The following is a 144,179-nucleotide window of genomic DNA, read 5'->3' on the forward strand; positions in this document are numbered from 1 at the left end:
AGTAGCGCATTAGACAGAACCGCGTACGGACTGCCTTCCAAGTACCTTGTGGGTATATCAGAAGCCCCTTAGCTCCTCTGCAACCTCGCCATAGATAAACCTTCGGCCGTCTTGCTGCTACGGTACACCAAGAACAACACTCGGAGAGATTACTCGCCTGTACGATAGGGTAGCCGGGTTGTACGGTTAAGGGTACGGTTGATCCTCCTTAGTTAGAGCCCTAAAACATTGGGCCGAGTACTACTGTCAGACCCTTATGTATATTGCGATCTGTAGCACCTGACACTCCTCGAGACCATAGTTCCCTTTTCTATCTGGGGATCACGCATCATATCTGCCAGATCAATGCGCAAAGCAGTGTAGTAGTAGCAGACATCAGTCCTGCAGTTCTGAGTTAGCAGACCAGCCATTCTGATCTATTAGATCCATCAAATTCGTAGCGGCAATCTGTTCTGCCACCCAGAGCTATCCAATCCTCCATTCAAATCTCTCAGATCCACCAGATCTGAATAGTTGTGTGGGGTTCCTATACAGGGGTATAATTTTCGCAGGACTTTTGGCCGCATTGACATTTTGAGGATTTAGCGACTGCAGTATTCATAAGGAAGGAGTAAAAATCCGTTAGGAATTTTCAAAAAAAAAAAAAGAACATTATTGCTAAGGTTCATGAACGTTCGCTCAGTTCCAGGTGCGTTTCAAAAAACCAAATACAATTTCACCCGCTTGCTTTCTGCATTTCAGCAATTCTTTTTTGCAAGTTCAATACACTAAGGGACCTGGTTTTCTTACTAAGCTTGCTAGCTAGAGGTAGGTCTGTTGTGTCAGGGCATTACCAAGAAGCTACGTGGAAGAAATATAACTCTCCTTCCTATACATTACTTTTAGAAGACCTATGCTCAAAGGAAGGAAGCTAAAAGAGGGAACAGGTTGACGTCCAGTGTGGTAACAAGTAAAATAGGGAAGAGCGGGGTGGAAACATATTATTGCTCTGTAGAAATCATGGAATAGAGAAAGAAAAGCTATGAAGCTATTCCTCGAAGGGCAACATGGTGGCATCCCACTATATTTTCACACATAAATCTAATAAAATCACGCAGCCTTGTGTTGGAATCCAATATATAGAAATTCAAGGTGTAAATACCTCTGCAGGGCTCTCGTTGTAGAGATATGAATTAACATGGTCAAGAACCAGTGAAGCAATTGTGGGTAGCTCTGAATCTACTCTCATATCTAGTACTACGACTCCATTTTCCATGAGGCTAGGGAAAGTCTACACATACCAAAAAAATCATACTGTAATCAAGTGATCTGCATAATAATTGCATCAATCCTTTTTAGTAAATACAAGTATTAGGTTTAAAAGAAAGAAAAGTCTGCATCATACCTTTGGATGGGAAGAGCTAAGGAAGCTTTGGTTATTTCGAGAAGTAAATGCAGCTATGAATATTTCCTTGGAGATCTTGGTTGGATACATCTCCATCACATATGATAATGGACATTCGGCCAAGATATGACCTACAAGAGTACCTGCCACACATTTTATCCAAAGACTTTAGTGCCCCTCAAAGGCCATGGTAAAAGAAAGAACAATAGCACTGGAACAACCCATGATGAAAATCAGTACTTTTCAAAGACTAGTTTTCGTATAATAGAAGGTTTCAAGTAACCTTTCAATTCAATGAACCAGGTCCGCAGATTTCTTGTCAAAGGTTTTCGATCCAAAACCTTAGTTAAGTACCAACCGTTTTATCCATGAAATTACCAACCCTTTTAATGTTGTAACTATCTGAAACTTATGTTCACATTTAGGTTTAGGGCTAGTGACCCAGGCCTCAATGCCCGACACCTTGCTTTTTAACTTCCCTTGGTGTAAGAAAGACAAATCCCCACAGCGAAAAATACTCATTAACATCAATTGTTCCTTTTGGGGAGAGAAAAGCATGGAACTGAAGGAACAAAATGGGGTACTCGCTTAGTGATTCGCCCTGCCCCCTATCAGGGAAGCTGGGGCTGCATCTATATTTGCCTTTGTTGGTGGGGCATGCACAAACAAATGCAAGAGCATAATCTCTAGTATAGCCAGTTGCTACAGTGATCAAGTGAAAGTAACTCACTCCTCCTTAGTTGCATGCACTCTAGCCTATCTTTCATAGGGGGTTCGATTCAATATGATAGAATAATTCCAGATCCTTACTTGTTGTATAACCTACTTGCTATAGAAAGAATATGCTACGCGAAAAATAAGAGAGCCCAAGTTTGATAAACATATTACAAGTTGAAGAGGCAGGCCTAGTAGCATAGTACCTCACAATCGTTTATGTAGTCTGTACTCGTTGTGATAGCAATCATCATTTATGTCATCGTGTGAAAGTAGTCATCGTTTATACCACCGCAACGTTACTATACACCTTCCTCTGTCAAGGTTTGACAACCCCACACTTGGAGCTGTTCAGGATATAGTGCCTTGCAATGCTATTCATTGCAAGGCAACTTATTTCTCTCAAAGGCTGCTTTCCTAAGGATTGTCAAACGTGAAAGTGGATTGATTCGTAAAAATTGACAGGAAATCCCCCTCTTTGTTTTTCCATGCTCGTTATTAAACGAAAGTTTTTTATTATTTTCTTCACAAATTCAGATACTAGTAGCCGCATTGTGAAGCACTAGGGCTTCGTTTCAACTAACAAGCAACCCACTATTTACAATTTTAGATCTATTGGCTAGGGCTTAGTTTCAACTAACAAGCAACCCACTATTTACAATTTTAGATCTATTGGCTAGGGCTTAGTTTCAACTAACAAATAGCTCATTGTTCACAATTTCAAATATAGGGAGAAAACCATAATGGAATTCTAATCAAATTTATATATGAATTTAAGATTATTTATAATTAAAATAAACAAGTGGTTTTCTTATTTATATTTGAACAAAAAAATCTAGGAATAGTTGAAGATTTAGCCTAGGCAAACTTTGGAGAAGAAAATTATTGACCAAAAAACAATTGAAAGTAGCTTGAGAAAATGTAGTTCAACAACTTACCAAATTTTTTAGATAATTACAACACCTAAATCTTTGAAAAAACCGTAAATTAATTAGAATTACAATAACATCACATTAGATTACAATATCTCTTCTATACCTATCCACACAAACATTAAATAGTACTTTATTATTACTATATTAAACAAAAATTAGAATAATAATTATGCATACTTCCAAGTAAACCACAATAGATCCATCTTTACCTCCATGTAGCAAGCCCCGCGAGGGATCAAATCTTATCTTTTTTCACTTTATGCTAGTTGGCATATTAATATATTTGATACCTCTCCAGGCTTAGTAGATCTAGATTAAAGATGGATCTATGATGGTTTAATTGCTGGGAGAATAATTCACAGTAATAGACAAACGGAGAAACAACAAGATTACTTAATCAGAAACAACGGAATAGATAAAACAATTACTGGAGAACAAAAATCACTTTGCATTACATAATAGGCTTGGGCCTTGGCTTGCTGTCCTTGGCGAGAGAAATTACAAATTTATAGAGGCAGAAGAGGGATCTAAAATCCTATGTGTGATTGAGATGGAGATCTGGAATGATCTAGAAACCACTAACAGTGTAGGAAGATATAGAATCCTGCATGTGATTCTAGAAATGAATGGTGGTGTAGAAAGATCTAGAATCCTCGAGATCTAAAAGAATCTGATCTAGAATCCTCCGTGAATTTGGCTTCACACTCAACAGTTTGCAGCGAATCTAAACCTAATGACATGCTATCAAATTCATGTTCAAACGAACCAAACCAAATTGCAGAAAGCAAGGTACTCTGTCATTGCAGAGTGATTTAACGATTAATTTTCAGAATGATTTAACGATTAATTTTCACTCAAAATGTTGAAAAGCTCACGCATCTGTTCAACGGTTTTCCCTTTCAACATATCAGCAATAGTTTGACACATCAAGTCCAAAAGATTTGTGACCACCAGGTAGTGGGCAGCCTTTGTAACTTCAAACAGTATGGCGCGATCTTCTACAAGAGCTTTCACGAACTCCTCATCCCACGTTTTGACGGCATCAAGCGATACAGTGGGGGCATCAAGAACATGGTATCTGCAATATTGAATAACGCGACGCAGAATCTTGGCAGAAACGAGAGGCAGAGGAATGTTGGTGCCCAAGTCCCCCATCAAATATTTTGCCATCGCAGCTCTGCAATTTGACAATATCATTGTTATTATTTTTGCATACTTCCTCGGCCATCGGCGTGGTTGATTGATCCATGATCTGAGCAAGTGGAAAGATAGGCACGATGAAGTGAAAAAGATTGGATTGCTCTGAGATTGCGATGAAGTGAAAAAGATTGGATGATAGTAGCGAGATTTTGTTACAATATTTATATAGAGAGAGGAATTCATATGAATGGAAAAAGTAACGATCACGGCTGGCACTCAGGTGGCTGCCATGTAACGGCGGTTATTTAGGACCCTTGGGTTACTATGAGATCAATCGGTTAGGACCGCAGCTAATTTTTGGTTGCTGCGGTGGTTTGTTCCCATAGTTCCGAGGGAGGGTAATCTTCTTAACCGGATTCAAATTGGTCCTACGATTTTGACTCCTTGACATATGGGTAAAAGGTGCATATTCTCTTAGTGGGTAATCTTCTTAACCGGATTCAAATTGGTATTATGATTTTGACTCCGTGACATACGGGTAAAAGGTGCATATTATTTTAGTGGGAACTTTTCTTGGGTTATTGGATAAGGAAATCGTAAATTTGATTTGGGGAAAGAGTCAAAGTTATTAAGTTCAAGGTGACGGTTTTGGTGCCTTATGATATCAGAGTGCATGAATTATATGTGATAAAGTCTTTTAAAAGGTTTAAAATTCTTCAGGATTCTCCATTGTGTTGCAAGTACTTTAGACTCATGGTTTATGCATATAGTTTTGGTGGAGAGTGGTATTAGAGTCCATGGATTACATGTCATGGAGTCTTTTAAAAGAGTTAGGGATTTCCCATTGTAATTTAAGGTAGAGGGCACATGATTGCATTTAAGCCATATAATAATAATAATAGTAGCTAGTTTTTCTCAGTTTGGAAATGGGTTTTCCAGGGGTTGCTTCATGCCAAAGCATGCTTTCATTTAAGTCATAGGGATCTCGAGTTGAAATATGTTTTATGGGTTATTGTTGCTATAATAATTTTCTCTCACATTATCTTTAATAATAATAATAATAAATCTATAAGCTCGTTTTTTTGAGTTTACCTTTTCAAGGTTGAAATCTATTTAATGTGTTATTGTTGTTATAATTATCTTCTCTCACATTATCTTTATTTCTAACACTTGAGTGAAACCTATTCATATGTCATAATAGCTTGATCGACGTTGCCTTTGAAATCCTTGGTAGATTGAACAAAACCTTAGTCAACACTCAAGACACCCAAGTCTTGTGATTGACGTTTCCTTTGGAATCATTACTATATTTAGTTTTAATTGATTCATATAATATTTATTTAATTTTGTAAGAGGTTAAATATTCTACAATTTCCATTTATTCTAGATGATTGTTTTTAATGGAAATTTGATTTCTTTGAATTCCACAAATTATGTTAAATGAGAAACTTCCCCCTTATTACTCTCTTCTCCATCAACCTAAGTGATGTTTCAAGATTTATATTGGTGGGAGGATATAGGGAAGTTGTTTTGTTGAGATCCCATGGGAAATGATCATGTTACCAAACCTATAGCCAATATAAGCATATATAGTGGCCAAGCATGGCCTTACCAAGATTAAAGGATATCCTACCATAGAAGACTTGGATTGAAGGACCATGGAGTCGGTGGGATATCCCCATGAATATACTACGATCACTACATCTTCCAAGATTACTTCTAGTTTGATAGTTGATCTATCAACAAGTTATAGCACTATGGGGGTCTTCCTGAGATCAAAAAGTCCTAGAGATTCCATGTTTTCATGAATCATAACATTGATGGAATCCCTAAGGTCAATCAATGTGATTGCGATGAGAGTATGGTTGATCTACACATTAACTACTGGGCTCCTAGGGTTTGAGTATTTTGTCATGAGAACTCCCCCATCATAAGGTATGATAGCTTTCCCATAAAGTGAAAAGTTTGAGGATCCTTTCCTTTTCTATTGGGCTTCCTTAGAAACAACTCCCTTACCAATTTAGACTAAGTAGGGATATCATTGATTTCTTGGAATAATGATATGCCAACACACATATTTGTAAGCCCACCTTGAAGATCAAATTCAGGATGACTAATTTGTTTCTCTAGGTATAATCTTTCTAGGTAAGGAGGAACCCATGGTTCTTGGTGAACTTGGTTTATTCTTGAGGTATCTAGAGACTGAACCGGTTCCATTTCTTTATTCAGAATTTCCTCATTGAGATCTTCATTATGTATAATAGGATGTTCTTTGTTTAAGGTCTTCTGTAATCTCAAGTGAATATCATGGCAATCTAAGGAAGAGAAGGAGTAAGTTGGGTAAGTTGTAAGCCCACTACCATGGCCTAGTTGGGATGCCTTACCATTATTGGGGATATAAACAAGGTAAGCAAGTAGTTGTGGTCAAGGAAGGATGATGTCAATGGTTGCATTGGTGTAGAGGGAAAATTTTGTGAATGAGTTTCAATTATGGCCTATTGAGGCCTTCCAAAATTGGGATTCATCAACCCTTGTTTCCAATCTCACACTACTAAATATTGACCCAATTTACGATGACACTTTGTCATTTTTGCAGAGATGTTTCGTCACTATAACGAAAAAGGAGATTTGAGGAAACATCATTTTCAGTGCAGTTGTAATTTCAACATCTTCTTTTTCAACAAAATTATGATGATAGTAATCATCGACTGTCTGAAATCTGTTCATTGAATATACTCATCAACATTTTGTTGAAAGTTTGATAAATGCTCCTCTATATTTGTTGCAAACCATCGTCAGATGACCTGCTGAAAGTCAACTTTTTCTGAAAATTTTCCCATTGTGACAACATACTATGTTGTCAAAAATTGCATTAGAAGATTGTCATCAGTGAGAATTTTACCGAAATATTTTCTGACAAATTTGCGATCGTTATGATGTTTGTGTTGTCCAAATGTGAGTCGAAAGATTGACAATGCTGCAAAATTTTCGGAAAGATATTACGACAAACCTACCACGGTTGCGATGTTTCTACCATCAGAAAGGGGGTCAAAAGAATGACGTCATCATATTTTTTTAAAATATATTACAACGAACCTCCCATAGTTGTGACGTTTGTGCCGTCAGAATGGGTGTCTAAAGGCTGACACTAGGACATTGGAAGGCCAAGGCAATTTTTAAGGAAACGACATTATAAGATCGACATCATTGGAAATTAAAAAAAAATGAACGAGCTTCCATCTAGATATTCAAAGGCTTTAAATAAAACTCTTCGTTAACTCAGGCACATATAAGATTAAATGTAGTTCAAAACATCACCTAATGTATAGTGGAATGGAGTTTTTTAGAGAATAAAAAAAGGTCCTATATAGTCCTTGATGCCAACATTGTTGTTAAAGTTTATGAAAATACTTATAAGAATGGTCCTCCACACACAAAAAAAAAATTCCTCTAATGTTATTTTTTAGAATGATTTACAAAAATGGCTTCAAAATGACACTTTAAGGGAGTAACTAGAATGAGATGATTCACGACCATAAAAATTACCCCATAAAAGTTTGAAATTCAATGACTACCTAATCCCCTCCCTGTAATTGATTTCTAAGATAGTGGAATGCATAGTGAGAGGAAAAGGGTGGGCTTTACAATCAATCATAGTCAGTTTGAAAATAATGGGGAATTAAGAGATCATTATACCTAACAAGCCCTTGTCAATATTGAAGTTGAGGCATAGATACAAGGAAACCAACCTTTATATGAGAAATCTTTTATTTGAGTAAGGGAACAACAACTATAACTTAAGTTTGTAGTAGTGGTTCCATAAAATAATCCCTCGTATCTTGTTGGAGTGACTATGTGTTAAAGTTGCAACAATTGATGCTTAAGGTTGCATGAGCTATGACTTGGGGATGTAGCATCTGCTACTTGGAATAATAGATATATATATACATATATATACAAGAAAACATATATATTAAGATATCATTATACCTGAAAAATTCCTTTTCAATATTGAAGTTGAGGCATAGATACACAAAAACAACATTTATACGATAATTCTTTTATTTTAGTAAGGTAATAGCAGTTGTAACTTAAGGCTGCAACAATGGTTCCATAAATAAGTTACTTGTATCCAAGTGCAACAATTGTGCGTTAAAGTTGCAACAATTGTGGCTTGAGGTTGTAGGAGTTGCGACTTAGGGATGCAACATCTACGACTTAGAATAAAATAGTGTATATATATCTATATATATATATATATATATATATATATATATATATATATATATATATATATATATATATATATATTAAAATATCATTATATCTAACAAGTCTTTGTCAATATTGAAGTTGTGGCATAGATACATGGCAACAACCTTTATACAGGAATTATTTTATTTGAGTCAAAACATAACAATTTCATAAAACAATGGTTGGCATTTAGTTTCAGTAAATGTGTGTTAAAGTTGTAACAATTTTGGTTTGAGGTTGTAGGAGATGTGAATTGGGGATGCAACGTTTATGACTTAGAATAAAACATATTATATATATATATATATATATATATATATATATATATATAAGTATCCATGACAATTCCTTTTCAATAGTGAAACTGAGGCATAGATACATGGCAACAACCTTTCTATGAGAATTCTTTTATTTGAGTAAGGGAATAATAGCTCTAACTTAAGGTTGTAGTAACAGTTCCATAAAACAATTTTTTGTATCGAGTTGGAGCAATTATGTGTTAAATTTGCAACAATTGTGGCTTGAGATTGCAAAAGTTGTAACTTAGGGATGCAACATGTGCGACTTAGAATAAAACAAATTATATATATGCGTGTGTTTGTGTGTGTGACGATAATATTTATTTATTTATTATTATTATTATGTTTTTATCTTTTTAACTAGTGTGATAAAAAATAAAAATACCCAGTCGTAGGTGTGGGTGCATTTGGAAAGGTATGGAGACTAATCGATTCAGAAGATATATGGCATCAACACCCAACTCCATGTCTATTTTTTGAATATGGAAAACACATAACAAGAGATTCATACCTAAATAGATTAACAAACTCTGCAAAGTGGTATTCACCTACAAATTCCAATTTTCTTCTCTCTTAATCAATTGTAGTATCATGTTTGGCTTTGAGCATGGTTAATCCTTGCTTTGACATCAATGACAAACCTCTCAACAACACCATGATAACTACAAAAATCCTTGCTACAATTATAAAGCTCGATTTGTCCAAACCCTTTGATAGGGAAATTGGATGTATTTAATGCTCATTATTCTTTGATCTAGTTTTAATTTAGAGTTTTGTCAATTGGATTGAAGTTTGTCTAAGCTCATCATCTTTATATGTAGTTATCAATTGGGTCAAGCTTTATATTTTTCAAATCATCTAGGATACTACGATGCAAGTTTGTACCTCGAATCCTTTAATGTTTCTTATTATTAACAAGGACCTCAACAATTCTAGAAGGTAATCAAAGGAACTTTATAAGCCATTAACAAATGCTATTATTTTGATCAATCACACATTTACATATGCTATTGTTTAAAAACCTTCTATTGGTGGATGATGCTATTCTATTTCGTGCAGGATATAGTAAAGAGGCCTAGTATGTGAAGCCTCATTAGAGCTCTAAACTCATTTGGGGTTGCATTGGGTATAAAATTGAACTTACACAAGTCTACCATCTCTTTCAATGATTTGAAGGATATGTTAGAAAGAGAAATCAACCAAGTGCACTCATTTCAAATACTTGGGTGCCACATTAACCTTAGTAGATTCCATACCACGATATTACACTACAATAAAAAAGGACATTGGTGAGGGTCAAAAAATGTCACCATAAGATCACTGGTGACGGTCAAAAGAGCCTCTGTCACCAAAAATTGAACATCACCAAAGGTGGCATTGCCAAAAGTCTAGATGTTGTGGTGACATTCAAGGTTCGTCATCAATAATGATTTATAATGAGAGATAGTGACCATCACCATTTCATATGAGTAATGGTGACAAATCTTGGCCTCCATTACAAAAAAATTGAACATCACCCCAGGTGGTGCCACCAAAAGTATAGGTGATGTGGTGACATTCAAAATCCATCACGAATAATTATTATAATGGTATACATTGACCCTCACCATTTCATATGAACAACAACTATTTATAGTGATGTTTATTTCATGGTTGTCACTATTGATGCATATATATCGTGGCATTCGTTGACCATCACCATAAGATCATTGGTGATTGTCAAAAGAGCCTATGTCACCAAAAACTAATTGTCGTCATTCCATATCAATATCAGGTGACAATGGAATCGAACCACCAACCTCCTGCTTGTAAAGCAAGTGCTCTTACATAGAGCTAGCACCCTTTAAAGAATTAGACTTTCGAAAATTAGACCTTGAAGTTTTATAAGTTATAAATTCTACAACTTTCATTAAATTATAAACAATTTTAAAATCTTAGCAATATTTTTCTAAACAAGTGAAATAACATCGAAGCTACATGCATCTGCATAATGGTTATGGAAGTTGTGAAAAATGGGTGGAAGGAAAAATGGTTATATATAAAATACTTGAGAGCGAGTTTCTCATTGCCTCACTAGTTCAAAGCTTTGGGAACTGGGTGGCATGAATTTTATTTCCCTGGAAGCCAAGATACATATTTTCGTGTTGATTTGAGTTATGTGTTCATAAGGGCTTGGTTTGCCATTTTCAAAGTTGGACATGTTGATGCATCTTTCTAGGTTATTTTTCTGCCAACCTGGACGCGTTTAGCCACTATTTGGATGCCATAATATTGTTGTGTGTTGAGGCTGCATATGATCTCTAAAGAAGCTCGCTTTTGAGTCTACTGGGAGTTGTGCTGGGGCGTGAGCCTTTACTGGTCATTTGGGTATCTGTGGTCTCTTTCTAGTGACAAAATCCACTAATTATTCTCAATTATCAACTACTAGATTAAGTGGTCTATTGTACCTAGGAGTTCTTGTTTCATATTTTTCACCTGGGCAGTATCTTTTTCCTCAAATAAACATTGGATGTAACTCAAGGTGGATTGATATCTATTTTTCTGTCTTTATTATTAGTTGCCACTACACTCTAGGTTCTACCTCTATGATCTATTCATTGTCTATTCAAGTTTTCAAATGAGAATAAACTAGTATGTGAGCAAAAATTGTTGTATGAGAACATTAATTTAATTTCTGAAAATATAAGTTTGTCTTAAAGGTTTGTTGATACATGTGAGGTCCTAAATACATAACCCAAAGGCATAAATTATAAATGTATCACCTACAACAGCATATAACCAAACTTTTGATGAAAAGCATCATTGAAAAAGACACTCAAACTTAGAAATTTTTAGAGACAAATTGGAAGTATTTTTAAAGTGGGATATTATAGTGGTACCAGAGCTAATTTTCTTGGCTAGCAATGGGTCTCAGACCAAGAAGTGTCAAGAAAGGGGAGGGAATTCCAAAATGTTTTCAAATCAAGAAAAAATCTCGTAGAAATTCGATGAATATAGTGACGTTTTCCTAAAGATGATAGAAATTATGGAAGCATGGGTATCATTAAAGGCAACAAGGAGGAAAAATGATTTCAGAACTAAAGACTTAGCACACACAATCGAAGGAATATATAAAAAGGAGACAATAGTGGAGGATCGAGAGGCAGATGAAGCTTTGAAAAAAGAATTTTAAGGGAGAAAAGGAATAGTGAATGGTGATTTTGCATAAAGCAATGCTTAGAAAACATTTCACCTGGATGGGAAAGTGCGTTGTCAAGTGACAAGACATGATTTTTATCCTGATATTAAGGTTTTCACTACCAGTTCTACTGTCGGGGAAACTTCTAAACTGCCACAACTGACTAAGAAAGTCAAAAATTCGAGCCTACAAATATTTGATAAAATTCAATTTTCTATCCATGGAGCATTAAGTAACATTTCACTTGAATGGGAAAATGCATGGTCAAGTGACAAGACATGAGTTTTATCCTGATATTAAGGTTTTCACTACTAGTTCTACCATCGGGGAAACTTCTAAACTACCACAACTGACTGAGAAAGTCACAAATTCGAGCCTACAAATCTTTGATCTAATTCAATTTTCTATCCATGGAGCATTAAGTAAGAACCCTTGTCATCTCAACCATTATGATTTTCATAGGGAGCGGAAAGCTAACATAAGAGAAACTCTAAACTTGTCCTAACCATAAGCTATGGATCTAAGATAGGGGAACAATATTCCAAACTATCTAAAAGCACAACCACAGTTTTTGATAGGGGTAAGAATGCAGTTGACAGTAAGGAGATGGGGTCACAAGTTGAATGGACCATCTCAAAAAGGGAGTCACTATGGCCACAAAAAATTGAGTTCTCTCCAAAGGCAACAAAAATCCATTTCAAGGCCTCAGGGATTTGTTTCCAACATGGACCAATGATATGAAGAGGGTGTTGCATCTATTGCATGTAGATTAGGATGGGTAATAAAAGTCATTGTTCTTGCCATTGTTCTTCGAGAGTCATGTATGCCTAGATCCCCAAATAATTTGATCAATGATAATGATGATGGTGTTTCTTGGACAAGCCTCAGTGGTGAGAATCCCTCGATTCGAAGAAATTCATATTCCCAGGCAGGACGAGCTCTAGAGCTCAAATCATTGACATCTTTCAGACAAACTCCAGCTAGTGAACTCTGTCAGATTGCACCACAATGGGTATTTGAATACAAAAGGCTTGTGCAGGATAATAGTAGGCAGGTTTGGCAGGTAGCACATGACGATATGGCTAATCTTTCTTTTACTATTGGGATATTTTTTGGTCCACATTTGTTGTTTGTAATGGGTGCATCATGGTTAGGTCAATTTGATCCCTCCACAAAATTATCTAAAGTTGCAAAGTGATGCTTCTAGGTGGCCTTTCTAGTCCAAGAGAAAAAATTAGAAGCTATGATTTTCTGTGGTGATGAGATTTTTCACTACTTGGATGAGAACTTGAAGCTTATGCCACAAAGAATATATGACAAAATAGCTCTAATCGAAGAATTGAAAGAAATGCATGAGCTTTTTGTGTCATCCTCTTTGCTTGCATTATCATCTCTTCTTGATGTTTTTATTGGGACATATATACAAAGGTCAACTTCTAAAAATGGAAGTTTTTATAATGGTCTTGATCTAAAGAATGTTATAAAGGAAAGATCTGGAGCTATCAAAGAAGCAGAGAGGATTTGTTGTACTCACAAATTCTTTTAGGGAATTTTGAAGTCACAAAGTTGTAGAGTTCGTAGGGTTGTCTACCAAGTGTTGTTGAGTTTTGTGAAGTACGTTCCCCAAGTTTTTAGCAAGGGAGACATGAAATTCCAACAAGTATTATCCTTGGACAATTTCAAGAAAGCATCCAACTTGTCATTCTTCTATGTGGAATATGTTGTTTTTGTTTATAGGAAAGTTTATGGAAGCTTGGAGAGTTGCTCGTCTTCAGAAAGTCATATTACCTCAAGTATGGTGTTTTCTTAGACTTGGTTGCTATGGATCAAAACAAGTGTCATATCCCTACCTGCTGCCTATGTTAGGCTCTATTCCTCCTAGTACAATTTTGAAAGAACAATTCTTTATTGATTTCTTTCGAGGCCTTTGGGAAGGGAATTCTATGTGTCTTAATCCACTGGCTAATCGAGTTGCTCTTTTTAGAGCCATGAAAGAATGATTTATGTGGACTGTAAACAATGCATCAAGGTCTGTCAAAGATGGGTTACGCTCTATTTAAGTTTGTCATGTTATACTTATTGAATGCATTATTTTTAATCTTTTATGGTATGGCTACATCACAAAGGAAAATTATATATCAATAACGAAGCACTAGTGGGTAAATATGATGCTTTAGTCACAAAGAGTATCCAGACTGCAACAAAAAACATCCAGGTTAAGCCACTTCCCAATTATTCCAAGAGTTTCATGCAGGAGTCGAGGAACTATATTATTGAAATCTTATCAAGCATCTCTACTTTAGATCTTAGCTTGCTTCATGCCTTCAGTGATGGTGCATCACTTGAATGCAATAAGCGCATGGATCAATTTTCAAAATTTTTCTCTTTATTGGGAACATGTTTGATGGACAAGGCTTTGGGTGACAGAGGAAAAACCCTTGCAATCCTGCAAGCCATGACTGTGGGTATTACTCACAATGGCCATATAAGTATGCTTCCTTGTGGCTACCCATCAAATTTGGGGCCATGTCTATCAATGATACTTCATGCAACATTTAAATTACCAGAACTAAGATAGAAGACACATATATTTTTTCCAAGGGGACGAAGCTTGATGGGGCGCCTTGATGATACTAAACCATTTAAGCAAAGAGAGATGTTCATTCAAGTTTCTTGCACACCGGGAAATAATAGATTCCATGATTCATGGTATTTTTCTTTCACTCAAAACCACCAGAGCTCTGGAATTAACAAATCTCAAGGAAAAATAGTTGTGGTCAAAAAATTGTGCCTTCACCCACGTGATGTACAAAACATGTATGTTGTGAACACTCTCAAGCTTCATCATATGGTCGATTACATATTTTTTCTGCAACAAGGTGAAGGGTCTCATCCAGATAAGTGTTCAGGAAGTGATTTGGATGGTGGTTTATATTATATAAGCCTGGACAAGTTCCTAATTCCATCTCAATAGAACTGGCCCAAGGACTATAACACTCCTCCTATAGGCTTATTAGATCACGGTGTTACAATTGAGGAAATTCAAAAATATTTTTCAAATCTTATGCTTAATGAAACATTGGGAGTTGTGGCTAACAGTCATACTGTGTTTATTGATTACAATAAAGAAGTATGGAATCTATGGATAAAAACTTGCAGGAAAGATGTGTCAACATTGTATTACTTCCTCCATGGTGGTATGATCCCTAATAATATAATATTTGATGGAAACAAGGAATTTAAAGGAGCTGCTATTCAAAAAGGGCGATAAGAGAAATGTACTTCTAGTATTTCTCATAATGTCAACAAGGATGCTGCCAATAAGATAACAACATTGAACAACCATGTAGGACATTTCAACCAATTTCATGACATCTCAAAAATTGTTTGGTAGCTTGGGGCACCTCTTCTAAAAATCGTTTGGTAGCTAGACTTATTGAATGCATTATTTTTAAGCTTTTATGGTATGGTTAAATCACAAAGGAAAATTATATATCAATAATGGAGCACTAGAGGATAAAGATGGTGCTTTATTCACAAAGAGTATCCACAATGCAACACAAAACATCTAGGTTAAGCCGCTTCCCAATTATCCCAATAGTTTCATGCAGGAGTTGGGGAAATATATTATTGAAATTTTATCAAGCATCTCTACTTTAGATCCTAGCTTGCATCATGCCTTCAATGATCAATTCCAAATAGAATCATTAAAAATCATTCATCTATTTGGTGATGGTGCATCACTTGAATGTAATCAGTGGATGGATCAATTTTTAGAATTTTTCTCTTTATTGGAAACATGTTCAATGGAAAAGGTTTTGCCCAACAGAGGCAAAACCCTTGCAATCTTGCAAGCCATGACTGTGGGTATTACTCACAATGCCCATATAAGTATGCTTCCTTGTGGCCACTCATCAAATTCAGGGCCATGTCTATCAATGAAACTTCATGCAACATCTAAATTACCAGAACTAAGACAAAAGACACATATATTTGCTCCAAGGGGAGGAAGCTTGATGGGGCGCCTTGATGATAGTAAAGAATTGAAGAAAAGAGAGATGCTCGTTCAAATTTCTTGCACGCCAGGAAATAATAGATTCCATGATTCAGGGTATTTTTCTTTTACTCAAAACCATCAAAGCTCTGGACTTAACAAAGCTAAAGGAAAATTAGGTGTGGCCAAAAAATTGTGCCTTCATCCAGGTGATGTACAAAACCTGTGTGCTATGAACACTCTCAAGCTTCATCATATGGTCGATTATATATTTTTCTTACAACAAGGTGAAGGGTCTCATTCAGATAAGTGCTCAGGAAGTAATTTGGATGGTGGTTTATATTATATAAGCTTGGACCTTCAAAAAATCTTGTCGTTTTGGTAGTAATTATAAAAAAAAAAAACGAGTTTTTGTCATTGAAGAACTTGTCAATTTTGGTAGTACCAAAGGTGAGTCTTGTAGTGAGCATGAGTCTTGTATCCACATTCCAAGAGTGAAGGTCCTGTGGAGAATGCGAGTCCTCAAGAGCGAAAGTCCCACAGTGAATGCGAGTCTAACCCTTGCAGAAAGTACAAAGAGAAGCCATATCTGAAATATCTCAAAACCATATATACCCTCTGAATTGTGTTATTTGTAGATTATATGAATGAGGTATTTATACTAATTTTCAAATGTGAAAGGTGCCTCTTGGAGGCAAGCCGACATGAAGTCAACTTAGGAAAATTCCAAATCTTCAAAGAATATAATTTCCCTCCAATTTGACGTTGACTTAAATGAAGACATTGATAATCTTTGACCCCAAAATGAATTTAATTGATAAATAATATTTGTTTGTCTGACCGAGTGCAACATTAGAAGAAATTTCAACCTAAAAGTGGCCTCCTAAGGAAAAATAATAAAATAAAAGTTATGAGTTTTGGAGGCAAAAGAAAAAAACCATTTTTTTCATTGTATATTTTGGCTTATCTCCTTATACATTTACTCAAATTTCAAGTGTAGACACTCATTGGATGTGGATTTAAATTCCACATCCAATGCGTACCCATTATACATATTTTTTAGAAGGCCTGCATTGATAAAATTTGAAGATACACTAAAAAAGGGTGTTGAACACATTCTTTTAATGTATCTTCAGTTTTTATCAATGCGGGTCTTCTAAAAAGTATGCATAATTGGTACTCGTTGGATGAAAAAATTGATTTCACATCCAACGAGTGTCTACACTTGAAATTCGAGTAACATATAAGGAGATGAGCAAAAAATACAATTAAAAAGGTAGTTTTTTTTTTTCTCCTTCAAAATATTTACATGTACCTCTTTTTAAATTTAAAGGATTTTGATTTTCTTACATATTATGTATGTGAAAATTTCATGGGCACTTTTAGGCTGAAATTTCCTCTAATGAGATCACAATAGGTGGTGCAGGATGGGAATTTCTCCCTAGTTGCCAATTTCAATACTCCCTCTCAGCTAAGGAGGAATTTCCATTTGCATGAAAAGTCTCATCTCAGATGACATGTCTCAATCATAACATGTGGAATTATTTCATAAAATAAGAATACAATCAAAGGTTGTGGAGATTGAACCTCAAACCCTCCATCTCAACTATATCAACAAAACATCCATCTCATCACATTTCGTCTCAATTTCTTTTGATCATCAATTGAACAATTTTAATCCAATAGAAGAAGAAGAAGAATCATCATCGGGGAGCTTCGACTACCACCCTATCAACTCAATCATCATCATAGGGGAGCATCCAACTTCCATCCTATATCCAATCATTAATATAGTCATCTGAAGAAGAATCATCACAGGGAATTTCCAACTCAACCCTTTATCAATAGGCGAGATATACTTACTCGAAGGGCAAGGATCACACTCTGTCATATTGACCTGGGACAATAGGCGAGATCTACTCAAGGATCACACTCTATCCTATCATTTAGTGATAATAGGTGATATCGCCTTGAGGATCACACTCTGTCCTATTGTCTCTTGATCCTCCATTGAGACCCTTAAGATTCAATACTTTATGAATCAAGACTTTTCTAAAGGGCACTATTCTAGTCATACCTCAGGGCTTAGCTTGCCATCCCAATATTACAGTTAAATTGTAACAAGTATACATACGTCGTAATATTTAGATACCTTAGCAACTTTTAGCACTTGATTATCATATATACCTTCTCATCTTGCATATGCCCAAAAATACTTTCCACTTGCTCCCTGAATAAATTTACATCAAGTTCCTTTTCTTGTTCTAGCTTCTTGTTCTTGCTCCAACTTTTCTCTTCTTGCACTATATCTCTTTTCCTACACTATTTAACATCTAGATGATCCTCAAGAAGGATCTAATTATCACATCTTCATCAGGAAGTTGGATGTATTCAAATAAATATTCATGCAGGAAGGGCAAGCAATAATTAAAACGATAAATCTAAACAAGAGCAGTGTCATAAAGAAATAACATAAATCTAGAAGGTACTTGTCTTTAAGGAAGAATTAAAAAAATTTTGAGGTCTAAAATGGGCCTCCTAAGGAATATTATAAAATAATAGTGGAAATAATAAAATAAGATTAGATTACATAATCAAATGCATGAAAAAACGTGATTGCAATACCACTTTTCTTGTATTTCTCATTTTTCATGTAGCAAAGGTCCATCAAAAGTAGGTAACATGGGTACTCCTTGGACGAGGAATCAAATTATGCATCCAATGAGTGATCCTGCTAGAAATTTGAGTAAAACTGTAGGGAGGTAAGTTGAAAATACAAGTTGAAAAATAGATTTCTATTTTTTATTTTTAATCTTTTTTACTCCAAAAATGGTGAATCATTCGCCATGGTTAACATCATCATCTTGAATCATTCTGGTTCTTATAAAGTTGATTTTGGTTGTACATTTTTTTAAACCCATTTTTTACATTAAAATTTCTCTAATGGTTGAATGAGGTGATCAACTCTCTCTTGATCCAACCTCCAAGAGTCATTATTGTCCATCATCCACATGTCAATGTTGCCTTCAGAAGAATCCCTATCATGAGATCCCTTAGGTAATCAAACATATATCAACAAAAGAGGAGATGCCTCATTTTGGCAACATCAATATTTTCAATCAACTTCATCGGCAGCTAGACCTAATTGTCAATAACATGTCATCTACTATAGTGAAGCTAGCCCATCTAGGGTTATATTGAATCTATCACAGGTGCTATAACAACTCCTCACTGATCATGCTAGGGTTTCAAGACTGTATAACTCAAGCCTTCATCATATACAAGCCCTTCACTCTCTAGGGATTCCTCTAAACCCTATCATCATGTTATCCACTAAACCCTAATAACTAGGTTGCCTAGGGTTTCCTTCAAACCCTAGCATTCTTTTATGTCTCTTCCATCCCTTTCACTAATTCACTAGTGTCTTTCTAAGGGTGATATCAATGACTTTTCTTCAACCCAACTTTGATAACATGTTAATTTTTCTTAGGGCTATATTGTTCTTTGCTTTAGGTAATTGCATTTCATCGTTTACATGTTACATTCACCCCCTAACATCTATTCATCATTGGAAATTATACAAAAATCACAATAACATCAGTGATGCAATGGAACAAAAAGGAACAACAACAAAAAAAACATGCACAAATAGGGACACTGGGATTTAGTTTGAGACTAGAGAAAAACCCCATAAAGGGGAAAACTCAAAATTCAATTCTTCTTCTTCTATTAGAGATTCATCAATTTTTCAACTGAGATGCAAAGTACATCCATACATCATCACATCAGGGGCCACACTAGGCCATACGAACCACTTTCATTGGTTCACCCTGGGCCATGCTAACTGTTGTCATCGAGCCACCCTGGGCGATGCTAATGACTACTACAAAATATATAATGACATATATTGATACCTCTATTGCTCTGCACTATAATGTTGTTATAAGATCATACCACTATTAAAATTGTATATATAAGGTTCCATACCAATACGATGTTGCAACACCAATATATTTTTCTACAATGCGATACTAATATTGTGCAAAGATACCATATGTAGAGGAACCAGGCCATCGAGGATCCAAACATAATGCGTAGAGAGTGTCATACATAACTTGAAGATATATGTAATAAAAACACAGAGAAGTTGTATATAGATGTCATATATCATTGTATTCCATACTAACATTGTTTTACATATATGTATGATTCCAAACCAATAGGGATATTATAAGTGATGGAAATGTACCAAATCATACATACATAGGAGACCATGTACTAGTGAGAGACTACAATAATGTGTTAATTTGGCAGCTTGGGGACAAATTCCCTCTTTTGGACAATCTTCCTCATTAAGAAAAACCTCTCTGAGCCCTTGGAAGAATTTAATTTGGTTAAGGAAAAACATGTTTTTAATATGAAAGGCCCCATGTGCACAAAAGGACAAATCGACCCAAAAAGAAATTGGACACTCTTGGATGGCTATAAATACAAGTCAGGTGACCCTCATTTGGAGATCATCATTAAGCATTTTTTTCTTCTCTCTTCTTTGATTTGGCTCGTGGATATTGGTCCATACAGGTCCAAGATTAGAGGGTCTGAAGTTTGCATGTGCATATTAGGGTTTTGTTTCACAGTCACAGGGTTATTACAGTAAATCTTCGATTGTAGACACAAGCACATAAGCCTCTATGTGCGACTGAAACACTTCAGCCACACACATAATCATTTTCTCTGTGGATGATACCTAGGGTTTCAGGTCATAGTTGACCACAATTTCTCAAAGTTGATCACGGGCTTGTGAACAGTGTTTTTGATCAATTGTGTTGTTGGGTTCATCTCTTGATATTGTTTAGTTAGTTTTGCTGGATATTTTTGTTATTGAAGAATTAGATCATTGTACTCTCTCTTTGTTGAACATTTTGTGACAATCTAATAAGAAGAAAAATTTGAAAGGGTTTTCCCACCTGTGGGGTTTTTCCCTCGTCTCCGACCAATCCTGGTCTCTCTATGTGTGAATTATTTTCTTTTATTGTTCCTTTATGTTTTGTTCCATTGTTGATGATATTATTCTTTCTACATTATTGCATATGATGTAATGATGTTATAATGTTGTGGGGTGAATTCAATGTGTAAATGATGAAATACAATTATCTAAAGCAAAGAACAATATATCCTTCAGAAAAATTAACATGGTATCAGAGCTGGGATGAAGAAAATTCATTGGGATCACCCCTGCGAAGACACCTTTGATGGAAGCAAGAGAAGATGGAGGAGACTTGAACGAAACCCTAAGCAATTTGGTTATTAAGGTTTGATGGATATCATGAGGTTAGGGTTTGGAAGAAACCCTGGAATACAATATAGGCTTGAGTTCTGCAGTCTTGAAACCCTAGCAAGATCAATGAGAAGTTGTTCTAACACTTGTGACAGATTTAGTGTAACCCTAGTTAGGCTAGTCTCAATTAGGCCTGGTTGTTGATGAAATTGACGAAAATATTGTAGGCAACATTATTACATGGATAATGGACAATACTATCTTGAAGGCTGGTTCAAGAGGGAGATGATAACCTCTTGTCAAAGATAAGTACCTTTTAGATTTATGTCTTCATGACATTATTCTTGTTTAGATTTATTGTTTTGATTATTGCTTAGCCTTCTTGCATATTTGAGTATTTGAATACTTCTAACCTCTAGATGATATGTGATAAGCAGATCCCTCTTGAGGATCATCTAAGTTGCAAGAAAAGATGGTTAGTGTAGGAAGTGAAGAGCTAGTACCGGAAAAGGAAAAAAGTACTTGACGAAAGTTTTTGAAAGTCTTGAAATTTGCATACGGAAATTACAATATGCTAGTACTATAACTGCTAATGACAAATAAGTGTTACAAGTTGCAAAGGTATCTAAATATTACAAGGTATGTATAGTTTGTTGTTTTAGTGTTATGATTTAGCTGCAAGATTGGATGGAAAGTTAATCCCTAAGGTATGTAGAGAATATTACCTTCATAAATGACTAATGCATGCATATGAAAGTAAGTTTGATTTTTGGTACATGTGATATATTGGTTCTCTTAATATTTGGCAAGTATATTACATTTTATTAGACATGGTGGATTTCCATATTTTATAAAGCTAGGTATAATCATTGATTTTGATATATGGTAACGTGATATTATTGTTAATGCTTGTGATAAGCATGGTAACCCCGATAATAAAAGTAATACTTGGGATCTTCTTGATGACCTTGGTTAGGTTTTGATAAGCTAAGTAAATTTGACACTGCATACCCTAACTTATGGTTGAGTAATGTGATAAAGAAAGTGATAGTGTGATTATGATCCTTGAAGTATAGAGATACACTTATATGACACTAATAATTGATGAATATTTGATTATATGTTCATTTGTAATAATAAAGAAACTAATGACAATTTGTTATGACTATGATTTAGATATGTTTAAGATCCTAACTCTGTGATCTGACAATTTTGTTGATGGATAACAATATTATGATAGAATGGTTGATGTCTTGATTCAGAGGGAGAAGTTATCAATGAGATCCCAACACCTATTATTATTTGCAGTAAATAAACAAAAGACTCTTGATTATTGAAGCAAGGTTGTTGAACATGAATAGATGATCATCTAATGTTGTTAGTTTTGGCAAGTTCTTGTTTGAGCTGAGAGGGTTTCTCCTAGTCCAAGCCCCAGCCATTGGGAGAAAGGCTTAAAGGTGTAGCTATAGGCCTCCCAACCACAAAAAAAACACAGGTTGAGCTTCTAGGATACAAAAACTAAAATCTTATGCATGAAACTAGGAATGCACCAAGAGTATGAAAAATCTACAAACATGAAGGAGATGATAGAGAGTTCTATGAGCAAGGAACAATGAGATCTACATAATGTTTGACTTGTTGCAGATAATGTGAATGTCTTAACTCATCTTGTTTTTGAGGGGATCTGTAGTATGCACATCGGTATGTTGTTTGTCTTGATTTGATCATTGGAGCTAATATGACAGCACATGATTTCTCCTTAGTATGTAATGTTTTTTATTATAGAAATCTCACAATAAATGGATGGAAAAAACTTATATGGCTTATGAATTGAGTGACAAAAATTATTCATATTATGATCATGTGGATGGCTTGATAAAGTTTAGTTTGATATCACTTGGTAAATGACAGTTGTTGACATAACAATAACGTTGTAACCTACTACTTGAGTATTAAATCTACCTAGATTGAAGAATTTGTCAGTGATATTTTTATGGATTTGATATCAACTCGATTTGGCATTTAAGGTTTGATAATCAAAATTGATTGATTTGATTTTTTTGAGTATATTGGTTTGGTCAGTGTTATGTTTGCGGAAAGAATTGTATGCTTTGAAGCAAAATCCCCGATCTCGGTATCTCCACACTAACAGTTACCTAGTAAAGCTTGGAAGTAGCGTCAATCTGAATATCTACTTCAAGGTGATCCAAGGTATGCCTTTGATCTTGATTTTATGTGTTCATGGTCTATTCGTGATAGGTAATAAGCCTTTGATGATCAAATTAAGAGGGAGTTGGCCTCTGAGTTCGACATAAAGGATCTTGGCATGGTGCATTACTTTACGGGATTAAAAGTTTGGCAAAGACCTAGATAAATCTTCCTTTCTCAATGAAAATATGACATGAAGCTATTGGGGAGATTTGGAAGGACAAAATACAAATCCTTGGACATCCTGATGGAATTCAATTTCAAGAAATTATGCAGAGATGTTGCTTCACCTGACTTGGCAGATTCTTCTGAGTACCGACAATTGATTGGTGCATTGATGTTCCTTGAGAACATGTGTCTGATATATGCTTTGCAATGAACATTTTGAGTCAATTCATGACTGAGCCCCTTCATGCATATTGGGTCATTGAAAAGCACATTTTGAAATGTTGGCATAGTACGATCAATCTTGGTCTAAGATATACAACAAGCAATATACAATTGCATGGATGCATTGATGTTGACTAGGTTGGAAACGTTATTGATAAGAAGAGCACATATGGGTGTTGCTTTAGCTTAGGATCTAAAATGAAATCTCGGATGAGCAGGAAATAGAAGTCTGTAGCTTTAAGGACGATCGAGGTTGAGTACAATGTTGCTAGCATGGTTATCTACATGACAATTTTATTAAGGAATCTCTTTGGAAAGTTGTTTGTGCAGGTTTTAGATATGACAGTAATATGTTGTAACAACAAGAGTGGGATCTGATTGGCAGAGAATCCACTATATAGTTGGATATGAGACATCTTCATATATTGAGACATTGTTTAATCTTGTGGTTGTTGCCTTTGTGGAGAGTGAGAAAGGATGAAGAAGGTATCCTTTTATGATATGTATTTGTTCTAACATAATATTTGATTTGATGTCTTGCATGAACAGGAAAACAAAGGATTGTTTCTCTTGGTAATGCATAAGGCAGTGTGACTGAACTCTTTATTGAATTGTTCGATTCGATACTGGTTATCAGCACGTTGATATGTTTATGATCTACAAAGAGAAACATGGATTGATGGATGAGACCCCCCTGAGTAAGGGTTCGGGTTGATCGAGGACACTAAGCTAGTTGTCCCCCCTGTTTGAGCTCGCGGGGTGAGAAATTGAGCCAAAAAGCTCCCAGGGTCGAGGGAACTCTAGACAATAGGTGTTTGTGATCCGTACTCTTGTAGTAGGTCGGGTATCTCCCCTATTGTCTCCCATTAGGTGTGTGTGATCCTTGTATGTTTTGACAAGTTGGGTATCTCCCCTATCTTGGTCTAGCAGGGTATAGCCCAGTTGGCATCATACCCACAAGTTGGGTTTCTTGGGATTATCCCTCCCCATCTGTTCAATGGGTTCAGGAGGCTTGGAGGTGTGTGATCCTTACCTTTGGTAAGTCGGGTATCCCATCCAAGCTCAGAATGTGATGTAGGTGTTCTACCACATGACTCTTAAGGGTCATTGTTGGGAAGATCAACATGCAATAAGATGGTTGTGATCCTTACCTCGTATAGCAAGTGGTATCTTTCCCATTGATTGCACAATGGGATAATTATGTTCCTTTCTTGGTAAGTGGTATCTCACCTATTGCTCGATGTAGGGTGGTAGTTGTATGCTCCCTTATATGAGATGACTTGGGGTGAGAGTGTCATATAAGACCTTGCCCATTGTCGCAGACATGAGGTGAGAGTGTCCCATTGGATATTCCTCATTTTCGTTGGATTCCAGATTGAGTTGAGCTCCCCGATGTGGTTCCGGGTTGAGCAAGGCTCACTGATGTTCTTCTGGATTGAGCTAAGCTCTTTGATGTTGTTGGGGGTTGAGTTGAGCTCCCATATGATGTCGAATTCTTCTTTTAGATTCGAGAGTGTTCAACATATGAGCAAAGATAAGCTGAGATGAGCAGAGATGAGCCAAGATGAGTAGTGACAACATTTGTTAATGAGATACTTATGATGGGACATATGTTGAAGTCAACAATTTCTCCCTAGTTGAGAGGGAGTGTTAATTTGGCAGCGCAAGGAAAAATTCCCTCCTTTGGACAATCTTCCTCATCAAGGAAAACCCTTCCTAGCCCTTGGAAGAATTTAATTTAGTTAAGGAAAAATATATTTTAATATGAAAGCCCACATGTGCACAAAATAATAGGTCATCCCAAAAATAAATTGTACACCCTTGGATGGCTATGAATACAAGTCAAGTGACCCTCATTTAGAGATCATCATCAAGCATTTTCTTCTTCTCTCTTCTTTGGTTTAGCTCGCACAGATCTGAAGTTGGTTCACAAATATTGGTTCAAGAAGGTCCAATATTGTAGCGTTCGAAGCTCACACGTGTAGATTAGGGTTTTGGTTAACAGTCGCATGGTTGTTCAAGGAAATTTTCGGCTATAGTCACACGCACAAAAGCCTCTTCGTGCAGCCCAAACTCTTCAGCCTCAATCATGATCATTTGTTTTGTGTCACTGAGACTTAGGGTTCCAGGTGACAGTGGACCACAATTTCTGAGAGTTAATCACAAATGTCGACATTTGACCGCAGGCTTGTGAACAATGTTTTTTATCAGTTGTGTTGTTGGGTTCATTTCTTGGATATTGTTTAGTTGGTTTTGCTGAATAATTTTGTTATTGAAGAATTGGATCATTGTACTCTCTCTTTGCTGAACATCTTATGACAATCTAATTAGAAGAAGAATTTGAAGGGGTTTTCCCCCTTGTGGGGTTTTTCCTGGTCTCCAACCAATCTTGATGTCTTTATGTGTGAATGTTTTTTTTCTATTGTTCATTTATGTTCTGTTGCATTGTTGATGATATTGTTCTTTCTACATAATTGCATATGATGTTATAATTTTGTGGGAAGAATTCAATGTGTAAATGATGAAATGAAATTATCTAAAGGAAAGAACAATATAGCCCTAAGAAAAATTAACATAACGTAAAGTCATTGCCATTACAGGAAATTAATAAGAGCGATGCCATAAGAGCGAAATCCATAAGTGTATGAGAGAGGGAGGTCATATTACATAGCTATGCAAAATCATGGAATGCAAGTCATTACAGAGATATTGTATCAAGAGCGAGGTCTAATGCCATTACAGTGAAACCATACATAGAGAGAGTTGCACAAGACCATCTGCGAGACTACTATAGCAAGTCTTGTAGCCACATGTCAAGAGCGAAGATCCTGTGGAGAATGCTAATCCTCAAGAGCGAAAGTCCTATGGAAAATGTGAGTCAAACCTTGCAAAAAAATACAGAGAGAGGCCATATCCTAAATATCTTAGAACCATATATACCATCCAAATTGTGTTATTTGGAGATTACCTCAACAGGGTGTTTATACTAATTTTCTAATGCGAAAAGTTGCCTCTTGGAGGCAAGCTGACATGAGGCTGACTTGGGAAAATTCCAAATTTTCAAATTGATAATATTTTGGTCCCAAAATGAATTTAATTGATAATTAATATTTGCTTGTCTGACTGAGTGCAAGATCACAATAGGTGGTGCAAGATGGGAATTTTTCCCTGGCTGCCAATTTCAACAGATATTAAGAATAAAGACCATCATGAGGTTACACATATAGCTTGATTAGAAGGATTTTAATTGTACTCACTTATTGTATAAGTCGCGATCGAGGAGTAGATTTGAATTTAGTACAATATTCTCATCACGATTATTACCAAAAAAATAAAAAAGATAATTTTTTTTTATTAATATCACATATATTTATTTGAAGATATTTAGTTTATAATACCATGATGTTTAAGACATGTTTTTTAAATATGTTTATGATATTAGGTTTAATCTTGATATTAAACTAACTTGTTTTTGTAAATAAACACAAGATTAGTGAGATCAGGTTTAATATGATTACAAAGTTTTTAAAGATAATATTTAGTTGAAAATGCAAAATTAAAATAAAATTGACTCTGTTGATGAGAAGGGTGGTGCTAATCAAATGGGTTCATTTAATTAAGGAAAATTAACCACAACTAGATCATATTCTGAATTGACCCTAGTATGTTATATGTGATGTAAGAAACTTGATGTATTACAATGATTGTTGTGCATATCTTGATTTCTTTATGCAATGTATTTCTCTAGATGACTTTGGAATAATCATCAACAACTATATCAATGGAGATTCATTACCAGTCTTATGTATTCCATTATCGTTCATGCCTATGTTGACACAACACAACATTCCTATAGATATCTATGATCATAGTATCTGGGAGTTCAATGATCATTCAAAATTGTTTTAAATCACCACAACAAGAAGTTTCATGATGTTTAGAATGATATTTGAAGTTTCATGATGTTTAAAATGATATCAGACCAATCTGACGTTTGGGAGAAGTTTTCAAAGAATTGTAATGCCTTAAAAATATACATTGTAATATCAAAACACATTTATATTTAAGAAAATGTCATAGAAATATTGTTTTTACTTCAATAAAAGGTAAATATGTTGTAATGTAAAAATGCATTTATATCATAATGGTAAAAAATACATTGAATACTACATCTCTATACTAAGACTTTCCATGAATTTTTGGTTGGTTATTATTTGTAACAAAATGGGATGATCTCAAGAAATAATATTGCTTAAGAAATGGCATTATAATTGAATCTATGTTTTATTCATGTTACATGTTTTAATTTTTTTTATTTCTAAGTCAACTTTTTGTTATGTTTTAATTTTTTTATTGAGCCGACATTTAAATATTTACACTCATTTACAAGCACTACAACATCTCCCCCATACTGGACTATAAAGTACCTCTCAATGCAACAAAATGGCTTTGGCATCCTCTCCATAGCATTAAATTATGCACAATGTCTGATGAGAGTTATCATATTGTTTATTCATAAGTCGGTCTTATATTCATGTCGGCTCCATCATGTCAGTTGTTATGAAAGGACGTGTCTTTTCATTCAAAGTAAAATATGTATTAATAAGAACTCGTGGACCTTCATTTCTTTAACCGGAATTCAGTCATCCATCACAGAGGCACATGAACAGTTCACAACATGTGAACTAGGAGCATTAAAGAAGATTCGTGAAGGCTTTTTGGGTTAAAAATTATATCTGTCATTTGAATCTGTGACAAGCATAGGGTCGTGCCTTTGGATCTGTTTTAGGAGCCTTCTAAGACATATATCCACAGATAGGTGACAAATTAAAGGCTTAGAAAATCACAGAATAAGGGATGGATATCTTTTCTAGAAACGTCTCTCCTTACAGGCAGCTACGGGGCTAGACCTAGCTTAGATCTGAGATCTGTATAGCCTCTGTGGAGCTCAAAACTATGGGTAATGTAGCCTCAGTGGAGCCCATAACTGTGAGTATTGTAATCTCAGTGGAGCCCAAATCTGTGGGCATTACAGCCTCAGTGGAACCCAGAATTATGGGTGTTGTAATCTCGGTGAAGACTAAGGTAGATCAGAGGCTTTGGCATCCTTTCCATAGCATTCAATTCTGCACAATGTCTGATGAGAGTTATCATATTGTTTTTGTCACTAGACATAATGTTGACATAATGACTTTGTCAATAATCTTAAATTTGAATCACTATAGTGTTAGAGAGAACTGTGCATTTACCACTTTTGCTCTAAACAATTTACTCAAACTATCCCAAAGATTTTGGATGTTTGTTCAAAATCTACATGGTGCAACTTTGAATTTGAGAGAGCAAAGGCCAATGATAGATTGGGCTTTGTAATCTTTGCTATACCATTCCAATGTTTTATTTAGATTTGCAAATGATTACTTATTTCTTTTTACTATTCCTCACAAGTTCTTGTTCATCAACTGCATCTAGATTTTGACTTTCAAGTTATGGGAATTGTAACTAGAATATTTTTCTATGATATTTCCATACTAAATTCCTAGATAAAGAAAACAGAGTTCTATAGAAAAAGTGATCAAAGACAAATTATAATATAACATAAAATCTTAAAGTGAATTTACTACCGAAGTAAGCATTATATCCTATCAATTTAAATGTTTGGTTAGGTTATTAAGCATTTTCATTTTGTTTATGAAAGCACTAAAAATTAAATATGGATTTTGACAATTCAACGAATTTAGTATAGTTTTGTGATCTTTGTAATAATTTTTCATTAAATTTGATGGGTAAAATTTGATATCATTACATTTTCAAAATTGTAGATCATAATATATTACCACCATTTTCTTTGCTCAATGAAAAGTTGATTTAGCTTCAGTTAGAACAATCAGCGGTTTGCCTGGTTTTAATAATCATATACAATTTTTTTTAAACAATATATATAAAAGCGTTGACATATCCACATAATGCACAAAACATGAGCTCATGTAAATCAAGGATACTCGCAACACATGGAACATATTTAATAGCCGGTTAAAACATATTTCGTTAATTGTGCTTAGTGAACTATTTCTGACATCAGCTTCAATTAGTCGACATTTTCCTTATTCTTTTGTCATCCTAGAAAAATTATACCAAAAAATCTATCCTGCATCTAAGACTTACGAATGAGTAAGTGCACCCCTTTTTTGGTTCGTTTGTACCGGGGCAGGAGCATGTCTCTCTGGTTATACAAAATTAGCAAACTAAATTAACATATACAAAATTAGCAAAGTGCAAAAGTTATTGGTACCAATCAAGGAATAGAAGAGTTAGAGGAAGAACCACCAAGAATAGAAGAAGAAAAGCTCGACTGCTACTGTTGCGTTCTATGGCTTTTGTCAATTCCTTGTTTCCCTCTTTGACATTTGCTGTGGCTTCAACTACCTGACAAAAGAATGAAACTCATGAGCATTTCAAAAATAGAAATCCAAGGAGACACAATAGAAAGATAGTTTGCGTATGCATGTGGCGTGAAAACAAAGGAAAAAAACACGCTACAAATTGCACGCATTACTCAAATGCAAATTAAAAGCCCATTACAACTCCATTTGATAGCCATTATTCATAATATAAAAAAAGGAAAATACATATTTAATTACCCTCTGTGTGTTAACCTTGTACATGATTCTTTAGTGTATAAAGAATTCATTAGACATCTTTGATCATGTATAATGCCCAAGAAAGGGAAATATGAGAAATCACGTAGTTTCATACATGGATCACTAGGCCATCTAATCAGCCACGCCCACTATATCTATATAGTGAACTACATTGGTTGTACAAGCTATATCTCTCCATACATTGTAAAAGTCTTTCCATTGTTTCAGCAGGTTCTATTTTCTAAAAGACCCTAATTATCTACAAAGGCAACAAAAGCACCTTCCTGAAATGCTTTGTATTGTCAAACAATGTACATTTACAAAGTAGGTTTCTTGGCCCCAAGGCTCTTGATATGACTACATAAAAAATGAACTCAAACATGAGATAATCTTCTTAGATCCCCAAATTTAACCTTCCATAAACTTTCCAGTAAAAACAATCATTCTCATGTAAAATGAGCAATTTAGCAAATGTTACTTATGTGAGTGGACAAGAAAAATACAGAACCAAAGATTCAGGCATAAGCCTGCAAGTTATAACTTAAGAGTAGCTATCAGTGTTCCAGTTTTCTGCACCTAGAGGTTAGAACACAGGCACAAAAACTAAAGTTACGAGGATTAGTCTGTAATGAATTCTTAAGAAACAACCAAAAAGATTGTGATCCTCGAGTCATGTATTGTCTATACAGGTAATGATTGGTGTACTATTCCAGAACCTCGCTAGAGCTGTTTCTTGCTGTAGATGTGTTAGAATTAAAACCATCAATGCCAAAGATATAACAGCATCTTGGACCCAAAGTAGCATATATACTATATGATATCCTTGATATTTTTAACAGAAAATATTAATATACAGAATAAAAGGACATGCATTTTATAAAAAAATGGGATGTGAGAACAACCACTATGAGCCAAGGCTGCAAGGCAAAAAACCTAACCTAACAAAACGTGCGGTAATGGCATCCAATTTTAACGAGTCATAGTGAGTCCCACTGCTTATGACAGGTATCAATAAACATCATTGAAACTGGGTAATTGGCCTGAGTGAATGGACAGATCAAGAAGCAGCTGGAATCAAACCTATTGCAAGAAGGGGTGTTGTTGTCTTCAAGAGGCAGCTTCCATCCTTCAGCTGCGTGCTCAGGATTTAATGCAATGGGTTCCCATCCATCATCATCCTGCATGGGTACTTCAGGATGCTCTGGTTCAGAGATGCCTATTCCATGAAATATGACCATAGGAATCAGATCGAGACAAGAAGACCTGGATGCCCTTGTCTAACAAGAAAGATCCATCAACCATGCCCTGAAACCTTAGGATGTGGGAAACAAGCCAAGGAGGTGGGTGTTCAAGAAGAATGAATGTCTATTGTTGTAAATATCCCTGTAGAAGAAGCTGGTTGCTCCATCACAAAGGCCACATCTCAAAATGAGGCTGAATTCCTGCCAAGGCACTCCAAAAGGTGAAAAGGAAGAGAGAGTTCTGGCCAAATGGTTATCTAATCAGCTCATCCAACATGGCTCCATGTCAATACCTCATGCAAATTCCCCCAATGTGCTCCATGAACTTCACTGTCTATCTTGTTAATTATGGTCAACAAAGTAAAATAGACGTGGAAGATGAAGGCACTCTTGCAAGATGATCATCATAACCAATCCATCATGCTAAGGAGCATCATCCTGAAGCAAAAACTATCACCCATCATCCAACAAATTGAATCAACATGTGAGCATCAATCATCAAATGAGGATGTCATTGTCTACAAACAATAACAAGGTGCATCTAATCACCAAGAGAACAACCAAGATTACCAAGATCATCGTCCTCATGCTCCATGAAGAAGGACCACTATCCTTGAGCAAAAAAGAAAGATTTGTACCCCGACAAATATGTCTCTACCACTCATGTCAATATGAGGCATAACAGGTTGCAATAGTGTTCATATAGGTGGAGTGGACCAAGTGGAGCACATGGCTTAAGAGGAGCATTATGATCCTTGAGGGCTTGTAGGAGGAGCATTGGACACATCTCGTGAAGCACCCTTTGCGTTGGACCCTTGCTTGTGTATGACATCACCTTGGAGCTTGACATGTGAACCATTTTAGTGTAGCACTTCATATGTGTGAGCCCATTTGTGGTTTTGTAGGTTGCTTGTAAGGGTTTAGGCTCACATATGTATTGTTATCTTCCCTTACCTCTCATACATATCGAAGAAGAATAAAGTCATTTTACACCATCATCACTATACTCCTTTCATGAGAAAACACTATGAGTTATTTGTTGATATTCTAGGGCTCTAGCTAGAATAACTTTTTTTCAATAGATAACTACTTCCAATGATTAGGTAGCAGTAATTCCACATAGCATTCAATATCATTAAGCAGCTATACAAAACAAAATTTCAACCAATATAACATGAAAGAGCAGTAGAGATAACCATGAGACAATGAGACAAGAGACACAAAAATTAGGCTTAAGGATAAGGAAAAACCCACAAGGAGAAAACCCAGAAATCTTTCCTTACGAGAGAGAGAGAATTCAAAGTTCATGAATACGTCAAAAACAACAACATCACAGCAATAGCCAAACCAATAACTAAGAACAAGATCAAGTGCCAAGCCCTCCTTTTGAATTTTGGCCCCCTTCTTTTGCTTGTAACTATGCTGGATCATATATAAACAAGACACCAATCGATGTACAAATGAGGAGAGGAGATCTCCTTTATAGTCTTCAAAGGGGGTCGAATGGGTGCCTCTTAGGGGCACAACCGAATTGAACAATACGAAGCCAACTTAAGTAATTTGGAGGCATAAATTCAAATTCAACTTTTTTTTTCTTTTCATGATGAAAATAGCGACCATGGCTACCATATTTCCAACATTATTATGGACAAGAAGGAGACCATCTTTGTTGGAGGATCGTTGTTAGATACTAGGATTTACTCTTGTAAAGAGGATATTGGAGGTGATCTCACTATAGCATATCTTCATCATATTGTGTTAGAGATGTAAGGAGAATAATACACTTCTCTCTCTCTCTCTCTCTCTCTCTCTCTCTCTCTCTCTCTCTCACACATATTTTTAATTTTTCTCTTGTCTTGGAGGTGTTACCACTCAAACCAGCAGGGGGCCTAAAAGGGGTTCCTAAGAGGGCAACTGCTAGGTCAAGGGAAATGGTGGAGGCTTAGCCCACTGTCACCACAGCTAAGTCTCCTTTCCCTTTATAGACTTTCAACGATGGGAGGAGTCCTGGTAGTGTAGGAATCACTTTGTAAAGTAGATGTCAATGGATAGGTGAGAAGTGACCTTGAAAACCCTTTCCCAAGGATGGAGTGAGGAATGGAACTTGCTTGCTCTTTAAGCAAGGGACTTGGTCCACCAGGGGTAAGGGGTGAGGATTGGAGGGTTGAGGGAGAAAGGATAGGCTTATAAAGGAGTTTCTCAATCCCTATAGTCCTTGGAAACTTGGACTCCCAAATGGTCTTTAACAAAGTCTTTCTTGAGAAGTGGGACCACACAGGGCCAAGTGGACCCAACCCAGGTTCGGGGATGGAATGTAGCAACCAATGATGTTCCTATTCTGGACAAGGTGAGGGGAAGGACCAAACAAGAATATTTACTTCAAAAGGTTGAATTGATCCTAGTGAGGTCTAGCCTTGGGGATGCCTAGGAAAAATTCGGTCCTAGATCTAGGGCTTGGGATTCTCGGAGATTCCACTATTAGAATTGCCTCAAATTTGGAGGAGAGGGAGGGGACCCACTAGCACAGTGGCCTGTAGGAGATTGAAATTTTTCCTTGGGTCAATTCCCGGGAAATTGATGCTCGAAGTGACCTAATGAGGCTAGACTTGGGGAAAAATGGGAAAATGGTAAAAATGAGGGTTAAAATGATCACCCTATTAAGGGACCAGTGCCTAATTCACTTGGGGATATGAAGTCAAGGATGGTGATGAATAAGAGCTTGGTTTCTTGATCAAGGAGACCCAGAAAGTCAACTTCATTCAATGTGAGAGAAAGAAAAGAAAAGTGACCTTCAAGCGTTTATGCTTTAAAGCAAACGATGCAAGCTTATCGAGGCAAACAATCTATAGGAAATTTCATTCATATAACATTGGCCCATACATTAAATTAGCTAAAACATGCTTAATTCCACATTTCAATTATGCAGCAACTAGACCTAATTTTAGCAATGTGCGGCAACAAGAATAATAACATCAAAATTCACTTACAACGTTATAGAGTATATCCAACTAGCATTTCATTCACAAGACCAAACTCGAAAATAAGATAAATAGCCCAAATCCATACGTCAAAATCCATCCATCTCCAAAAATATCCCCCAAGGAAAAAGTGTGAAAATTCTCTATGACTAGAGAGATCCCAAATCAAGTGATGATCCAAATGAATGTATCTAACATCAATATATAGCCTCCTAAGGAGTTAAAATTAGCCTATGGGTCTACATTATCCCCTCACGATAAACTAATGTGCAAATAATAACCCCTATTGCTGACAAACCCACCAAACTAGCTCATAAGTGTAAAACTAAGCTCACAAAAGGCCAAATAACAATATGTGCACGTCGTAGGGCCCTCCAAAGGCTCGATAATACCTTGAAGTTCCATATTGAGGAACAAATTCATCGGAATATGATGGACAAGGGGATGGTCCCTTGTTCTCCAAGTAGTAGACCTGTGGTGCTCCCAGTGGATCTAAGGGTACATCAATGACCCCATGGGTCTCCATATGAATCAGAGATGCCTGTAGATTCTATGCAATGGTACAAGTGGTGGCATGAATGTTGCCATGAGAATGCTAGGAAACTTGCCAAGAGTGTGGGACTCCTATGGAGGCTTGTTGGGCATAGTGTACCAAGCATATCACCATCATCCCAAAAGTGGATCGCTAGTAGCCTTTGAACATCCATGAAGATCCGTGAAGTGTTGTCTGCTACTATGGAGGCCCACGACTATCTATGCACACCCTACATGTGCCAATGTAGACCTATAGGGGTTAGGATCCCATACAGGGAGACCAAACCTAAATGGAAACCACCTGTAATCTTGCATAAAATCCAATGCGTCCCCTAGGCTTCCAATACAACCAATCATTAAAATAATCGGGTAAGAGAGCTTACAAATCATGGATAACAAAGTAAGTACTTAATAATGGCATGCCCTTCCGTAGTGGGTCTTGGCATGTGTTAGTGCCTCCATGCTCCAAAGGGGGTTAGCCAAGTACCTTATTAGGTGGTTTCAGCCCTTAAAGGGGATAGTATGTCCAAAGTACATCCCTAATGGGAGTGGCAAGTTACAAATAAGTAAGATGGAATATGGAATGAGAAGGGTAGTCATGGGCCACATAGTGGGGCATAGGGGTAGCTAGAGAAGGGGAATCCCACGCCTGGGTATGTAATGTATAGGAGGGAGCAGTCGTGGTACATGAGGTGCCCCAACCTTGACTTTTTCACCCTTCTTTATATGCCTTTTTCCTTTTATGAATTTTCTTTAATTAACTGCTCGGGGCCCAAAGGACAAGAGCATGAAATGTAAGATATAACAATGATTACCCCTTTTAGGTAGGGTGGTTCATTGCCTTCCAGGGGTTGGGACAATCATGGGTTCCTGAATGATAAAGGAGGCTCTTCTAGGGCCTATTGAACCAAGGTGATGGCCATGGATTGGGGTAGAGCTCATGTATTGGCTTTTTCCCATGTGATAACTATTTTGTCTCGGCCATCTTTTGCATTTTGTGGTACAATTTCCTGTGAAACATGGCCAATTATCCCTTTTCTTTTTCTTTTAATTGCTTCAACCTCCGAGGCATCATTCTAGGCCTAACCCAAGGTGGGGGAAATGGGAATGTGGACCCAGGTGGGAGAAATGATGAATGGGGGTATAGTGAGTGGAAAGGGAGTAATATGTATGGGTAAAAGAGCAGGACCACGCACCCAAAGTTGTACCACCCTAGAACCAAATGGTCAATAAAAGAGATCCCACAAGACTTAGATTCAAGGGTAGCAACCAAAAGATATCAAGGAGACAAGAGTACAAACTAAGCCCACTCTTTCCGCCAAATCCCCTTATCAATCCATACCCAGAAGTATCCATGATAAGTGAACCCAATACTCAAATATCAAATGACAAGACATACCTTTAGATTCTAGAGGCCCACCTTCAAATATACAATCAATACAGATGAGTGAGGGACCACATGGCTAGCTCAGGTGGCAGAGAAATAGTACAACGAGCTAGTAGTAGGCATCAAGTGGCTGCTGACTATAAGCTGAGGCTCATCATGGAGAAAAAATTTCTACTTGGCATATCACCCAAAAAGTGGTGGGTATCAGGAGGCACTAGGGTTTCATGGATCTTTTGGAAGATATTGAATACTAGAGTTAGGGTTTCATCTCTTGAAAACATTGGAGCTAGGGTCTTGTGATTAAACCCTAGATTGTACTTGTTGAGAAGTGGAGGAGAAGAGATGTCTTGCCTAGGAGGACTTATTGGTGTGATGCTATTGGAGCTCCTTGTTGTTGGCTACAATTTACTTGGTTTTCCCTAGCTAGAGAATAGTACCAGCCTTGGGATGAGGCTATTGTAACTAAATGAAATTCATATATATATATATCTATATCTATATCTATATATATATATATATATATATATATATATATATATATATATATATATATATATATATATATATAGAGAGAGAGAGAGAGAGAGAGAGAGAGAGGTTTGAAATTGTCTTATTGCAAATTTGATTTAAACCTATCATTGTCTTCATGGTATCTACTCACTTGGATTTCCTTCTTGAATGGGGTTGAAAACAAGTGAATATTGGTTGTTTCTATAAAATCTATTTCAAATCAGCCCTATGGCTTCAAATTCACAGGGACTACATATGAGAAACGTTTTGGAAAGAGGTGAGTCTCTGAATTTGCATCAGAGTCTTGAGTGTTATCCAATGTTGAAATTCTGAAGTTCTATGCTGCAACAATTAATTATTCCAAAACCTTTTTCTTTTGCAATATTAGTTAAGCAATTGTAGATAGTGTTAGTTTTTGTAGCATCAAATGTGTTCTAGCCACGAAATTTTGTGGAGAGGCAAAATACACGAGATCTCCAAAACCCAAAAAATGTTTCTAAAATTCCACCTAGAAATGACTTAAAGAGATTATTAGTCAGTTTTTAAATATTTCCTAAGTCTAAAGTTAAGAAATATGATTAATTAATAAGAATTAATTAAGTCATGGTGAGAATGTTCTATAAAAGTGCATGTATCGATTTCTTGTTAATCATAGCCATCGATTAATATTTAATCGTGATCGTTGAAGTGTCAACGAAGGACTATAAGAAGAAGTTGATGGGGCTTGGGGAATATACACCAAATCAGTTGAGCATTCAATTTTGCTGGGAAATTGATTTCTAGAGTAGCAATTGTGTGTTGCCAGAAGTGATTTAGTGAGATCAAGTAGTGAGAGAGGGGTAGAGATAGTGACGCCGAAGGAAGATCTTCTAGTTTCAACTAGTACATTTCAAAGAGGCGGTGATTGCCGCAGAAAGGAAATGCAGAGCCCTTTTGGGGAGATTTCCGTTTTGCTAGGGAGGAGAGATTCTAAGCCAGAAGCTCGGGTAGAGGGTCTGCAGGAAAAGGGTATCAATTTGCCAAACAACATCTAATGAGACAATGAGAGGAGAAGTAGTTATGAGCTTGAGGGATGTAGTGACTGCATAGGTTAACATAGTCACTATACAGAAGGAGCAAGGAGCAGCTCAATTCAAGTTGAGGTCAATGTTGGATCGCCTATGGAGTGAGAAATTTTTCTCTCTAGTTATTATTGCCAATTATTTCTCTATTTGGATTGCTGGTTTGAGCATCCATAGTTTGTTCTTAGATTTCCACTACTTCATAATATTAAAACCCTCAGTTGCTACACCGGTTTTCCTGAGTTGGGTTTTTCAGGGACTTAGTCCAAAAATAATGGTTTATTTTGTGTGTGTGCACCTATTTCTTCCAACGTTATTATTTCTTCTGCAGTATTTGTTTTGTGAAGGTTGCAGTGTATTTTTTTCGATATTTGTCGTAGCACACAACAAATAATTTGTTTAATTAAATTAACAAATAGAAGAAATACCATCAGTAGCTACAATAGGATTCAGGGTTAGCCGAAATTTCACATGGTATTAGAGCGCAGATTGTAAGCCGAAGAGCTCAGTAACAGAAGGGAAGAGGAATTTTGTAGTTCTCCGTAAGCAATAGTTCGAAACCGTCAGAGGCAGTGCAATTTATTGGCCAGGAGGGTCAATTTCTTGACGAAAATCGATTTATATGAGAGAGCGATAGAGAAATTCGATTTCTCGAGTTCAAGGATTACCAGAGGCACAGTGAGCAACCAGTATTTTCCTTGCGGAGCAGATCTCTAGCTGGACACTATATTTTGCAACAGTTACTAGTGCAAAATAGCGTGAGGAAGAAAGAGCACACACTGAGGGAAATTTTCCTCAGGAGACTTCTATCTTCAAAAGTTCAATTTTCTCTTGTAGATCAGTCGTTGTTGTGATCAGATTTACTCACTCTAGTAGGGAGTGCATAGAGCCTAGAAACAGCTGAGTAGAAGAGGAGGAGGATTTCGTCATTTGTTGAGATGGCCATAGATGGGCAGGATCCATGGAAGAGTAGCAGATTAGATCAAGTTGCTGCAAATTTCTCACATGGATCAATATCCTTACTCTGGGAGCCCAACAGAATTAGTAGCAGGAGGATCATAGTGTCAGCAGGTGCAGTCAGTCATTTTGATGATAGTTGCATCACTAGTTGCAGTCAGTACCTGAGAGATGTTTGCAAAACTAGTTGCAGTGACACAAGTAGTGTGAATTGCCTAGTTGCAGTATGCAGGTGTAATTATCGCCAGGAGATTCCCAGTGTAGAGCTATGCAGTCCAGCTTCCAAGAGGGAGCAAAGAGATTTCCCATAGGGAGATCGAGACTCAGAGGGAGTCTAGTTTCAAAGGGAGTAGCCCTATGGAATATTGTACTTTAGGATTTGGGGAGATTAGAATCATTATTGGAGTAATTGCAGAAGCACTTCAAAAGCATCAACAAAGCAGTAACAATGACAGTATGAGTAGATTAGATTTCGCGATGTTGACAGCCATACCCCTAGGAGTCATTGGGGTGACTTGGTACTATAGCCTCAGAGTGCTACAGATGGGCAAGATTCTTGAGGAGGTCCACCTCTTCAATCAGTGCCTTGCTACGTGGACCCACAATATTTCAGTAGCAGGATGGATCAATGATAGTAGATGCAATCAGATGCCAAAGTGAAAGATGCAGAGTCTAGTTGCAGTCAGATACTGGGAGTGTAGTGCAAAGATGGCATAATGTAGAGTAAAAAAATGCATAGATACCTCAATGACAATGCATATACTAGCAACAGTCAAAGACTCAGATGATAGATGCGTCATATTGATCATAGTTGATTCAGTATTTAGGATGTTTTTCAGTTGCAAATGTTGCAGTTGCAGCAACAATAGATGGAGAGGGAGTTGCAGTGTTGACATCGGTTCACCAGAGTCAGTAGCAGCACAGATGGAGCACATATCAGAGTTGTGCAGTGGTTGGTGGGCAGTAGTAGCCAGACATCAGCAGTGTAACAGCAGATGATGTGGAGACAGGGTGTTGCTACAGGGGGGAACAACACTAGAACACATTCCTTGCTAAGAGGAAGTGTTAGTGTTTGTAGCATCGGATTTGTTCTAGCCACAAAGTTTTGTGAAGAGGTTAGAATACATGAGATCTCCAAAACCCAGAAATCGTTTCTAGAAATTCCACCTAGAAATGACTTAATTAGATTATTAATAAGTTTTTAAATATTTCCTAAGTATAAAGTTAGGAAATATGATTAATTAATTAGAATTAATTAAGTTATGGTGAGAATGTTCTAGAAACGTGCATGGATTGATTTCTAGTAAATCCTAGCCATCAATTAAGATTTAATCATGGTAGTTCAAGTCTCAACGAAGGATTATAAGAAGTCGACGGGGCTTGGAGAATATACACCAAATCAGTTGAGCATTCTATTTTGCTAGAAATTGATTTCCAGAGTAGCAACTGTGTGTTCCCGAAAGTGATTCAGTGAGATCGAAGCAGTGAGAGAGGGGTAGAGATAGTGAGGTCGGAGGAATATTTTCCAGTTCTGGTGAGTACATTGCAAAGAGGCAGCGAGATTTCCATTTTTCTTGGGAGCAGGAGAGATTCTGAGATAGACGCTGGGTAGAGGGTTCAAGAGGCAAAGCATATCAATTTCCCAAACAACAACTAACGATACAGTGAGAGAAGCAGTTCCATGCGCGAGGGACGTAGTAACTGCGTATCCTAATAGTGACTACGCAACATGAGCAAGGAGTAACTCAATTCGAGTTGAGGTCAGTGTTGGATCGCATGTGGAGTGCGAAATTTTTCTCACTAGTTATTATTTTCAGTGATTTCTCTATTTGGATTGTTGGTTTGAGCATCCATAGTTTGTACTCATATTTTCACTACTAAATAATATTAAAACCCTCAGCTATTGCACTGGTTTTCCCAAGTTGGGTTTTTCCATGGACATTGTTCCAAAAATAACGATGTATTTTGTGTGTGTGCATCTATTTCTTCCAGTGATTTTATTTCTTCTGCAGTATTTGTTTTGTGAAGGTTGCAGTGTATTTGTTTCGATATTTCCATAGCAAACAACAAGTAAATTGTTTAATCAAATTAACAATTAGAAGAAATAACATCAGTTGTTGCAATAAGATTCGAGGTTAGCTGAATCTTCACAGATAGAACATATACCATATAAACCACATGCAAAATAGAAGACAACCAAGAACACAAGGAGACAAGGGCAAAACCCAACCAGATTCTTCTTTTATTAGAAATCAATTGTTCAACAAAGATACAGAATACAATGAGAGAAAGAAGAAGTTTACCCAAATATGAAGAAGATATATGATAGCAGTAGCTAATGCAAACACTGAATCACTTTGGCTCACCCAGATCTGATCTTACTCTTCAAGACTTTCTCTCTCTCACACACACAATTCTTCTCTAGTCTCTCCAACTCTCTCTTTCTCAAGTTCGTACTTCTTTTAGAATTCACAAGTGAGTAATAGAGAGGATGGGAGGAACAAATATATAGGAAGAGCAAGGAGGTCAAATTCATGAAGGAGTAACTCCCATGCCTTGAGGAGGAGTGACATATGACAAAATAGGAGTGTAACTTATGTCATAAGGAGATACGCTTGCATTAGTAACTAATGCCATCAAGAGGGAGTATACATGCCTTATTAACCTATGCCATCAATAGGGAGTACGCATGCCTTAGTATTTAAAGCCATTAAGGAGAAACATAACATATACATTAAAGAGGTGTAAGAGGAATATTTTAATGATGAGCCAATAAAGTGTGTAAGAGAGTAAGAGGTGCATAAGAGCATTACAGAGAGAAAGGAAGAGAGAGTAACATATCATTGAATCAGAGAGAGTTTGATTTGCCATCAAGGAGAGAGAGAGATGTGAAGTGGCATGAATGAGTGCGAAGTAGGAGAGGGTGACATGGAATTCCATTTTAATATATATATATATATATATATATATATATATATATTGATGATTAAATTAAAAATTAAACAATTGAGATTGATAAAGGATAAGTTAGGTGATTTTTCGTCATATATATGATTACCAATTAAAACAAGGTGACTTACTAATTTTGGAACGTCATGGTTGCAATGATAAACATGACTATATTTTTAGAAAGTCACTCTAGAATAGTCAAAAATGAAATTATAGTCAAGGAAATTCATCCCTTAGCTGCCAATTTCCAACACTCCCTCTCAGTTAGGGAGGAATTTCTCCCTGACACGTGGATCTCTGCTTTGGAACAATGATGTTACAATCTAATGAAGAAGAATCATCATAGGGGAGATTCATCCATCACCCTATATTCACTGGGGTGGATAACCCACTTGACAAATCTCATCTCTGCTTGGGGGAATAACCTACTTGTCAAGGATCTCGCTCAACCAAATCATATCTTTGCATAAGGGGATCCACCTGTCAACACATGACGAGGATCTCACACATCCAAGGCTCATCACTGCTTGGGGGGATCCACTTGTCAACACATGACAAGGATCTCACATATCCAAGGCTCATCACTGCTTGGGGGAATCCACTTGTCAACACATGACAAGGATCTCGCACAACCAAGGCTCATCATTTGTGACCACTGTGAAAAGTTGGAGACCCAAATCACTAATGCAGCAAACTAATATTACTTCTCCTACTTGTTAATTCATGCAAGTTATTTATTGTGTTACACTATAAATATCGAAGTAAATACGACTGCAACATTCACGAATTAAATTATATGCGGAAACAAGAACTGAGCAAGAAGAAATAACCACCCACACAATTAACACCATTGATTTTGGACAAATTTCCTTGAAAAAACCTAATGTGGAAAAACTGGTGTAGTAGCCGAGGGTTTGTATTATTATGCAGTAATTCTTAATACAATTCTTTGGATGCCCAAACTAGCAATCCTATATAAAGATCTAACTAAACAAGAGATAGTGAGATGATCTCACCCTGTCACTGGAAAATTCGGCACTGATCTGCATTGGAGATGAGCCTTTCCGGTGTCTCTATGCAGCACTGGATCACACCTATGCAGTTACTGTGTCACTATTGTTGGGACTGTGCTGCACCACCTCTTGATCTCCTACCAGCTGGAAACTTCGGCCCTCTGGCCTCGCGGTCTCACACCCCTGCTTCGACACTAGATCCCAACTGTTCCCTAGTAGAAATACAGACTCCCTCTGAAGCTCTGCGCTGCCTATCCAGACTACTCTCTTCCCTCTCTATCTTGCACTCACCGGAGCAGAAGAACTTCCTCCAGAAAACTATCCCTTCCCCTCACTGCAAGAATCTCCTCGATGATCTCTCTAGCTGCTCTGCGCGGATCTCTTGATAAATCGATCTCTTGATCCCACTCGATGTATATTCCAAATGCCCATCGAAGTCCTTATAATCTTCTCGTTGAGTAATCAACAACCTAGATTAAATTCTAATCAATGGCTCAGATCATATTGACTCGATCTCTGTGATTTTTATAGAAGATTCACACCAAGTTTTTTTAACACCCTTTAATTATTTTAATTGTTTAGAATTAGACATCCATTAAAAATAATTAATTATTTTAATAAAACTGTCTTTCGGTGGAATTTCCCAAAACAATTTCTGTGTAGTATGGAATACATGTCTCCTAGCCTCCTTACAAATTTTGAGGCTTAAAGCACATCTGATTCTACCAAAAATCAACAACCACCCTCTTTAGAAAAGGTCACATCCGTCAGTCAAAGTTGCTCTCTAAAAACCAAGAACTTCCCTTTCGACAAAGGCTTGGTAAGAATGTCGGCGATCTGGTCATCAGTTGCTATATGATGGAGTCTTACTGCTCCTCTGCACCATATCCCAAATATAGTGATATTTGATCTCAATATGCTTGGACTTGTCATGGAATACGAGATTTTCTGCATGTCGAATCCCACTCTTATTGTCACAGTAAATCACTGTTATGTCTAGAACATGCTCGAACAACTCTCCAAAGCAATGTTGCAGGAAGCATCCCCCCCCGGTTCCAAGGCCTGAAGTGCGTCCCGTGTGGATGCATCCAGGAAGTGTCCTTAGAAGCACGCTTCCCCCTGTTTTGGAAGCTTCCTGGGAATTTCGGAAGCTTTCCTCCAAGAGTTGCATCTTCATCAAACATTACATCTCTGTTAAACTCTATATTTCTTTGTCCTGATACATATATTCTGTAAGCTTTAGAATTCTCACAATAGCCAACAAATGTACCTTTCTTACCTAAAGCTTCTAGTTTGTTCCTCTTCTCTTTTGGGACATGGAAGTAGATAGGGCAGCCAAAGATCCTCAAGTGCCCAACTTTGTGCTTTTCACCAGTGACGACTTCTTCAGGAGTCTCATTGTTTAGAGCATGATGAGGAGATATATTTTGAACATAGACAACTGTGTTCGTAGCTTCTCCCCATGGAAAATTTGGAAAAATATGATAATGCAACATAGCTTTGACTGCTTCCATGATAATTTTATTCTCTCTTAGCCACACCATTTTGTTCATGGTTATATGGAATGGTGGTCTCTTTTTTGATTCTAGCTTCTTTGCAGAATTCAATGAAATCATTGGAAGTGAAATCTCTTCCATTGTCAGATCAAAAGATGTTAATTTGCTTTCCAAATTGTTTTTCTTCTAGAGCTTTGTAATCTTCGAACATGTTAAATGCTTGACATTTATTTTTATAAAATAAATCCATGTCTTGCGAGAAAAAACATCCACAAAGATTATATAATACAAGTAACCACCCAGAGAAGTTATAGGTAGTGGTCCAGATATATCATAATGTACAAGATGCAATATGATGCAAGAACATTAGACCAAGCTCATGATGAAGAAATGGAGGGAGCTTAACAATGTGGTGGACTGGCCACATGTTGAGCTAGAAAATCGATTTTGTCACCTTTGATGAAATTTTAAATACTTAATGTAAATACGAAATTCGAATAAGTTGAAGAGTCTAGGAATGCAAGGGTCATTTTTTTGTTGTCTTTTCGACTTCCCTCAATTAGAGAGAAATGGAAGCGAACTAGTTGCAAATATTTGTGCATAAAAGGAGGCATCGATTGGAGAGGAAGGGAGCTCTTCTCCTACCCCCGAGTCTGTAAGTTCGAAGCAAATGAAAAGAAGTTGCATTTGTGTGTACTCATAAAGTTTGTGTTTTCCTTTCTCTGGTTCCCAATCGACCTATGCATGTGCCTTCACTTAAACATCAAAAGAATTTGTTTTGACCATTCATAAAATGGCTTGTGCGATCGAATTCAGCTTGGAATTGTAATTAAATGTGTGTATTTCGCTTATTTTGACCTTTCAAACCAACCATATTTCGACACATTCTTTTTATTGGAGGGTGGCCCATTCATTCAATAAGGGAGAACCTGTGACGAGGAGAGGTAGGAGGAGATCAGTCATGAGAGTGAGCAACGTGTTAAGACGGTTGAGAGTCAAGTCTACAGAAGACCAAGTCGTTTTGTCTTCCAAGAGCCGAAAACAGAGTTTCTAGAAGTGCTACGAAAACATTTCACAACGCCTATAGGTTTGTTTTTTGAAAATGCGCTATGAAAATATTTCGTAGGTTCTACAACCAATTAGTTTCCTGCATTGTGGTTGAGCTAGTTTCACCTTTCAGTCTGGCCTATGCCATCAAATTTTAGTATCATAGCAGGTTTGAGCTGGATCCACGTCTATGGTAGAGCAATGTTTCACATTGGTGGTGTTGTCTACGATAAAGGGAGATGGCGACATAAGCAAGAAGAGCACGAGGTCGTGGAGGGAGACTCATAGCTAATGCAAAACTCCAAGAAGAGATACAAAGATTGCAAGGTCTTTTAGAGGCCATGGAGACCAGTAGGCAGGAGGACCCTGACGCTAGAGATGACAGCATATCATAGGAAGAAGCTGCAACAGAAAGGACAACATCTGTGGATGAATCTCTGGAAGTGAAACTGTTGAGGTCAGTGTTAAGCTCAAGTTCGAGACCAAAACCTGAGTTTTCTACCTATGATGGCAGCCTGGGAGCTGAGAATTTGATGGATTGGACTAGTAAACTAGATAAGTATTTCGAGTATGAGGAGATTGAAGAAGATAAGCAGGTAAAATTTGTTGTAACTAGGTTGAAAGGCCATGTTGCATTGTGGTGGGACAATGTGCAAGTTGAAAGAAGAAAACAGGGGAAACCATTTAATAAAAGTTGGGACATGATGATAGCAAAGATGAAAGGGAAGTTTTTGCCGAAAGACTATTAGCCACCCCTCTACAAACAGGTGCATAATCTCAAGCAAATTCTACTGACAATCAAAGAGTATACTGGGAGTTTTACAGGGTGAATTTGAGGGCAGGTTATGTAGAAGACACCCCGAAGAAGACAACAATGTATATCAATGGATTGAAGATGGAGATTCAAGATGAAATCAACATGCTTTCTCCTAGGACGATGGAAGAAGCATACCAGTTTTCCTTGAAGGTAGAAGAGAAGATAATGAGGAAACATAATTCAAGTAGAGGTCGTGGTTTTGCTAGAGGAAAAGGACAGATAACTAGAAGAGGGAAGACTTCAGCTCAAAAGAATGATGCCAATAACCCAAAACAACAAGGACAATAAGAGAAAGAAGGTGACTCCAGAGGAGGAATACCTTACTAGGGAAGTAGAGGTAGAGGAAGAGGTAGAGAGAATGTCTATAAATGTTATAAATGTGGGCAGTTGGGTCACAAATCTTTTGAGTGCCCTGAGAATGAAAAGGGAGGACAAAGAGATGCATATGTAGCTCAACCAGAAGCAGTAGAAGCACAGGCACTTGTGGTAGAAAATGCACCAAAGATGGGAGAAGCTTTAATGATGAATAAGGTCTTGTTGATACCAACCAAGGAGACTGTTGAACCAACATAGAGAAAAGCCTTGTTCAGGACTATCTGCAAGGCCAGAGGAAAGTGTTACAAAGTGGTGATTGACAGTGGAAGCATTGACAATCTAGTTTCTACATAAATGGTGGAAAAACTTGGATTGAAAAGACTTAAGCATCCAACACCATATAAAGTGTCATGGTTGCAGAAAGGTCACCAATTGTTGGTGAGTGAGCAGAGCGAAGTGGAGTTCCAGATAGGCCGATATAAGGATAAGATAGTTTGTGGCATCATGCCAATGGATGTTTGCCACCTTCTTTTGGGACAACCTTGGCAATTTGATAGGAAAGTGGTGCATGATGGAGAGAACAACACATATAAGTTTGAAAAGGATGGTATCAAGCGCACTCTTGTACCCTTTAAGGAAGAAAGTACAGCTGGGACAAGTATCTCAAAAGCATTGTTGTTGGTAGGAAAGGAATTTTTGCAACAAATGGAGAAAGAAGAGGTCAACTATGCGGTGGTCTGCAAACCAAAGGTCTTTAAGAAACAAATTCAAGTCTTGCAAGAGAAATCATCAATAAAGAAAACATAATATATGATTCCTAATATTGATGCTATTGACATTCGTACACAATCATCCAAATGCACTAGGTCTAGAATCTCCTTAGACCTATACTTGCCACTAGGGAAGGCAACCTTGGCATGCTTTCCAAGCATGCACCCTTTGCATACTCGCTGACACTCAATGCTAAACTTTGGAAGACCTATGACTATCTCCTTTAGAATAGGCAAGCCCTATGATGTAGATGCCCCATCCTCTTGTGCCACGACTCACCCATGCTATCATTATTATGAACTAGGGCTCGAACAGGTTCACCCTGCAACCTATAAAGATTATCTTTTCTCACCCTATTACCTTAGCTATATCTAGGCTAGATTCCTTCGAACCAATTGTTGGTTGATGTAGCTCGAACAAATGTTCTAGCCTCAGGTGGTGTTAGTGAGACTAGGAAGTTAGGAACACAAGAGTGGAAAATATCTCCAAGCCCAACTTATTCTTTTGAACGTAAATCTATTAATTCAATTAATTAATTAGTTTTGATTATTTTCCTAAGTTTAAACATGGGGAAATAGATTAATTAATTAGTAATAATTGAGATATGGTCAATTTTCCTCTAGAGACTTCTAGTAAAGTTTCTAAGTGATCTTAACCATCGACCAGATCATTTCAGATCTAGATCTTGGTCGTTGATTTCTCAACAAGTGATTGAAAAGGAGATCGATGGGAAGTCTTGGAGATCAATTCGTTACAATGAAGAGGGTGCAATGATAGCATGGGATTTGACACCAGTGAGGGTTTTAGCAGCAGTTGAAACAATGAATATTTTTCCAGAGATTTCTTTCATTAGTATTCTTCTAGTTTTTGAGATTCGAAAGAGGAATTGTCGCAAAGTTGTTTTGCAAACAGGGAGGCCGAGTTATTAAGGCCGTGAGAGTTCCAGGAGGGTTGTGTTTTCTTTGAGAAAGGTTGAGATTTATTGTGGAGGTCGTATTTTCCAAGAGGAGGCCATATGAGATTGCTAGGAGGTTTGTACAAGTTGCCAGAAGAGTAGAGAGGCTAATTCCATCTAGGTTGTGAGCATTAGAGGGTCCAGAAGCTACACGTATGAGGTTGTAAACCCGTATTTGCCAGGAGAGGTCGTGTCGGGTTGCAGAGGGAGGCCGTGAGCCTTCCAGTGGTCATATTGACTTGTGGAAGTGAAAAAATATTTTGCCAGAGCTTTGCCATGGTTTGGCAAGCAATATTGTAATATTCATCAATTGCAAAATTTGATGAAGATTAATAAAACTCTCAAATCTAAAGAATTGGTTTTCCTTTAGGGTTTTTCTAGGGACAATCCGTTCGAAAATATTGTGTCCATTTTGTGATTTGTTTTCTATCAAATTTTCCACAATTTTTTTTGTGAATATTGTAATCGTGTTTTTATTCAGTATTTGCAGTAAAATAATTTTGCTCGGGATTAAATACATTGGATAATTACCGGTTGATTGCATTAAGCGATACTTTTATAAATTTTTCACATGGTATCAAAGCATAGCCGAAGCGTAGAGGTTTACTGGTGTATATCAACGTAGGGCTTTGGAAGAGAAAGCCAAGGGTTTTAAACCTAGATCAATTTCTTCAGTTTATTCCATATTTATTTGGAGGAATTTTACCAATATTATTTTCTACAAGAGGGAGGCCAAATAAACCAGTGCAAATTGCTAGTTTAACAATGCGTGTTGTCGAAGACGCAATTTTGTTTGCCAGTTGCCAGATCGATTTTTCAAAGGCAGTGTGAGTTTTTGGGAGGGCCAGTGCACAGTTCTAGTGGGCAGTGCGAGTTCACAGAGGAAGTGTGAGTTGCCCAATACCAATTGAGATCACTTGCAGAGTGAGACCATGATATTTTCCAAATACTTTTATTAGTTGGTAGAAGAGATATTATTTTTATTTTCTCTCGAGGGCTTTAGTAATGGCTTCAACAGGATTGAGGGATCAAGATAGGTTGGATGGTGCATCAAACTTTGGTGTCTGGAGAATCCGGTGCCTTCTTATTTTAGAAGAGCATGGGTTGAAGGAGTTTTCTACGACACATATTGTTGTACCAACAAATCCTATCATGTTGCATGAGTACTGGAAAGATGATGCCAAGGCCAAGCGTATTATTCTAGATCGGGTCAAGGACCACATAGTTCCACATTTAGCGAAAGAATATATGACTAAGAAGATGTGGGATGCCATCAACAAACTTTTCTAGGACAAAAATATGAATCGGAAAATGATCTTAAGAGAGAAGGTCAGAAGCACCAAACAAAATAAGGGAGAAAACGTTGTCATTTATCTCACCTGTATTAGAACAGTCAAAGATGAGCTAACAACCATTGGAGAGAAGGTCGAGGATGAAGAGCTTGTGAGAACAACCCTAAATGGATTTTAGAAGCAGTGGGATGTCTTCGTGCAAGTGGTTAGTGGAAGATCTAAATTTCTTACTTGGGAATGCTTGTGGAATAACTTCACACAAAAGGAGCTTCAACTGAGCCTTGTGAAAGGAAATAGTGGTACTAGCAATAGTTCCAAGCATAAGGGAGATGACAACGACAATGTTGCTCTTGTGAGCAAGGGCAAAGCAAAGAAGGGATCCAGTAAAGGGTCCAACTCCAAGGAGGAAAAGAAGAAGGACATGTCAAAGATCAAGTACTATGGTTGTCATGAGTTTGGCCATTACCACAACAATTGCCCACACAAGAAGAAAGGTGACAAAAAGGGCAAGAAGCAAACAACGGTAGTCGCAGATGAGCTTTCTAGATGGATAGAGAATGAGTTTGCACTCATCGCATGCAGCAACAGTACATGAGAGTTGTGGCATAGTGGAATGGGCCATGAGGTGATAAGTGTTCCAGATGTGAGCATAATGGTGTACAATGTAGAACACCTTCCTCACTAAGAGGGAGTGTTGGTTGATGTAGCTCAGACAGGCGTTCTAGCCTTAGGTAGTGTCAGTGAGACTAGGAACACAAGAGCGGAACATATCTCCAAGCCTAACTTATTCTTTTGAATGTAAATGTTTTAATTCAATTAATTAGTTTAATTATTTTCCTAAGTTTTAACTTTAGGAAATAGATTAATTAATTAGTAATAATTGAGACATGCTCGATTTTCCTTTAGAGACTTCTAGTAAAGTTTCTACGTGATCTTAGCCATCGATTAGATCATCTCAGATCTAGATCTTGGTCATTGATTTCTCAACAAGAGATTATAAGGGAGATCAATGGGCATTCTTGGAGATCAATTCATTGCAGTGATAGTGTGGAGTTTGACACCAGTGAGTGTTTCAATAATAGTTGAAGCAGTGAATATTTTTCCGGAGTTTTCTTTCATCGGTATTCTTCCAGTTTTCAAGATCTAGAGGGGGAATTCTCCCAAAGTTTTTCTATAGATAGGGAGGTCGCGTTATTGAGGTTGTGAGGGTTCCAGGAGGGTTGTGTTTTCTCTAAGGGAGGTTGAGATTTCTTGTCGAGGTTGTACGAGATTGCCACAAGAACAGTCGAGAAGCTAATTTTGTCCAAGCCGTGAGCATTGGAGGGTCTAGGAGCCACACGTGTGAGGCCAAACAAGCTGTATTTTCCAAGAGAGGCCATGTCAGGTTGCAGAGGGAGGTCATCAGCCTTCTAGTGGTCATATCGACTTGTGGAGGTGAAGAAATATTTTGCCGAAGCTTTGTCGCGGTTTGGCAAGCAATATGGTAATATTCATCAATTGCAGTGTTTGTTGAAGATTAATGAAACTCTCAGAACTAAAGAACTGGCTTTCCCTTTGGGGTTTTTGCAGGGACATTTTGTCCGAAAATATTGTGTCCATTTTGTGATTGGTTTTCTATCAGATTTTCCACAATTTAGTTTTGTTAATATTGCAATCGTGTTTTTATTCAGTATTTGCAGTAAAATAATTTTTCTCAGAATTAAATACATTGGATAATTGTTAGTTGATTGCAATATGCAATATTTTTATCAATTTTTCACACCAATGAGGACTTGTTGGTTCTTGAACTCTGCATCATAACCCTTATCCTCCATTATAAAAAACAAGAGAAAATTCTTCCTGAGACCTGGAACAAACTAAACATCATCAAAGTTTAAAGAGTTATTTGGCTGGAGCTAGAAGGGGATGGTACCAACTCCTACTACTAAGTAATTGGTATCGTCACCAAGCTCAACCTAAACCCCTAAGTCCAGCTCTGCTAAACTAGAAAACAATTATCAACCTAATGTCATATGACGAGACAACCCACTATCCACATGCCACACATTCCTCAGAACCATGCTAATAGAAAGGCAAGATACCATGGAGAAATCACTCTCAAACTTGGCAGCAAACTCATTCATTTGAGTTTCTACAAAGGTTACCACCTATATTGCTACGTAATTTTTCCCTCCTTATTTGGTGGCACCAACTACTACTACTCAGTACTTGGCATCATCACCGACTTCAACATAAGCCCCCGAGTCCATCTATGTTAAACTAGAAAAAAGTTATCAACCTAATGTCATATGATGAGATAACCCACTGTCCATATGCCACACATTCTTTGGAAACATGCTAGTAGAAAGGCAAGATACCATGGAGAAATCACTCTCAAACTTGGAAGCAAACTCATTCATTTGAGCCAAAGGCTACCACCTACATTGCTACTTAATTTTTCCCTTCTTCTTATCTAGACATTGTACATTGTGATGCATAACGCTCATGCTTATGACAAATGAATTATCCAAATAGGGCTAGTTTCTTGTCACCATCCTTCTTGTTGGCTTTTAACTCAATCCAAGTGTCCTCCTAGATACATTCATCCCACAGCCTTTCAATGTTCGGAAGGTTCTCACAAGCACAAATACCTTTGACAAAGGGTTCCAATGAAGCTGGGAATCCATTCAGTGTAATGTCCACTACATCTACATCTATAATCTTCTACCCAACTACTGCAAGTTGATCATGAATTTGCATGACCTTCATATTGTAACTAGTAACTGAATCTAATCTAGTCACCTCTATGGCTCTAAGTTTGTTCTACAATATCATCTTCCTATTTATATTCCCACTTTGATAGAGGCTAACCAAGAAATCAAACATTTCCTTTTTTGTCTTCTTCTTAGATAGGTAAGGAATCAAGTGACCCTTAATTGCATCCACAATCCTTTGTTTGGCCTTTCACTTCTTCTTGAGAGTTATCAATTGTTGGAGATCTATAGGCGAAGGCACAAAATCCTTAACAATATCCTAGAGATCATTCTCTCCCAATAAGAGTGTATTCCTAACTTTCAAAGGCAACAAATTTCAGGCACCATCCAATTTGTCCTCAAATCTAAGGCTAGTTAATACCATCTTTGATATACAAATAATTGCTCCTTTAAAATCAATTTTTCATTCCTTACTCAAAATCACCTCAAAAACATATCTACACAATGATCAAGAAGAAACAACTTGCAAGGAAAATTGCACGACCTTCTATATAGATTTGTTGTGTGGCCCCATACCATGATATGAATCTGTTGTGTAGCTCCATACAAATGTAAGACAAAATTCAATAAGACGTGAGATGCATATTATTAAATGATACAAATATAAATACAAATTTAATGACCCTTGGTTTCATATTCCAAGAGGTCTCTTGCACTCTTGATGGCTATTCAAGTTCACTGGAAGCTTTTCGCCTTCCTCTCAAGTGAATAATACAATTTACATAGTCCCTAAGGATTACGTTTCCAATAGTATGGATGGCTCCTTTAGCTGCTCTCCTATTCTTCAACTCTACTCAACTAGCTAAGTCACTTAACACGATGACACAGAGGACACGAAAATGTGAGTGTCTGACACAAGACACAACGACCCTAGAAACAAGACACAAACACACACACAGTTTATATATATATTAGTGAATTAAACTTGCAAAGATGAATATAGAGAAAGATTCATTTTTTTAGAATTTAGAAAATAAAACAATTACATGATGATGATACAAATTCACTCATACAACTAGTATTACATCAATGATGATCATGACAAACACACAAGAAATTAAAACCATAAACTATAGTTTTCCCATTAAGTCATCAAAACCAAAATGCATTACACAAATATTGACTCAATGAGTCACTTATACTATAATTGGGGATGTCAAAGAAAAATACAAAACAGACTAGATACTAAAAACTGCTATAGATACTAGATACTACATACTTTTGTTCTTGAGCCTATTGTCTTTGCTAAAACAAAGATTTGTTCAGCATTTGAAGTTGTTATTGCAGCCCTGCTTCCAGCAAATGGAACACTAGTAGACCCTAATGAAAATGAGGGAGGGGGGACAACATTAGTGGGGGCATTCCTCCCTTCCTTTTCCCTATTCCAGCTGTCCTTGATGATTGAGTTATGGTTTTGTTGATGCCCCGAAAATCGTTGCAACAACATTGGGGAAACCACCCGGTCCGGACCTTAGTGCAGCTCCTTTTCCGTTTGGAATAGTGGTTCCGACTGGGGATAATGGGACCAGTTTCCCAAGAATTATAAGTAAACGGGATGGATGAGTGACTTATGACATAAGATGGTAATAAGCGGACAGCTAAACTATAAGCGAAATGTAATAACTATAATTTAATCCCGGGACTTATCACTTGGTAAAGCGTATCGTTTGATGATCTGTGCTTTAAGGCAGGCATATAGATGACTCTAACACTTTAAGCATAGATGTTTAAACTATTTAAAATTGCTCTGCATAATTAGTTATGCAGAGCGATTAGAGCGAATTACTACACTTAATCATTCATATCATTGATACATGCATGGGTGAAAGAGATAACAAATCATCAAAACATTCAATAGTGAAACGAAATGAAGATTCGTTGTTATATCGCATACATGCATTCAACAATAGCAAAGATAATAACACAGTAATTCATATAATAAGAGAGAACACAGATACAGATAATAGTACCATGTAAGCTGTTCGATCAATCCAGTATATTAATCACTATGTCGCAGTCCTTCCTTCAAATCAGAAAAGCATTCCAAACAACAGACAGTCGTGCGCAATTGTGTAAAACAACCTTCTAATCAAAATTAAGAACCGTTGGTCGAGTTTCACAAAAAGAATATAGACTGAAGCACAATAGTGCAAACTTTAGCCTTTAAGTCTATTACAAAATTTTACGACCCTTTCCAAAACAATGAAAGGGTCTATAAATACTATAGTAATCTAAATATCTAAACAACTGAAAGGCTATTAAATTGGCATCAATAAATGTTTTTTCCATCTTTCTTGGCGATCTGGCAGTTGGCGGCAATGCTTCATTCGGTGGGTTCTTTGCCTTTACTCCTTAGCTGACATATCGCCAGCATTGGCTCTACTTCTGGTGGAGTGTTGAGACACGAAGTTAGCTGGGCGTCATATGTAGCATCTTGAATGTCGGGGATCAGGCATCCGAGGGCATCTGTTAAACACTTGAGAGCAGACCTTTGAGTATGTGGCTTGACTAGAAAGAGCCAATATGCTTCAGAGGTTAAAGTATTTACTCCGGTAATTAACTTCCTCTGTTCCTCCAAGCCATGATAACTTTCTTGTTCAAGCATATCTGCTGTTGTTATGCTTCCAGGTGTGCACTTGGAGATCATGTTTGCCAAATAAAGTGTATCATTGACTAGGTCGATCATATTGCTGGCAATTATTTTACACCTGGAAGCCACCCTTTTTGCTTTCATTACCTGAGTATTCCATTCCGTGAAGAGTATGTCCTTGTACGTTTCATGGATTCGGGACAAATTCGCCGCTTTCCCTTCTTCAGTGTCTTGCCACTCAACATATTTGGATATGGCATCTTCGGCCTGATCTAGCTCATTTCTGGCCTTCTCTATTTGCTCACACACTGTTGTAGATATTTCGCATAATGGCTCAGCCTTAGCAAGTTGTTGACATAGAAGTCTGATCTGAGACAGTAATGCACCATTTATTTGAGTTGCCTCTGCTCTGAAATTTTTCACATTCTGTGTGCTCTTGAAACCTTCGAGCTGTGTTGATAGTTGAGCTATTCGCTCATCTTTCGATTTCATCATCAGCTCATTTGATGCTTTCAACTGTGACAATGCCTCCAACAATTCTTTTGCCTTCTGCGTTTCACTTTGGTTTATCCTTTGTCTTTCAATTTGCAGTTGCTGGGTTAACAAATTGTTTTCCTGCTGTTGAGCCAGCAACTGCTCTTCCACCTGTGCTGCTTTGTTTTTCACTTCAATTACCTCTGCCTGTAATGCATATATTTCATGATATTTAGTCTTCAACAGAAGACTTACCTCCGATTCTTTGTCGATAGTTGCTGCAGAATAAGCTCCCGCGAATTGAGACAGTTTTGTTAGATCATCGAAGGGATCCAAATCCTCCTTCCAGACCATATTGCCCGTGACTGTTTGCTCAGGCAAGATAGAAGGTTGATCAAGCCTTCGTCTTTTCTTAGAGCGCTTAATAACGGCTCTATGCTTTGGGCTGTAAAAAATATCCAGGGGAGGAATTTCTTCCACCTGGAGAACAATTTGATCGGAAGGGTCCTTATTGATTATCTCGACATCCTGTGAAATGGGTGGGCCGCTGGTTCCTCCAAGAACCTGAGAAGAAGTGGTATCGGGTGCATTGATTGTTTTAGAGGCGTCTGTGTCTTTGGAGCCTTCTTTACCACTGATAATGGAATCGAATTGGTTCCATTGTTTAATCAATTCAAGATCGATGGAGGTTTGCTTATGTTGTTCTGTATGGGTTTTGCTCCGTTCTTTTTCTTGTTCTAACTTCTGCTGTTCTTCAAGTGCTTTTCGCTGCTGCTCCTCCTGCGTTTTCCGCTACTGCTCCTCCAATTCCTTTTTCTGCCTATCTGCTAGTTCTTTCTTTAGTTTCTCTTCTTCCTTCTGTGCCTTTTGCTGCCTTTCTATCTGCTCCTTTTTCTGCCTCTCTGCTTGCTCTTTTCTCTGCTTCTCAGCCTGCAGCTTCTTCTGCCTTTCCTCCTGTTGTTTATCCTGTTCTTTAGTTGTAACAGGAGGTGAATGTATCTGTTGCCGACCAGGCTCGCTTGAGGAAGACGCTGGGGTTGTGGATAATAACTCTAGGGGCAGAGTTTGCAACCTCTGCTCCCTAAGTTTATTAAACTCTGTCAACGCCTCATCATTGTATTTCATTATGGCAAGCTGTTTGGCTTGGCTTATTGTCTCGGAACCTACGAACAGGTCATCAAACATATCCTCTTGATGATCAACTTTTTTTAATTTTGCTTGTTCTAGGGAAATGTAGGCAGTTTGATTTGGATCATAAAGTCTTCTTGGGATAGTGGCCAGGGATAAAGTTTGGAGTTTTGTCGCCTCTTTTTCTGCATGCTTGTAATTAAGCAGCGTAAAAACCCCAATTCTTAAAGGAAAAGAGGGCCAACCTTTCTTCTTCTCCTCTTTGAGAGTTTGTGTGACACTCTCAGCCATAATCTGGTAGCAGCTTTCCCGAGCTAACAGCTTGTCTGGGATATATAAAGGGAGGACATGTGGCCTAGCCTTGCTCCCAAAAACTCTGATATAGGTGAAATACTCTTCCCCGAACCAGCTTGCTACGGCTAGTAAGTCAAAAGAAGCTTCATAGGAAATTCTGGAAATGGGTTTGTCATAAATAGAATAGTAAATGGGTACCATGAAACCATTACAAATTTGGTACAAATGGTCCTTGTAAGAGGACTTCCACAATTTTTGATGGTATAAATGAATGGGTGTTGGATCTTGGGTGGTCCATCTCCAACCGAGGACAGGAAACTCAGAATTAAGACACAGGGTATCCATAATGTAAGCAGAATAATAAAATGGCGGGATTTTCCTTTCGGTGACTATAGTTTTGGCTCTAAATTCACGAACAGCTACGACCAACTTATCAGAAAGAATAGTGGCCCAATCCATGATTATACTATTGATAGTCGCTTCCATTAGGGGAACCATGTCAATATTGATATTAACAGAGTCATGTAATCCCCACAATCTACACATCATAATCCCCGCATAGTAATAGGGAGAAGCCAAAGAAACGTTGGAGTACTTACCCGAACTTTCATGCTTGTGCTTGGCTGGGTTCTGCCTCCAATCTCGGAGGGGTTCGGATGGTGATTCATTTTCTTTTGCGAATTTCTCCACGAAGGCTCTGTTGTAGACTAGCTCCGGTTCAGGCAGATGATACATTCGCCTCAGGTCATCAGGCTTGAATGACCCGAAAATCCTTCCGTCCCTTGTATGAAAAGTTCTATCAGTGATGGGGATTTCTTCAATTCCCCAGCGCACCACATCTGTATAAGGGAGAACCTGCTCTCTGGCCGCTATTCTGTGTAAAAAGGAGTTGGCTAAGTCTTTGAGAGTTGCATCAGACTTCCTTAGTACATCTACACTGGCCGTTCTCACTGTCACTTTTGGTTGCTCGGCCTCCAACAGATTATATGTGCCCTGCCATGTGGTCCTAGCAAGACCAGTGCACGTAGTGTCCGAGATTAGGCCTTTCTTCGAAATTGAAGCAGCTTGACCTGCAACAGGTGTTGTAGTAGAACCAGAACTCCTCTTATTTTTCTTCCCCATCATGTTCAGGCTTTTCTCAACAAACGAACTCTACACAAGTGCAAGAGAAATCGTAACACGAGAAATAATGAAGACAAAGCATAAAGGGAAAGATATATATCACTTGAAGCGTGGCGATATTAATTTTCAAAAAGTGGCTGCGGATCCAATCACTGGTAAGAGATCGCATATGCATTAATGGTGTTTTTAAGGCCTGCTACCCATTAAATGACCTTTACGCTGTTATTCAGTTGAATGACCTCCTAACGCGTGCAACAGATATGATAATGCCTTAGACGCAAGTATTCGTTAATCGAAGGGGCAAAGTTATTAAATACGCATGCATTACCTTATCCCTGCATTTAACGGCATTTTGAAATCTGCGCTTTATCAACCGGATTTAAATATAACTTTAAAGCTTAAAGCAATCATTTTTTTGAAAATGCTGATTACCGATGAACAATATCGCATCGCATTGGGGAAAGAGTTGCATTATCGTTTGAAAGCAGTCCTAGCGAACGCCGATTGCGACATCGCATCGGACTAGCATGTGAACACATTACCAGATGCATGTTAAGTGATTTGCCGACTTCCGATAGCGATATCACATCGCATCGGGGAAAGACCTGAGCACCTTATGAGAGTGCATGGGATACCGCCGATGGCCGATAGCGATATCGCATCGGGTCGGGGTTTGTAACTTAAAGCATTTTCCCACAAGAGGCAGTGCCGATAGCCGATTGCCGATATAGCGTCGCATCGGGGTATAAGATATGTGCTCTTTTTTGTGTATGCATTGAATACCGTCGATCGCCGATAGCGATATCGCATTGGCAAAGACCGAAGTGCCGTTTAAATGTGTCTCTCTTGTTATTGCGATATGCGATCTTGCGATCGCTTTATCGCAATAATAAAAGATTGTTTTATTTTGGGAACATTGTTATTCGAAAAAGGCTCCAATTCACAAACACTTTTGATTATCATTCCTTCTTCGAACAAATTCATTAATACCAATTAATTTTTTAAAAGGGACCCATTTCATATGTTGATTGTTTATAAATACAGATGATATGAAATGGGGGGTTGTTGTAGGGCACAACAATTGGCGATTCGTTGGCAGAACCAGTTATCTCTGAATTTAATATAAACACTCAAGCTTTTCCGAAAATAGAAACTCAATCAGAAGGAGAAATTTCTAATATAACTAGATATTCATGTGTTCTGAGTAAAGTGAATTCCATTTTGTTAACTTCGTCCCATTTAGTTTCAAGAAACTGAATACATAATAAGTTTCTAAAATAAGTCTTTATTGGTTTATAGTGATAAAATAGAAAACTTTCCCAAATCAGCTTTTATAATTAACTCCTTTGTCATAGGTAGAGCCTCTGTTGCCAGCAAACATTTATAGTCTCGACAGGGATACCTTTTAACCATAGTATTGCCTACTTTTCCATTCACATAAGAGTGTGATTAACAGAATGAATCCATAAAATGTTTTCATATTTTATTTTTTTTATCTGTTTTTCTTTGTAATTAATAAGATAAAAAGCCACTGTCCTGGTTTGGTAGCCAACTTATGACAATGCCATTCACTGGTAATAATTTAACTGATCAAGCTGGCTCGTGATGAGACCCCTTGTGTTGAAATTTCAAGCCATTACCCTGTTTTGATAGGCAGTATTGGTAATGTCAGTTAACTTATTTCCCTATGAACATGGTAAGCAGGCTTATGATAAGACCTCTTATCTTTAATCTTTTATATTTTAGAATTACACTCTGAATAATCATAATCTTTAGTGAATGGGGTGAACAATTTTCTCCTTAAGAGCAAATGGATGACAGGTGAAGAGTTGGAGATACTGAAAATGGGTTAGCTTCTATCTTTTAACAGATAACCTTTGGAGACTAGTTTTGAAAACAAAAAATGATTCAGAACTTTTACCTCTTGACAGGAGTCTTCAAAATTTAGATTATAATTTCAGAACACAAGGATATCTAATTTCCTAGAAACTATTTCTTTTGATTGAGGGTTCTATTATCTAAAAACAAATATCTATATTATTTTTGTGAGATAGCTTTCTCAAACACAACAAAAGGTCAATGGAGATACTCAACAGTTTTATTTCCTACCAATCCTACAAACTACGCAAATCTACGAAAGGAGAAGGGGTTACCTTCTCAATTAAAGAATTTCTTCAGGATCAGGCCATTGACGGGGAGAGAATCTCTCAACCCTGATAAGTCTTGCAATATAAAAGTTGAATGACCTATCTTTTCACAGATCTGAAATGGTCCAAGCCACATTTTCTGAAATTTGGTATGCTTACCTTTATCCTCATGGGCCTTGTCCCATTTGAGAACTAAGTCACCAACTTGAAGTTGTTTGGAATCGGATGATGCTGAGTCAAAAGATGCTTTGATGATTTGTTGATGTTTGGCATGAGTGATTCTGGCTTTTTCCCTTTCTTCTTCTAATTTGAGAATTTGGTCATGTTTAAGTTGGGTAGAAGAAGACAGAGTCTCTTCAATGTGTTGTACTAGGGCTAAAGATGGAAGAACAAGATTTGTAGGCAACACAGCTTCTTTTCCATATACCAAATTGAAAGGGGAGGTCCCTATAGAAGCCTTTTGTGTTATTCTATCAGCCCATAATGCAAAGACCAAAGATTTATGCCAGTTTCTATGATTCTGTTCAACAGTTCGCTTAATGATTTTGATGAGATTCTTATTAGTAGATTCGGCTAAACCGTTTCCCTGGGGATAATAATTGGAAGAATATTTCAGTTTAAACCCCCTTTTAATAGCAAAATCATATATAGCGTTTCCTGAGAAATAGGAAGCATTATAAAAAACAAGAGCGTTTGGAACACCAAACCTGGTAATGATGAACTGGTCAATGAACTCGATGATTGCCTCTGCGTTTGCCGCCTTCAAAGGAATAGCCTCTACCCATTTAGTAAAATAATCAGTAGCGGTAAGGATATACCTATGTTGTTTGGAAGATGGTGGAGTAATTTCCCCGATGATATCTAATCCCCATTGTTCGAATGGCTGTTCAATGTTGACAGGTGGCAGAGGGAAAGCTGATTTTCGTTGTCTTCCACCAGATGTTTGGCAATTAAGGCATTTTCTTACGTACTCATGGCAATCTCTAAATAGAGTAGGCCAATAATATCCAGCATGAATAATCTTATGAGCTGTTGTGTCAGCTCCAAAATGTCCCCCAGCTGGTCCATCATGTAGCTCCTGCAAAACCTTTTGAGCTTCAGGTTTCTCAAGACATCTTAACAGGATAGAATCATAATTTTGTTTAAACAACACATCATCAATGAGAGTGAAATTCTTAGCTTTTAACCTAATGGCCCTTTTATTCTTGTAAGATAAATTTGGAGGAGCATAACCGTTCTTCAAATAAAATATCAAATCAGCATATTGAGGTTCAGAGTCAGTGATACTTATCTGATTGATGGATTCAATCTGATCCTCATCGCTTGATTCGTGAATGTTTGATGCTCCTACCAATATCCTGCAAAAACCTTGGCCCCTAACAATCTTTGCTGGCTTTATTTCTAAGTCATACTCTTGAAGCGCTGTAACCCAATTGGCTCTTTTTTCACCCAATTCTTTCTGAATTAATAGTTGTCTTACCACTGGGAAAGGAACTATAACTTTCGTGTGGGTTTTCAAAAGGAAGGGTCTATAATGTTTGACTGCTTTGAACACAGCAAAGGCTTGTTTCTCCACATCAGAATAATTCAATTCGGCACCTTGAAGATTTGAATTGAAAAATGATATGGGTGCTTCTAAGTTGTTATCATTCAGTTGTGTGAGTACTGCGGCATATGAAGTGTTGGATGCAATAGTATATAGTGTAAAATGATTAGAAAAATTTGGAGTATTCAAGGCTGGGGCATTGATTATTGACTGTTTGATAATGTCAAAAGCTTGTTTTTCTTGTGATCCCCATTTGAAGACTGAATTCTTCTTGATCATTGTCTGAAGTGGTAATACAATCTGCGAAAAATCTAGAACAAATCGTTTGACAAAATTAATCTGACCCAAAAATGACTGCATTGATTTTTTATTATGTGGGAAAGGGATTTCAGAAATTTCATTAATCCGATCAGGATCAATATAAATACCATCTTTGGATACTATAAAGCCTAAGAGTTTTCCTTGGTCAAGAGCAAAGAAGGACTTTTTTGGGTTTAAAGAAATACCATATCTTTTGCATCGCTGAAAGATCTGATTTAAGTCGTGCAAATGATTATCTCTCTTCTTAGAATACACAGTAATATCATCTAGATAGACGACTACTGATCAATTAATTAACCCTCTGAAGGCCATATCCATAGCTCTCTGAAATGTCGCTCCGGCATTTATAAGACCAAAAGGCATTTTCTGATATGCGTAGGTTCCCCATTTTGATCTGAATGTAGTTTTAAGCTGGTCATCAGGATGTACCAGAACTTGATTGTACCCTGAAAACCTGTCTAGAAAAGACATCAATTCAGAACCTGCCACTGATTGGAGAATTTGCTCCATAGTAGGCAATGGGAAGTTGTCTTTTAAGCTTGCTTTGTTCAAATTCCTGAAATCAATACAAATTCGTATGTTGCCATTTTTCTTTCTGACTGGCACCATATTAGAGACCCAGTTTGAATGTCGGACTGGAAAAATAATTTTGGCTTTCAAGAGCTTATTAAGCTCCGACTTAATCTGGGTCTCCAAATTTGGGTGTATTTTTCTTAATTTTTGCTGAATTGGTTTTTTATCAGGAAGCATAGGAATGGTATGCTGGATAATAGATGTATCATATGTCTTTAAGTCATCATATTTCCAAGCAAAAACGTGTTTGTTTTTTCTTAACAATTTAATAAATGCTTCCTTTTCATTCTGAGATAGTCTTGTTCCTAAATTGATGTTTTGAGGAGACTCGTTGGTTCCTAGATTTATCAATTCAAACCTAAGGGTAGAACTCTGAAGCTTTGTGTTAATTACAGGTTTAAACCTGTCTTTGATATCATAAAGATCTTCTAATTTTACCACTGGTTTAGGGATCGAATTTTCTTTGGGCACTTCTTTCATTTGGGAATCATGATCATCTTCCTCAATAACTTGCTTATCATAAGAATTCTCAGAAGTTAAAAATTGCAAAATATCATCATCATGATTAAATACTCTCCAATTAGTGACATTGTCAGGAATTGAAGGTCTGAAAAGTAATTCTACAGAAAATCTATCAAGGCTGTAGTCTTCAGAAGGCAGAAGCTTTGAAGCTACATTGGCTAGTAAATCTGCGGCTGAATTCTGAGATCGAGGTATAGAAGAAATGTTGAATGCCAAAAAGTGTGAGGTAAGCTCTTGGACGAGCGATTGGTAATGTTTAAGGTGAGTCGAAAGGCAATGAATTGCATTTCTAACCTGTTTGACAATGATTTCCGAATCGCCGAATACCTTTAGATATCGCACCTCCAGGCCGATTGCTTTGTATAATCCTTGGATTAAAGCCTCATATTCGGCTGTATTATTAGTGCACTCAAACTCTATCCTACAAGACAACATTGTCTTTTCTCCTTGCAGACTAACCAATACACATCCAGCTCCTGAACCCTCAGAGGACTTAGAGCCATCAAAATACAGAGACCAAAATAAAGGAATATTAACAAAAGTATCTACATTTTTCTCAGCATCATTAAAACATCTGAACCTGTCAGTTTGTGAAAATTTTTCTATTTGAGATGTAAAATGATTGACTGAAAAAGGAGATGGTTGGGCAACAAAGTTGCCAAAGAATGATTCTGCCGAATAGTTCCCCAAAATGTTGTTGTTGAATGCCACAGGTTGGTTTTCTTGCTCGAATTCAGTAACTGTGTGGGTCATATGTTTCTCACGATCGATCCTTATTTGATTTGGCTTTCCCTTGTAGGGAAGCCACATGTGTGACCAATCTGTAGAAATATACCCGTGCAGTTTTTCGGACCAATCTCTGCTTAATATTAAACCATAAAATTCAGGTATGTCAGCGATTAAGATGTCAATTCTCTGGACAATTCTGGGGTCGGCTGACAACCTGATGGTTACAGAATTAATTTCTCCCACAACCTGCACTTTAGTTCTATCCAACTGTACAATATGAATGGCAGACTTCTGGGGTTCAATGTTCAGCTTAGAGCAAACTGAAGCTGGCATTATATTAGATGAGGCCCCTGAATCTATTAAACAGCTGTGTAGGTTTCTATTATAAATCTCATAAGTGAGCAGGGAGGGTGGAGTGTGAGAATTTGATTTATCTCCGATTAAGACTGAATCGGTAATTTCAACCATGCCTACAGGAGGCTGGCCTGAGTCGTTGGAAGCTCTTCCACTGGGAAGGGGGATAGAGGGAACATCATTTAATTCTTTGAGAAGTAGCTTTTGCTGATGTTTCAGTTTACTAAGTTCAAACATGGTTATATTTGCCTTGGTTTTCTTCATATCATCAACAATGTTATATTCCATTGAATCGGATACCACTAGAGACTTGGATGTTGAAGGAGAACTAGAAGTTGAAGGCTGGTTTTGAGGAACTACCACAGGTGACTTCTTTGGGGGAACTCTTTCCTTTGTTGTAGTAGCGCCTGCGCTCCTCTTGTTTGAAGTTGCCTGGGGAAGTTCAGAAGTAATTTTACTTCTTGTAGTAACCGGAAAGGCTTCTTCTTCATTCTCAGTATCAGAGTTTGGGAGTATAAAATCCCACATTCCATGACATTCAGCTACTTCTTCTTCATCATCGGTCTGTGAAGGTGTTTCCTCTTCCTCTTCTTCTTGGTCTGAATCGGCGTTAGATATAACATTAGGTGGCTTTGATTCGGTTTTCTTAAAAGTCCTAAATGGTCTTTTTCTTGAAGTTTCGGCCACCTGCTTTTTAATCTCAACCATTTCATTAGACAAAGTTTTAAGGACCTTTTGTAAACCTTCCATATCATATGGGTCCTTTGGGGTTTTCTTCTTGGAATCTTCTTTAAACGAGACTTTTTTAGCTTTTCTATCTTCTAGAGCAGCTTTCTTTTCAAGAGCATTGATGCGCTTTTCAACGGCAAGTGCTTCTCTCATATTTTCAGCTAAGGTAGGTTTGCCAGCCCTGTCTACAAAGATGGCTATGTTGGCAGGTAGGGCAGTGATGTACCATTCGCTTCGGATTTTCTCACTTGGTTTAGAAGCGGTAGGGATTTTATTCAGTAGTTTATTAAATCTGGCATTAAACTCCTTTATAGGTTCCCTGTGCTCTATTCTCAAATTGGAGAGGTCATTTATTAAAGTTGCTAGGGACCTATCATCTCCATATTTGGTGAGAAACTGCTCCTGGCATGTATTCCAACTGGTTATCGAACCAGAAGGTAAGGAAAAATACCAAGATCCTGCTGATCCTTGTAAAGTGTAGGGGAAAAGTCTTACAACAACATCTTGCTCTGTCACTCCTTTTAGGTTAACTGCTAACATGAAGTTGTTGATGTGTTCTTCAGCTTGGGTTCCATTATCTGGATTAAATTTAGGCAGCCATTTTTCGGGAGCATCTGGTAGATCGTGCAATGGTCCAGGCATGTTGATTGCACCCGGCCTAGTCCATGGATCTGCCATTATGCTAGCGACAGTGGTTCTCACTACTGTCGGGATTCCAGATGTTTGGTGAGGTAATAAAGATGAAGAGTGAATAGGTTGGGATATTGAGGCTTCTGTTCCCTGATGAACAACAATTTGTAATGGAGGAGTGGGTGGTTGACTTTGCAGATGAGGAGATGAAATGGAGGATGTGGAAGAAAAATCCCCACTATCAGATCCTTCAGTATTTTTCTTTGGCTTTTTCCTTTTGGGTAAAGGAAACTCAGTGGGTTCAATAACAAGTTTTTCGCTCTGAAGTCTGGTAAGAGGATGAGTGAGGTTGAACTGCGAAGTCGCACTGCTTTCTAATATCTCAGATTTCTGTGGTGAGATCGAGAAGCTCTGAAGTTTATGGATTAGAGACTGGACTTCAGGAGATTCAAGACTTAGCTATTCTGGGATATGATGGGATTGAGCAGTGGTGGTAGATTCGTCTTCTTCTTGGTTATGGACTGGCGAACCAGCATGTAATTGAGAAGAACGAGGAGGTTTGGAGGGAGAATTACTCTTAGAATGACTTGCCGATTTGGGTCTGCTTGCCATTCACAGTCAAGGCCCTCCTTCTAGCGCCAAAAATGTTGATGCCCCGAAAATCGTTGCAACAACATTGGGGAAACCACCCGGTCCGGACCTTAGTGCAGCTCCTTTTCCGTTTGGAATAGTGGTTCCGACTGGGGATAATGGGACCAGTTTCCCAAGAATTATAAGTAAACGGGATGGATGAGTGACTTATGACATAAGATGGTAATAAGCGGACAGCTAAACTATAAGCGAAATGTAATAACTATAATTTAATCCCGGGACTTATCACTTGGTAAAGCGTAGCGTTTGATGATCTGTGCTTTAAGGCAGGCATATAGATGACTCTAACACTTTAAGCATAGATGTTTAAACTATTTAAAATTGCTCTGCATAATTAGTTATGCAGAGCGATTAGAGCGAATTACTACACTTAATCATTCATATCATTGATACATGCATGGGTGAAAGAGATAACAAATCATCAAAACATTCAATAGTGAAACGAAATGAAGATTCGCTGTTATATCGCATACATGCATTCAACAATAGCAAAGATAATAACACAGTAATTCATATAATAAGAGAGAACACAGATACAGATAATAGTACCATGTAAGCTGCTCGATCAATCCAGTATATTAATCACTATCTCGCAGTCCTTCCTTCAAATCAGAAAAGCATTCCAAACAACAGACAGTCGTGCGCAATTGTGTAAAACAGCCTTCTAATCAAAATTAAGAATCGTTGGTCGAGTTTCACAAAAAGAATATAGACTGAAGCACAATAGTGCAAACTTCAGCCTTTAAGTCTATTACAAAATTTTACGACCCTTTCCAAAACAATGAAAGGGTCTATAAATACTATAGTAATCTAAATATCTAAACAACTGAAAAGCTATTAAATTGGCATCAATAAATGTTTTTTCCATCTTTCTTGGCGATCTGGCAGTTGGCGGAAATGCTTCATTCGGTGGGTTCTTTGCCTTTACTCCTTAGCTGACATATCTCCAGCATTGGCTCTACTTCTGGTGGAGTGTTGAGACGCGAAGTTAGCTGGGCGTCATATGTAGCATCTTGAATGTCGGGGATCAGGCATCCGAGGGCATCTGTTAAACACTGGAGAGCAGACCTTTGAGTATGTGGCTTGACTAGAAAGAGCCAATATGCTTCAGAGTTTAAAGTATTTACTCCGGTAATTAACTTCCTCTGTTCCTCCAAGCCATGATAACTTGCTTGTTCAAGCATATCCACTGTTGTTATGCTTCCAGGTGTGCACTTGGAGATCATGTTTGCCAAATAAAGTGTATCATTGACTAGGTCGATCATATTGCTGGCAATTATTTTACACCTGGAAGCCGCCCTTTCTGCTTTCATTACCTGAGTATTCCATTCCGTGAAGAGTATGTCCTTGTACATTTCATGGATTCGGGACAAATTCGCCACTTTCCCTTCTTCAGTGTCTTGCCACTCAACATATTCGGATATGGCATCTTCGGCCTGATCTAGCTCATTTCTGGCCTTCTCTATTTGCTCACACACTATTGTAGATATTTCGCATAATGGCTCAGCCTTAGCAAGTTGTTGACATAGAAGTCTGATCTGAGACAGTAATGCACCATTTATTTGAGTTTCCTCTGCTCTGAAATTTTTCACATTCTGTGTGCTCTTGATACCTTCGAGCTGTGTTGATAGTTGAGCTATTCGCTCATCTTTCGATTTCATCATCAGCTCATTTGATGCTTTCAACTGTGACAATGCCTCCGACAATTCTTTTGCCTTCTGCGTTTCACTTTGGTTTATCCTTTGTCTTTCAATTTGCAGTTGCTGGGTTAACAAATTGTTTTCCTGTTGTTGAGCCAGCAACTGCTCTTCCACCTGTGCTGCTTTGTTTTTCGCTTCAATTACCTCTGCCTGTAATGCATATATTTCATGATCTTTAGTCTTCAACAGAATACTTACCTCCGATGCTTTGTCGATAGTTGCTGCAGAATAAGCTCCCGCGAATTGAGACAGTTTTGTTAGATCATCGGAGGGATCCAAATCCTCCTTCCAGACCATATTGCTCGTGACTGTTTGCTCAGGCAAGATAGAAGGTTGATCAAGCCTTCGTCTTTTCTTAGAGCGCTTAATACTGGCTCTATGCTTTGGGCTGTAAAAAATATCCAGGGGATGAATTTCTTCCACCTGGAGAACAATTTGATCGGAAGGGTCCTTATTGATTATCTCGACATCCTGTGAAATGGGTGGGCCGCTGGTTCCTCCAAGAACCTGAGAAGAAGTGGTATCGGGTGCATTGCTTGTTTTAGAGGCGTCTGTGTCTTTGGAGCCTTCTTTACCACTGATAATGGAATCAAATTGGTTCCATTGTTTAATCAATTAAGGATCGATGGAGGTTTGCTTATGTTGTTCTGTATGGGTTTTGCTTCGTTCTTTTTCTTGTTCTAACTTCTGCTATTCTTCAAGTGCTTTTCGCTGCTGCTCCTCCTGCGTTTTCCGCTGCTGCTCCTCCAATTCCTTTTTCTGCCTATCTGCTAGTTATTTCTTTAGTTTCTCTTCTTTCTTCTGTGCCTTTTGCTGCCTTTCTATCTGCTCCTTTTTCTACCTCTCTTCTTGCTCTTTTCTCTGCTTCTCAGCCTGCAGCTTCTTCTGCCTTTCCTCCTGTTGTTTATCCTGTTCTTTAGTTGTAACAGGAGGTGAATGTATCTGTTGCCGACCAGGCTCGCTTGAGGAAGACGCTGGGGTTGTGGATAATAACTCTAGGGGCAAAGTTTGCAACCTCTGCTCCCTAAGTTTATTAAACTCTGTCAACGCCTCATCATTGTATTTCATTATGGCAAGCTGTTTGGCTTGGCTTATTGTCTCGGCACCTATGAACAGGTCATCAAACATATCCTCTTGATGATCAACTTTTGTTAATTTTGCTTGTTCTAGGGCAATGTAGGCAGTTTGCTTTGGATCATAAAGTATGCTTGGGATAGTGGCCAGGGATAAAGTTTGGAGTTTTGTCGCCTCTTTTTCTGCATGCTTGTAATTAAGCAGCGTAAAAACTCCAATTCTTAAAGGAAAAGAGGGCCAACCTTTCTTCTTCTCCTCTTTGAGAGTTTGTGTGACACTCTCGGCCATAATCTGGTAGCAGATTTCCCGGGCTAACAGCTTGTCTGGGATATATAAAGGGAGGACATGTGGCCTAGCCTTGCTCCCAAAAACTCTGATATAGGTGAAATACTCTTCCCCGAACCAGCTTGCTACGGCTGGTAAGTCAAAAGAAGCTTCATAGGAAATTCTGGAAATGGGTTTGTCATAAATAGAATAGTAAATGGGTACCATGAAACCATTACAAATTTGGTACAAATGGTCCTTGTAAGAGGACTTCCACAATTTCTGATGGTATAAATGAATGGGTGTTGGATCTTGGGTGGTCCATCTCCAATCGAGGACAGGAAACTCAGAATTAAGACACAGGGTATCCATAATGTAAGCAGAATAATAAAATGGCGGGATTTTCCTTTCGGTGACTATAGTTTTGGCTCTAAATTCACGAACAGCTACGACCAACTTATCAGAAAGAATAGTGGCCCAATCCATGATTATACTATTGATAGCCGCTTCCATTAGGGGAACCATTTCAATATTGATATTAACAGAGTCATGTAATCCCCACAATCTACACATCATAATCCCCGCATAGCAATAGGGAGAAGCCAAAGAAACGTTGGAGTACTTACCCGAACTTTCATGCTTGTGCTTGGCTGGGTTCTGCCTCCAATCTCGGAGGGGTTCGGATGGTGATTCATTTTCTTTTGCGAATTTCTCCACGAAGGCTCTGTTGTAGACTAGCTCCGGTTCAGGCAGATGATACATTCGCCTCAGGTCATCAGGCTTGAATGACCCGAAAATCCTTCCGTCCCTTGTATGAAAAGTTCTATCAGTGATGGGGATTTCTTCAATTGCCCAGCGCACCACATCTGTATAAGGGAGAACCTGCTCTCTGGCCGCTATTCTGTGTAAAAAGGAGCCGACTAAGTCTTTGAGAGTTGCATCAGACTTCCTTAGTACATCTACACTAGCCGTTCTCACTGTCACTTTTGGTTGCTCGGCCTCCAACAGATTATATGTGCCCTGCCATGTGGTCCTAGCAAGACCAGTGCACGTAGTGTCCGAGATTAGGCCTTTCTTTGAAATTGAAGTAGCTTGACCTGCAACAGGTGTTGTAGTAGAACCAGAACTCCTCTTATTTTTCTTCCCCATCATGTTCAGGCTTTTCTCAACAAACGAACTCTACACAAGTGCAAGAGAAATCGTAACACGAGAAATAATGAAGACAAAGCATAAAGGGAAAGATATATATCACTTGAAGCGTGGCGATATTAATTTTCAAAAAGTGGCTGTGGATCTAATCACTGGTAAGAGATCGCATATGCATTAATGGTGTTTTTAAGGCTTGCTACCCATTAAATGACCTTTACGCTGTTATTCAGTTGAATGACCTCCTAACGCGTGCAACAGATATGATAATGCCTTAGACGCAAGTATTCGTTAATCGAAGGGGCAAAGTTATTAAATACGCATGCATTACCTTATCCCTGCATTTAACGGCATTTTGAAATCTGTGCTTTATCAACCGGATTTAAATATAACTTTAAAGCTTAAAGTAATCATTTTTTGAAAATGCCGATTACCGATGAACAATATCGCATCGCATCGGGGAAAGAGTTGCATTATCGTTTGAAAGTAGTCCTGGCGAACGCCGATTGCGACATCGCATCGGACTAGCATGTGAACACATTACCAGATGCATATTAAGTGATTTGCCGACTTCCGATAGCGATATCGCATCGCATCGGGGAAAGACCTGAGTGCCTTATGAGAGTGCATGGGATACCGCCGATGGCTGATAGCGATATCGCATCGGGTCGGGGTTTGTAACTTAAAGCGTTTTCCCACAAGAGGCAGTGCCGATAGCCGATTGCCGATATAGCGTCGCATCGGGGTATAAGATATGTGCTCTTTTTTGTGTATGCATTGAATACCGCCGATCGCCGATAGCGATATCGCATCGGCAAAGACCGAAGTTTCGTTTAAATGTGTCTCTCTTGTTATTGCGATATGCGATCTTGCGATCGCTTTATCGCAATAATAAAAGATTGTTTTATTTTGGGAACATTGTTATTCGAAAAAGGCTCCAATTCACAAACACTTTTGATTATCATTCCTTCTTCGAACAAATTCATTAATACCAATTAATTTTTTAAAAGGGACCCATTTCATATGTTGATTGTTTATAAATACAGATGATATGAAATGGGGGGTTGTTGTAGGGCACAATAGGTTTCTATGAAATGAATAAGAAGATGGAGTGTTGTAGGAATAATCTTGAAGATTCGTGGACAAATCCACTTGCTTGACACTTGGAATTCCTTCTAACATTGCTTAATAGCCTTTACTTTCACTTTGAAACCTTTTAGACCTCCAACCTATGAGTGAAAATGAATGAGGGGGAAAAGGTTGTTTTTATGGGTCGTGGACCACTTTTTTGCAGGACACATGTTTGATTTTCATGACACGATGAGGGCACGTGTCTAACACTTGTTTGGCACATGTCCTATTACCAGAATACATGCCAAACATGTGTCCTCATCGTGGCGTGTCTAACATGTAAAATATGGGGGATTTTGATGTTTCCAATTACCTAGTCAACTAGCTTTCATCCTTCTTCGACAAAAAATGTGTTTGAACTCTCTATCTTAACTTGCCTTTATACTTTCAACTAAAACCCTAATATCGCAATGAGATTTATAATTGAGATTAATCTTGGTCTAAGTCATTAATGTATGAAATACATTTTATTAGACTCTATGGCTAAATAAAAGACTTTTCACTTTCCGAAAGTGAATTACAAAATAAAGTTACTTTTCCAAATACCTCGAGCTACTTCCAGCATGTTCATAATGAACCTATGTGGATGTTCCTATCCAAGCTATATTTCTCAACAACTTCAACAACCAAGACATATGCATTGCATTGCTTTGTTATGGTCTTGGGATCTTGTTATTGCTCTCTATGACTCTCCCCAAACATAAACCTTATAGTGACCACTTTGCTCTCAATAGCTTTCCACACTTGAAAATTTTCATTGTTTCTCTATCAAGACCCTTTCCTCAAATTCCTTTTGTAGGGTCTTCAAATTCTCAATGGAAAATTTAAGCTTTGCCATCTTAGAATATATCCTTCTTGGCACACCTCCCACATATTATCTCCCCCCCACCTCTTATTTCAGAAAAAGAATCTTGTCTTTCCTATATTTCACTCACCTCTACAACTCCTTATCTTCCTAGCCCATTTCTTCTTCATCTTTCTAATATTCTAGGATTACCTTTATTGACCACATCCTTGACCATTACTGCGATCTCTACCTCTTTAGCCAATATTTCTTTAGTTAGGATATTTATCATTTCTTAATATGACTAGTGGGTGATTTGACTTGCCAATCATTTTGTTACATAGCTTTCAATTTAACCACACAATTAACATACCGATTCACAACTTTATTATGATCTCTTTAAGTTTTCATATGGATAGGAATGTTTGCTTCTAAAGAATTTGTTATAGCATTTTCATCCCCCCAATTATTTGTTTGGCTTCTCACGCCTTTCTTGTAGAGTCAACAATGATTTTTGAGTCTCCCTTAGTGATCTGATTTAAAATATTAGATTGTTGGGCTAAGATCCTCCTCAGATTAGAAACAAAATACTTTCATTGAGCTTAAGGATTCATGAATTTTTGCAAGTGAAATGATGAGTTTTTCTGTTAATTTTATGAGCAATTTAACATAAATGAAAGAGTCAGAGACTGAACAACAGCATAAATATGTATAGAACAGCATCAAAAACACATTACAACAAGAACATGATAAACGAGTTCACCCCTCTTGGGCTATGTCTCCTTGGTCCAGCCTCCAATGGCTTGGGCCTCTCTATTATGCTCAAAAGTGTAAAAAGATGTGTTTACAATGCTCAAATGCTTCTGCAACTTGCTCCAATGAGTCTAGAACGTCCAAAAATGGCCATCTAGCCTCTCTTTGCATCCAATTTGGTGGGAAACTGAAGAAGTTATGACCTCTCCTAGTTCTCCTAATATTCACTCCACAAACTGCACCATTTTCGGCATGAACCTACAATTTTGCTCCAAAATTACACTAACTAGGCAAAAATTTCACCACATGGCAGTCCATAATCTATCGACATTTTTTGTTCCATCGCAAATCGCAATCGGCAAAGAATCAAAAACCTTATGGTCTCTGAATGCGGTGGGATGATGTATGATTGCGATACAACAGACCCAATGGAACTATTAACTGGAACCCATAATCTTATCGCATCCGAGATCCATCACAATTCGCAATCGGCAGAGTCAGGGGGGTAATAGATATACGGGACTCTGCACTTCTACAATGTGCGATTGTGATTATCGCATCGCAACCTGCGTACGTTGGGGGGCGATTCATCGCATCGCACCCTAGCTTGTTCTGGGTTGCAACACCATGCAAAATTCTAGGACATGATTATAACATATTAAGTGGGCTTGACTATGGGGAAAACTCCACAATTAAGCGCGCTTGAGCCAGAGGCGATCTGGGATGGGTGACCTCCAAGGAAGTCTTGGTTACCTGGTGCAAGCCCCAGAAGTGATGATTGATGCTATGTGATTCATTTCACTAGTTTCAATCCCACTTCTTTACCCCTGTGAGCATCACCTGATGCAATGAGTGCTAAGTGGACTATTCAAAAATCATGAGAAATTACTCAGTTACGACTACCTCTCATGGAAATGGTCATAGATGAATGACTTACTTAACGCAGTTGAATCCCAAAAAATGATATCTAATATATTAATTATTAATCAAAGTTTTTTTTATGTAACATTCAAAAACTTATTAATTACTAAATTAGTTAGTAGTAAATAACTAATTCAAATAACAATGAATAAAAAATAAAAGATAAAAATATATAATAAAATATAAGGAAAGGACAATCACTTATTTTTATATAAAATTCAAAAAAAAATAACAAAAACAAAATCACATAATCAATAATAATAAACTAAAGCATTAATTAAGAAGTATTATACAAATGAAATTATATATATATATATATATATATATATATATATATATATTAAAAATCAAACTATTAGAAATGAAGACGGAAAAGTAAAATTTAATAAAGAAAAATAAATAAAAAATTAAGGAATAAAGGAATCTTAGGCACTAAAGAAAATAAAAAGCATATTATATATATAAAGTAAAACTAAACCTAAATAAATGTAGAATAGAGATTAATTAAGGATAAATGAAAGGACAAAAATAATAAATAAATAATATAAAAAATAAAATAAAAATCCTACTAATTAAGAATTAAAAATATTCCGAAGGATAAAAATATATAAATACAAATATATATATTTATAAAGGAAGAGGAAAAAAAAAAAAAAAACATTAACAACTATTAATAATTTTTATAGAATGCTGGGATAATAATAGGCCTATAAACTAAGAATTTTAAAACAAGGGTACACAAATATGAAAAAAACATTAGAGAAATTTTGAGGTCTATAATTGGGTCTCATAAGGAATATTATAAAATAATAGTGGAAATAAATTAATAATAAAATAAGATTAGATTACATCATCAAATTTTAGAGGGAAAAAAGAAAAAACTACTTTTACGACTCGTATTTTCAACCTATCTCCTTACAATTTTACTCAAATTTCGAGTGGGAGCACTTGTTGAATGCGAAATTTAATTCCACATCCAAGGTGTACCGATGTTGCATATTTTCGATGGACCCTTCTACACGAAAAATGAGAAATACATGAAAAAATGTGATTGCAATCACATTTTTCATGTATTTCTCATTTTTTGTATAGCAAGGTCCATCGAAAGTATTCAACATGGGTATCCTTAGATGAAGAATTAAATTTTGCATCCAACAAGTGTTCTCCCTCAAAATTTGAATAAAACCATAGGGAGATAAGTTGAAAATATGAGTTTAAAAAATTAGTTTTTTTAATCTTTTTACTTTTTTACTCCAAAAATAGTGAATCATCCCCCATGGTTGACATCATCATATTGAATCCTACTGGTTCTTATAAAGCTGATTTTGGTAGTACATTTTTGTTTTGAGGCCCATTTTTTACCTCAAAAATTCTCTAATGAAGGGGAACAAACAAAGAAAGGAACAAAGGGAAAAAAACACCTAAAAAATGAAGATTTCTAAGAAAGGGTAGGGATCCAACAACTACTAATTCTCCAACCATCATCTCTATTCAGCGTACTTGGCCTTCTCTCAATCTCGATGACCTCCCTAAAATTTCAGTGATGGAAATGATCAATCCTTGCAATGACCTAGGCTTCTTCAATACAAATGTGGTGTCTCGTCTTCTCAGCATGTTCTGCCAACGCTGAGGAGCAAGTCCTACCATGTTTGATGTTAGTTGCATGCTCATGAATCCTTTGATTTATGGAGCGGCCAATTTCTCCAATGTGGGGGGCCCCATGAGAACAAGGGATCAAAATATACAATATTTTCAAATATACAATATGAACCATAAAAGCCTAAATTCATAAATCCCTTGAATGTCGATGTAACAGAGTTCCAAACAAACTTGGTACCGACAAACACACCATGTGTTAACTTGTGGTTCTGAAAGGGTATCGAAACCCCTCATCCATGATTATTCAACCTCTGGCATCGATAACATCCACATATTCAACATTGTGATTGAGTAATGGACAAGCGCAAAGAAAAACAACAACAGACAAGTCTAACGAACCCCATGATGTATTTATGGTTTTCTGACTAAAAACAGGAAAACGAACATGTTATGAACTAAAAAAGGTCATAACAAATTAAATAAAATATTAAAGTGTTATTTAATAAATTAATTAATTATTACAATCAGTTAATTAACAAATAATTAGTTAAAATGAAAAGACATTAGTCCCAAGGGACATGTCTCTCTGTTTCAGACGTGGCCAGTCAACTCCTATTTAAGGAGCACCGCCTCAGCCTTGTAAACATCATTCATTTTTTTCACACACGCACACACACACACGCATATATATATATATATATATATATATATATATATATATATATATATATATATATATATATATATATATATATATATATATATATATATATATATATATATATATATATATATATATATATATATATATATATATATATATATATATATATATATATATATATATATTACATTTAGAATTCTATCTGGTGTCTTATTTACAGTTACAGCAATTTAGTCATTTTATTGCAAACAGTGGTATCGGAGCCAGCCTTAGACTGGTAACACCCACAAAATTTTTGTTGGCCATTTGGCCCCCACGGGTCTTCCATAAAACAGCAGGCGTGTGGGGCTGTGCGTATTTCTCCTGGGGTGACACGCTGAGTCAACGGGAAGCCTGCGTTGTACCGGCTGTCCAACTGCGTGGGCTCTGCGGGATACGAGTTATATCCCTGTCTGACTGCGTGGGCTCTACGGATCCCTGTCCGACTGCGTGGCTCTGCAGTTAGAAAGTCCTGTCAATTGTTTGCGATAATAACGCGGAAAAAGAAACGAGAAGATTTGAACAGTCAACGGAACGTTTTTTTTATTATTTGTGGTTATCGTTCCCTATCCAACAAGAAGGGTGAACAATCAAACGGAACGTGACCTTTCCGTTGGACATGACTATCCATTCCATTCGATTGATTAAAGAAAAAAGTATTACGTATCACATTATATGTAATTAATTTAATTATATAGAATTAAAACTATATAATAATAATAATAATAATAATAATATTTTTTTTTTCTCGCTAAAAAACTATTCTATTATATACAGTAACAGAAGTAACATTACAATCATGGAGTTTCATCCCTAGAGGCCAGACTTTGCCACTCTGGACTATAAGAAATCAAAAGAGCCACCTTCCCAGAGGTGCCATAACTAGCCAAAACATCCCAAGCAGGGGTTCCATGTTCTTCAAAAAAGGGCAACCATTTCAAACTAGCCAAAACATCCCACACAGGGGTTCCATGAACTTCAAAAAAGGGCACCCAATTTAAACTATGAAGCCCGCCCAGCGGCAGCAAATAGCCAGCGACATTTTCCCATGCAGGGGTTTCAAAAAACAAGACACAAACATGCACTAAGACCTTATGACATAAGCCGAGAGCCGAAACAGAACCTGAATGATACTGGAGAGGGTAATGCTGCACAGTGAACCAGCTACTCCTCCAGTTCCTCTTCAACGATCGGGTACCACCCGAATTCTCCCAATGCCTCCGCCGAAGGGAGGGGGTCCTCCTTGATGTCATCTTTCTTGGACGTGGACGCCTCCCAAGGCTGGGAAAGGCCGGGGGTTTGTTCTGCTTCCTTTCCAGCCAAGGTCTGGTTAAATTCTGGCCTTTCATCTTGTTGCGCCCTCTTGCCACGGAGATCTTCGCTATCGGAAGGAGCTTCCTCCAGAAATAATACCGAGACATGGGCATTGATACGGGGCCTGTCCATCGAGCTGTTGAAGGTAAAGATGGCTGAACCTAAGGCTGGCGAAGGCACTGAGTCAGGGTCAGGGCTGCTAGAGTCCAAGAATTTTCTAGGTAGAATAGGATTGGCTGCAGAAGGACGATGACAATGGCAGCAACAACGTTGGGGGTGAGGATCTTCCACAGTAGGCTGAGAGGACCCTCCACGTGCAGTGCCTCGATGGCTGAGTAACCGCTGTCGAGGCCTGACCATTTTTGCCTGAGCGACGAGGGAGATGAGCAGAGCGAGGTTGGGAGGTGGAAATGGCAAAGAGGCGAGCGGGCAACAGGTGAGGACCCAGAGGCGAAATTGACACAGAGGCCCCTTAAACTTGAGATGGTATACCTTAAGCAGAGAGCCGAAGACCAGATGAGGGACTTCCGGTATTGATTCCCGGAGAGCTGAAGACCAGGCGACGTCCAAACCGAAGAATGCCAAACGTTGAGCGTGGAGCAGCAATTGCTGAGCTCCTTCATCCCCTTTTCTAACCATTTCACCGAAACCTCGATCCTCGGCCACCATAACTTCTTGTTGCAGTCGAGCTCACGACTTGAATGCGGCAATGAATGCGAACCTGCGATATACCTTGCCATATATTCCATGGCGGCGAACAGGCATTGAATGCCCTCCTTACACCTGAGGTGGCACATGGATGTCATGTGGCTTGTCATGGCTAGCCGTCGTGTCACCCGCATCCGGGAAATAATAATAAAATTATTACATATATGTGAATAATATTAGTTAATTAAAATAATATTTTAATTAATTAATTTTAAAAAAATTTATTATTATTAATTTAATAATAATTTTTTTTATTATTATTAAGAAAAAATTGGGTCTTCAAAAAAAAATCGGAAGAAAATGACGAACGATAACAATGACATTACGAAGAAGATTCAAAAATACCTCAATAAGCTATGCAAACACATGGATAACATCGAAATGTTAGTTAATAAGCAGGATCAGATGGCCAACGAAATTTCCTTCATAAAGAACATGATAAACCGGCACCCTGGAGAGATCGATCCACCTTCAGCTACACAAAGCCCTAAGACTCCTGAAGGGGAAACTTCCCTAGGGCAAGGCTTCATGGGACGTGAGAAGCAACAAATACCCCAAATTCACTTTGAAGGAAGCCAATATTATACGCATTCCCCAGAAGGAACCATCTTAAAATCAAAAATGAATTACCAAGGTATGATGGAAAAAACTTTAAAGGCGTCGTAGTATGGGTAAATAAGATGGTTGCAATTTTCTTAGCAAACCCTCCGCTCGGTGAATAGGAAAAAGTCGTCACTGCATCTACTTACTTAGAAGCAGAAGCATACGATTGGTTTTTGTGGTGGTCATCTAAATGCACAGGTTGCTCATTCAATTGGCAAAACCTTAAAAGATCTCTGTTAAAAAGGTTTCATGATGAAGAGGAGGATGATGTCTATGAGATATTTGTTCACCTGAAGCAAAAAGGATCAGTGAGTGAATACACCCACGAGTGGGAAGTATTAGCAGTAAAGCAGAAAGGGTTTTCAGATGAGGAGCTACTAAAAATGTACTGTTATGGCTTTAAAGATTATATTCGCGAAGAATTAAAATTGCATAAACCTAAAACTATTGAGGAGGCCAGACATGCAGCGATAATTATTGAGCGAAAATATAAACTGCACAAAACACCATATGTTACTAACGATAGGACAAACAACCAATTCAAAGGAAAGGCAAGTAAAACCACGTCAGAAAATACTAGTAAGTACGTTCCACCACCCTTACGAAGTGAAGGAAAACAACAAATTAATGTCAAAAGAAAAAAAGACGACAAATGTTGGAAGTGCGGAGACAAGTATCATCCAGGACACAAATGTGCAACACAAAAATTGTACAATTGTGAAGCTAAGCAAGAAGAGGAATCCTCAGAAGATAGCTCCGATGAAGAGGAAAATGAAGAAAATGAAAACCCTAGTCCAGAATCAGAAGATGAGATGCCACGAATTTCCATAGTAGCCATCACGGGGATAGCTCAACCACAAACACTGAAGCTTAAAGGTTACATCAAGAAGCAAAGCGTTATTGTGATGGTAGACTCAGGAAGTACGCACAACTTTGTAGATGTCAATGTTGCAAAAAGATTGAACATCTTTGCTTACCCAGTAGCAGACTTAAAAGTTATGGTAGCAGATGGGAAACAAATAGATGGAGTTGGCAAGTGCCATAAAGTTAAGTTGCAATTAAGCGACTATGCAATGGAGTCCAATTTTTATACGGTTCCCCTAAGAGGAGTATATGTTGTTTCAGGTGTACAATGGTTGAGCACACTAGGCACTTATTCAACGAATCACATAAAACAATTCATTAAATTTAAATGGGATGGACGAAAATATTAGTTGTTCGGTTTTCAGGCACCACCAACACAAGTCATCTCTGCTCAACAAATGAAGAAGCTCATTCGCAAGGGGGCACCAGCATTTGTTGCGCAATGTCAGTACTTGGAATTATTATCAACAAAAGGGACTCATCAAACATCAGAGATTTCATCCTTGATCCAGAGATATGAGATGGTTTTCCAAGATCTACCAATGAAGTTACCCCCAAAAAGGAAGATAGAACACATTATTGAAGTCAAAACTGATTCAACTCCAGTTAATGTCAAGCCATACCGTTATCCCCATCACCACAAGACAGAAATAGAGCGCTTAATTCAAGACCTGCTGAAGCATGGAATCATTACGAAGAGTAGAAGTCCATATGCTGCACCTGTAGTATTGGTTAGGAAGAAGGACAGATCCTTCCGATTATGTATAGATTACAGAGGCTTAAATAAAATCACTATTAAGCATAAGTTTCTGATTCTGTTCATTGATGAAATGTTAGATGAGTTACACGGTGCAGAATATTTTTCCAAGTTAGATCTAAGATCAGGTTACTACCAAATATGAGTAAGGTTAGAAGATATCGAAAAGACAACATTCAGGACTCATGAAGGGCATTATGAGTTCAAGGTCATGCCATTTGGATTAAAAAATGCACCAGCCACCTTCCAAGCCACCATGAATGAGCTCTTCCATCCTTACCTTAGGAAGTTCGTATTAGTCTTCTTCGATGATATTTTAGTGTACAATAAGACGTGGAAGGAACATCTCAAACATCTAGAAGAAGTTTTGTCTGTTTTGGAAAAGAACCAATTTTACGCCAAGCTATCAAAATGTACGTTTGGGCAAAAGGAAGTTGAATACCTAGGTCATATTATATCAAGGGAAGGAGTCCAAGTAGACCCCAACAAAATCAAGGCAATCAAAGAGTGGCCGAAACCCAAGAACATATCTAAGCTAAGGGGATTTTTGGGTTTAACAGGGTATTACAGAAGATTTATAAAAAATTATGCACACCTGACAACACCCCTTACGAATTTGTTAAAGAAAAATGCCTTCAAATGGGATGACCAAACAGACAAGTGTTTTGAGAAATTAAAGGAAGTGATGTCAACCACACCAGTATTAGCAACTCCTGATTTCTCCAAACCGTTCGTGGTCGAATGTGATGCTTCTAGGTTTGGAATTGGCGTTGTGCTGATGCAGGACAACCATCCCATAGCATTTGAGAGCAGGAAACTTAACAAACAAGAAGGCTTAAAATCAACATACCAAAAGGAGATGCTCGCCATCATACATGCTTTGACAAAATGGCGCCAGTATTTGCTTGGAAGTAAATTCTCAATCTGAACTGATCACAATAGTCTTCAATACTTACTTCAGCAAAAGACATTATCAACAGAACAATAGAAGTGGATGGAGAAGTTGTCAGCATTTTATTTAGAGATATTACACAAAAACGAAAAGGACAATGTTGTAGCTGATGCACTCTCACGTAAGGATGATGATCACACTACATGTGCTGCCATGATAGTCGTTCCGGAATGGTTGGATGAAATACGAGCCAAATATGCCAAGGATAAGGATTGTGACTCCATGATCAACAATATCAGTCAATATACCAACTTCGAGTGGAAAAATGACATCTTACGGTACACGGGGAGAATTTATCTAACACCTACATCCAAATTTAAAATAAAAATTATAAAGGAGTCTCACAATTCACCAGCAGTAGGACATGTCGGATTCTACAAAACTTACTACAATGTCCGATAGTCATTCTATTGAAAGGGTATGAGCAAGGAAATTGAAAAATATGTTTCAGAATGTGATATTTGTCAATGAAACAAGAGTGAAAATGTTCCAACTCCAGGGTTGCTACATCCACTTCACATTCCAAATCAGAAGTGGGAAGAGATTTCGATGGATTTTATTGAAGGACTACTTGCATCTGACGGGAAGGATAAAATATTTGTAGTAGTCGACAGGCTCACTAAATATGCCCACTTTATGGCTATTAAAAAAAGACTGACACAACCAAACAGATCGCTGATGTGTTTTGTAAAAACATTTACAAGCTACACAGGTTCCCTAAGGTCATAGTCAACGATAGAGATGTAAGGTTTAAAGGGAAATTTTGGAAGGATTTCTACCAACAAGCAGGAATATCACTAAATATGAGTTCAGCCTATCACCCCCAAACTGATGGGCAAACCGAAATTGTTAATAAATGCTTGGAAACATATCTTCATTGTTTCATTACAGATAAACAAAACAAGTGGACACAATGGCTACACCTGGCCCAATGGTGGTATAATACTGCATACCATACATCAACTAAGATGACACCATTCCAAGCCCTATATGGTTACGAACCACCCAAGTGGAAGGACTTTGCATCCCTTGACTCTAGGGTACCAGCCGTTAAAGACCATTTATGGGAAAGTCAAAGGATCATCAACTTACTAAAAGAAAATCTAACCATGGCCCGAAATAGAATGAAGCAATAAGCTCACCAACATCGTTCTGATAGAGAGTTCGAGGAGGGTGATTGGGTCTTTGTTAGACTCCAACCTTATAAGAAACTATCAGTAAAACAACAAGGGAAGAATAAATTGTCTCCTAGGTATTATGGACCATACCAAATAATTAAAAAGATAAGTAGTGTAGCTTATGGGTTAAAGTTACTAGACAATTGCCGAATCCATAATACCTTCCATGTATCAAGTCTCAAAAAAGTATTAGGTCAAAATCAAACAGCACAGACAGAAATACCAGAAACCGATGAAGAAGGAAGAATAATCCTTGAACCTGAGGGTATACTTGCTACCCGAGAGAAAGTTCTATGATCTAAAACAATTAAGGAATACCTCATCAAGTGGAAGAGGTTACCAGACGAAGATTCATCTTGGGAATCAGAACATTTCATGTGTCAACACCCAGGCCTGCCTATGCTTTGAGGACAAAGCATCTTAAGGGGAAGGCAATGTTATGAACTAAAAAAGGTCATAACAAATTAAATAAAATATTAAAATATTAAAGTATTATTTAATAAATTAATTAATTATTACAATCAGTTAATTAACAAATAATTAGTTAAAATGAAGAGACATTAGTCCCAAGGGACATGTCTCTCTATTTCAGGCATGGCCAGTCAACTCCTATTTAAGGAGCACCGCCTCAGCCTTGTAAACATCATTCATTTTTATCATATATATATATATATATATATATATATATATATATATATATATATATATATATATATATATATATATTACATTCAGAATTCTATCTGGTGTCTTATTTACAGTTACAGCAATTTAGTCATTTTATTGCTAACAGAACATTAATGAGGACGAACTCATCCACAAATGATGTCAAGCAAAGAAACAAATGTGAATTTGGCTAAGGGAAATATAAATCTGAGAGAGGTAATAGGCCTCTACTCTTACAGATGCACACAAAGCCACAATCTCGATGAAGAGCAGCTAGGTTGCATAAGGAGGAGCTAAGAGCGCCCAAATCTACAAAGGCTAAAACACTAGTGGTTGGGGAATACCACATCTCAACTATGATATCACTGTAGGAAATACTTACAAAGATAGACAACAAAATGATAAGCGTGAGATGCATTTCATTAAGCAATGTACATATAAATACAGTTGTTTGACCCTTGGTTTCACCTTCCAAGAGGTCTCTTAGACTTCTCATCATTGTTGGCATTCACTTGAGGCTTTTCACCTTTCTCTCTAGTGAACAAGCCAAATTTACATAACCCAAGAGGAATATGTTTCCAATAGGCAAGTACTTTAACTATTTTTGCAATCATGAGCTTTCACTTAATGTCATGGATCAAGCAGTGAACGGGATAATTGACTGATCTTGACTATATTTTTGTTCCCTTACTTCAGTTAGGAGGTTAGTCTTTAACTCTAGTCTAGAGCGACCTCCTCTGAGGTCTTCGAGTTTTATAGAGGGCACTAGTTTGGAATCACTGATTGAAGTAGTATGTCCAAGGTAATCCATGTTTGCCACTTTCCATCTTCCCCTTATTCATCTCCACTCTTCATGTCGGTGGCCATTGGTCATTGGGATTTCCGCCCTTCATCTTCATCCTTGAGTATGGGCCCAAAAACCTAACCCTGGAGGTTGATGCAGCTAAAAGAAAACTAAAAGCATAAGAAAGCCAAAATAAAAGAAAAATGAAAAAGATGGTTGGGACATTTATTTAGCACATAGGCAAAATCCTAGCACGAGCTCTACCCCCCTTATTAGACATCACCTAGTTCCTCAAGCATTTAATGCTTCATCTAAAGAAAGGAACTCTTGTATGTCCCAACCTAATGAGTGATAAACTGCTTCATCTTAAAGGGGTAATGGAAAATTTCAAAAGTAAGCTTGGGCTCATAAGCTATGCACCCTATAAAAGACCAATCATAAAGAAGTAAAACGCGCAACAAAAGGGTAGAAAAAGCAGCCCGAGGAAAGGGGTAACTCATGCCGCCATGATTGCTCCCTCCTTACATCTATACACTCAAGATGTTGGACCCTCATTAGCTAGTCTCATGGCTATGGCCCCTGCCCTAAAGTCTTTCCCACTCTACAACCATCATTACCACACCCACCTATGGATTGATGGGCTAACCTGCGCATGTCACTCCCCTTGGAGACTAGAAACACCTAATAAAGTTGTCGACCTGACTAACCATAATATAAGTGAGGTAACTTGATTACATGTTCTGATCTAGTTAGACATTTGAAGGTGAATTTTGTGTGAAGTATTATTGTGCCCCAAACATTAGGTATGAATCATTATGATGCATTTATGGTTATTGTCCTTAATGATTGTTGACTTCACTTGATCTTTAGAGGGTTTGTCAGGTGGTGTTATCATAGTAGCAAAGACCTCTTGAGAGATGATTCTCATCCCATTTAGCAACATTCCAAAGGTCATTTTACCCAATCCAAAGAGCAATTCTGACATTGTTAATGCAACATTGCCCGCCTAGAGGAAAGCATTGGGCTATGAGAGGGTTCCACATGGTACTTGACTCACTTGAGTTACCCTAGATGTTGAAACATTGAACCACTGAGACTTGGTATTGGATTTATTGATGATGTACCCCAATAGACCCAAGACATCCCCAGGTTGGCCTTGACACTGTTTGATGGGTGTTGCTTGTTCTAGAGCCTAGATGATGATGATTATCCCTGAGATGACAAGTGTTGAGAAATCTAGGGGCAACTAGATTAGGTGATTTCTCTTATTTTAATAATTTCTTGTGATGTCTTTATACTTAACTTGATTAGCTTCTTCTTGAACTTGATTATTATTGTTTTTTATGTCATCAAACAACTACCAAAAAATGAGGATCAAAGAGACAAGAGGGCACAAAATGTAGGTTGCTAGCCAGGGCTTGTTACCCACTATTTTGTGGGTAATATCCCTAGGAAAAATTCCATGATGGTCCTCAGTCGGCAGCCAACAATCCCTCACAGCCACCAACAAGCTCGATGTGCCATTTCTCTGCCACTTGAGCCAGCCATGTGGTCCCTCACCCATCTGTCATGATCGTATGTTTGAAGGTGGGCCTCCCAAACCTAAAGGTATGCCTTGTTATTTGGTAATTGAGTATTCTAGTTTATTTATCATGGAAACTTTGGCCATGGATTAATGAGGGGATTCGGTGGAAAGAGTGGTCTAGGTTTGTGCTCTTGTCCCCTAGGTCTCTTTTGGGATGTTAACCTTACACCCTAGTCCCGTGGGATCTCTTTTACTGACCTATTGGTTTTATGGATGGTACTACATGGGAAACCCTAATTTTGGTTGTGTGGTCCCGCTCCCCAATTCACATATATTACTCCCCTTCCACTCATTACACACCCAATCATCTCTCCTCCCACCTGGGTTCACATTCCTCCACTAGGTCCACATAGGTTCAGCCACCACCTCTCATTGCCCCATGTGAAAATTCCACAACAAGAATCGCTACTGCAGCAACTGATGATATTACTCGTATTTATTAAATTCCTTTAAACAAATTACTTGCAGTTTCCTACGGCAAATATAGTAATACATACACTGCAGCCTTCACTTAATTTATAAGCAGAAACAAGACACTGAGCAAGAAAGAAAATACAACATAATAGACACCATTATTTTTGGACAAATGTCCCCGAAAAAACCCAATGCGAGAAAACTGGTGCAGCAGTTCTAAGGGTTTATTATTATTAAGTAGTAGTTTTGAATAAAACTCTGGATGCCCTTCCGACAATCCAGTTACAGAGAAAAAGATACTGGCAAAAAGCTTAGTGGGATTACCTCACTTCACCTGGCAAATCCTGGTTGATCCGGCAGCTAAACTGCCTATCGCTGGCTACAACTACGCTGCCCCTTCGCAGTAACTGTGTGGCCCTGCTTGGAGCTCTTTGAGGCTCCGCGTCACCTCTGCACTGGGTCTCCTTGTCTCCTAGAGCTCTAACGTCAACCTTCCCAGCTGATCTAGCAGCTCCTTGGCAAATTTTGGACTTTTGCTGGAAGACAATTCTGCCTCTATGCTAGCCCTTCTGGCTCTGCGTCAAGCACTGTGTGGGCCCTCCTGGCCCAGCATCAGTCCTTCCTGGGTTTGCGCTGCCTCCACTGGTGCTTCTCTGCCTCTCTGTTGAGTATTCGGGGTTCCGAAGAAGATACTCCAGCCTAACCATCCATGCCCCTCAACTGCAAGAAATCTCCTTGATCTAAATTTCCTCCTGAGAACTTCTCACTTCAGAAATTAGATCTCTTCATCTCTCGGTGTGTTTTCCAAATGACCCTCAAGCCCCTTCTTATATCTTTCTGTGGGACAACCAACAACCTAAATTAACTCCTAATCAAAGGCTCAAATCGTTATGGATTGATCCCTGTCTTCTAGAAGTTACACCCACAATTAGATTAATACCCATTAATATTTTAATTTTCCTAAGTTTAGACTTAGAAACTCCATTAAAAATATTAATTATTTTAATAAAATCATCTCTGGGTGGAATTTCCCAAAATGATTTCTGTGTTCTTTGGAATACATGTGCTCAAGCCTCCCTACAAAATTTGAGGCCTAGAGCACATCTGATGCTACCTAAAATCAACACCCCACATCTTGGGTCGGGCCTGGAATGATGCCCGGAGGTTGATGCAGCTAAAAGAAAAAGAAAAAGCATAATTGGCCACATTCAACAGGAAATTGTACCACAAAATGCAGAAGATGGCCAGGACAAAAGCATTTAGCACGTGGGAAAAATCCATGACATGAGCTCTACCCCATTCCATGGCCATCACCTTGGTTCCTACATGGCCCTTGATGAGCCTCCTTTATCATTCAGGAACCCATGACTGTCCCAACCCCCGGTGGGCGATGAATTGCCCCACCTTATAAGGGGGTACCCACTACTATACTTTATGCATCATGCTCTCATTACCTAGAGCCCCAAGCAGTTAACCAAAGAAAATCATAAAAAGGCAAAAGGCATATGAAGAAGGGTGGAAAACTCAAGGTTGGGGTAGCTCATGCACCACGATCACTCCATCCTACACATTATTTACCCAAGTGTGGACTTCCCTTTTATTAGCTACCCTTTAACCATGGCATATGATCCAAGTTGACCCCTTTCATTCCCTACTCCATTCCATCATTATGCCACATGACACCACCATTTGAAGGATGTACCACGGACATACCACCCCCTTTAGAGGTAGAAACCACCTAATAGAATGCCTGGTTAACCCTATTTGGAGTTGGGAGACATTAGCACATCCCAAAGCCCACTATGGAAGGGCATGTCATTATAAAGTGCTCACTTGTTATCCATGGTTTATAAACTCTTTTACTTGATTTCTTCAATGAATTGGTGTGTTAGAAGGCACGGGGACACATTGGATCTTATGCAGGAATGCAGATGGTTTCCATTTGGGTTTGGTCTCCTTATATGGGGTCCTAACCACAAAGGGCTACATTGGCACATGTAGGGTGTGTGTACAGAGTCATGGGCCTCCACAGCAGCAGACAACACTCCATGAATCCCCATAACCATTCAGAGATTGCTCGTGGTTCACTTATTGGACGAGGAAGATGCACCTGATCCATCATGCCCAGCTAGCCCTAGAGTTGCACCATACACTTGGTAAATGGTCCAAGACTTGCACGATGATGTGGCATCACCTACACCATCATCCTAGCCCTTGCAAGTGACCTACAAGCATATATTATTTATTTGGAGACCCATGAGAACACTTGTGTGCCCCCACATGTCAATTGGAGCACCACAAGTTATTAAAAGGGGCCAACCCCTTGTCCACTGCTTTTGGGAGTTCAATTACACATTATGGCACATATGGACTCCATTAGGCCTCCTCCAAGGCCCAACGACATGCACTATCCATTATTTGACCTCTTGAGAGGCTTATTCTTTTGTTTATGAGCTAGTTTGGTGGGTCTGTCACCAAAGGTTAGTTATTTTGCACATTATTTATTGTAGGGGCTAATGTAGACCTAATTAGCTAAATCAAACTCATTAAAAGTGTATAAATACAAGTGATGTGAATTCATTTTAGCATCATCACTTGGATTGATCATTAGCTCTTGTGAGAATTTCGCATTCTTTGGAGGAGGAAAATTTTGGATAAATGGATGAATTTTGATGTTTGGTTAAATCTTCTTTGTCTTGGAGCTTCTCTTGTTGGAAAATTTGATGATTGGATATATTCTTCTTGCATGTAAGTACCTTTAAAATGCTATTTCTGTTATGTAATTTTGTTGCATCATGATGTTGGGAATTTCGCTATTCTAGGGCTTATTTACTGCATCAATTTATGCAAGGTTGTGGAAATTAACTTTCTAAATGGTGTTGTATCATGATTGGGCCATGCAATGAATGAATGAATGTTCCTAGGGATAACTATTTCTCCTGATAAGTCAACAAATCATGCTAAACGAAGTATAAATACTTCGATTATTTGTCCACAACTGCGCTGGAGTTTTCTCTAGAGGCCCTCCAAATTTGAGGTAAATCTGGCTGTGGGATCTCGAGATATTGCAAGCCCTAGCTCGAGGATTGTTTCTTGCCCTAGGTTTCCTTTGGCTAGTGAGCTCATTGGGATTATTGCATCAAATTCAAAGAAAATTTCTTATTTAATACCCTTCTCCCCCTTAATTAGGTTAAGCACACCCCTTGGTTGATAAATTCCATCCCCTTGACCTAATTCTAGGTCCACTTAGTCCTGTGTGATCCCACAACTTATTGAAGCCAATTTCACAAAGACCACTTGGAATCCAAGTTTCCAAAAGGATTTTAGGAGCTAAGAGTCTTCTTGAGAAGTCATATACTCAAACCCTAGCTCGTAGAATTCCCTTAAGCCCTTCCTAGAGAGCCTTTCATCTTGTTTTTATAGCAAGCAAGCCATATATCTAAGCCTCTCTTGTGAATAGGCTTCTAGGATCACCTCTCATCCTATCATTGATTCATTCATTTGTTATCCTTATTATAACAGGTCTCCTCCCATAGGTGAAAATCCGTAAAGAGTAGGGAGCTTTAGTCGAGGTGACAATGGGCTATTGCTTCATTGTTTCCCTTGACCTAGTAGCAGCCCTTCAAAGACCCCCTTTTAGGACCCCTGCTAGTTTGAGCAGTAACAGGGCCAAAACCTCTCCTTTTGAGAGGAAAACCCACAAGAATTCTTCTCTTCTTGTAGAATCTTCAAATGACGAATTCTAAGACTAAAGACCCTTGACAAAGCTTCGTCCAAGACCAAGTCAACCATTCTTCTTGATGAGCTTTCCTTACACAACTTACAACAACAAACTTTGACCTTCCAGCAACAGCTTCGCCCCAACAACTTCAACCTGCCCAGCAACTTTCGACAACTTTGACTTGCCCAACAACTTCCAGTAACTTTGACTTGCCTAGCAACTTCTAGCAACTTTGACTTGCCTAGCAAGCAACATCGACTTGCCCAATAACTTTAGAAACCCTAACAAGAGAGAGAGATCCAAAACTTTGATCTTGCTTCTTTTCTTCTTATCCTTGATTTTCGTCCTTTTCTTTTGGTCTTGCTGCTTCTTTCTTCTGGAGATTGAACTTGTTTGTTGTTATATCCAAATGAGGTCGAGTTCCTTGTTATATATAGGCTTTCCAGGGGTACAAATTGCTTCCATGAGGCCAACTTGATCTTTCATGTAAGCCGACTTGCTTGACAATGTCTTGGAGGGTCTTTATGACATTTTTGACTCTACAATTTTTTTCTTTACAAGATGCAACATGCCCAAAGGGGTCTTACATGGCAATGACTCTTTTGACTTCATAATTCCATGAAAAACCTAGAAGCACTCAATGGGTGTTTGACCTATAAATAATTTTATCTTGAGCATGAAGTCCATGCCTCAAGAATAAATTTCTTTTTCTTTTTAATATCAAATACATAAAATCATTATTATAATAGACATTATGAAGACTGAACCTAGTTACATATTCCAACACTCCCTCTTAACTAGGGAGGTATTCATAATCCATACATGGTACTTGGACATTCTCAAACTGAAGAATTCTCATAAGAAGTGTCGCGTCGATAAGCCATCTCATAAGCTATTGTTTCAACTTATCTCATTGCATCTTATCATAGCAACCAACATTGTCACATAGCAAGGCCTTGACTAACAACTCTATCTCTCGATAAGATCAGAGCATAATGTTGGTGAAAAAATGACAGGTAGACACCATCATCATTGTCTCTTAAGGCCCATACCCCACCTGGATGTTCACAAGGTATGTCCTTCTAGGAAAATTCCTGTCTTGGAATAACACATCCTCAAGGAATTTTCTCTTTGACTACTCTTACCTATTGGATGCCCTACCACATCCTCAAAGAGTATTGTAAACCAAATGCTTACTCAATCCTCCATTCTTTCTTCATAACATGAAGACAAGAATGATGTTTCTACCTCTCCCTCTCAACTAGGGAGGATTTACACATTCCTATAAAAGGAATATTCCCAAGCTCTCTTTTAACGAGGGACTTTCCCAAGCTCCCTTTTAACAAGGGACTTTCCCAAGCTCCCTCTCAACTAGGGACTTGTTTCCAACAACAACTATCTACTCTTTGGTGGAGATCATTGTATTATCAGCTGCTTGTAGGGCTCCTCTTTCTACATCATGTCATGAACTTCATCTTCTTCATCATCACTTCATCGTAGGGCATTGACCATCTTCTTCATCTCTTTCCCTTCAACGAACAATAGTGTTGAACCAATAGTCATGCCATCCTTCTCTTCATCGGAAAGTGATCTTCTAGTCCACATCTGGCTTTTATTCATACAACTACCCCTTCCAAGACATGTTTCTTTCAGGATCTTCCATCCAATCACATGAGTATTAGTTGTAGGTGACTTCTACAACCTTCTTTCGGTGGCCCTATCACAACCCAACAAGATGTTTTCAAAACTCAAAATGAACATCAAATCAAAGTTACCTTTTTATCATGGCCTTTCGTCATGACATCAACTTCTTACAACATCAACATCCTGCACATGTATGAACCCATCTCCAAGACATTCATTACCAAGACAGTACCCATATTAGGGTCTTCATACCTTCTTCTTCCATGGAGATGTCATAGTTAATTCTTCTAGTTATCAGATGTTGATCACATATCTTATCTTACATGACTATAATTGTATCTTTCACGAACTCTTCTCCTTTTCTTCACATATTGCTTTCCCAAGAATTTCTATACATAGTTCCTTCATCATAGGAACCATAATTGTCAACCTCCTCATATTCCATATGTGGTCATATTACGTCAATATGTAGAAGAGTTCAAGGCATATTGTCTACATGCCTTCATGTATCTTTCTAAAGGAAGAGTTTCTTCTTCTTTTATCATGCTCATGAGATAGAGCATTCAACCATGCTATCTACAACTATATAATGACATGAATTTTTTCTATCAAATATATACATACCTCTTCCATCTTTTGGTCATCTAGACTTCCTTCTAGCAACTTCCTTTTCTTGCTTGAAGATGAATGTACTATGTTGCATTCCTTTGTCACCATACCATCATCCTTCTAAACAATGGATCCCACACAAGGTAGAATGCAGACAATCAACGAGACACTTGCTTCTTCCAAGTAGAGGTGAACCATCTTATAAAGATTCTAGTGGAGGATCTCAATGATCCTCATTCTACAAATGCTCCTTTCTAATAATGATGATGTATGGTGACCTTTCTTTATCTTCTATCTTGCTAGATGACTTTCCTCCAACCATATATACTTCTACTTTGGTTGTCCTTATATGCTTCCAATGGAGATGCCATGAGCTACTTCCTTACAACTATGTAGACTATCTACTTCAGCTATCCTTCCATGCTTCTATGATGATGTCATCTCTATCTTGCTATAATACATCCAATCATACTTGTGATGCTTCCTATATAACTGAAAAGAACTAAGTGAAAGAAATTATCTCAGTCATAGTAGAGATATTTCACTTCCTCCTTTGATTTCTTCTTTTCTGATTCTTCCACTTCTTTGGTAACATGGGCTTCATTTCTTTCCTTTCTCTTCTTATTGTCCTTCTTGAGTTTGGGACAATTCCTTTTGTAGTGCCCATATTCATTACACTCATAACATTGTATCTTTGACATATCGATCTTCTTCTTTTTCTAAGAATCAAACTTTCCAAACTTTCATTTTCTCCTAGCCATGGCAGCATATGCTTGAACTTGTTCATTTGATCCAGCATCGCTCTTTGCTTTCAACCTAGTTTCTTCAATCTTACATAATGGCCAAAGTTCACTGAATGGAGTGGTTTCCTTCTTTCCATAGATACTTGATACAAAGTTTCCCCATTCATTAGGTAGTGCATTGAGCACAACGGTGGTCATTTCTTTATCAAACATTATTTCTCCTAGTTCTTGTAGTTGATCTCTTATTTGTGACACCCTCATGAGGTATGAGGTTATCCCTTCTTCCTTTGATACCTTCATTTTGTATAATTTCGTTCTCAATGATATGACTTCTCCTACAGTGCTCACTAAAAATAATTTTACCAACTTCTCATAGATATCCTTTGATTTCTCTAACTTTGCTACATAAGGGATGAGGGAATTCTTGATTGATTCTATGAGGATTCTTTGAGCCCTTATTTCCCCTTTCATATACTTTGATAATGCTTGAGCTTTCTCTTGAGATGGTTTGGCGATGGAGTCCTTTACATATTCAATAACTTCATTCTCTACAAGGATCAAATCTATCATCTTCTTCCATGCAAGGAAATTTGATGACCCAACAAGTTTATTGCTTTCCTTGCAGAATGAATTCATTTTGGTAGTAGATTCGGGCATAGATATAAATATACTTGTCAAGTGAAGATGCTCCTAGATAATGATATCTTCAACTTGATGCTTTCTTGATGATGTTGATTATTGAAGATGCCTTCTTGAAGATAATTGCTTCCTTGATGATGTCTTTCTTCTTTAAAGATGACAATACTTTTTTTCTAGATGATATGCTTGAGATGTGATTCTTTCTTCAATGTGAGGGAGATCACCTTGATTTCTTTGATGATGATGGCAATGCTTCTTCTTGCTTCCTTTGGATGCAGAATATGGAGACTTCAAGATGCTTCAAATATGTAGCCCTTTTTCCTTTGAGTGGAGGTAGGGTCCTTGAGGACTTGTTCTCCTAGTGATGATGTGATCCTTGAAATGAGTACTCGTCCTTGGTTCTTCTTAGTCCTCCTTAATTATTTCCTTGTGCTCGACCCTTATGTATCCTTCTTCAATGATGTGATCTTCAAGCAACTTCTTCTTCTTGTAGTCACCTTAGCTTTGATACCGTGCTGAGAAATCTAGGGGCAGCTAGATTAGGTGATTTCTCTTACTTTAACAACTGCTTGTGATGTCTTTTTACTTAACTTGATTATTATTGTGTTTTCTATCATCAAACAACTACCAAACAATGAAGATCAAAGAGACAAGAGGACACAAAATGTAGCTTGCTAACTAGGGCCAAAACCTCTCCTTTTGAGAGGAAAACCCACGAGAATTCTTCTCTTCTTATAGAATCTTCAAATGACGAATTCCAAGACCTAAGACCCTTGGCAAAGACTTCTCCAAGACCAAGTCAACCTTCCTTCTTGATGAGCTTTCCTTACACAGCTTACAACAACAAACTTTGACCTTCCAGCAACAGCTTCAACCCCAACAACTTCTCCAACAACTTCGACCCCAACAACTTTTCTAGCAACTTCAACCCCAACAACTTCGACCTGCCCAACAACTTCCAACAACTTTGACTAGAAACTTTGACATGCCCAACAACTTCCAACAACTTCGACTTGCCCAACAACTTTAGAAACCCTAACACAAGAGAGAGAGAGGTCCAAATCTTCTATCTTGCTTCTTTCTTGTTATCCTTGATTTTCGTCCTTTTCTTCTGGACTTGCTGCTTCTTTCTTCTGGAGATCAAAATTGCTTGTCGTTATATCCAAATGAGGTCGAGTTCCTTCTTATATATAGGCTTTCCAGGGGTACGAATTGCTTCCATGAGGCCGACTTGCTTGACAAGGTCTTGGAGGGTATTTATGACATTTTTTACTCTACAAAAATTTTCTTTACAAGATACAACATGCCCAAAGGGGTCTTACATATATGATAATTACTCTTTTGACTTCATAATTCTATGACAAACCTAGAAGAACTCAATGGGCGCTTGACCTATAAATAATTTTATCTTGAGCACGAAACCCCAACATTTGAGCATGATGGTGCCACGTCACCCTTTTTTCCCTTAGAAGGGTAATGTTGGGCACATAATTTCCCCATGTGTGCGGGCTTTTTGGCATTTATTATGTTTTTCATCTATATTAAGGTTAGTTTGTAACCCCACACTTGTTGAACACCCAAACAACTTGTTTTAGGGCTTTTCTTGTAAAATTAGTGGAAATAAGGCAAGTTAGTCTTCATATAAATAGAGGAAGCCTTACTCCACCTTTCATAATCACACATCCATCACTCTTCTCTTCCAAAAGAGTGAGAATTAGTCTTCTTACTTCTACTTAGGCAAAATGTGATCTTTTATGGAGCAAGCTTCTCTTGGAGATGCTTTCTTGCTTGGAGATGATTTTGGGATTGATTGAAGTATTTCTCTTGGAAAATTTTGTAAGATTAACACATTTTTCTATATTTGCATATTGTATTTTTGTAGTGTGGTTTCTGATTTTGCCATAATATAATTGTTAAATTTATCTTAAAATCTTGTTCTTATATGATATGTAAGATTGTTTTCCGGGAAACCTTTAAGGGAACTCCAAGTGTGCATCTCTTAAATTTAAAATCTCCCCACACAGGAAAATCACCAAGGTTTTTCATTGATTTACCCCCTAAAAGACTCCATTTTCCCATTTAGGACAAGGCACTAGTCATAATTGTGTTGATGAACCGTCTATTATTAAATTTCTCCCTCTTCTTTCTATTTCCTAGATACCTAGGGTTAGGGCTAGGGTTTAAGTTCTAAGTTTTGAAATTTTGATTTAGAATGACAATTTTAAAAACCAGAACCAAGTTTTCTAACTGGGATTCGAACCGTAACCAGATTAAACCGAATTAAACTAGATTCAATAAATCAGAATTGAAAATATACATAAAAATAATTATTTTTAAATGAAAAAAAAAAAATAAGATTTCAAACCATTAGAGACAAAATATACAAAGTTTTCTCATCTATATACCATGTAAGGGTGCATATATCAAAATGGCACCGAGTACAATGCATATCATCATCAAATTGCATAACCATGGAGACTCTAAATGGTCTCTATAGTCCAAAAACAATGCTACAACTCAAGCTACTAAGCCACTAGCCTACTACAAATCACCGATCAATATGATCACTCATCAAAGTCATCACCACTACCACACGTGGGGTCATCCCCAAGAGCTACACAAACATCATCTCTAGCCTCAGTAGCAGTACTAGCTAGGAAGGAATAAAGTCAATTTATGGGATCAAGAAGAGTATGCTTCAACTTTGTTGATGAGTCAATCATTCGAAATATATTATAAGAACTCATATGATGACTTCACAAGAAGAAGCTACATCTAGGAGATACTCCACAATGAGTTCAGCGAGAAGACTTTTCCCTAGATTTTCTGATTTGGAAAATGACTATAGAAAATTAATTGAAAAGGCATGTCAATCTTCAATCAAAGAAAGTCGGTTTTTTAAGGACCCGGGCGGTGAGAACAAGTTATGTACCAAACCGACCAGTTTGGTACCTAACAAGTCCTAAACGGCCAATGAATCAGATTTATTGCTCCAGTTAGCAAGCTCAGGCATTTGACCGACCAGTTTGGTCGATTTTCGATTCAACACGACTGGTTTGTAAAACTATGTTTAGAATAGAGATACAAGTTCATGAATAAACGAGCAATTGCTAAGGCCCAAGGCCCAAGAAAATCATGCTACAGTGCTAAAGCCCAAGGCCCAAGAAAATCATCCTAAAACAAATACCTACATATCATCGAAAATTTTCCTATATTGCGATCCTCACTATCAATATCACCCTGTAAGCATTAAAATACGATAGAAAAAGCTTCATGTGTCAAATCCAGATTTATTTGAGTGATTGCTACACTTTTACTAGGGTTAAGATAGAGGAGTTCAACAATCAATACCACTAACATCAAGGTACGTAGAGGGCTTGGTGCTTTTGATTAAATGCTAGTTCCATACCCTCATACATGACAAAATCCAATGGAAATGTTGCAATCCCCCAAACCTAAAATCCTAAGAACTGTTATGTCTACTGAATTTTGAGTGGGATCTAAAATTCTACTTTCTCCCTTTGAAACCCAATGAGGTTGGAATGACTTTCAAATATCCTAAAACAATTAATGGTAATGTTAAAAAATTAATTTAAGAATTTAACATTACCATTAATTACCTAGAATATTCTTAACATTACCATTAATTACCTAGCATTAGTAGGGATCCAGGGTTCAATACTAAGCTGCCCCGCTCATAAATTGTTGTTTTTTAAAAATAATTTGCATTCAGCCCACACACACCACACAAGCATGTTGTACCACCCCACACATGCGGTACAGATGCTAAAATGCAGGGTCTGGTACCTGAAAGACATTTCATGGTTTCTATACCGAAACGTGGCTGGTACCTAGGGGGGTGTCCCACATTTCCTGCAACATAGGGAAAAACAATTTTAGACAAAGCCTCTAGAAAGAGACTCCAAGATCAAGACGAATCAACTTTGGAGGGAAAAGGTACTGAAGGTAATTTTACTAGGACCTCCCCAAAAAAGAAGAAAGGTAGAAAATCAAGGAAGGAATCCTCACAGATATTGCATGAGTTCCTAATTTCTTTGGGGTCCTAGACCCTGATAAATGAAAAAGTTGAAGGCCATCTCCTAGGGACACTACAATTAGATCTCTTTATCCTTTTTGTTGAAGACTAATGATTTCTTGTATCATCAGAGTGGTCAAAGCAGAAATGAATTTATATGATAGACCATGTCCAATCTTCCACATGGGTAGGCTAAGCAATGTCCAACCTCTGCAACTCTTGTACTATTTTTAATAAGCATTAATACTATTTTACTTACCAAACAAATGCCATGCAAATTCTACCTCGTGACTTTAGGCCAAAGTTGAATCAAACTCCATATACAGTTCAATTTGCAAATTAGAATGTATTGAGAAGCATTTTATTTATACAAAAATTGTGAAAAAATGAAATTTGGTGACTGCAACTATTTTATAGCTCCAAATTATCTAACAAGATGTTTGTATTAAGTGCAACAATACAAATCCCAAAGGTCATACCTGTTCATACAAGCGTTCTATTTGTTGAGCTTGATGTAAGACATGAGTTGAGAAAAGGTGATTCAAAGCAGACATTTCTAACATCTTTCTCTCTGTTTCTTGCACTGTGTCTATAAGATTGGTCAATTCTATCTGCATGAGGATTGAGCATTAAGTAGACTGTAAATCATGGACTATCACAAAATTTCTCACAATCTGGATGGCTGTGACATCATAATGAGAAACAATAAAATCCATGCATATGCACCCAAGTACCTGTAGTGTTTGTGTCTCTTCATCAAGTAACTGTTGTTGGATTCCCTTTGTTTCAGTCTGATGGTTCTGCTGACTGACTTCAGTATCTTTAGGGTCATTGTTGATTGATGTTTCTGAAGAGTTAAGTTTAGATTCAAGATGTTGCATCCGTCTAGGCATTGTCCTATCTATCACCTCTCGAAATCGTTCAGCTCGCAATTGGTCAAAGAAAGAAGTGATGGAATGTAGTTGCTCACTTAAGATTAACACCTGAATTAATAAATTTACAGGTGAAAAGGTTATAGAAAACACCATGTAGTAAGGCCTTAGTTCTCAAGATCAGGAACAAATTATTCATGCCAATTCAAACATAATATAATTCAAAAGAAAATCATATTAAACAGTTTTAACGGAAAATAGATCCAGTGCTCTCTATATTAAAACATATCACAATTGAAATCAAAATGGAACAAGTTGAATATTTTATCACAAGCAATTACCTGAGATGGGAAAATTGAAAGTTGAAAGAAACAGTGCAAAAACACATTTTTTCATTGAAACATCAAATAACAAGAAGCCAAAAGTAAAAATACTTTGTGTTTGTCTGCAGCAAAGTTTGAGCCCAGTTTGTTAGCTCCAATGTTTTAAAACTTGGACTCGGTCAAGAGTCCACTTGGACTTGGTTTAGAATTGAACCTGTTGGCCCTTCAGGGTAACAACCTCTAGAGACACACTCATTCAAGTGTGATGATGCTGCATAGGTGAGCTCTCTGGCTCATTTTCTTCTGATTCTTCCATCAGTTGCATGCTGATCTATGCATCACATCATTCATGAGCTCTTTTAGACAGATTTTACCATGGTATATCAGCTCCTAATCCTTGCTTCTCAAATGATATATGTGCTCACAGATAGTACTCAATGCATGATATTTACTTCAGATTGATATGCTACATGGGTGTTCTGATTAGACATGTTGATGATGGTTTTTTATTTAAGTTGTGAACATAAAGAACTTTAGGCATGATCTAATAATTCGTCTTAACAATAAAACTTTTATTATTTTGTCTCATCTACCATGGGGGGACATAATTGTCCTTAGATAGGTGTCGTTAAAACTTAGGAGAAATCATACTCATGGAGACCTAGTTGGGTTGGCATATTTCATATCCTAACCATACTTAACATTTTCCATTTTTTCCCTTCACTTACATTCCATTTCATAAAAAGATATAAACCCCTCTCATGTTTGAAACTTTGATCAAGCAAATTGAAGAATAATGAAAGCCAAAGTCAAATAAAGCCAAAAAAGATGGAGCCGAAGATAAGATAAGATAATTTTATTAATGTCCAATGAATGACCACAAAAGTAGGTCAATGGGACTAAAGGATATATCCAATACAAGTACAATGTGCGAGTGCAAACACAACTCCTAGAAAATGCCAAAGCTAAATCTAGGATAAAATGAAGTAAATAAGGATAGAACAATAGGACAACCTCATAAACATGTATATAACTAGATGTGATGTAGAAGGCTAAATGAATAAGTCCAGTGCTGGAGGTTGATGATGTCAAGAATTCCCGAGTTTGATAGCTGATGATGAGGGGGGTGACAGTGGCGTTGACTCACTAGCAGGGCTGCGGGTGAGCGCCCCGCCCCCCAAAATTCGCTCATGAAGCGTGCTCCAATCAGAAGCACTAAGGGAGAGACACTAGGAGTGCGCTCCCAATTCACTCTAGTTTAGGAGTGAATTTTGAGAGTGTGATCCCAATTCACTCTCGTTTAGGAGCGAATTTTGAGAGAGTGCTCCCAATTCACTCTTGTTTAGGAGCGAATTTCGAAAGCGTGCTCCTAGTAAAAAAAATGTTCCCTAGTTTTCAAGGAGCGGTAGAGGGAGAGATCACTCCCCATCACTCTAGGAGAGATTTTTAATGGCAAGGAGCGAACGAGAGAGTTCGTTCCCCATCATTTTAGGAGAGATTTTTAATGGCAGGGAGCGAATGGGAGAGATCGCTCCCCAATCACTCCCTCTTAAAATTTTTACTCCCTACCCAAGAAGTCCACACATGGCCAAGGAGAGCAGGGGTTTTTTTGGGGGAGAAATGGGCGGGGCCAAAAAGAATAAAAGGCCTCCTCTCCTCCCTCGTAACATCATTTTCATTTGTGAGAGAGAAATTGAGAGGGTTTGACCTTGAGGAGCTTGTGGGAGATTGAAGGGAGATTGTTGGAGCTTGCAAGCTTGGGAGAATGAAGATTGTTGGAGAGCCAAGGAGGTAGGGTCTAATCCCATTCTTTCTTTTTTCCATGTAACATGTGCTTTGTATATGTTGAACGAATCTCGAATCTAGAAGTTCTTCTTCTCTTCTCCTACTCTTTCCCATTCCTCCCTCATTTTATTGCACGCAATAATCTCAAGCTTTAACAAACATGATGGGTATATGGCTTAGCCTTATCTTGTTGGGTCCATTTTTTTCTATGATGATGGTGTTGGGAAGTAGAAGAAGAAGAAGTGATGAAGATGATGAAGAAGTGAGTAGTGGTGGAGGATACCTTAGAGAAGAGTTGTACCAAGAGGAAGAAGAGGAGGAGGATAATGGGAGTGAAGATGATGGAAAGAAAGCTAGCGTAGACCAAACACCCTTATGGAAATATGTTACAAGGCTTGGAGGAGGGAAAGGGGGTGGAACCACTAAATTTGTATGCCCCCATTGCAAATCTAGTTACACAGGTTCATATACCCATGCCAGAAAGCATCTATGTGGGAAAATAGAATGGTATGGAAATAAGCAAATAGGAATCAAAACCTATGCAAATGTATAAACACAACAAAGAGCCAAATATATAAGGGAAGAGGAGGAATCACAATACCAATCAAAAAGATCAAAGGGTGAACATGACACCACTAGCACACAAAGATCTATCCGAGGACTACAGCTTTTGAATGGCCAACATTGGTCAACGACCCATGTTGGCCCTAGTTTTACCAAAAAACGTTGTTTAGGGCCTAAAAACGACTCTGGAAGTTCAGGACCTGAAAAACTGCCAAAAACAATAAATGATGCTACAAATAAGGAAACTGAAAAACTGAAAAAAACAATGGTGGGGGTCCAAATGGAATAGGCGGGTGACCACCAATATCCACCTGGATCACCTTCGCAGAGGCAACTTGAGCAGAAAAGAACCTTAAACCATAAAAATTGAACATACCGTTATTCCTTAAATAGCAAATGCAGGACTGTGTGGTGATGCAGTATCGTGGAGAGGTACTGCTGGAGTTGCAAACCCAATGAACCTCCATAAATTCCCAACAATCCACCATTATTTCCCAGCCCTACTCCTAGTTCGCCATTCTCATCCAAACCTTCCTCCCACGAGCGATCAGGGTGTTTCTGAGCACAGGAATTAATTGCTACTTTGAATTCCCCATTATCTTGCAATCACCCAAGATGGTGTGCTGACCTTTGCACCATGATCCAGGGCATGGGAGTTGGATACACACGCATTGAAATCTACCATGCACAAGTGTTGTACCAGGGTGATGAACACAGACACGTCGCAGCCACAAGCAGAGGATGTCCATGCCACGAGGCTCTAGGACAGGCCAAGTCTCGCATGGAGTGATGCAACAGGGGCCAAGGTGCAGGGGAATGAAGGGGACTATTCCCCTTGCCCCATTTTTGCTGTGAAGGTTTAGCAAGGAAAGAGATAGGAGAATGGCGAAGGATAGGGGTGGGAGGGTTAAATAGGAAAAGGGGAAAATGGGGGGAGGGAAAGGGGGAGTCAAAAAGAGAGGGAGGGTGAAGGGGGGTAAGAGAAACCAATAGACCAACTTTAGAAACCAAATTGCATAGTCCCCATTTCCGATATTTGCCAACTTCTTAGCTAGACCAAGAATAACATCCTCAACCCATAACTTGAAGCTCATAAACACAATTAGGGGATGCTAGTCATTCCATCGACCTCGTTCACAATACTTCTTTCTTCTCTCAACTGGCAGGCCCAGTTTTCCTGTTTGTCGACTTCTTGATTATTCCCTCTGAGAATATGGAAAAAGGACACAAGATCGAAGGAGGGGATCAGCGCTTGGGATCTCTTAATAATTTGGTTTAAGATAATGTTTTTTGTTGATGAAGTATAAATCATATGCCTAATGATTAACATGGAGTCCCCTAAGACCTGTATTCTCTTAATGCCCTTCTTTTGAGCCAATGTGAGGCCTACGAACAAGCCATAAGATTTTGCTTGGTTGTTTGTCTTCCTTCCAAGCCCTCAAGCATATCTATCTTCAATGATTCCTTCGGGATTAATGAGAATCCCTCCCCCTCATGCCACCCCATTTACTTATAAATCAATTATTATTATTATTATTATTATTATTATTATTATTATTATTACGAGGCATTACATACTCCCCCTCTTTAAGGAACTTCATCCCAAAGTTAAGTTGAATCATTTAACTTTTTATCTTATTTTATTTAGCTACTTATTGCTTCATGTTTGCCCTACACCCATTGTTGAACTAATATAACCAGCAGGTATCGAAAATTTCCACAACACCTGGGAAATCCCAAGGAATCTCTGTCATTTTTCCCAACTTTCAAAACTAGGCATAAAGCCTCATCGGTCTATACCATAGCCCAAGGTTGGTACTAAGGCTTGCGCCAAGGCTCAGACCTCACCTACCCCAAGGAAGACAACCGATCCCAGTACTCAATGACTCTAGGCATCTCGCAAGGTTGGCCCACTCTCTCCACACTCACTAACGTGCACAACCCCAAGCATCAAAGTCCTTACATCCCCACTAGACTTCAACATCCCAATTCAATATCAGGGACTTGGCCTCCTCAAGATGGTCCCATAGCCCCTCAAGAGTTATCCATTAAAAAAACCACTGCATATGTAGTGTTGATTGAGTATGTCCCCAACCCATATGGTGTTTCATATTCTCCCTTGCAGGTATGGGTTCCCACGAGATCATCAAATAACTGGCCCTCTCGGCCCATTTGTGGATTTTCTGTCAATCACCACATCTCAACATGCAACCAATGCATTAGCTATAACATCATAGTATCATATAAAATAATCCACATGCCAAGTCTTGCATGTCATCATGAGAACATAACATCATTGTTAATCACAACATTTTGAATAATAACGAATTGCATGCTCATACATGTCATAAAATCTGCACGCAATTTCCACATAATTCACATCATAAAATACCCTTATAAGTTATAACATCAACATATCAACATCAAAGATATATCATGACATCACATAATAAATGAACCACATGTCAATAATACCTCATATCATAACATCATAATCCTTATGCATATCATATCCATCATGAACATATGAACCCGCAATTAAAATATACATCACTATCACAACAAAATAAATAAATCAGCACCACAAATGCATGACATCATTAACCTCTCTCAGCATTATGTCCAATTGCCACATACCATCACACCATAAAACATCATCATACATTATACTTCAACATTCATCTGTTGACATATCAACTAACTAAAACCATAACGTCATAAATAGTACCATAGTGTATCAATATTATTTAAGCAATATGACATGATCATTTAAACACTAATTTGCTACATGAATGTCATTTACAAAATTTCAACCACCCACAAAATCATATTTTCAATATATTCATGCAAAACAAATTTAGTAATCTAAAATGCAAATGCATCAGAACATGTTCATTATTCAATCATAATTTCATGGGAAAGTTATCAAATTAGCTATTTATTTTATTAAATAATGGTTGAGTACTCAATATATTGGAAGGTCACACATAATACTTTTATATTAATAACTAAACCATGAAACGTATTTCCAAAATATTTATTTTCAGAATAATAATATAATCCTAAACCATCCCATATAAATCAAGAAACTAAATAATGCAAGAAAGTCAATACACTTCAACCTTTCATTTTGTGTAATAACCACTATAAACTTTGACTTAGGGCTTTTCACAACTTGTAATTCCTTAGTCCTTAATATGTTTTAGGACAAATAGTTAAAATCATTAAATTAGCCATTGGAACTTACATATAAAACTAACTTAAATTTACTTAAAACCATAGTTTTAAAAACGATCAATCTTAATCGGTCAAACTAGCTGGTTCATTGGCTAAACCAACCAAACCAATCAAAAAACCTGGTTCAGTGCGTCATTTGCCCTTTTTTTAGACAAACCAGGCATAAACTAACATGTTCATTGCAAGGCCGACTGCAAACCCACCAGAGGCATTCTTGGAGGCTTGTGAGGTGGTTTGGAGGGAAAATAAGGGTTGTTTCCCTCCAAAAATAACCCCTCCAAAACAATAAAAGGAGGTGTTTGATACCATATGTAACAACCCAAAATTAAAATATATAACTAATTACATCAATTGATGAGATTAATAATGAACACACAACTATTCAACTATTTAGCATAGAATTTTCGAAAAACATGAGCAGAGAAGACTTACCTATATCGACGATATTCCTTACTTGTGATTTTGGAGTTGAATGCTATTTGAATTCCGCTAACTGCAACAAAGTTTTTGGGGACGACTCTCCACCCAACCGTAGGCTCAGCTGCACATAATCTTTTCTACAATTGGCCACCCTCAATCCCTCAATCAATGTACTACTGTCAAGGTTTCCTTTGCCTCTCAACACTCTTCTCCAAAAGAATGAATCATCTTATTCCCCTCTTTGTCCATTAAATAGAACCAACTGTTCCAAAAATGGAAGGGAATTGGAAAGGGATCCGCATGCACACAATCCATCTGTCTGTTGATTTTTGGTAGCATCGGATGTGCTCTTAGCCTAAAAATTTGCAGGGAGGCTAGGACACATGCATTCTCCAATACCCAGTAGTCATTTTGGGAAATTCCACCCAGAGACAGTTGTATTAAAATAATTTATTATTTTTAATGGGTCCCTAAGTCTAAACTTGGGAAATTAAAATAATTAATCGGTATTAATCTAAATTGTGAGTGAAACTTCTAGAAGAAGACAGAGATCGAGTCCAAATGATCTAAGCCATTGATTAGAATCTAATCTGGGTTGTTGGTTCTCAACTAGAGGATTATAAGGAGGACATCGATGGGCACTTGGAGAACACAATCGAGTGGAGATCAAAAGATTGAATTTCTGAAGCACAACAGTTGTCGGGAGAGGAATTCGAAGTGATCTTTTGCAGTGAGAGGCAGGGATAGTATCCGGTGGGAAGTTTTTCCTTTGCTTTAAGTTTTTTACTTAATTCAATATTTCTCTTAATTTAACTCTTTCTTATTTTATTCTTTTTTATTTTTTGTTAACTTTACTTATTTTTACTATTTTTATAGTTTACTTTTATATATATTTATTTAGAACTCTGGTTTATTATTACTATTTTATTTATTTAATATTATTATATTCTCTTCATTATTTATTTACTATTATTATTTTTTCTTTATTATTCATTATTTATTTACCATTATTATATTTTCTTTATTGTTTATTATTTATTTACTTATGTCCACGGGGTCATGGATAGACGATGATCAGGTGTTTTGTTAGGGCACTCCTTGATGTGAAGTCACAGTTCAATTCCCCGCTCTGATCGGGGTGATATATTGGGCATGATGAAGATGTAGTCGTGGCAAGCTTACAAAAAAATATTTATTTATTTATTTATTATTATTATTATGGTGCATTACATATCTAGGGTTTACGATAAAACCCTATTATGAGAATGATATAAGTCTCTAGGAAATAATAATGGAACCCTAGAGATGAAACAATGGTATGCTAACTTGATTGTTGAAATCCATGATTTAGTTTTTAAAATCTAGGGTTTGTAACAAAACCCTAGTAGAGATTGATATTCTAGGGCATGATAATGAAACCCTAGAAGTATAATGTTTTCAATTATTGATATGATTTAGTTTTGATGATGAAATCTAGGGTCTGTAACATGTTGCTACAAGAATTCTAATGGATGAATTCCCTAATTGATAAATCCTAACTAGGTTTAGGTCTTGAATGTCTAAAATATGATTTATTATGCTCCTATTATAATGACATGCTTCATGCTTTTGTACATATATATTTGTGTTTGGTTGTAATTGTTGTTAAGGATTACAAGTACATAGTCTTCAAGATGATGAAGATGCTTACCTCATATTTGATGATAATTTGATGACGATGTGAAGCATGATGGTAAGAGGGATTTGTGAGAACTTCGATGACATGACCATGTTACCATATGAAGGAATGATGAAGTTTTAGAAGGTCTAAATTCTTCGATGAATTGTTGATGTAAAAGAATGAACCTGTATGACAAGAAGAATAAGATAAGTTGATGGACTTGTCCTTGGATAAAGGAAAGTATATATTTCCCTAGTTGAGAGGGAGCTTGAAGAGAACTGAATAACTTGATGAAAAGGCCATGAGGATGTTTGAAATCAAAGAATAGTTGAAGCAATACTGATGGATGTTCTTGAAAGAAGTGTTGAGGCTAAGTTGAAGAAGATAACTTCCAACAAATATGTGTTTGGATAATATGACGATGATCTAAGCAATATCAGAATGATTAATCACCCCGAAGGTTTGTGTTAAATATGTATAGTGAAGTTTTATTACTAATTGGGGTTGTGTTTGTGTAGATCTCTCCATAAGAAGGTTGAATGTTTGAAGCATGCTTGGATTGGTGGATATGTCTGGTTTAGTTGATAAGGAAAGATGAAGCATCTTGTGGCAACAAGATGCTTGGAAGGACATCTAGTTGGCCTCTGTTGATGTTTATATCTCAAAGTAGGAAAGGTGGTGTTTGTCTTAGAGATCTGACCTTGGTTACACACCTAGATCCCTAGGTTGGTGTTAGAGCTCAAGCTTGATGGTACCTATAGAGGCTAAAGCTTGGAACACACCTTAGTCCCACCCAATTAGAGTACCCTGGTCAGGTATCTAATCTGTAGCATTGTATGTGTTGTGACTCTTCATAGAGCATAACATTTTGAGATCTTCCATGTACCTATGTAATTATGAATACCTCCCTAGTTAAGAGGGAGTGTTGAAGAATGTAAGTAGTGTCAATCTTCATAATTGTATTTCAGTCATGATGTAATGTATTTGTCAAAAGAAAGAAAAAGAATTTTTATTATAAAAGAAATTGACTTATTAAAACATGGGTTTCATGCTTGGGTCAATGATTAATAGGTCAAAGCCTCCATTGTAGGCTTTTAGGGTTTATGTCTTGAGTCCTAATCTTTGTCATCATGTAACAAACCCTTCTTAGGCTTTATCTATCAGGGAAGAAATTTATTTTGATGTAAATTAGGTCATTAGGCCTCCTCCACCAAGTCGGCCTCATCAAGGGAATTCGACCTCACATATTCAATATACATTGACAGTTATTCTAACTCATTTGAAGCACCAAACAAGAAGTTCGATCTACAGTAGCTAGAGGAAGAAAAGAGAGCAAAGTCCCTAAGAAGAAGAAGGAAAACTTAGCAAAGGAGAAGGAAGTTTTTATCAGGTAAAAGAAGTCGAATTTTCTCTCTCTACTACCACACATGCGAAGTTTTTGGGTTGTTGGGAAGGCCGAAATTTCAGATCTGCAGTAAGGCAGAAATTCTGGAAGATGGGGGCCGAAAATTTTGTGTTGTTGTTGGGTTGAAGCTGGGAGGCAAGAGGAGACTACTGAAGTTTGCAGAATCATCTTGGAAGGCTGACTTGGTGGAGGAGGAAGATCTTTTGGTCAAGTATAAGGTCTTGGTTTGTCTCAACTTGATTTGAATGTATTAGTGGAAGTGTTTGACTAGGTTTTCCCCTATAGAGGGGTTTTAGCCTGGTTGAGTGCCTATATCTATTGTCGTTGATCTTCATGTTTTGATTTGATGATTGCTTGATGAAAAGAAGATAAAAGAACATAAAGAAAGTTAATAAGACTACAAAAATATCACAAATAATTATCAATATAAGAAAAAAAATTGTCGTTCTAATTTTCTAACACCATGGCTACCATATTTTCCAACAAGATACGGGAGGGTTATCCAAAGACCTTATTAGGTGCTTCCAACCTAAGGAAAAATTTCTAGGCCAATCCATCAACTAATAGGTGCAAGTGGTTAGTGGCATGGTGGGGGTTTACTTTATGGAGGATTCCACCATCTTTGTACTGGCTATGAAATTCCATGATCTTGAGCATTATAATGTGATGAGGGAGAAATCGTGGGAACTGAGTTATCCCTTTCCTCCACCTATTTTTACTATCCCTCTTGTGTGCCTTTTTCTTTAATGATTTTCTTTTTCTTGTATAGCTTGGGCTACAAACTTTTATCTATGCATCAATTAACCCTTAATGATGAAGTTGTTTATTGCTTATCGAGGTTGGATTATCAAAGTTCATTTCATTTTGATTGCTCAATGCATTAGAGGGGGGTTGAGCTCAAGCTAGGCTTTTGTCCACGTACTTTAATATCGTAGGCATTTTTTTGCATTTTATCTTCATGGCTCGTGTTCTTTCTTTTCTTTCTGTTGCATCAACCTCTTAGAGAAAATTTTCCAAGCCCTTATTCAAGAAAGAGGAAAACAAAGTACTAATACTGGTGACAGATAACAATCAACCCAAAGATGGGATGTGGATATAGGGGACAAATAGAAAGTCTTAAGTATGGATTACCATGTACACACAACATCAATCAATGCCTCCTATTTGTACCTCTCTTGGAATTGCTACTGATGCAACTAATGAAGAAAAATATTCCAACCAGCCCCAGAAAGTAAAATTCCCTTGCATGTTATGTAAGGGTGACGACCTTCTTTGGAATTGTCCCGGTATTCCCAAGGTCTTAGAAGTGTGGTCCACAGGTTCACATCGACCTTTATCATCAGCCTCTGGAAATCATGCTGGTGATAAAACTTCAACTAGTAAATCCTATGGGAAAAAGGGAAAAGTCAAATTTCCCTATATGTTGTGTGAAAGTAATCATCCCATTCACCTTTTTCCTATTATGGATGAAGCTTCCAAATATTTGGAAAACCTTATAGCTTCTCAACCTCGTCTTCTAGCTGGCTATCGAAAGCTTTCCCTTGATCCTTCACTAGTTGATCATGTGATTGATCAAAAGTCATGTTTGGTCAACCCCACTCTCTCTGAAAGTGAGTCTCGTGAGTCCATTCTCGACCAACCATTGGTTGAGAAAAAAGTAGACTTGACTCGACCTTTAGTTAGCCGTACCTTTCTGGTAGAGAGTGAACCCCATACCTCTCAGGTTCTTCTTGTTTCTTCAGTTTTGAATGAACTAGAGGGAAATCCTCCCGTTCCCAAGGTGCATGAGAGAAGTTTTCCTGTTCCCATAGACTATGAGGGTAGCTTTCACGTTCCTACGATACCCCCTTTGAGTAGTTTAGTCACTTCTTTTGATTGGAGTTGACTGATAGGATTCGCCTTCCGTCTTATGTGCTTTTCCAGATTACAGTACATGCTTACCATATGGTTGTACCTAGCACAATAATAGATGAGGGCGCGACCATTAGTATTTTGTCCTCAACTTCTTGGTAGGCTTTAGGTTCTACTCAGCTTGTCCCCATCACCCAAAATCTATTAGCTTTTAACATAGGAACCAATCAACCGTTAGGGATCCTTCCTAAGTTACCTATTGCTTTCGGATGAAAGACTGTCTATATAGACCTGATGGTTGTCTAAGGCCCATTTTATTTTAATATACTCCTTGCCCATGACTATGTTTATGTCATGGGAGATCTTATCTCTTCTCTCTTTCAAGTGATGTGTTTCCCACATGAAGGAAGCATTGTGATCATTGATAAACTTACATTCATTGGTCCTGAATCAAATCTTACTCAACCATCATCCCTAAATGGTTCTCATATGCAAGCGATATCCCCCCTACCACAGGTTAATTATGTGGCCACGTGTTCCATGCCCACATCTACTGATGATCTAGTAGGTGATGTAGTACACCATGTACTAGGGGCATTGGAGCCGAATTTTTCACTTGGATCCCTAGACATGTATCCCTTCTAGAGTGTTGTTCTCCCATCTAGTGAGAACCTCTTGAAAGCCATGGCCTCTTTTGGGTGATGATAAAAGGCCATGGAGCAGAGTTCATTGTCTTGTGTCAATCTCGTTAAAAAATGAAACAAGGGTCTTGGACCAGAGTTCCTTGTCTTTTGTCAAGCTCGTTAAAAAATGAAACAAGGGTCTTGGAGCAGAGTTCCTTGTCTTCTGTCAAGATCGTTAAAAAGTGAAACAATGGACATGAGGATATTTCTTTTACTATGTCAACCTCATTAAAAAATGAAATAGGTCTCCATGATCATGGTTCTTTTCCTGTGTCAAGCTCATTAAAAAATGAAACAAATCCCCTTCCAATTCGAGTCTTTGATTAGATCTCATAAAATCCCAGTCGAGTCTTTCACTTGATCTCGTAAGTAAACCTTCATTCCATCCACCTGTTAGTAACCAGTAGTATACTTAGGTGAATGAAATGAAGCTTGGGGGGCATGTACCTCAAATTGAGTCATTATGCTAGGGGCATGCAAACTTATCTCAAGCATAGTTTATCTTTGTTTCAAGCTTGTGTAAAAATGAAACCAAATCCAAGCATAGTTTATCTTTATTTCAAACTTGTGTGAAAATGAAACCAAATCCAAGAATAATTTTTCAAATGTTTCAAGCTTGTGAAAAAATGAAACGATACTCAAATATACTCAAGCATAGTTTGTCATGTTTCAAGCTTGTATAAAAATGAAACAATTCCCACTTTACATCTCGTGATTTCCATTTTTATCAGCCGATTTTTGCTAGATGAGCCTTGGTTTGTTCATTTCATCGTCACCATCTCTTTGGCTGATCATGTGATTTCACTTGGTTGTTTTACCCTTGCCTGAGGAACATCTATGATGAGTGGTCTTATTAACCAGCCTCTTGACCATTACATTTTTTTAGTAGTTCCATCATTACTGAAACCAATTTCTATCCTTTTATACCACTCAGTCTTCCAGGCAAAGTCATCTGTAAGCCCTTTTTTGACTCTCAAAAACTAAAAAGATCGATGAGTACTTGTTGTTTCAAACTCGTTAAATCAAATTAATTGACATCACTTCAGTATATGTTTACCCCTTTTTCGGGCTGAGATTAACTATTTATGAAAAAGGTACACCTTGGTCGACATGGTTAAGAGGTTCTCTTAGATATTGTTTTCTACCTTTTCAGTTTCGAGAGACAAATTACGAAAAGGGACATGATGGAGTTTTCTTTTTCATCTCTTTTTCAAACACTCTAAATATGAAATACACACTAAGTTATTCTTACGTCGGACTCATTAAAATATTACGACGAAAGACTTGTCACCATGATGAGACTGAGTTTCTCCTTCCTAGGACTGATAAAACTTAGTAGGATGGATTCATCCAAAGGGTGAACTTATATGACAAGCATATGGTATCCTCTTCAAGCTTGTGTAAAAATAAAGATGTGCTCACTAAAAATAGTGGGGGAAAAGTTAAAGTGGAACATCCTTTGTATATGCATCATGTCACTCTTGAACATGACACTCTTCTGCTTTCGTGTCGGGTTTGGGATATCCTCACTCAGTCACTTTTCCTCCTAGGTTTGGGTGATCCATTTTTTCCTCTCATTTAACTATTCCATTTTGTCATTATGAGCTTTATTCCTATGTTGAGTCAAATGCTGCCACACTCTAGAGTCGTGTCGCCAATGTTCAAGGGAAGTCCTATATGCAATTATTTACCTATACATTGTCTGACCCATTGTTACAGTCTTGGATCTTATTTATTTCATTCCTCTTTATTCCTTGTTTCGTATCGATGATGGGAGACTCATTATGAATCTCCTTCAACGGGTCACTTCATGTGGAATTCAGGTCATAATCCAAGAAGATGACTTAGAAACTCCCTTTTAGTACCTTAGAGTTTGCATGCATTAATGGAAAGTGTTAGCTCTGCCACATGTCGTTGATGTTCAAGGAGCCTAAGTAAGCTCATTTCCTTGGTTTTTTGCTCAAAAAAGGTCTACACCGGTCATCCTCGCCCATTCTCCTCTCATCTCCTTTACACTTGCTTCCATTTAAAATCACATAAAGTGCTTCTCCTTAAGCCCCGAGTGCTTAAACCTATCAACCCGCGCCCACACGACCACCCACCTTCACAAACCCTCCGCCATAATCATAATCGTCGATCGCCGCATCCCAATCCAATGGTTCCCCCGCTGCATTCAATGAAAAACTCGTGCGATCAAGTTTACACCATCCAATCATCCCCTCTGCGATCGGACAATGATCGCTTCCCCCGCACCTGCAAAGCAATCGCGCGATAACGCGCGATGAAAAGTGGTTTTCCCGCCCCACTGCTACCACGCGTCACCCTCTGAGTGGTATCGCTCCCCCGCATATGGTTACCGCCTAACCCTCCATGGCGGTGCGATCAATATCGCCCACCGCCGAAACCACTCGTCCCCGCCTGTTAACCCTCGCGCATCTCCTCCGCCCGGCGGCCATTGGATTTGCCCACCCGAGATCCAACGGCCTGTGATCACCCTGCTCCCATATCTCCCGATATCTTCTGCAAACCAATCCCCACCGTCGATCTGCCCAATCCAACGGCCGATTTTCCCTCTCCATTCGACCCGACTATTCACGTCCCTTAACTGCTCCGTGCACCCAAAGGACGGATGTAACCAGTTCCCAGTACCGCTTGTAATAGATCCTCAACCACCATATTCAAGAGGCAATATGGCCGAGAAGGAAAGGTACAAAGCCGAGCAGGTAAATGCATTCAATGGTTATGGGATTGCATCCCATATAACAGTCCACCTGCCCGAGAAGGACAGTAGAGCACCTGAGAAGATTGGATTTGTTCACTGAAGCAGGCAAATTGCACCAGAGACTCCATCAGATAGTTAAAGCGGTTGGTGGTCAATTATGACCCCTCCATGCCTAGAATAGCAGAACATCTTTGTAATGAAACTCTATATATACCCAAAAAACAGATGTAATTAAGGTTGATGGTTGTTGTTTTGATGTAAGGTTCAACTTCTGGAGACTGTAACTGCTTTGATACTTGCAGCGTCTCATCTTCATTTTCATCTAATACAAGCTTCTTTTGCTATTAATTTCTCACTTTCCATTTCTATTATGTTCTAGGTTGTGCTTGATATGCATTTTTCCTAAACTCTTGATGTTTAGCATTAGAGGAGTTGTCATCCTACCTCTGTGTTTAAATCTTGCATGCATTAGTGAATGTTTTAATTAGGTTTCTTTTCACTTAGTGACAGAGAGTTGTCATCCTGTCTGTTCACTAGGGAATTAGATTTGCAGACCTCTTTACTGGTTGCAGCCGGCCATCACACGGTCCTATGCATCCGCTGGTGTGGTCAGTATTCTCCATATTCACCCAATCCTTAAAATGTGAGTAATTGGTGGTATAAAGCCTTATAGTCTGGGGGTGTTCACGCATGTCTGGAGTCAAGCAAAGTAGAAGCGTTTATCTGGCTTGAACAAGCATCATTCCTTCCATTCATCCATTTCCAACATTAAGTTGAGTTTGTAATGTTCCCGAGCATCTCCGAGCTACAACCTAGGAGAGTTTCTTAGGGTGATAACATTGATTGGCACCGTTTCCAGGGAGAGGAGATTGAAGCTCAGCTTCCCTGGGAGAACGACACAGTTCCATGCTTTGATGATAGACAAAGTCTAGACACATTTCTGGTTGTAATCATCTATCTAGCAACTCTACTGGAGAACCAACCTAGTGGCGACTCCACATTACAGTTTTGGCTCAGTTTGTGAGGCATACTAAGAGAAATCCTCAGAAATCACGAGCTGACCCAGTGCCTGACCCTGAGAAGATTGCTAAGAAAAGGAGAACATCACAGAAAAAAGCATCAGGATCAGGTAAGCCTAAGAAAACTTATACATATCTGAAAGATAAGGTTATAGTTGAGGATATAAAGTTTGAAGATCTATAACCTAGCATTCTTAGTAAAGAAATACCTTCAGAGATTCATAAAGCTCCTTGTTCAGTCATTTCCCCTTTGGATCTCAGTCCTAAGAAAGCATCCTATACATTCCATCACATTCCTTTGTCTCTATCATCCATTGCATTTTTCCATACTAGTATCCTTTCACCTTCCCCAGTCATGGCAGGCCAGCAAGCACCCACGAAGATGGAAAGAATTATAGCTGCTAGGTATGGACCCCTGGTCTTACCTGGTTCTTTGAATTCCATGCCTGCAGGAGAATATTAGAAATATATGCCCAAGTTCACTAGTACAGAGGGAGTAACAGCTGAAGAACACCTTTAATCTTTTTATAGTTATGTTCATAACTTAGATATCAGTGAAGATGATGTGTGTATAAGGGTGTTTGTCTAGAGCCTTGATGGAGAAGCTAGAAAGTGGTTCAAATAATTGACCCATAGGTCCATAGCAGATATTGAGGCATTGTATGATGCATTCCTCAAGCAATGGGGAGATAGGAAAGATCTGATCTATTACCATACAGAGTTTGGAAACCTGAAGAGGGAAAATGGGGAATCATTGCCTGATTTTAATAAAATATTTAACCGTATGTATAGTAAGATACCAAATGAAGTAAAGCCTACCCCCACCTCTTCCAAACTCACTTATGCCAATGCTTTTGACTCGGATTTCTACCTGCTTTTGAGAGAAAGAAGATGTGCCACTCTAGCTGATATGCAAGATGCAGCCCTGGAGGTGGAATCAAATATTATGGCTGCAGAAAAGCTTAAAATTCATGCTGATAGAAGGAGGCAAAGAGGTGAGGCTTCTTCTTCATCTGCTTCATCTTCAGAACCTAAACTAGAAAAAATGACTAATATAATGGAGTCATTGGCTGCTGAGATATCTAAGCTGAAAGTTGAGCAGAATTCTTGGAATGCGAGGTTTCAAAACACATTTTCTCCAAGAAATCCAAATCCATTCAGAAGAGCAAATGAACAGTTGCAAATTATTCAAAGGGGTAAAGAAGCAAATGAAGAACAAAGGGTTAAATCTCCTTTCCAAAATGTAGTCATGGAGGAGGAACAGTTTGAAGAGGAGGATGAAATTCATTGAATGGAAGATAAAGGTAGTGCTTTCTTTTTGACATTGACTGCATATGAAGAATCATTACTATAGGACCAAATCAGTCAAGAGTGGGACAGAGGGGCTGTTCTACAGGCTGGCGAACAACAAAGATATAATCTGAGGTCAAAAGAAAACAATGTCAAGGAGAACCCTGCCCAAAGAGCTGCTGTCCAAACAGAGAAACATAATATCAGATAGAAAAGACTAGCAGCTGATCCAGTCATGCTTAAAGCACCATCTCAAGAGGTAAGAGGTCCCGATAAGTCCCCTTCCCCTTTTAGTTTTGAGTCAGAAGTCCAGAAACTAAAAATATTTGTGCCTCTGATAGAACTGGTAAAGAGTGAAGTTTTTAAAAAGCCTATCCTTGAGGCTCTTGAGCTAAAGGCCTCACAAACCTCCACAGACTATGTCAATTTGCAAGATGACAAGCCTACAGTTGTGCTTAGCCCCATGATCAAACCTATTGATAATAATTCTCCATCATTTTATGTCTCCTTGACCATTCATGACAAAATCCTCCACAATTTCCTGCTAGACATAGGGGCCAGTCACAATTTGATGCCTAAAGCTGTCATGGAAGAGTTAGGCCTTGATATCGCTAGACCATATCATGACTTATTCTCATTTGATTCAAGAAAGGTAAAATTCCTAGGATTAATCAAATACCTGGCCATTACCCTAACTCAGTTTCCCATGAAAAGTATGATGATGGATATTGTGGTAGCAGATGTCCCTCCCAAGTTTGGCATGCTGTTGTCCAGAGGGTGGATTAAGAGACTGGGTGGGACACTACAGAATGTTCTATCTTATGCCACTATCCCAGTTTTTGGAGGAGAAAGCAGGAGATTGTATAGAGAATCAAAACTGGCCTACATCATCAGTGATGAGAAGAATCCTTCTAATCATCCCATATATGTTGTGGACACTGAGTTTGGAGCTTGTATTCCCCAAATTGAAGAATCCCAAAGGGCCTCAATGAAAATTAAGAAACCACTGAATCAGTCCGAGGGAGAGCAAGGAAGTCAGGTTTAGGAGATGTTCTTTGATGGAGCATGCTCTAGAGAGACTGCAGGAGCAGGGGTGGTGTTGATATCTCCAGAAAAGGAAAGCACACATTTGTCTTTTAAGCTGGCCTTTCAAGTCAGAAACAATAAAGCAGAGTATGAAGCTCTGATATTGGGTCTCAGTGCAGCTAAAGACAGAGGAATTAGAAACATAAAGATGTTTGGATATGCTGATCTTATCATTCAGCAAGTGAATAAAACATTCCAAGCAAAGCACCCAAGGCTGAAAGCATACAGAGATGAGGTATGGAGACTTAAAGACTCTTTTGATTATTTTTGTATCTCATATATCCCTAGAGCCAAAAATCAGCTTCTTGATTCCATTGCTATGTCTGCTAGCATGTTTATTCCTCCCATGCCTCCCAAACTAGTTTATGAAGTCCAGATGAAATACAGACCATCCTTGCCTGATAATGTCCAGCATTGGAAAGTATTTGAAGATGATGATGAAGTGAATAGGTTTTTGCAAGTCATTGATGAATTTTCTAAGATGCAAATTGACCAAGAGAATGAAGCCATGGAAGAAAGTCCCCAATCCTAGCTTAGAAACAAAATTGGCAAAGATAGCAGTGTCCAACTGCCCAGCAATCATATACCTAAGGGTTTGGTTCCATTAGAAAATTTGTTTGACCAAAATGATGTGCCTTATAAGGCTGCCCAAAAAGAAGACAAATCTACTATCTGTAAGAATAATATAGGGAGTCCAGACCAGCCCAGATACATAAATCTGTCCACTCATCTATCTGCTGCCCATAGTGCTGAATACTGCAATTTAATGAAGCAATTTGCTGATGTCTTTTCTTGGGAATATAGTGACCTGAAAACATATGAAAAAAAGATCATCCAGCATAAAATCCTTTTAGAGAAAGACACCATCCCTTTTAAGCAGAAGCTCAGACCAATAAATCCTTTGCTCCTCCCTTTTATTGAAAAAGAAATAAAAAAGTTACTGGCTGCCAAAATCATAGTCCCTCTCAGATATTCAAAGTGGGTAGCCAACCTGGTAGTGGTGAGGAAGAAAAGTGGAGAAATCAGACTCTGTGTTGATTTCAGAAACTTAAACAAATTCTCTAAGAAAGACAATTATCCTTTGCCCAAGATGGAGCATTTGCTGCAGAAGGTCTCAAGAGCCAAAGTGATGTCTTTCCTTGATGGATTTTCAGGGTATAATCAGGTTGTTGTACATCCAGATGATCAAGAGAAGACTGCATTCAACACTTCTTGGGGCACTTTTATGTATTCCAAGATGCCTTTTGGGTTGATGAATGACGAAGCCACCTTTCAGAGAGCTATGGACATAGCATTTGTGGGGGAGAGGGATAAGTTTGTCCTTATCTACCTAGATGATATAACAGTGTACTCCAGCAACCATCACGACCATTTACAACATTTAAAGAAGGTGTTCCTGAAGTGCAGAAGGTTTGAAATTTCAGTTAATCCTAAAAAATCACAGTTTGCTTTAGAAGAGGGTAAGCTGTTAGGACATGTTGTTTCTGCTGTAGGTGTCAAAATCGACCCAGAAAGAGTAAGAGCAATACAGACTTTGTCTATCCTGAGATCAAAGAAGGATATCCAGTCTTTCCTGGGCAAAATAAATTTTGTAAGGAGGTTTATCCTGAATTTTGTAGAACTGGCAATGCACATTACCTCCATGTTAACAAAGGGGTCTGAAATCAAATGGACCGATGCAGCAAGAGGATCCTTTGAGTCCATTAAGAAAGCTATTATGGAATCTCCCACTTTAAGAAGTCCAGATTACAGCAAGGAGTTCCATATATTTTCATTTGCCTCTGAAGACACCCTTGCAGCAGTCCTATTGCAAGTAGATGAAGAAGGCTTAGAGCATCCAGTGGCTTTTTTCACAAAACATTAAGGGATGCTGAGCCGAACTATGATATCATTGAAAAATAGGCTTACGCTCTTGTCAATTCTTTGAAAGCTTTCAGAATTTACATTCTGCATTCCAAGATAATTGCATATGTACCCTCTTCTTCAATAAAAGATGTTCTACCACAGCTTGATGCTGATGGAATAAGGGCTAAATGGATTGCAAAGCTAATTGAATTTAACATAGAATTGAAGCCCACTAAGCTGGTCAGAGGTAAGGGCCTTGCCAAGTTATTGGCTGAAGAAAATTGCAGAACGCTGGACATAAATCTCATAAGCACAGATGCAGAAAATGGTACAACAGCAGAAGAAACAGCTGGACAAGGAAAAAATCAGTCATTGGAAGAAAAGTTCGCTTCGTGTGATTGGTACCATGCAATAGCCCAATTCTTCTGAAGTTAGAAATCCCTCCAGGTCCTAGTGCAAGACAAGCCAAAACTGTTAAACTTAGGGCAGCCAAATATTGCATTCATGAAAATCTGCTCTACTGGAGGGATCCCTCTGGAATTCTGCTAAGGTGTCTGGACAAAGGACAATCCATTGAAGTCATGCAGTAGTTTCATTCCAGCATATGTGGAGGGCATCATTATTGAAAATCTACAACCGACAAAATCCTTAGAGCTGGGTATTATTGGCCCACCTTGTTTGTTGATGTCTTCTCATTTGTTAAATCATGTGACAGGTGCCAAAGATTTGAAGAAAAACAACAATTGAAGTCCCTACCCTTGAAACCAATACATGCAATTGGCCCTTTTCACCAGTGGGGCTTGGATTTCATTGGAGAAATAAATCCACATTCCAGTGGCTAGCACAGATGGATATTAGTAGCCACAGATTACTTCACTAAATGGATTGAAGCAATTCCTACCAGAAAGGTTGATCATAAGGTGGTCATGAGTTTCTTGACAGAGAATATCTTCACCAAATTTGGTTGTCCACATAAATTAATCACAGACAACGCAACAGCCTTCAGGGAAAAAGAATTGGTGGACATGTGTAACTCAATGGGCATTAGGCTGGTTCATTCCACTTCATATTACTCTCAAGGCAATGGTCTAGCAGAATCTTCCAACAAAAGCCTGATAAGGATAATTAAAAAGTTGTTGGAAGACAACAAAAAGAATTAGGATTCTAGGCTCAGATATGCACTAAGGGCTGGTAGAGTAACCACCAAGAAATCCACAGGGAATTCTCCTTTCAAGCTGGTATATGGCACTAAGGTTGTGTTCCCAATTCAGTTAACCCTCCCTGTGGCAAAGTTCTTACAAGAAAAGTAGAATGAGGAAGAAGATATGGCAAAAAGGATCATTGATTTAGCAGAGGTACATCAAATCAGAGAACAACTGATTGAAAGGTCTGTGACACATCAGAAGAAGATCAAGGAAGCTTTTGACAGAAGGGCCAAAACAGATAATTTTCAGGTTGGAGACTTGGTTCTGAAGTGGGATGCACTAAAAGAGAAGAAAGGAAACCATGGGAAGTTTGATGCTTTTTGGACAGGGCCTTTTATCATCTCTCAGATCCAAGGGAACAATACTTTCATACTGCAAAGTATGGAAGGGGAGACAGTTTTTGATGGCCCAGTCAATGGGCATTTTCTGAAAATTTATGTTGCTTAAGGTCTTCTGGCCTTAAGGTTGTAAATACGTTGTTTTATCAGTTTTTAGTATAAGCTGAGTTAGACTCCATGCCCAATGGAACACTAGGAAATTTTTCTAATTTGTTTTCACAGGAAAGGCATTGATCTACAAGTTCTTGAGACCTCACAGGGAGGATCTCATCCCCAGAAGGAGCCAGTGTTAGCTCTGCTACATGTCGCTGATGTTCGAGGAGCCTAAGTAAGCTCATTTCCTTGGTTTTTTGCTCAGAAAAGGTCTACACCGGTCATCCTCGCCCTTTCTCCATTTCCTCGCCCATTCTCCTCTCATCTCCTTTACACTTGCTTCCATTTAAAATCACATAAAGTGCTTCTCCTTAAGCCCCAGGCGCTTAAACCTATCAACCCGTGCCCACACGACCACCCACCTTCACAAACCCTCCGCCATAATCATAACCGTCGATCGCTGCATCCAAATCCAATGGTTCCCCTGCTGCATTCAACGAAAAACCTCTGCGATCAAGTTTACACCGTCCGATCATCCCCTCTGTGATTGGATGACGATTTCTTCCCCCGTGCCTGCAAAGAAATTGAGCGATAACGCGCGATGAAAAGTGGTTGTCCCGCCCTGCTGCTGCCACGCATCGCCCTCCGAGTGGTATCGCTCCCCCGCATATGATTACCGCCCGACCCTCCATGGCTGTGCGATCAATACCGCCCACCACCAAAACCACTCGTCCCTGCTTGTTAACCCCCATGCATCTCCTCCGCTCGGCGGCCATTGGATTTCCCTGCCCGAGATCCAACGGCCTGTGATCACCTCGCTCCCATATCTCCTGATATCTTCTGCAAACCAATCCCCACCGTCGATCTGCCCAATCCAACGGCCGATTTTCCCTCTCCATTTGACCCAACTATTCACATCCCTTAACTACTCTATGCACCCGAAGGACGGATGTAACCAGTTCCCAGTACTGCTTGTAATAGATCCTCAACCACCATATTCAAGAGGCAATATGGCTGAGAAGGAAAGGTACAAAGCCGAGTAGGTAACTTCAATGGTTATGGGATTGCATCTCATATAATAGTCCACCTGCTCGAGAAGGACAAAAAAGCACCTAAGAAGATTGGATTTGTTCACTGAAGCAGGAAAATTGCACCAGAGACTCCATCAAATAGTTAAAGAGGTTGGTGGTCAATAATAACCCCTGCACGCCTAGAATAGCAGAACGTATTTGTAATGAAACTCTATATATACCCAAAAAACAGATGTAATCAAGGTTGATGGCTGTTGTTTTGATGTAAGGTTCAACTTCTAGAGACTGTAATTGCTTTGATACTTGCAACGTATTGTCTTCATTTTCATCTAATACAAGGTTATTTTGCTGTTAATTGCTCACTTTCCATTTCTATTCTATTCTAGGTTGTACTTGATATGCATTTTTCCTGAACTCTTGATATTTAACATTAGAGGAGTTGTCATCCTACCTCTATGTTTAAATCTTGCATGTATCAGTGAATGTGTTAATCAGGTTTCTTTTCACTTATTGACAGAGAGTTGTGTCGCACGGAATTGGTCAAGGGTGCGGACACAGCTGACCTTCCTATAAGTCTAAGACATTCTAATGACAAACAAGACAAAATGGAGTGATCTTTCTCTAAATACACCTTTTACAACATGAAAACTACAAGTGTTTAGGCTTACCTTATTCCAAAATGTTGTTGTTGAAGTCCGTTCTTGACGATCCGGATGAGCTCCTCCTTCAAGTCAATTCCTGCAACCACAAACAATCAAACAATTACCAAGCACTTGCATTTCATATAATAAAACATATATTCAACATGCAGACCAAGGAACACATGAAATAACTCATTAACACAAGCTATTGAGAAAAATAAACCAGTTTGTATTAATAACGAAACAAAGAAACTCTTACAACCTGGCCTTGGTGTTGTGCAAGTTCCTCCCAGGGTCCATCAAGGGTTTTCCTCTACTTTGACAAAGCTCACCCTCTTCCAAGTAGAATCAAGTGAAGACAATCTCTCCTCACAAAGGCTCTAATGGAAGACCTAAATCCTGCAGCATTTACCCAAAGAAAATGTATAGCTCCAACCTCCTCTCCCTCTGGCTCAATGTCTTTATTTATAGTGCTGTAAAGAGGTTATTCAGGTCCACTATCAATGGGATCATCCCCCTCTTGGGTGGGATAGCTCCCTTATTGATGGGATAAGTTCCCCCTTAATAGAGATACATGAACCAACTGGAGGCGCATCCATTTCATCAAACCGACCTCTAGAATGTTCTAGAAGTAACCACAAGTAACTTTTTCAAGATAAAACTCGCGCATTTTGCCTTTTACAGAGGGACGCACCTGTCCCTTAACATACAGAGCGTCCATGGACGCAGATTTTGTGAACATGGTCAGCGTCCCCGCAGGTAAGGCTAGAGAGAACCTGCGACCCCAGAGATAAACATAGTTTTTACAAGACTTTCTCTCTTCTTTGAGTTTGAGATGGATAACAGAGGCATGAGACTTGCCTAAGAGGGTAGCATGACTGTTGATTTGAGCCATACTAACTGTAAGTAGTCAAGGTGACATTTTTTAGTGTAACAAGTTGTCATCCTGTCTGTTCACTAGGGAATTAGATTTGCAGACCTCTTCACTGTTTGTTGCCGGCCATGACAGGGTCCTGTGCATCTGCCGATGTGGTCAGTATTCTCCATATTCACCCAATCCTTAAAATGTGAGTAATTTGTGGTCTAAAGCCTTGTAGTCTGGGGGTGTTCACGCATGTCTGGAGTCAAGCAAAGTAGAAGTGGTTATCTGGCTTGAACAAGCATCATTCCTTCCATTCATCCATTTCAAACATTAAGTTGAGTTTGTAATGTTCCCGAGCATCTCCGAGCTACAACCTAGGAGAGTTTCTTGGGGTGATAACAAAAATTCCTTCACATCCGATGACAAGTTTTCACTATTGGCCTTCAATCGGGTGATTCCATGTGTGTTCGACTTCAACTTCGTTATCATATTCATGGATTGTACTGTCGTACCTTGAGAACCATTGTCATTACGGGTGGTTCCTCTCGTGCCTATTAACAGTCCACATCAATGGCCGGTAATCAGATGGTTTTCTAGCATGTTCGACTGTGACACATTCATTCGCATGTTAGAATTCGTACTTTGGTCGGGTTGGGATGGAGTGAATGACCTTGAGTTTTGTTTAATATAACTTAGACTGCGTGGAGTTATGTATTATTCATGATTGTACACACGCTTCTGCTATACAGATGGTTGTGACCATACCGTGGGACTTTACATTTATGATGTTCCTTCTATATTGGATGGCTACTTCCATGCCTTGGATCTTAGATTTATAGATGATCCTTATCATTGGATGGCTACGCCCATGCCATGGATCCTTTCATATAGTCCCTTCTATCCGAATGGCTGCGTCCATACTGTTGATTCATGTTTTCATATCAGATATGTATATGTATATGTGTCATTGATTTGTAAGTATCTTGACAATGTTTGTCCTCGTCCTTGCAAAATCTCATAAATCATCTTATTTGTCACTCCTCGTTCTACCTTCATGCTTTAGGGGGCATTTGTTACACAATATTTAGTCACACCTCCTGCACTTCCCTGTGACATACCTCGAAGTGCTTGAAACATGACCACAATGTAGTGTACTCATTCATATATGCAACTTAGATCCTCCATAAGACACTGATTGGAAAATGCCTTGAGCTTCCCCTCAAGGAAATAGCTCTAAAACCCTAATTTGAGAATCATTGCCCTTATGAGACTAAAACCACAATGATCGCCTATTGCACTATACCAGACCCGTGATGACATCGCTCTATTTTCTTGTATAATCGAAATGATCCCAAAAAGGCAATTTTCCCAAAGAGGATGAGAAGCTTCATGATCTAGAAGCTTCCAGAGCAGCAAGATGGAGGCTGTTTGGCATAGATGAGGTTGAATTCTCCCAAATTGGCCTCTTGGTCTTATACCTATGAGCTACCTCCTTGAGATGAGGGCCTACTCCTATCTTTGGAGAGATCATATCTCCCTTTCCCAGCCTATACATTCATCCTCTCCCATTCCCAAATGGTTAGAGGTTGTTTTCTGATTGGTCTTTGCCTATTTGCATGCTTATGCTAAGATTGTGCCTATATGATATTCATTTGGCTTGGAGGAGGAGTTCTTGGAGAGCTTAACTTGGACTTGGATATTCATTCAAGGAGAGCGTATTAAAATCAAGGCTTGGTTGTATGTTTTCCCTTATTTTCTATTAATAAACAACTGCTAGTTTATTTTCCCTAAATATGTATGCTCATGTATCATTTAGCTTACCATTTCTTGATCAGTTAAGTAGGTTGCTTTTGAATATGTTATTTGTGTTTGCATGCCTTGTTGTGTGTTGATCTCTTGTGCAGGTGCATAAATGTTGAGAGAAGTAGGAACGAGCTTGTGATGCAAGTGATTCAAGGTCTTTAACAAAGGAGACGAGATAACATCATGACGAGGTAGGCCATCTTCTTCGTCTCCCTTTTCAATTGCAACTTAGGAAAGTGTCTAGTAGATTGTCACTTCGGTTGCTAGACCCACTCATTTGGCTAGAGGGATTGTCTCTATCCACAAAGAGTATTTACCTAAACAACACTAGTCGAACTTTGATTCTCTAGGATGATAGTATTTGTGAGTTATAGGGTTTTTTAACTAACCCTTAGTGAAGGTCCAAATATCTAATATATAATGACAATATGATAAATTGAGATTTCTGTAAAGTTGTTTAAATATGAGTTTTAGTTATGATTGATGTTTTGAGAAAATATAGGGTTTGCAACAAACCATAGTGAAATCTAGTCATGTCGTTGATTGTGATGTGATTGGTTTTGATTGCCCAATCTCATATATGAAATCTAGGGTTTGTATGAAATCCAAGTAGGATGTCTAACATATGAATTCTGAAAAGTTTTAGATACATTATAGATCTAAATTTGTTTGAATTGTTTTTAGGGTTTGCAATATGATGTGGTGGAGTATGTCATACATTTGGAAGAATCATTGAAACCCTAGATGTAATGAAAGTTATTATGAAATTCTCAAAGTATTGATGAAATAGTCTAGGGTTTATGACAAAAACCCTAGCAAAAAGCTGAAGAGTATTTGTCTCTTGTTTGTAATTAAGTTTGGGCATATGATATATAAAGTTGAATTCTTTCGTGATTTTGATATGGTTAACTTCATTCTTCTATATATTTTTTTTCACTTTCTATCTAAGTTGTGCAGGTACACAAAATTCAAGATGGTGAAGAGGCTCGTAAAGTAAAGTTGATATGATAATCATGATGTGAATAATGATGGTCATGATAATTATAATGAGAAGGATGGAAGCCATGCAAGATTCTATGATGTCGTAGAAAATAAGTTGAGCCCCCTAGGTTAATATGGAGCTTGGGTATATTCCTTGTATAGGAATGATTATATCCTCCTTTGTTAAGAGGGAGTGGTGGATATGGTTCTCTACTTCATGTGTTATGCACTAGACCAGGACTAACAACCGTAATTTTTAGTGAAGGCCATGATTAAGAGAAGAAATTGGAGAATGTACTTTGAAGGGCTACTAAGATAAGAAGAGTCGAATCTATTTGTAGAATATGTTGCTGCATGAAAAGTAGGAGAGGAAGTTGTATGGTTGAGGAATATTCTATCAAGATTAATTGGGAAAGCTCTAAGTCCTACTATGAAAAGTTGAGAAGAAACATCAAGTTGTTTGGAAAACCACATAGGTATTTTTTCATTTGTATACATTTTAAAGTTTGTTAATGATTGAACTTGTGTTTGTATAGGTAAAATCGCTTGAAGGTGTGATAACATGATTTTACATGCTTAGGGTTGTCAATTAGTTTGATCGGTATGGATGTGTTGTTGATCTATTTGATCGAGGAGGACTTGTTAGCGATTGTAATAATCGGGAAGTTGAGGCTTTGTGTGATATAATTCTTGCGGAGGAAATCTAGCCGACACTATGTGTTGATGTCTAGTTCTCAAAGTAGGGATGGTGGCATTGAACGTAGAGATCTGGCCTCAGATACACACCTAGATCCATGGGTTTATGGTTAGTAAGTAAGCCTGATGTAACCTAGAGAGGCTGAAAGCTTTAGTCCATCTTAGTCCCAGTTTGATAGATTTTCCTGGTAAGGAATCTAGCCCATGACATTTTGGTGCCTAAACTCTTCACAGTTCATATAGTTTGAGATCTTCTATATTAATACCTCCCTAGTTAAGAGGGAGTTTTGAAAAATGTAACTAGGTTTGGTCTTCATAAAATGTACTTGTCAATTATTATTATTGTTGTTACAATGACTTATTAAAGGATGATTTTCATGCTTGGGTCATCATTTTATTAGTCAAAGTCCCCATTGTGGACTCCTAGGATTACTAAATAGTTATTATAGTCATTTTATATTTATGAGACCCTTCATGGGCTTTCAAGCGATGCAAAAAGAATTAATTTTGAGTAAAAAATGAATTATGTAACCTCCACACCAATTCAGCCTCAAGGAAGGAAATTCAACGTCATTGGAAGGATATATATGCAAGGCAATTAGACTTCATTTGGGGCATCTCACTCTCTCTCATATAATTTGATATTTGAAGCTGGAAGCTGGAAGCTGGGAAAAGTGTGAAGGTGAAGAAGGAAGCTAAAAGGAGTGTGAGTTTGGTCAAGAAGGAAGGGAAGGACAAAATCAAAGTTTTGGTATATCTCTCTCTCTTGTGTGGGCTATTTTAGGAGATCGAAGTCTCCTTGTCAAAGTCGAAGCTGTTGTTGATGCTAGAAGCTGTCAAGTCGAAGTTGTTTTTGACGTTGGAAACTACCTAGTCGAAGCTATTGCTAATGATGGAAGCTTCCAAGTCGAAGTTGTTTCTAATGCTAGAAGAATCCAAGTCAAAATTGTTAGGGTTGAAGTGCTTCTACTACTAGGTCAAAGGTTGGATCGAAGAAGGATAGGTTGGTTTTGTGTGGAGGAGGTCTTTGTCTATGTTGAAGAGTCTCAAGGAAAACTATTGAAGGAAGAGATTTTGATTGGGTTTTCCCCTAGATAGGGGTTTTTCCGTGGAAGAGTGCCTACATCTTGTGTCTTGTGTTTTTTTTTATTATCTTCGTGCACACATAATTTGGTAATTTATTGATGAAAGATAATATAATAAATAAGTAAAAGAATCCAACATAATTCACAAGTAATTATCAAGAAAGAGAAATCTAACCCCTAATCCTACTAGCACTGATCTCTCATCATAACCTCTATTTTATTTTAACAACCCAAGCTTATTTCTTAGGGTCAACATGAGGAGGCTTACATTATTGTGTATATCTATGACTTGTTATTCTAGCCATGTAAACCTCTCCTTTGCTAAATCCCGATGGTTATCATAAATTGATTTGTCATCCAAGATTATGGTTTTATGACTTTATGTTTAAATTGATTCGATCCCATCCAACTTCCTAAAAGATACCCAAAGAAACATGCTCTAATACCAATATGATATCTAGGTCACCATGGATATTCTTCTAGACATTTCATCATAACAGATTTTATAAAAATAGATTGAAATTTAAAAACTATATTGTGACGATTAATTTTCCATAGATTTATATATTTAACAATTATTGTTTTTTGGCTTATGCTAGTGATAGATAAAATGTAAAAAATAGATAATAATGAAATACAACACACACCAATAATAATGAACACCTATATATGTTTTAGAAAACCCTTTTAGGAGAAAGCTCAACTAGAAAGTAAGGCTACTTTGCTCTCGTTTGTCTAAATGGAAATGATGCAAATACAAAGGAGAATCACTATTTATGGACTTACCATGGACCTGTGACCTATGGGATATTACTAAATACAAAACCCCATTTATTATTCTCTTTATATATGCACTCTCAACTAATTTTCTCTACCATGGAACAAAAATGCACTCAAATAGAATGGAACCTATTTTCCTCATAGTGGCTTGGTTATTACATAAATCCATAGCCAACTAGGGGTCAATTTTGACGTATTCAATCATCAACATGAGTTGCAACTCAACCCTTCTATAGTGTTACACATAATTCCCACACGAATAGCCCATTTTCCATAAGTGACGAGGCTGAAGTGTCATGCTCTGAAATCATGGTAGTAGATCATGATATGTTAAATTTCAACAAATATTTATCTTGCATATGAAATTCAATTGACGTTATTCTTGCACCATTAGAAATATCTTTAGGTGTTGAATAGAGTCATGGGTTGTAATCCTTAAGTGGGAAATTTTACCCCCCAAAGACATCATTTAACGCCTTAAACTGACATGAAAAGTTTATGGCCCCAATTTTTGAATCTAGCTCCTGTCGCTACAACTACTACTACATGCATATTTCTTTGAATTTTCCACCTTGAAAGCATCCAGATGAAGAGAAATATAATTATTTAATCCAAAGCCACCAAAAATCAAACTAAATATATCTATTATTTTACCTTTAATATGATGTCTACAAGTTTTTTTATTAAAAATTAATTAATTAATTTAATTAAATCAACATTTATTAATATTAATAAATATCAAAATTTTAATTTGGACATTTAATTAAATATATTATTTAGTTATAATCCATTAATTTTAATATGTTAATAATTTAATTAGGTGTATAAAGTCTATAAAGTTAATAATCCAAATTTGAAACATTTAAAATTTTTCGCACTTCCATCATCGGAAATTTAGGGAGGCGCTTGAGATTGAAAAGAGGCCGAGTAATCTCAATAGAGATGATGGCTGGAAAATCAATCAGTGTTGGGTCCCAGCACTCTCATCCTAGTCATCCTTTTTTTTTGATACTTTTATTTATTTATTTATTTTTATTTTTATTTTATTTATTATTATTATTAATATTATTATTATTATTATTATTATTATTTTGCTTGTTAAGACTAGCCTAAGTACCCACGGGGGATTTGAACCGGTGACCTATCGCAAAGAGTGCCTTAATAGTGCACCCATTCACCGTCAATCCAAAGCCCCGTGGGCATTTTTATTTATTTAGTATTATTATTATTATTTTAGTTTAGTTTATTTGATTTTGATTTTGGTTTTTATTTATTTATTCCTATTTATTTATTTATCTTTATTTTTTATTTCTTTATTTTTATTTTTATTTTTTTATATTATTTATTTATTTATTTATTATTATTATTATTATTATTTAATATATATATATATATATATATATATATATATATTAATTTGACTTATATTAATTTTTCATTCATACATTTTCTTTCTTTTATATTCATTTATATAAAAACAGTCCTGTTTTTATTTCCTCTAATCTAATTTAACTTATTATTTTTAATTATTTATTTTAAAATAATAATAATATTGTTTAGAAAATCTTCGGCAAAATCACATAACCAATCTTTTGTCGACGCGTTTCGAACCAACCAGTGTGGTTCATCGTCAGGACAAGCTGAAGAACCAAACTCGCTTAGCTAGATTAAATAGAGTGTGCAGAGACTCCAACGGCTATATTGCCAACAGCTAATTTGACCTAATGATCCTAGTCAAACCACTAATCTTATTATTAATAAAAACATATAATTAGTTAATATAATATTTAAAATTATTATTTAAATATATATATAATATATATATTATTTAAATATAATCTATATTTATTATTATTTAAATGTAATTTATATAATCTATATTTATTATTTAAATATAATGGTCCATAATAAATTCTATCTTCATGTTTATTAAATAATCTATATTTATTATTATTCCTAAATTATATAAATAAATAGTATTAAAATACTATTATTCTTAGAATTTAGTTACAATAGGTAATTGTGTATATAATTTTAATAATAATTATTTAAATCTAAGGGTCCATTGGTAAACTAGATCTTCTCTATTTGTTCTTTAAAATATATCATTTTTATTAATTATTTTAATACAATGGCCCATTCGAAATTCAATTAATAAGTTATATACAATAATTAAAGTTATTGAATAATCTATAATTACTTAATAATTTATAATTCCAATATTATTAAAAAACATTTAAATAGTATTCTAGTTAAATCATTATTATTCTTAGAATTTAGTTACATTAGGTAAATACCATAATTTAAGTATATGTTTTTTTAATAATATAACTAATTCAAACTAACTCAATGTTATTGGTATATCATATATTTATATTAATTTCTTGTTTATCATTTAAACCTAATGGTTATTTGGTAACTAGATCTCCTCTTATAATTAATTTAGTAATTTGTATTCATTAAATAATGAATATCTAATCACTAATTTTTTTTTATATTAAAATTAACTACGTTATTAGGTAAATAAACTATTACTTATAAGGTTTAAAAAGGGGTTTTTTATTAATTAAATAATAGGAAATTAGTTAAAGGGAAATTTCAAATAGAGATTAAGGAACCAAAAAATCTAAACTAATAAGAATATACCCCTTAGAATCGTAAACAGGATAATTAGCCCGAAATTACTTAATAAATAACTCAAGCACTTCATAATAATATGACTAACCCGTCAACAATAAAACTTAAGGAGAGGAAGACAGAAACCCTAAGACCTAACACAAGGGGAATGAGGAGGCTAGGAAGACAAGGCTGGGACCCAGCAACTGCTAATCTTCCAGCCATTATCCCTATTAAGATTGTTCGTCCTTTTCTCAATCTCAGCCATTTTGTACATTTAGATAGAATTGTTTTGCACTGGGGATTCAAGCTAGGTTTGTGGATCATCCTATTTTTGTTACAGATCATGGCTACCGCTATTGGAAGGTTTATGAGTGCTCAGGGGATTTCGTTCTTGAGAAACGGAGAGAAGAAAAATTCGCCAGCCAGGAGGAATGTAGCAGTGATGGCCTTTGTTGGTCTGATGGAGGTGTTTTCTTGATTTGGGCAGGCGATGTTCTATCTGAAACATCATCAAATGCCGTGCATTATGCTGGTATACTTGAAGAATGGTTTGGATTTCATTGGTGGAATGAACATGTTCCGATCCTAGTTCTCACCATAGTCCTTATTTTAGCTCCATTGGTGTCTTTCAAGAGAGTGGGTAAGTCTGCTTTGCTCATCCTAATAAACATTTTTTAGCACTGATTTTCAAATATGTCATATTTCATTTGGGCCTTTTCACAGCTATCAGGGATTTAAATGTCTAGAGTCCTTCAAGAGAGTGGGTAAATCTGCTTTGCTCATCCTGATAAGAAATTTTTAGCACTGATTTTGAGATATATCATATTTCATTTGGGCCTTTTCACAGCTATCAGGGATTTAAATGTCAAGAAACTGTTGTAATTAGATGAGGGAATTCAACATATCTTATAAAAGTCTTTTTATTTGATTACAGAATCATATACTGGGAACAAATTATTTCTTTCTCCTCTGTTATTTTTTTTCTGCTTCTGATGGTTTTTGAAAAAATCTCACTCCCTTTGTTGTTAGAACAACCGATCATAATCAATATTTTCTGTTTGAGGGGACCAATTTGTTGGAAGATTATGGATAGGGATGCAACATAAGGTGAATTACCAGTTTATCACTGCTTTTATTCAGTGATATTTCCCAAGTTGAATCTTGGTAAATATGTGATAGTCCCTTGCTTTTAATCACTGAATCCAGTGTTTGAACTTGAGTGTGTTTCTGTTCATCTAACTTTAGATCATAATTGCATCGTGTTTAATATGTTGGATATCGAGGGAGACCCTCGTACCTTGTGAAGAGTTTAACTATTTGCAATCATTGATTTAGAAGCGGTCCGTTGATATTTTTTTTACATGCTTATGTTAGAAAGGAATCAAGATAAGATGAATTGAAAAGTAATTCAATCTAAACATTGTAGGTTATGCATTTTAGGTCGTAAGCTGAATTAGCCCAGTTTTGAGGGTAATAGCCAAGGATAAATAGTATATCGTGTGGGAATATTGGTGCTTAGGGGACTTTGTTCTTGAGAAACGGAGAGAAGAAAAATTTGCCAGCCAGCAGGAATGTAGCAGTGATGGCCTCTGTTGGTCTGATGGAGGTGTTTTCTTGATTTGGGCAGGCGATGTGCTATCTGGAACATCATCAAATGGCATGCATCATGCTGGTATACTTGAAGAATGGTTTGGATTTCATTGGTGGAATGAACGTGTTCCGATCCTAGTTCTCACCATAGTCCTTATTTTAGCTCCAATGGTGTCTTTCAAGAGAGTGGGTAAGTCTGCTTTGCTCATCCTAATAAGCATTTTTTAGCACTAATTTTCAGATATGTCATATTTCATTTGGGCCTTTTCACATCTATCAGGGATTTAAATGTCTAGAGTCTTTCAAGAGAGTGGGTAAATCTACTTTGCTCGTCCTGATAAGAATTTTTTAGCACTGATTTTGAGATATATCATATTTCATTTGGGCCTTTTCACAGCTACCAGGGATTTAAATGTCAAGAAACTGTTGTAATTAGATGAGGGGATTCAACATATCTTATAAAAGTCTTTTTATTTGATTACAGAATCATATACTGGGAACAAATTATTTCTTTCTCCTCTGTTATTTTTTTTCTGCTTCTGATGGTTTTTGAAAAAATCTCACTCCCTTTGTTGTTAGAACAATCGATCATAATCAGTATTTTCTGTTTGAGGGGACCAATTTGTTGGAAGATTATGGATAGGGATGCAACATAAGGTGAATTACAAGTTTATCACTGCTTTTATTCAGTGATATTTCCCAAGTTGAATCTTGGTAAATATGTGATAGTCCCTTGCTTTTAATCATTGAATCCAGTGTTTGAACTTGAGTGTGTTTCTGTTCATCTGACTTTAGATCATAATTGCATCATGTTTAATATGTTGGAGATCGAGGGAGACCCTCGTACCTTGTGAAGAGTTTAACTATTTGCAATCATTGATTTAGAAGCAGTCCGTTGATATTTTTTTTACAGGCTTCTGTTAGAAAGGAATCAAGATAAGATGAATTGAAAAGTAATTCAATCTAAACATTGTAGGTTATGCATTTTAGGTCGTAGGCTGAATTAGCCCAGTTTTGAGGGTAATATCCAAGGATAAATAGTATATCGTGTGGGAATATTTAAGCATGTATGTTACAACTAGAGTATTTTAAAAGTACTGCTTGAATTGAAACTTCGACCCAATTTTTGCATTGTGAGCAGTTTAGCAAGCTGAAACACTAACAACTTGTTTCTGTTTAACAAAGTTGAAGTGTTCTATGAAGCATACATGGCTTGACATGCTTTATTAGTGTCTCTTTTTTCTTAGATTCCTTTCATTTTTGTTTGAATGGTCAATTATCTGGTGCCACTTTTATATTACTTTGGGCATGATTCCTATCTTATATATGGCTTTGAATTAGAAATCTCTATGTCTGATGGAGGTGTTTTCTTGATTTGGGCAGGCGATGTGCTATCTGGAACATCATCAAATGGCGTGCATCATGCTGGTATACTTGAAGAATGGTTTGGATTTCATTTGGTGGAATGGACGTGTTCCGATCCTAAGTCTTCTTTGCTCATCCTGACAAGCATTTTTTAGCACTGATTTTCAGATATATCATATTTCATTTGGGCCTTTTCACAGCTATCAGGGATTTAAATGTCTAGAGTCTTTCAAGAGAGTGGGTAAGTCTGCTTTGCTCATCCTGATAAGCATTTTTTAGCACTGATTTTGAGATATATCATATTTCATTTGGGCCTTTTCACAGCTATCAGGGATTTAAATGTCTAGAAACTGTTGTAATTATATCAGTGGATTCAACATATCTTGGGAATGTCACATAGTTATGGCATCTGCTTAAGGATTTATCTGACTTTTCGTGTTGCCCTGTTAGAAATGGCGTATGGCATATACATTCAAGCATGTGGATCATCGGTTATTCCTTAGGAGTTGTGATGTTCAAATCTTGATGCCTATATTGATGTGTTCATTTCCATGAATTTGCAGATTCTTTGAAATTCACATCTACATTATCAGTTGCACTTGCTGTTGTTGTATTTGTTGTGATTGCGGCTGGTATTGTGATATAATGTTGTTCAGTGGCACCATCAAAGCACCAAGATTGTTTTCTAGATATTGTGGATTTTACTTCGTTCTTGAAGCTTTTCACTGTGGTACCAGTTATTGTGACTGCTTACATCTGTCATTATAATGGTATGGATTATTTTCCTCCATCTCTGGTCCTGTAGTGTAGAATCTTAGAGTTCATTAGTTGAATTTGCATTTAAAATTATGTTATAATGAATTGTGATGTCTTTGCACCATGCAGTTCATTCCATATACAATGAACTTGAGGACCCTTCAGAAATGCATCCCATTTTTCGCACATCATTGGTATTGTGCTCAATTGTATACATAAGTACAAGCTTTTTTGGCCTTCTTCTATTTGGAGACCAGACCATGGATGATGTCCTGGCCAATTTTGACACCAACTTGGGAGTTCCCTACTGTGTTGTGCTGAATGACATTGTTCGTGTGACGTATGTTGTACATCTGATGCTGGTCTCTCCTCTCATTTTTTTTGCCCCGAGACTTAATCTTGATGGGCTTGTGTTTCCAGCAAAAAGCATCTTGTTTTGGATAATAAGAGGTTCATTTTGATCACTGCTGGGTTAATTGGAATCGTTTTCCTTGGGGCATCATTCATACCAAGTATCTGGGATGCATTTCAATTCACAGGGGCCACAGCAGCAGTTTGTATTGGGTTCATCTTCCCAGCTTCCATTCCTCTCAGGTAGAAAAAAAGTTGTTTTTCATTTCTGGTTTCGTCTTTCACCTTGCTTGTATGTAACTTCTAACCTCAATTATTTTTTAATTGCAGAGACCCCCATGGAATCGCAACCAGGAAGGACATATTCATCGCATTGCTCATGATTTTTCTGGCAGTAGTTTCAAGTTCTATTGCTATAGTGAGTGACATTAATTCTTTGTTCAACAAGAAGGAGGAAGGCCCTCCACGATCTTGAGAATGATTTTTTATGAGGAGCAGGTGGTGCACATACATATAAAGATTATTTGGAACAGAACCGAGAAAAGAACGCTGATTTGGGAATTTGCTTGTAGAATTGTGAAGAGTGGATAAACTTGTGTAAAGCCTTGTATCATCCTGCCATGGTCGCTCGGCCTTCTAGTTAAAGATACTACTGTATTTGTAGTTGTAAACATTGAAAAGGAATATAGTTGATCTCGCATCAATGATTGAGCGATTTAACTAATCATCCATGAATAGTTGAGAGCTTGTTAAGCAGAAGATTGAAGGTCTAGTTTCTGTCAATAATACTCAACCTCACATAAGTTTGAGGGGCACCAAAATGCATCTCACTGCGTGTGATGATTCCATTGCTCTTCAATAACTTCTCACAATCTTCATCCTCCTTTCCTTCACATTTTAGCCCTGCAAAAGCTGCAACTTCTCACAATCTTCATCCTCCTTTCCTTCACATTTTAGCCCTGCAAAAGCTGCACTGATACAGACGGCCAGAGTAAGAGTAATTAGTCCATTTTGCCAAGTATTTTCATTTCAACCATTTAAAGTAGAGACATCAACTCAGTTCCAACATTCATTGATGTCTCTACTTCAACAGACAGATAGACCCGTTTGAAATATACATACCTTACAGCTATCAGGGATTTACATGTCTAGAAACTGTTGTAATTATATGAGGGGATTCAACATATCTTGGGAATGTCACATACTGATGGCATCTGCTTAACGATTTGTCTGACTTTTCATGTTGCCCTGTTAGAAATGGCATATGGAATATACATTCAAGGATGTGGATCATGGGTTATTCCTTAGGAGTTGTGATGTTCAAATCTCGATGCCTATATTGATGTGTTCATTTCCATGAATTTTCAGATTATTTGAGATTCACTTCTGCATTATCAGTTGCACTTGTTGTTTTATTTGTTGTGATTACGGCTGGTATTGTGATTGTAAAGTTGTTCAGTGGCACCGTCAAAGCACCAATATTGTTACAAGATATTGTGGATTTTACTTCGTTCTTGAAGCTTTTCACTGTGGTACCAGTTATTGTGGCTGCTTACATCTGTCATTACAATGGTATGGATTATTTTCCTCCATCTCTGGCCCTACATTGTAGTATCTTAGAGTTCATTAGTTGAATTTGCATTTAAAATTATGTTATAATGAATTGTGATGTCTTTGTGCCATGCAGTTCATTCCATATACAATGAACTTGAGGACCCTTCAGAAATGCAGCCCATTGTTCGCACATCATTGGCATTGTGCTCAATTGTATACACAAGTACAAGATTTTTTGGCTTTCTTCTATTTTGAGACCAGACCATGGATGATGTCCTGGCCAATTTTGACACCAAGTTGGGAGTTCCCTACAGTGTTGTGCTGAATGATATTGTTCATGTGACCTATGTTATACATCTGATGGCGTTCTTTCCTCTCATTTTTTTTGCCCTAAGACTTAATCTTGATGGGCTTGTCTTTCCAGCGAAAAAGCATCTTGTTTTGGATAATAAGTGGTTCATTTTGATCACTGCTGGGTTAATTGGAATCGTTTTCATTAGGCATCATTCATACCAGGTATCTGGGATGAATTTCAATTCACAGGGGCCACAACAGCAGTTTGTATTGGGTTCATATTCCCAGCTTCCATTGCTCTCAGGTAGAAAAAAATTTGTTTTTCATTTCTGGTTTCGTCTTTACCCTTGCTTGTATGTAACTTCTAACCTCAATTATTTTTTAATTGCAGAGACACCCATGGAATCTCAACCAGGAAGGACATATTCATCGCATTGTTCATGATTTTTCTAGTAGTAGTTTCAAGTTCAATTGCTATAGTGAGTGACATTAATTCTTTGTTCAACAAAAAGGAGGAAGGCCCTCCACGATCTTGAGAATGATTTTTTATGAGGAGGAAATGGTGCACATACATATAAAGATTATTTGGAACAGGACAGAGAAAAGAACGCTGATTTGGGAATTTTCTTGTAGAATTGTGAAGAGTGGATAAACTTGTGTAAAGCCTTGTATCATCCTGCCATGGTTGGTCGGCCTTCTAGTTAAAGATACTACTGTATTGGTAGTTGTAAAAATTGAAAAGGAATATAGTTGATCTCGCATCAATGATTGAGCGATTCAACTAATCATCCATGAATAGTTGAGAGCCTGTCAAGCAGAAGATTGAAGGTCTGGTTTCTGTCAATAATACTCAACCTCACATAAGTTTGAGGTGCGCCAAAATGCATCCCACTGTGTGTGATGATCCCATTGATATTCAATAACTTATCACAATCTTCATCCTCCTTTCCTTCACATTTTAGCCCTGTAAAAGCTGCATTGATACAGACAGCCAGAGTAAGAGTAATTAGTCCATTTTGCCAAGTATTTTCATTTCAACCATTTAAAGTAGAGACATCAACTCAGTTCCACCATTCATTGATGTCTCTACTTCAACAGACAGATAGACCCATTTGAAATATACATACCTTACAACTATTAGGGATTTACATGTCTAGAAACTGTTGTAATTATATGAGGGGATTCAACATATCTTGGGAATGTCACATACTGATGGCATCTTCTTAATGATTTGTATGACTTTTCATGTTGCCCTGTTAGAAATGGCATATGGAATATACATTCAAGGATGTGGATCATGGGTTATTCCTTAGGAGTTGTAATGTTCAAATCTTGATGCCTATGTTGATGTGTTCGTTTCCATGAATTTGCAGATTCTTTGAGATTCACTTCTGCATTATCAGTTACATTTGTTGTTGTATTTGTTGTGGTTATGGCTGGTATTGTGATTGTAAAGTTGATCAGTGGCACCGTCAAAGCACCAAGATTGTTACCAGATATTGTGGATTTTACTTCGTTCTTGAAGCTTTTCACTGTGGTACCAGTTATTGTGGCTGCTTACATCTGTCATTACAATGGTATGGATTATTTTCCTCCATCTCTGGCCCTGCAGTGTAGTATCTTAGAGTTCATTAGTTGAATTTGCATTTAAAATTATGTTATAATGAATTGTGATGTCTTTGCGCCATGCAGTTCATTCCATATACAATGAACTTGAGGACCCTTCAGAAATGCAGCCCATTGTTCGCACATCATTGGCATTGTGCTCAATTGTATACACAAGTACAAGCTTTTTTGGCTTTCTTCTATTTGGAGACGAGACCATGGATGATGTCCTGGCCAATTTTGACACCAAGTTGGGAGTTCCCTACAGTGTTGTGCTGAATGAAATTGTTCATGTGACCTATGTTGTACATCTGATGGCGGTATTTCCTCTCATTTTTTTTTCCCTAATACTTAATCTTGATGGGCTTGTCTTTCCAGTGAAAAAGCATCTTGTTTTGGATAACAAGTGGTTCATTTTGATCACTGCTGGGTTAATTGGAATCATTTTCCTTGGGGCATCATTCATAGCAAGCATCTGGGATGCATTTCAATTCACATGGGCCACAACAACAGTTTGTATTGGGTTCATCTTCCCAGCTTTCATTGCTCTCAGGTAGAAAAAAAGTTGTTTTTCATTTCTGGTTTCGTCTTTCACCTTGCTTGTATGTAACTTCTAACCTCAATTATTTTTTAGTTGCAGAGACACCCATGGAATCTCAACCAGGAAGGACATATTCATCGCATAGTTCATGATTTTTCTGGCAGTAGTTTCAAGCTCAATTGCTATGGTGAGTACCATTAAAGAATTGTTCAAAAAAAGGATGAAGGCCCTCCACGATCTTGAGAATGATTTTTTATGAGGAGCAGGTGGTGCACATACATATAAAGATTATTTGGAACAAGACCGAGAAAAGAACACTGATTTGGGAATTTTCTTGTAGAATTGTGAAGAGTGGATAAACTTGTGTAAAGCCTTGAATCATCCTGCCATGGTTGCTCGGCCTTCTAGTTAAAGATACTACTGTATTTGTAGTTGTAAACATTGAAAAGGAATATAGTTGATGGTGCATCAATGATTGAGCGATTCAACTAATCATCCATGAATAGTTGAGAGCCTGTCAAGCAGAAGATTGAAGGTCTGGTTTCTGTCAATAATACTCAACCTCACATAAGTTTGAGGTGCACCAAAATGCATCCCACCGTGTGTGATGATTCCATTTCCCTTCAATAACTTATCACAATCTTCATCCTCCTTTCCTTCACATTTTAGCCCTGCAAAAGCTACATTGATATAGACGGCCAAAGTAAGAGTAATTAGTCCATTTTTCCAAGTATTTTCATTTCAACCATTTAAAGTAGAGACATCAACTCAGTTCCACCATTCATTGATGTCTCTAATTCAACAGACAGATAGACCCATTTGAAATATACATACCTTACAGCTATCAGGGATGTAAATGTCTAGAAACTATTGTAATTATATGAGGGGATTCAACATATCTTGGGAATGTCACATACTTATGGCATCTGCTTAACGATTTGTCTGACTTTTCATGTTGCCCTGTTAGAAATGGCATATGGCATATACATTCAAGGATGTGGATCATGGGTTATTCCTTAGGAGTTGTGATGTTCAAATCTTGATGCCTATATTGATGTGTTCATTTCCATGAATTTGCAGATTCTTTGAAATTCACTTCTGCATTATCAGTTGCACTTGTTGTTATATTTGTTGTGATTATGGCTGGTATTGCGATTGTAAAGTTGTTCAGTGGCACTGTCAAAGCACCAAGATTGTTATCAGATATTGTGGATTTTACTTCGTTCTTGCAACTTTTCACTGTGGTACCAGTTATTGTGACTGCTTACATCTGTCATTACAATGGTATGGATTATTTTCCTCCATCTCTAGTCCTGCAGTGTAGTATCTTAGAGTTCATTAGTTGAATTTGAATTTAAAATTATGTTATAATGAATTGTGATGTCTTTGCGCCATGCAGTTCATTCCATATACAATGAACTTGAAGACCCTTCAGAAATGCAGCCCATTGTTCGCACATCATTGGTATTGTGCTCAATTGTATACATAAGTACAAGCTTTTTTGGCTTTCTTCTATTTGGAGACCAGACCATGGATGATGTCCTGGCCAATTTTGACACCAACCTGGGATTTCCCTATAGTGTTGTGCTGAATGACATTGTTCGTGTGACCTATGTTGTACATCTGATTCTAGTCTTTCCTCTCATTTTTTTTTCCCTGAGACTTAATCTTGATGGGCTTGTCTTTCCAGCGAAAGAGCATCTTGTTTTGGATAATAAGAGGTTCACTTTTATCACTGCTGGGTTAATTGGAATCTTTTTCCTCGGGGCATCATTCATACCAAGTATCTGGGATGCATTTTAATTCACAGGGGCCACAGCAACAGTTTGTATTGGGTTCATCTTCCCAGCTTCCATTGCTCTCAGGTAGAAAAAAAGTTGTTTTTCATTTCTGGTTTTGTCTTTAACCTTGCTTGCATGTAACTTCTAACCTCAATTATTTTTTAATTGCAGAGACACCCATGGAATCTCAACCAGGAAGGACATATTTATCGCATTGTTCGTGATTTTTCTGGCAGTAGTTTCAAGTTCAATTGCTATAGTGAGTGACATAAATTCTTTGTTCAACAAAAAGGTGGAAGGCCCTCCACGATCTTGAGAATGAATTTTTATGAGGAGTAGGTGGTGCACATACATATAAAGATTATTTGGAACAGAACCGAGAAAAGAACGCTGATTTGGGAATTTGCTTGTAGAATTGTGAAAAGTGGATAAAATTTTGTAAAGCCTTGTATCATCCTGCCATGGTCGCTCGACCTTCTGGTTAAAGATACTACTGTATTTGTAGTTCTAAACATTGAAAAGGAATATAGCTGATCTCACATCAATGATTGAGCGATTCAACTTATCATCCATGAATAGTTGAAAGCCTGTCAAGCAAAAGATTGAAGGTCTGGATTCTGTCAATAATACTCAACTTCACATAAGTTTGAGGTGCACCAAAATGCATCCCACTACGTGTGACGATTCCATTGCTCTTCAATAACTTATCAAAATCTTCATCCTCCCTTCCTTCACATTTTAGCCCTACAAGAGCTACATTGATACAAACAGCCAGAGTAAGAGTAATTAGTCCATTTTGCCAAGTATTTTCATTTAAACCATTTAAAGTAGAGACATCAACTCAGTTCCACCATTCATTGATGTCTCTACTTCAACAGACAGATAGACCCATTTGAAATGTACATACCTTACATGACATGCATAAGTACCAGTCAAACTCCAAGCCATTGAGTACACACATGCACACAAAAACAAGCATACACATAAAGACCCAGAGAAACTGAGTACAAGGTCTGCCAACATTCAAGTTACAAGTGAGAAAGAAGAGGTAGCACAGCAAATTGCATATAATTGTAAAAGAATCAACATTACTTACCCAATCCGACTTCCTACATGACCTGTACTTTTAGATACCGTGAACAGCATAAGATCTTGATCTGCAGGAGCAGTGATAGGGGTGTAATGTGGCCAGTAATAGGCTAAATCGTAGAGAAAAGTGGATGTTGGGTTCAAGCAAGCTAGTAATGGAAGAGAATAACAAAGCTAAAAAGTTGTGAGGTAAGAGACAAATGAATGTAAAAAAAATAGAACTAATACAAAACTAACTGACCTGAAAGAAATTCAGTGAAATCTTAGTGGGAATGCCAAGATCCATGGATTAGATCTGATGAAGTCTTTTTATTGAAAAAAGGGTTCCAAATCAATTCAAAATTGAAATACGGAGGCTGAGGAGAGAGTGCTAGTCTAGATCTAGGTGGGAAGGTATACTCCAGAGGAAGAAAATCTGAACTTCATTAAAAAAAAAGGTAGTGAGCGATCCATTTAGCTTAGAAATAAATAAAATTCAATGAAGAAACAAGTCTAAATCAATACTCTGAAAAAAAAATGATGTATTTCTAATCCTCTCAACGAACGACCTAGTTGACAAATGCAACAACCTGAAAAGAAATTAAACCAAAAGCAAATGATAATTAGAGAATACAATTACATTAAGGCAAAATGACTTACTTTGCTGCAGTGGCCAAATCTGGGTTTAATTTTTTTTATCTCACGTAAGTAACAGAGATTATTTCTCTAAGAAACATTATGGTTTCATTGACAACAAAAAGAGGTTGGTGGAGAAATGTATTATTTACCAATAAACAAGAAACGTGTACAGAATCACATTATTGGTAACTTAACAACCAGGTCAATGCAATGAAATTATATTGAGATCCATGTTTGATATCCAACACTCATATCGCCTCATTTTTGGTGAGTTTTGTTTTTCCACGAGTCAAAAGTTCCAATCGTTTTTATTCTTTATTTGAAAAGAGATAATCAACTAAAACTCCAAAAATAAATTCCACAGGAAAAGTTCACCTCCAATAAACAGAACTCTGACTTCTGTCATAATTTAAACTAGATTTAAGGCCAAATTTACTCAGGAAAATAGGGCAGTTTGATTACTATTTACCCTGAGCTCAACAAACTATTCCTTGACTTATAACTACCCACTAAATCTATTTAAATATATAAAGGTGGCTTGTGTGTGGTAAGAAATATGAAGAAACATGACATTGGATTGTCTAGAAAAGATCTGTAAGGAAATCTAGGAAGAAACATCGGATTTGTCTAAAGAAGATATGTTCGGCACTTATGTAAGACTGAAGAGGTGGCTTGTCTGTATGGAAATCTGATTAGATTCAAAGCATTGTGATCAGACTGGATCTTAATAGCCATCCACAGTTTTAAAGTTTGAATGTCTGAATTGGTTAATATGTAGATATGAATGGCTTAATCTTTCAGACAAGCATATGACTATTCACAAGATTTAGAGAGATAAAATTCCGAGATTTATGAAAAGAAAATTCATAAAATAATTTGCCAAAGATGTTTCCATTAATCAAGAACATGATATTGGAAGGCTCGAAGATGATATTAGAATACAATTTAGCAAAAAAAACATGACATTGATTATATCCGGAGAAGATCTGTCCAACAATTTGGGAAGAAATATGAGATTGGATTCGTTTGGAAAAGATTTGTCCAACAATTCAAGCCCTAGGGGAAAAACAAGATAACTAAGATGTTTCAAGAAGATAAAACGCCAGTAGAGAAAGATGTCATCAGACATAGGTTCGAGTCAAGTAGAAAGGAGAGTAGATGTGGTGAACAACATCAACGAATGTGCCCCCACACAATGTAAAAGCCGAAGAATCAACCAAGAGGCAAGAAACGATACCAAGGTAAGTGAACATATTAATTATGCTACTTTGCTATTTGAAGTTAGAATGTAGACGCTATTTGAATAGAATTTATAGAGTTTTAATACCCTTTTATTTATACACTCTATAGTAGTCCTTTTCTTCTTAGCTATTTGAATTTTGTTATTTATATTTTTATAAGTTGAAGGTTGAGTCTAGGTTGGGTTGGTTTCATGTCAGGTTCAGCGTTATGTTGGATGGAAGAATAATCTATTCAATTGTGTGATGTTGTCATCGAAAGTATCTAATGTTTGATCAACTCTTGATGTTCCATAGGAGAGTTTCAATCCTCAACTCTTCACCAAGAAATTTAAACCTAGAGCTTGATAAAAATTAAACCCTACAAACAAACAAAAATAATTTTCACATTTAAATATGTCATCTGTTTTAAATTCACATAGACATGGTGAATTTTTCCTTCTATTGTATAATTTTCAACATCACTTGATAGTCACGTAATGCTAGGGAAAATAGAAAACCATTAATCAGCATTAGAAAACCATTAATCAACATTTGTAAAAGTCAGTCTGCATTAAAAGAACAGGGTGGTTCCACGAAGATAATGAATGAGGGAACTAAACAATTGTTTATACAAGTCAGTGCAGCTTGAAAAAATGACTCTCCCTTCCCTTGAATGTGGCAGAAGATTGTATATTTTTCAACATCACCTGATAGTCACATGATGTTATGGAAAATAGAATACCATTAATCAACATTTGTAAAAGTCAAAGCCTACAATAAAAGAACAGGGTGATTCCACGAAAACAACGAATGAGGGAATTAAAAATTTGTCTAGACAATTGAATGCAGCTTGACAAAATGGCTTTCCTTGTTCTTGATTGTGGAAGAAGACACCATAATCAAATTCACCATGAAGTCACTGTCCTCTT

General features: G+C 37.5%; 1 protein-coding gene and 1 pseudogene across 1 annotated transcript; both read right to left on the minus strand.

Moving 5' to 3' along the window:
• Positions 1-3,876: 3,876 nt before the first annotated feature.
• Positions 3,877-4,203, minus strand: LOC149165200 (SKP1-like protein 1A pseudogene; annotated as a pseudogene).
• A 25,841-nt stretch (positions 4,204-30,044) lies between these two features.
• On the minus strand, positions 30,045-112,969 carry LOC149165201 (syntaxin-81-like). The gene is made up of 5 exons (XM_089429743.1): positions 112,756-112,969; positions 112,493-112,557; positions 98,325-98,573; positions 98,070-98,201; positions 30,045-30,197 (listed from the first exon to the last, which is right to left on the minus strand). Exons 1-5 carry the CDS (start codon positions 112,967-112,969, stop codon positions 30,054-30,056), a joined length of 804 nt encoding a protein of 267 aa, XP_089285869.1. The 3' UTR covers positions 30,045-30,053.
• Positions 112,970-144,179: the final 31,210 nt, after the last annotated feature.

This window comes from Pinus tabuliformis, chromosome 5_1 (genome assembly GCF_031772625.1).
Source record: "Pinus tabuliformis cultivar Carrire ecotype Pingquan chromosome 5_1, CPIR1, whole genome shotgun sequence".
Taxonomy (NCBI): domain Eukaryota; kingdom Viridiplantae; phylum Streptophyta; class Pinopsida; order Pinales; family Pinaceae; genus Pinus; species Pinus tabuliformis.

Excerpts from the sequence above, each read along its gene's own strand:
- LOC149165201 (XM_089429743.1), bottom strand. The coding sequence starts at position 112,969 with ATGGAGAGGGAAAATCGGCCGTTGGATTGGGCAGATCGACGGTGGGGA. Across the intron at positions 98,574-112,492 it reads ATGGCGGAGGGTTTGTGAAG|GTGTTAATCTTAAGTGAGCA; the intron begins GTGGGTGGTCGT and ends TTATTAATTCAG. Across the intron at positions 30,198-98,069 it reads TAGAACGCTTGTATGAACAG|GTAGTTGAAGCCACAGCAAA; the intron begins GTATGACCTTTG and ends TTCTTTTGTCAG.